This window comes from Cottoperca gobio, chromosome 17, assembly GCF_900634415.1.
Source record: "Cottoperca gobio chromosome 17, fCotGob3.1, whole genome shotgun sequence".
NCBI lineage: Eukaryota > Metazoa > Chordata > Actinopteri > Perciformes > Bovichtidae > Cottoperca > Cottoperca gobio.
Window position 1 is genome coordinate 13867875 of NC_041371.1, and position 142383 is coordinate 14010257.

Here is a 142383-nt window from a genome sequence, read left to right on the forward strand (position 1 = left end):
ACGTAATGGTTATCATGATGTTACCGGGTAGGCTGGAGGAAGATGGATCAGCGTGTTTTATATACGTCTGCTGCCCGGAGAAGACAAGGAGGAGGCGGGACGAGGTGGAGTGACGACTGCGAGGGGAGGCCAATTGACATGGATTTTTTTTCTTCTTCTCAAAACCTTGTTAAGGGTGCGGCCCAAACAAGCAGCCACATTACATTATATGAAGGTTAAGGGTGCATATGAATAAAACATATGGGGGATTAGGATACATGTCGATGGAACATACTTGGGTTTCTATTTAAGGATCAATTACTGTAGGGTTAAATCAATGCTATTTTCTAACCTTATGTCAGCGTGAAAATGTAATCTGATCAAGGAAGCACAAAAACAACTCAATTGAAATCATGAGTCCCAAAAGTGCCAAAGACTGAGCACCTGTGGCGAGGAGCTCAGGTGTAATTGAATTTAACCTGAACTGTGCAGATCAAGATTATGCATCAAATTAATTGGTGAGGGAAACAACAAGAGTGGAATGTGGAAAATAACTAAAGGGCTGTGGAAAGGATAAATGGTAAAATTAATTGCGTTGGAAGAAACAACTGGGCTGAATACAATTTAATTTATCCTCCTGCGCAGATACATTTACACACTTAGAGTTGTACATGTTTCTAGTTTGTTCAGTCAAACTAAAAGTCATGTCGATCTTCTTTAAGATTCAATATTTTATTGACAATTTACCACGGTTGATTGCTTTAAGCTCACAAACATCACGCACAGTACCAAAACTGAGACATACACAAGTGGTAAAGAGCCAACAATAAAACCTTTATGTATTCCAAAACCTTTCAACCTAAATACTTTGGACCTGTTTCATAGGGATAAACAGAAACACATTGCAATTCAAATCATGTTCGTACCACTTATATACTTTCATATAATTCATTTTATTCCAATTGCAGATGGACTCAATTTGACAGCATTTATACTTTCAAGTAATTGATCTTAAAAGCTTTCAGAAAATGAACAGTAGCCAGACTGGCATATTCTTAATAAATCTAGACATTTGATCTAACCAGTCTCAAGCTGACTTTCAGTAAGTGCTTCAATTTAAAAATAAACAAAAGTTTATTTTGGCCCCTGAGCTCATACAGGTGGGAGTAATGGACACAATATGTTTGTCCGCATCTGTAGATTTTATATTGATAAAGCACAATTTTGCCTATTTCTGCCTATATTTTTGACTATTTTGCGCACCTCCTGAAAGAGTGCCACAGACCCCACTTTGACAATAACTGATGTATATCATTGTACACATACCATTACAGTCTTTTTGACAATAATAACACACTGATGCTGGTTCTGACACTTTTCAGTCTTTCAAAGGAAGGGGGGAAGCTAAAGAGTTTGTCATAGGTGATAGGAGTCCTGGAGAGTCTTATATAAAAAAATGAACAAGATGAACAATGTACATTTCAGCTGTGGACGACTGTTACAAACTGATGTTCCCAAATCTAAAGTCCTCAGTCAGTTATAGCCCAAATGACAGGGTCTCCCAAACAGATCAACAGAGCCAGACAGTGTTGGGAGATGATAATCATAAATCATCATATCATATATAGAAAATAAATATGCAAGTGTTTAATATTGTGTAATAATATTATTGGATTTTTTTTTCATTACAGCAATGACTGTCAATTATTTGAAAAGCAATATAAATAAATTGTGTTCATAATTCCATACAAGTCTCATGCTTATGTGTTGAAAAGTCTACATTTCAAGGCTCCATTTAACAACAGTTTTTTTTTTTACTTATCCAGAAAATATAAAAAGATATTCTTTAATTCTCTTCACAAGTTACCAAAGCCCTCTAGGGTGTTTCAAAATTGTGTTGTCGGTATTCAATTTATATTGACATGCAGAGAAAAAGAAGAACCTCTTTGCATTTTTATTAGCTAGGACTAAAACTGGAACTCACTTATTAAATATTAATCATTCATCACAGCAGGACTCAATTTAAGGATGTTCCAACGTTCCTTTTCAATTTCATTTCCAAGGAAGACAGTAAATAACAAGGACACCTTCACAAGGATGTTTCCTGCTGCTTTCAGGGCCCTGTGTGACATTTTACCAAAATCATCAAAAGCCTCAAGACAATCAGGCACAACTGAACCTTCATGTTGTTCTGTTGTCAACGCATCTTCTCTGATATCTGCTATTTGACAGCTCGTCAGGCTGTGGAAGAACATCCTATCGATCCCCGTTTCATGAATGCAAAGGTGCTGCTGTAGTGAGAGACGAGTGTCTGTTTGTGAATAAAGCACATGACCCTTTCTGTGCTTTGACAAAATTACCAAAAAGAAGCCTGGGTGGCTGCAACCATTAGTTCTCACAAAAGCCTTGTTCCTTTGATACCGCTGCAGGCCGGTTATCAATACAACTCAAGAGTCGGGCTTAGGGAGAAACCTGGGGGAAGATCCTGCTCTCTGTGTTGTGAGGCTTTAGTTGTATAACGAACATCACACTCTGTGCCTCTTGATGGAAACATCAGGAGGTAGGATTATGCATATTAGCAATCCCCCTCTGTCCTTCCTTCTGCTTTCAGGGTTTAATGTTAACATCTGCCCACCGAGAGCCTGAGATGAGCTGGAAGACTGTGTTGAATGTCTTCCATTCAGATGATTTATCTGATCACTATAATGGACTATGCATGTTATTAAGATGACATTATAATGGAGTCAGAAGGGGACAAAGGCTCGGGCTCTCGGCGTCGAGAGAAGCCGAGTCACCTACAGCACCTGATCTTCATCACACGGAAAAAGACTTTTCATTATTGAAGTCACTGAATTAGCAGTTGTGTTTTTCTGTCCATCTTGGGTGGTGGTGATGGCCGTAGTGGTCTAGTGGTACGCCTTCCACACTAGAGTTGAACTCGGGAGTTCAATACCAGGGCTGCCACCACTGTACCCCTGAGCAAGGTACTTAACCCTGAGTTGCTCCAGGGAGACTGTCCCTGTACTTCGTTCAATGTGAGTCGCCCTGGATAAGAGCGTCTGCTAAATGACCTGTAATCTTATTAGTAGTATATATTTAGTTTTAGCCATTTTCTGATTTCTAACTGTAAATTATAGCAAAACCACAGGAGCAGAATCATTTAAGAGCCCTTGTTTCTTCATGTATTTAGACCCTTCAGCTATTTTCTACATGGATAAAAATCTATTTGCTGCTCAAACGTGTAATAGTGAGTTTGGATAGTTTGGATAGTTTGGATCGAAGACGGGGCACAAGCAGAGATTTAGGAGCTTTGGGAGGATGAAAACATTCATTAGTTTTCATGCTCTGGGTGAAAAGTATGCTTGTGTGGGCTGGAAATGATGAACATGTGAAAACTTCCAGGTAACACGATGAGGCCGCAGGGTGTTTTGCAGCTGTTAAAAACTCTTGTTCTTACATATGTGCTTTGTAACCGAGGCTAGAATGAAACCAGATATAATCCCTGTTGCGATGTTTAACGTTCCTCATAGCCTGTTATAAAGACAGTCAACATTAATGGCAGGATATGAGATCTGATTCTCACCTTCAAGGTAACATGGTTAAGGTTGACTGTATGGTGTAGTGTCTGCTCATAGGACGGCTCCCTCTGGTGTTCACTTTGAATTTGGACAAGACAGGAAGCCACATCTACTGGGAAGCATTGTTACAGGGGACAAATTAAAGAAAAAAACTGAATAATTGTAGACTGCACAATATGAAAATGATGCGAAATATATGCTATAGCTGTAATAGCTATATAACACCTCATAGAAAAATTCTACCACTAACTATTCAGTGTTCAATTTATCTACCCTGTGTGTGGCTCTCAGCTCCGAGCCGATTGGTTCTTACTGAAGATGTACATCATTAAAAAGCGTTACTTTTTATCTAACATTAAACAGTAATGAATCGTCTGATGAGGACTGTTTTTAGATAAATAGGTAGAATTTACTTAATAAAATTCAGTGCCTGTGTTCATGATAATGAAGGAACATGTCACCCAGTGCAGCTCATTCATGTGTTCTGAAGCTATAATAGGCTTTGGCCACACACCAAACACTTCAATTCATTGATCTCGATCTTGCCTGGGCTCGAAAGAACGATAACAATCGTCACTTTCACTTCACAACAGGAGACTCATTTTATAGAAGTCTACTCTCGAGAAATTGGACAATAAAACAGCGACAACGTAATGTACAAGATATGATAATTTAATTGTTGATTATCTCTCAGTACAGAAATATTTTTAACATTCTTTCTGTAATTCAAGTTGGCAGCATTGTCTTGATTTTGAAGTGGCATTAAAAGAAACTTCCATAAAAGTCGAGCAGTGAAACTGCCCATCAACTTCCTCCAGATAACATTAGTAAACAAACATGCCATTTCTGTACAAGAACCTTTCTTCACAACACAAATAAATAGCATTCGTTTAAATGTGGCACGCTAGTCGACTCAAACATTCAAACATGAAAAGAAGAAAAATCTAAATTGGGAGAAAACGTTGCAGATGATATGAAATCCTTTTTTTTTTTTTTTTCAGATAAAAAAAACTAAAACAAAAGTAGAATGGCATGACTGCGAAACACAGAAATGGTCTGATGTAGCAAAAAACAAGTGCCCGGAGCTTGAATATTTTAGACACAGCGCAAAGCAGGAGCTCTGCACAGAACTGCATTTCACAACAATTTAATCCCAAATGTTTTGCTGTGTGTTTTAGTTGCTGTTACAAACTACACTGATAAGCCAACGGGTTTTAATTTTAACTTCCCACGCCTGATTTTTCATTTAAGAAAGTAGAAAAACAAGACGAGTGAAATGCTTCCACACAAGTCACACATTTTCATGTGAATTACTTTTGTAGGCAACTGTTCTTATTTACAGTGTTACCAAATAATTATTTTCTTCTAAGATGTGCCGTATGCCAGTTCAAGATTCCTCAAGAGAGAAACAATGAGCCGATACTGCTTAATATAATTAGGCTAAAATTAACTTAATGTAAGATTTTTTAAAAGGGAGATCAGGCCCATTCGTCTAATCCAGTTCTCGAAACGGCAAAGGATTATATAATCGCTTATCAGTGTACGTGAAACATTATTGTCTCTCAGTAAAATACAAAAAAACAAGCTTAGATTTTTCTGCAAACCTGAACAAAGCCAAAAACACTGCACAGATCAGACCAAAAACTGCAGTTACACACATAAAGGAAATCTACCAGCCAAAAACAAAACACACTAGTAGGAATATATTTTTTAAATGTTTTTTTAAAAAACAAAACAAAAAAAAGAAATAAATTAAATAAGACAATCAAAAGGACAAACTCAATATTTGGCAGGTAAGCACAACGTCAGTCTGTAAACAAAACATAATCACATGGGGAGAAAAACGCACCCCAAATTCTCCTCGTCATCAGAGATCACTGGTCTGTTGGTGGAGGCAGCGGCTCCATCATACAGGAGGAAGTGGAATACTGTACGTACGCATCTCCTCTGCCCTCGACACTCACGCTGTGCATCTCTCCAGCTCCCTCCCAACTCCAGCTACAACTTGGCTAATTAACTAAGGGCAATCGAGGGGGGGGGACCTCTGTAGACTACTGAGGTGAATACGCAAAGAAGAGCCTGTTTACCGCTCGATACATGCAAACACAATCTCCCTTCCCGGCTTTATTCCCTCGTAGAACAGAGGCGTGTTTACTACCGGATTCTGGTGAAGAGGTTCAGCACTGACACTGATTCCTAAAAGAGGGAGGGAGATAGAAGAAGGAGTTAAGGCATAGACCACTGGGAATAAAAAATGACAGATAAAGTGTGGGGGATAAGGAGAGCATAAATACCTTAGTGGATCTCATTTTGCTAAATACGTTCCAGAACCGAAGTGTTTCATCTCCAGCTCCCGTCACAATGGCCTCTCCGTCAGGGGACATGGCCTGCACATGAACTCATTATTATACACTGAATATACCGCATTAGAACAATGAAAAACCTAAATAATCAGGGGTATTTTGTTTTTAGTTCCTTTCTTGTGTGGGATGCTTAATAATTTCATCCAGACATTTCACTGTCATAGTTTAGTCTATTTCATAATTCCCCAACAAGATTTTATTTTGTATTTATTTTCCAGCAATGTTTTTAGCATCTCGTATTTGGCTTCAGTTTTGGGACAGAACATGAGACAATGTGACAGACATACAAACACACAGTGTGTATACTGACCAGGTAGAGTACTCTATAGGAATGTCCAGTAAGTTTGGCCACTTGAGTGAGAGAGGGATACTTCCACACCAGGATCTGGTTCTGGGAATAACCGTGTGTGCTGACCTGCAGAACAAACATTGTTTTTCACATATTTACCTCTGGACTAGAAGGAAACATTGTTATGTACACATGTGCCTGTATACTGTCAAATAATATGTATTTAGCTTAGCTCAAAGAATGGAAGCAGTCTTTTACCTGCTACATGTTGTTGGGTAGCAAGCGAGTCTATTCATTCTGTTTAACCCTGGTACTTCTGCAAAGTTGCATATAAATGTTAGGCTACACTAACATTATTATACTAAGTCTAGCAGAAATCTAACAGCACCATGAATTACATTTATACAACCATAATAACAAACATTTTTTTTAGGGTGATGGGTACTATAGTATACAAATAGCAACTTTTCTACAGGGTTCATACACCTTCTTCAAGTCAAATTCAAGCACTTTGAGCATTTTTAAGCTTTTCCATCAGCTTAAAGCTGTGTTAAATGACAGATATACATACATAGTTTATACTGTATAAAGTACACTTATTATTTCCCTCCTTTATAACTTTCAGAAGAAGTGCTTTAAACACAATAACAACAATTATGTTTTGTGACAGCATTCAGCTAAATTACAATTTCAAGCTTTATTCAAAATCCAAGCACATTTCAAATCTTGAGCACCAAATTAAAATGCAAGTGTTTTTAAGGATTTCCAGCAACTGTACAAACCCTGTTACTAGAAGAAGAAAAAAAATACTGCATGACTAGCAAAACTTCAGGTGACTCACCAGTTCATTGGTGTGCTTGGACCAGGCCAGGTTGCAGACCTGCGAGCCGGTGTCTGTGCACTGTAAGGGCTGGCCGGTCAGAGTGTTCCAGAAGCGGATGCAGCGGTCGGCGGTGCCGCCGCCGGAGGCCAGCAGGCCGTGCTGGTGGGGAGACCAGGCAATGGCCTTCACTGCAGCCAAGTGCTCAGTGTACTGCTGCACCGGGAGGACGCTCGAGTGGTTCCACACAAGTAACTACAGACAGAAAGTTGAAACAAGCGGAGAGGAGGTATAGAAATTAGATGTCTTATGAAAAAGCGGTCCCAGAAACTGATGTGTAGCTCACAAATAGATGAGATTCTCCGTCTACATACCTTGTTGTCATTTCCACCTGAGGCTAGCAGCTGGTGGTCTGTGCTCCACTTGAGCCCGCACACTTCCTGTCTGTGTCCTTGGAGACGGCGCTCTGACTGGAGAGGCGGGGCTCTGATGTCCCGCTGCAGGATCACCCGATCGCGGCTCCCAGACGACAGCTGGTCCGCATTCCATGCCAACGCACCTGGCAGCAAAGAATGAAACCACAGGGGAAGATGAGCAAATGTTGCTAAACAACCGTTTGAAAATGTATGATGTTTGTAATATTTTACTCTGCCACTGGCTCCATCTCTCCAGCCAGTTAACTCACCAACTCTGGCTGTGTGTCCTTCTAGTACGGAGAGCTTCTTCCCTGCTGCTGCATCCCAGATCTGTACGTAGCCTTTATGAGTACCCACCGCCACTAGGTTACCCTAAAAATAGACAGCACACTTTGAATATCACACTGACAGTCTGTAATGACTTCAAACCAGCATTTACAAAAAAGGGGAAGCCAAAACCCAACTTGCATCTTTACTGAATGTCAAGTAACAGCAGTTTTCCATAATGGATCTTTGTCAGGTCAATGTGAGGGTGTATTTACAGCGTTTCACCCCCAGGCTCAGTTTGTTTGGGCACATATGAACACAGCAATTGCACTCTGATGACGGGCTAAACAAGTGGTCAGGCAGTCTCGGCTGGCCAACTCTGGAGAGGTTTGTTTAGTCAGAACACAATCGACCCTTCCATCCGAAACAACTAGCCTTATGAAAGATAATCTAATCAAGTTTAACTGATGTGTCGCTCATCTGAAGAACAATTGTTGTGCAAGTGTGTGGAGGCATCAGAGCTAATCGCTGAAGGCGACAAGTCTTCTAATAAGATGCAACAGGACATTGTTTTCTATTCGCAGTGTGGATGCACACTGGAGCTAAATATTTTGTTTAGTTAATGAATAGTGGAATGAAAACAATTATCAATACACGCTGTTGGTGCTCCATGATGAAGAAGGAAAAAAAGAAAGAGGAGGAAGCGCTTTGAGGCAAATCTTCCCGGTAACATTTCTGACCAATGAGAGAACATGAATGAATGAATGAATGTTGCCGTGTGAACACAAACAAACCGAAGGGCATCGCAACGCAATAGTATCAAATAAGTCCCTGAATCAGAACACAGCACATAAACTGCAGGTCTGGAAACACATGGAGTAACTCTGTCATTAACTCTGTGCTTGTTTAGTAAACATTTCATAGAGTATTGCTGTGCAGGTTCAACTACTATTGGAGATGCAGGATGTTTTGTTCAGATTATAGATGACAGAGAAACTCACCCTCTCTGACCAACCCACTGATGTTACAGAATCTCCCTCTACAGAAAGGTCACATAGACGGGTCACCTAAACAAATAGGGAGGAAAGAAATACAGATTAACATGACATCCAAGAGCCAGCCTTATTACATCCTAAGGCTATTTTAGTTAACATACGTGATACACAACCAGTGAAACCCTTAAACTGAGAGATCCAATGTGATTAGAAACATTATTTAATAGAATAATATATACTCTTAGATTATTTTACTACAGTGACGATGCCTCTCTGTCTCGTTGCTTTGCTCAATGTTTGTGAACAGATGACACACACCTGGCTGGTGCAGGCACTCCACAGGTAAACACAGGTACCCAGTCCAACACTGAGCACATTCAGAGAGGACCAGTCCACTAAGTTGAGGTAGAAGTCGTCCTGAAGCTCTGGAGCATCCAGGACTTTAAAAGGAATTTTGGATATTTTGCGCGTAGGTTTCCTCGGTGACCGCAGCAGTTTCTGGCTGCAATGGACAACACTGAAGTAAGAATACGATGCTACACCTCCGAAATGGAGATGACATTTGAGGAATGACGTGTAAAACTGATATTACCTGTTGCTACTGACAGGTGATAGAGAATATGGAGAGACGGTGTTTCCATCCTCTTCTGGCAGAGCCCTCTTTGCACTTACAGAATACTACAAAAACACAAACACATGATTACTGATAATGGAAAAACTTCCCATGAAACTTAATACTTAAAAAGGTTAGAGCCATGTTAACAATTTTTACACTAAAAAGGCTTCTCTTGGCAGGAGTAGATGGCTGCAGACGGCGGTCTTCTGACTGGGGGTCCTGGACTTTCTCGATGCCCGCTCCTAGAAGCTCGTTCTTCAGCAGAGCCGAGTAAGCCAGACCATCCGCTGAAGGCAGAGGAAGAGACAGAGGGGAAATCAAACCAGGCTGTCGAAATGATTAAGTCCAAACACTGTGCTCCCTCTGCAATTTTATAGCGCTCTCTCACATCTCTAAAGATCAGAGAGAATTTTTCACAAAGCTTTTTTTTCGTCTTTATCTCCAGTTTCCATGAGCCTGTCCAGGGTTAGTAAACAAGAGAAGGTCAAATTATCAACTTTGACTGGAGCAGACAGAGATACCTGTAGAAAGAGCTGAAAAAGGGATAGGACTCACAGCAGATAAACATTCCCAGCAGAGACTATTTGTTTGTTTAGGGGCAGAGAGTCACAGTATAACTCAAGATTACATTACTATCATGATCATACTCCTATAACAACTCACAGTAAAAGGTACTTCTGCAATATACAATATAGTGCAAGACATTCATCTTTAGGAGGTGCAACAATTTGTTGTTTGACAGAAATTTTATCTGCAACAATTTTGATAATCAATTAGTCATGCAGCTTCTCAAATGTGAATATTTTCTAGATTTCTTATATTTCTATGATAGTAAATTGAATATCTTTGGTTGTTGGACTACAATACAATACAAACAATACATTTAAAGACATCACATTGGTCTCGTTATAACTGGAGACAGACGTTTTGTATACAATTTGCAGACATTTTTTAGACCAAACAAGTAATGGATTATGAAAATGAATGTTAGTTTCAGCCTTAATCATCTTCAATGTGTCACTGTAGCAACGAAACGGAAGAGAAAAATACCTCCTAGAAATGGTGAAAGGTGTTTTGTAAAAACTGTAAGTTAAACATATAATGTACTTTATTACTGCATTATGCAGCACTTTTGGTTCAGGTCTGAGTCTGTGTAACACACAGCAACATACATGTCAAACAGCCAGAAAGAAGAACAGTTGAGAGTTCAAATCTGCAGTAAAGAAAAGATGCACCTGTGCGTCAGAAGCAGAGCAGAATAGTTTCTGATATTTGTGTAAGTGTACCAATAACATATTGCAATTCACTGCATCACAATCTATTATTATATTAAAGTGTCCCATGGTCTCTGGATAAAAAAGGTGGATTGATTACCTTTATTGCTGTCTGTTGTGCCATCTTTGGTTTTTCTGTTTTGATTGTGCGACTTTTCAATTTCCTACATCAGGAAATGAAATAAATAAACAATCACTGAAAGCAATTACAGACAATCAAAAGAAGAATGTCACAGGGATAGTTTTTCTCCTTGTAAACTATAATCAACACTTTGCTCTTGAGAACACTGTTCTTTTGGTAGGAAAGACAGTAAAGTCCTGGGTGTATTTTAGCAGACTCACATTGATGCGGTGGAAGTTGACACTCCAGTTGGCTCCAGCCCGGGAGGGAATAAAGCGATCACCATGCTTGCTAGGGGACGACAGGGGGGAGCTGGTGGGTGTCAGAGCTCGCACTGCTCCTACCGCTTTCTACACAAGTGGAGAGAGGAGAAAGCATTTTCTGACTGCATGCCAAACACAAACAGGCCTTGGACTGTGATGTGAAAACTTTGTAACAAGGCAGAAGATCATTTAGGTGGCAGATGGGGCATTTGTCTGAGGTGTTAACAACAGGAGGCATCATTCACAAAACCCAGTCATTTGGCCGGTGAGGTCTTGTTTTCTCTCAACACTAGTGACATTGTCAAAAAAGAGAGACTGGCCTGTTAAACCGTTTTTTCTTTCAACACATGGAGAGTAACAGCCTCTGCGTCCATCTTAAGTCTTTTGCTAGTTAACAATCCTCTTTGGGCGGCTCCATCATCGTGGTATAGTAAAGATAATGACCTAATCGCACTCGTGATTCTAGTCAAGACTGTAAGCCTCGACTAGATGAGGTGGTTTATGGTCATTTTTTAGGAAATATGTGTTCAAGAGGAAACACAGCTCCTTAAAGTACAAGTGTGTATTATTTACTTACTATTGGGCTTGCGTTCTCATTTTGAATGTTTATCTGCCTGAGCAGCCTACACTCATAGTCCTGATCCATGATGCCTGAAAAGGGGATAAGACTGATCAAAAACACATTAAAAAAAAATTATACAACAGTTTCCTGAATGCACATGTCAGATGAAAGATTAGTAAACTGACACTGGCACTCTCATTATTACTTGCTGACTTCTGGTCAGTCCTACTGACACCGACAGCTTTATGTCACCATGTAGGTTGACATCATTTAGTTTTTAATCACTAGTTTTTATTTTCAAACAATCACTTCATTTATTCAATAAATTGATTAGTTGTTCAGTTTAAAACATTTTATAAAATTGTAAAAAATAAATAAAAACTCCCATTGCAAGTTTCAAGTGCCCCCTAGGGATGACTTCAAACTGCTTGTTTTTACCAACCAACTGTCTAAAACTCTCAGATATTCATTTTTAACTATATAAAACAGAGATAAGCAGCAAATGTTCATATTTAGGAAGCTGGAATTTACAAACGTTTGGCCTTTTGTTTGATAAATTACTTAAATGAATGAATAATAAACAAATATTTCATTGTGAAATCCTGTAGTGCATAAAGACAATATAACCTTAATCCTTGAATGGATTATTAAAATCTTTGTTTGAAAAAAGGTTTTCTGTATATCGACTAATTGATTAATTGCTTCAGCAATACTACAGTGTAGCGTTATATGTTTTGACATGACACAATACATTTGTTTAAATAAATGTACTAAATTGACTGAGAAGCCATCATGGGAACATTATTTTTTCACACTAATCAGAATGCGTCCATACGGTGTTTTCATGTATTGCATTTGGCATTAGGTAAAGAAAATAAGTTATTCAGTTGACATTACATTTAACTGGATTATAATGAAGAGACACATTTAACAGTCAGCTTCAAGAAGCATACCTAGAGAAAACCAATCGACACGATTACAAAGATAAACCAAACAATTGTTAAACTCTAGTGACTTAATTTAAAATTAGACTTAAACTAGCTAACTAGGGGCACATCGGTTAGTAGGTGACATTGACATTATAGTTACAGTGCATGTGATCAGCTGCGGGTGGGCTCGGTCTTCTGCTAACAATAACACTTAAATTATCTTTGTGAGAACTAACGTTAGCAACATTTGACGTTAGTTAGCTGTAAAACCATCCACACTGTAGTATTTGATTGCTGGTTCCAAGACATAAGAAACTCAGTTGTGGTGGTTGTCGCTGATCTGTAATCGTGACGCTAAAATTATTTTAAAAACAAATAATTAGATGATCCAGCATACAGAGCTGTGCTAATGCTAACAGTAGCTCAGCTGCTTGAACTAACGTTACATACGCCAAACTAGCTGTTCGGCTAATGCATTAGCAACATTGTTAGTTCACAATCTTCTCTTGTAACCCACCGTGCCCGGATGAACTCTTCCCGTTACACACCGTTGAATACTTTTTCTTAGCGGTATCAATTCCAGTTGAAATGTTTTGTTTTGTGTGTTTTACTCTTTAAAACAGAGCATGTAAAATACAATTGTTTTCTTTTGCCGAGCGTTCAATTTGTGCTCGCTAAGCATCACGGGAAGGATGTGACGTCACTATTTTTGAATCACACATTTTTGCGTTGCTAAGGAAACGTGTCATGGCCACAATGCCTCCCACATCTTGAGCAGAAGAGAAATCATGTCCAGCATTTCAAGAATCAATCATTAAGCGTATTATCAGTCACCTGGTTATGATAGTATAACATATAGATATATTTGTATGTTTTTGCTAGTATTTATTTATTTTTTAGAGCTAGTGATACATGTAGCCTGCTAATTATTTTTAACCAGATATGCACATCTTGGTAATTAATTTGTCAAATGATCAGTGATAAATGATAAAGCCTGTGTTTTTCATGTTAAACTAGACACGATGGAGGGCAACGTGTGGCTTGATATCATTAAAGGCAACTGTTGTATCTAACCTATGGACACTAGTTAAATACTATTGTTGGACTGACCATGATCAAATACACAAAAATAACATTTGTGTTGACAATTCTAGTTTACAGATGACACACTGCATCGATTCACAGCATCTTTCAAATAGCTTTATTAGTTAAAAAACAAAAAAAAAGAGACTCAAGTGAAACAAATATAATCTAACATGAAGTAAAAAAGACTGAACACATTCCATGTGCAAGTTTAAAATAACAACATATCCTCTTGTGGGTAGACTCCTGACTCCAATTTGCAGGATAGTGAAATGTGGTTGACAGCAACATTTCACCTCACCATTAACAACAACTCTGTTGAAGCTACAATGGCAAAGAAATTGGTGTGAGATTAAAAAAATAATTTTGACTCTGGTCCAACAGCTGCCTGAAGGAATCTGATTCAAAGTGCCACAGAAAAGGTTCAGTAGGTTCAAGTACATTATTCAAATTCTAATAACAAAAACCCCTCAACTCCCAGTAAAGTAACATGTGCATAAGTATAGTTATTAAAACTAATTATCTGTAGTTCTAAATGGGATAGATGATAAATATATATTGGGATAGATAAAAAATATCTTTCTCATAGGCAGAAATGGAGTAAAAAGGGTGGCTCAACTCAGCAGATCAAAGGGCCCGTGGAGCTCAAATTGCGACAGTAACTACTGCCAAAGGTTTTCTAAATTGGCCCTGTATCTAATAATCAAAAGCTTCTCTAAACAGCGTATATTTCCTGGCTCGATTCTTCTTAAACCCAGTCGTGCTCATATTATGAATAGTCCTGAAGAAAGTCACAGCTCTACAGCACAAGTACAATTATAGTCTTTCCAAATCACATTGTCTAAAAAGAACAGTATGTCATGTAGAAAACATGTTTTAAACCGACAACCAATCAACCAAGGCAAAGTCTGAAAATTATACAGAAAATGGCATGTAAAATCCCCTGAACTAAAAATAAGACAGCCCCACGTTACATGTAATGTAATAAAAGAAATAATCAGCGTTATCGCTCCATCACTTTGCATGGCCTCAGATACTCTGCTATAACATCTGCATAAGAATCTCCCTGTACGTCTGGAGCAACACTAAATACATTCAGCGCAGTGAAGATCTAAAAAGCTGGTGTGCTTATGGTAATGCCATAGTTTTCAGTGAGGAGTGAATGGAATGGCAGGGCGAAATAAAATGAAAATAAAGTACATCTGGACAGGTAGCTGGTCTACAGGGAGGAGGTATCTCTAGTCGTAAATTGCTGTCCATTGTTGACCTGGAAGCGAGTTTCATCTGATATACCGTACTGCTCCAAGGGGTCCTGTGGAGAAAAGGGAAGATGAGTAAAGACTGTAAGAAAACAAATGTTCAAAGTGTACAGAGCAAATTCCCTGTTATTAGAACAGAATCAAACTTTATATTAAATGTTTAGTTCAGCTTTTGAGATCTTTGAGCCTTCCGCCAAAATACAGTGTAGGTCAGTGGAGTTTAATTAGAGGCTCTTAACAGCATCCCACATTACATTGCATAACCACAACAAGCATATTTCTTCAGACTTGTCGTGAGAACTATTTTCAAGGTCTCCAGATCATCCTGAGTGACCAGGAATTTGTTTCTGAAAGAATATATTACAATTCAAATGTAAACCTTTTAAATGCAGCAATAGATTGGTCAAAACCTAAAACAGCAATTACAATTCCAGTACAAAACAATACACTGCATAAAATGAGAAAAATGTAAATATTAATTAACAAACCACATGCAGCTCTAGAACTTGGTGCCCTTGCAAGCTGTGGCATAAATCTCAACAGCAAAACCTTCTTTAATAAAGTCTAAACTACTTCTGATGATACTTTGCATTTCAGTGAGTCAAGCATGACACAAATACACTTCACACTTTCCTTCACACAATCCTTGCTAAGATGACACTGTTGGATAGAAGTTCTATCTAACATGCTGAGGCTGGTCTTACCTTGCCAGTGAGCCTGTGGATTTCAGTTCGATAGAATATCAGGTTCTTCCTCATGAACTCGTAACTGCAAGAGATGAGAGGACAAGTTGATTTGACATTTGAGGGCCGATATCATCCCCTGTTGGGGAGCATTATGGCTTTCCCTGTCAACTTTAAACACAAGGTCAAGTAGTGATGAATCAGTTCAAAACAAGTAACATTGTTGATTCTGTGGAAACAGCTACATCATTCCTTTGTGATGGTTTCACCCACAGGAGTCTAAAACACAATGATGTGCAAGTTGTTCTACCCCTTACATTTAGTGTGCCGTTACTCCCCAAGCTGCAACTAATGACTATTTTCATCATTATTTTTGATATAATCTTTTTCTCCTTAAAACACATGATTTGGTCTTTAAAAATAATTTAAAGCAGGACAATGCTGACAAATAACAAGTTAGTGCTTAAAGTTATGTCTTAAACTGTGTTACCATCAGCTAAACAACTCAAATTATTCAAATTCTGGTGTTTTTACTTGATAATTTACTGTTATTACCGATTATCAAAATTGTTAAGTACTTTTCTGTCAGTTACTGCCAGGTCACCATTCATGTGTATATGATCGTGGTGTCTGTTGTGATGAGATGGAAAAGAGTCAGTCCTACCTGGCCTTGATAATGGAGTCCACCCATTCCCCACACTGCTCTTCTGAGTCACACTCAAACAGATACTTCCTCTCTGCTTCATCCAGAAATGCTACAAGGAGAAACACATAGAATTTCTTAGAAATACATAATACCAATGCACAACGATAACTGTAATATAAAGTCATAAGAAACGTTTCCATATTGCTGTTCAGTGATATCAACAATGCTGTTTAAAAAGAATTAGCACAAACGTTAGACAACCATCTTCCACTGAGTTGTTAAATGTATTTTAATTTCGCCTTTACTTAACCAGGTTTGTCCCACTTAGATCAAATATATCTTTTACAAGGGAGAAGTGTCCAAGAATAGCAGCAACACAGAGTTTCAACAATTCACATAAAAGCACATAGCTTTGAGGAGCATTAAACATGATCAGATAAAACATTTGCACACAGACAGCCTGGACCCAAATTATTTCAGCATAGATTTAAACTTGTTCAGGGTCACTCTGTTTCAAAGCTTAAGATCAGTCTGTAGATTGTTCTAAGCAGTGGGTGCAGAAAATCAAAACGTTTTCTTTCCCAATTCAGTTCTGAACAGAACAGGGATTTTAATTTCAAAAGAGAAGATACGTAGATAGGTGGTGAGTAAGAGATTCACAGTTTGTAATGAATGTCAGAGCCCCTTATACACGCTATCTATCACGTGAAGAGAGGAATTAATGTACAACACTTCACTGTCATCAATGACAGGTAAAAAGGTAGACTCCACCATTTGTTTACCTTAAAGTGTTAATCAATTAAAAACCCTAGGTAATGGACCTTAAGGATTTAAAACCAGCCAACAAATGAGAAAGTGCAGGTGAGTCATGTGAATGTGAAATGTTTAACTCACCAATGGAGAAGCTCTGGCTGTCCTCTTTCTCCACCCGACACTGCTCCAGCAGCAAAGCTCCAATTGGCTGACAAAACAAATAAAAGTCTTAATGCTGTTTTCCTTTACAAGAAATGTGTTCACTTTCTCATGAAGTACAGGAGGCAAGAGAATGAATACATGGGGAATAAATACAGTGTGGGCAGGTAACATTGATCCAACTGACCTCTTCCTCATCAGTTCGGAAATAAAAGAGGAAGTTAACGACGAGTTTCACCAGCCTCTTCTTTACAACTGTATAACAAAAAGGAAATTAGATGATACTTCACAACACAAACAGTACACAGCTGATGAATGACATGAACATTACAGATATCTGCTGGTTGCTGATCTGGACATTAGCTGCCTGCTGTCCACGTTACATGAAACGAAAGTATGTGTGAGAAGAGCGTAATCGGTGTGTAATAAACCGTGTTACCGTCTCCTTTCTTGGGTCCTCGCATCCCCAGCTCGGCTGCCATCTCTGAGGGCTGGCGGCTCAGAGACATCAGCTCTTTCTCGTTGAAACGCATCTCGGTAACTGACGCAGTAAAACAGAGGTTAAATAAAGGGGATACTTTGGCTACGACCGAGCCATTCCCAACGACAGCATATGGAGTTAGATAACAATAAATCGGTAGACACAGAGTTGTCTATACCGTCGGTTAAACGTCGCTGTCTTGCTATCTTGTGTTCTCGAAATGTGACTGTGTGTGTTTGGTAATTTCTGCGGCCAAGACACAGTCCGACTTCTCCTTCATGCTACAGACACCGGACACACACTCCTCTCGCTGGCACTGGCAGCGACACTCCTCACTGGTAATAAATAGTACGGTAGTCGGCGAGGGTCAAACTAGGCGAACAGTGCGTTTACAAGCCGTACAATGCAGCCTGTTGTACTGACATGGTTATGTCATGTAGCATATTTTGCAGTGGTGGATAGTAACTAAGTACATTTAGGCTACTACAGTACTGTACTTAAGTACTTAAAATGGTGAGGTACTTCTGCTTTACTTGAGTATTTCCACTTGTTGCTACTTTATATTTCTACTCCACTACATTTTAGAGGGAAACATTGTACTTTTTACTTCACTACATTTATATGACAGCTTTAGTTACTTTGCATTAATACAAAATATAAATCAACAAACAAATTCCAATATATTATTATAGATTAAGCTTCCTAGCAGTATATGAGTATATATAGTACATATAGTTCAGATGAGCACCAGATGGTTATATACCATTTTAATTCTGCAATTTTATACTATTTTAATTCTGCAATTTTATACTATTTTAATTCTGCTATTTTTAATGTACTTCACACTCATTTACATCAACACTGTGATTATTGTAATGTAAATGCTCTGTTTAATCTTGTACTATGTCTTTGCTGTGAAGCACTTTGACTGCAATTCTTGTATGAAAGGTGCTATACAAATAAAGCTTATTATTATTACCAGCTGCAACATTAAAGGGATGTAGCATACAAATTATTGCATCAATAATTAATTATAGTTCAGTAATATATTCTATATACTCTGAAATATGCCATTCTGCATAATAAGTACTTAGTAAGTTGGTTTACTGTTAAGAAAGTCATAGAATTAGCAACATGGAAAAATAGATCTGTTAAGTTTTTAATACTTGCAAATGCTAAAGGAATGTAGAAAATACTAAAGAAACTAAAATATTTTTCAAACATAATAATCAACAGACACGAAGGATGTATGAGAAATGAAACAGGGATTTACTGAAAATGTCATGTGAATATAAACAACAGAAACAGAAAAAATACTAAATCTTGAGCTTTATGGAAACTAATAAATTGTATTGCTTTACTTATGTTTTAAGATATGGGGTTTAATCAAATGTTCAGGTGAGCCCTACATAATCTTGGGAACTAATAGGAATAATGTATTACTTCATTTATGTCTTTGATTTATTAATAAAGACATCTTACATTTTCAAGGGAGTTTACCTGGAGTTTACAAGAAAATTCACTTCAAGAGACAGGCCCTTGATTTCTCTCTCTAGAGACAGCTTACAAGTACACAACATGTGCGAAAGGGGACACATAATAAAGAAAAGAAAAGAAGAAGAAGAACTAGTGGGAAATGCAAGAAAGTGTTAAATGAGGAGAGGAATTCCTCGGGGATAGGAGTGGAGCCAGTAGGTATTTAATGAAGAGTACATAAGACTAATTAGAGCTACTTTATATTACATTTTTAGATGTGTTTGTGGTCCAGCTTGAATATTATGTTTGAGAGGCCATGCTATAATAAAAAAGGTTGTGCATGGGGCAATAAAGTCTACCTTAGAGGCAGCAAGAGAAAGACGTACATTTTTTAAAACCTTTTTCAATTAGATTTTTTTGAAGAGCTGTTAGGGGGTCTTGTCTTATTAATTTAATTAAAAACAACTAAAAACATTTGGGACACGGTCCCGGAGGTGGCGTCTCCAGTCCAGGAGGGGGCGGTAATGCGCATAAAGGCATTTCCCAGCTGCCAAAGGCCAAAGAAGGAGCCACTTGGGCATGCGCAGTAAAGATCTACATTGGCATGATCCTAACGTTGTGGTGTCGGTGAGTGTTTTGAACAAAGTCAAATGTTTACAATATCCCTTCATGTATGGTTGTCGGTTTGACGTCTATCTAACCAATCTATTATCACATATACAGAGCTAGATTTTTTTATTTGTAGTTTGATCATTTAGATTTGTTAAAATCCCTCAATTACTCGATGGTAACACCGTTAGCTTAGCATTGTCGTTCAGCAGCTATGGTTGCGTTATGCTAACATACTGCAGCTAACTGGAGTTTGTAGAGATAACTCAATAGTAAACATTGGTATTGTAGCTTGACAAAAGTCCTTTTATCTGTGCTGAATTATATGAAGTAATTGAGAAATAATTGGCTAAATAAGTGCTGTTACCCAGTAGTTAGACCGATCCCTTGCAAGGGAAGTTAGCTTAAAGAACCTCATCCAAGAGTCATTGTATTGTTTTTAAAACACATGAAATGCAACACCGACTAGTTATAGAAATGTGACAACCTTGTCCCGGATGTATTTGTTTTTAACATTCCTTTTGAAATCATAGATGCACTTACTTTACTTAAACTGCTCATCACACGGTACATTTGCACATCATACTTGAACTTACATTCAAATCATAGTAGTATCTGAGCAATATAGTAAATACAGAGTTACGTCAGTAGTCTTGTAATGTTTATAACTAAAGGTAGTGTAAATCTTCACATGGCGCTGTGTGGTACCCCAATCCAGAAATACATAGTACATATGCTACATATTATTCTATATTTACATTGTTGGCAATTATGTGTGCTCTCTTTCCTCAGATAATCAGGAAGGATCTACTTTGAGTGCCTGTCCAGTGTTAACTGGTCAAACGCGTGTGGGTTTCTGCGAGATTGAGCCCATCACCTTGCAAAGATGGATTTCCAGCATCGAGCTGGAGGGAAGACAGGGAGCGGTGGGGTGGCTTCTGCCTCTGAGAGTAACCGTGATAGGCGAGAGCGGTTACGTCAGCTGGCCCTGGAGACCATTGACATCAACAAAGACCCCTACTTTATGAAGAATCATTTAGGGTCATATGAGTGCAAACTTTGCTTGACACTTCATAACAATGAGGTGAGGAGGCACATGATGACACTTTCCTACATTATGTTATCCGAACTTTGTATTATTTCTTTCTTTCTCTATATCTTGTTTGACAAATCTATCTCCTCTTTACAGGGAAGCTACTTGGCTCACACGCAAGGAAAGAAACATCAGACCAACTTGTAAGTGCAAAATGGATATTCTTTAATTAGTTTACGTTGTGTTTTCTGTGACTTATCTATTCTACCTCATATCAGTCTACATATCCTCGACTTATGGTGCATCATCAGCTATGTCATGGTTGCTGTGAATTTAATTGACAGAGCAACAACCCACCTTAGTCCAGTACATTGTAGAGTTAAAAACTAAATATTTTGTTTGTTTCAGAGCACGGAGAGCAGCCAAAGAGGCAAAAGAAGCTCCTGCTCAGCCTGCTCCAGCGAAAGTAAAAGTTGAGGTCAAGAAGTTTGTCAAAATTGGTCGACCGGGATACAAAGGTAAGTTAGCTGCATGGTTATGAGTCAGTGCAGTCATTATTTAGTTTATGCTGATCCCGGTTTCACTGCAAATGTATATAATTTTCTCTTCCTCTTTATAGTAACCAAACAGAGGGACTCGGAGACCGGACAGCAGTCTTTACTTTTTCAGGTTAGTGTGTTTGGTGGGAGTCCCAATGTAAAATTTGTTGATTTTAAAAGGGTTTTTGTTATTTTGTGAAGATTTTTAAACAAAGTAAATTAACATTAAAGTAATAATCTCGAAGATTTTCATTTACATGAATGTCTTAAGTCACTATTGGTCATCGAATGAGGTAACACGATAGTAATTTAGCCTACAGTCCATTGATGCAAACCAAACATTTTCCTACTACTGCATCTTCATATTCATAGCATTTAACTGAAGAAACACAAGTTGTCCTTTATTATGAAGTAGTCTAGGAAATGCTATGAGTTTGTTAGTGAGCTTGACAATGAATGTCATTTTGGGCATTTGTTGAAAGCAGCCACAGTGAGATGAAGAGCGACAGGCTGCTTGCACTTTCGATGTTCGCAGACTCATGCCGTGATCGCATACCTGTGATTTTACCTGAGTTAACACGACAAATGTGTTCCTGCTGGTCAAATGAAGAAAGCAGCTATATACTGAAATTGTCTCGAATACGAACAATCACCCTGGGCTTCAACATTTTAAAAAATAAATAGTTTTTATCCGCTGAGGTCCGACTGTCAAAGACAAATCTGTAAGCTTCCTGTTTTTCTTTTCTCTTTCCATCAGATTGACTACCCAGAGATCGCTGAAGGAATTGGACCCAGGCATCGTTTCATGTCTGCTTATGAACAGCGCATTGAGCCCCCTGATCGTCGCTGGCAGTACCTGCTTTTGGCTGCTGAACCATATGAGACTATTGCCTTTAAGGTGAGTGGGAGCTGCACTTGTATTGTGCTCTTATAGTGTTTTCTTTTCTTCTGTGACATAACATCAACATCTTTGCGTTTTTAGGTCCCCAGTAGAGAAATTGATAAAGCAGAAAACCGATTCTGGACTCACTGGAACAGAGAAACTAAACAGGTACTGATGAGCTGATTAACATTTGTTATCCTGGTTTTATTCAAGGAGTTGTGTGTTTTTAACCTGTCGTTGTTGTTCCTCCCAGTTCTTCCTACAGTTCCACTTCAAAATGGAGAAAGCTCTTTCCCAGTCCAGCGGACCCCCACCTCCTGCTGGCGTGAAGCGCCCTCCTCCTCTCATGAGTGGAGTTGGACATCGCCCACAAAATGAGTCTATGCCTCCTCCCCCGCCAGGAGGGATGCCCCCTCTCCCACCTGGTGCTCCGGGTACCCCCCATATGCCCCCTCAGATGCCCATGCCCCCCATGCCAATGAGGCCGCCTCCTCCTGAGGGCCTTATGTCTAATAATTGATCCCCTACCAGCAGATCATGATTGCTTTCTTTCATGGTGTTATAAATGACGTTTAAAGTCTACATTTAGATTTTTATACATCTCTTTGGTTTATGTAAATGTGTAGGGCAGCCCATGTGACCCCACTGTTTTGTATAAATGCTTACATTCTGGATGTGGAGCTATGATTGAAAGTAGCTCGTCTTTTAAGATTCTGTTTTTGTAATTAAATTCTGTGGAAAGAAAAAATTTGCCTTAATCGTCTGTGTTTTTACGAAGACATCACACGCAGCAAAAGATTAATTGATGTATCCCGTGTTCGTGTGAAAGGGTCAAAGCAGAAGAGAAAAGCAACACTGCAGAAGTTCCTGAAATAGTTAGTCTTGAGGTTGCGGATCAGGATAAAAGCTTGACTTTACTGTGGAGAGAACCTTTTAACTGGGCTCCCTGAAGCACGTCTCAGACGAGATAAAGGGCTAACTGGGTCCAATCATTGATAACCTCCCATCTGGTCATGTTCAGTCCCTACCAGCTACATACTATTGACAGTTACTTGAGCTGGTGGTATTGATAATCAATTTATTAAATCTTTCACCACTTAAATGAATCAAATGTTCACACAGATTTCAAATAAAGCAATCATAACATGAAATGAAAATGCAAATGTCTTACCAGGTAAATTCAAAGCTCCATTACACAAAATCACATATAGCAAAGAAACCAATCTGTAACACGTTGATATTGAGGTAATTTAACTTTCAGGTCTCAGTGGTGGTATCTGAAAGATTTGACAGGGAAAATCTATTTAATTCAAATTACCACCTTTTAATAAATGTAATTAAATCTATCCAGGAGAAAATTGTTAAAACAAATTACTGCCTTAGAAAGAATCCACTCATCCCTTTTGCTTCTTTTTCTTCTTCTTTTCCTGCAGCTTTTCATTCTTCTCAGGCTCTGCCTCCTCATTTCCTTCATCCTTATCTTCTTCATCTGCTACTTCTTCAGGTTCCTCTGTTTTATCTATTTCTTGTTTTACTTTGATTTCTTCATCCCTGGCTTTCTTAGCTCTCCTGCCCTTTAATTTTCCTTCACTTTGCTTCATGAGTTTTTTGTCTGGCAGTGGCTTGTTTCTGAGACTGCTTGATGTTCCTCTCTTTGACTTTACTCTTTTGACTTGTCCATCATCGTCATCATCATCTTCCTCCTCCTCCTCTTCATCATCAAGGTCTGGCAGCCACCAAAACATGACTTCCCAAATAGTTGTCTCAGGCTAGAGAGGGGGGGGGAGAACGCATGAAGTAGTTGATGCAATACAAAACATGTACAGCTTTTAATCTTAACATTGGATGATAAAAGTGGCAAATAGGTGAATCCTGTGTTTACCTCCGGTGGTTGTCCTCTGTGTCGTAATGTGCCCGACCGTCTCACTGTCAGTCCAACTTCTTCCTCCTGCTCTGCTGTCCTTTGACCGCGCAGAGTTTCTGTTTTGTTTTTTTCAAAAAGAGACCACTCAGTCACAGCAGCCATGTCATTTTGTAACTGTGGCCCTACTTTTAGTTTACTTGCCATGAAGCCTCTGAAAGCCTGAGGTGAGCACCAGGATGGTAATGGCCACAAACAGACAGCGGTTGAGGGTGACATTCTCCCACGGCGTTTCAATCTGGGTCATGTTTTGGATGGACAAAGCTTTGTGCAAGGATGCTGAAGGAAATGCAAGAAAGAGAAGGGGACGATGTTATTGTAATCCAGCAAACTAAACATTGAAAGCTGACGAGGGTTGAGGAGAAGGATGGGAATGACTCACTTGTTCTGGGGAAGCTGGGTTCCCTGGGTAAAATCTTGGGTTCTGCTCTTGGTTGCTGTGGAAATGAAGCCATTTCCTAATTGAGAACAACATGTAGCTTAAACCAAAATATGTATTAGGGATGTGAAAACAGTTAAAAATATTTATGTTAGTTCAATCTAACCTCTCTGATTTTCCTTGTAGCGTACATTTCTGAAACAGACAGATGGAGATTTAATGAGGGTTAATATCATAAATCATAAACAACAACTCACTCAATCTGGAATATATTTGCCCACAGTCATTTGATGAATATTCATACATTCTTGTTGGCTGACATGTGCTTGATTTTATTAACCTCTCATTTACATGAAATACAAGTCTACTGTGCCAAGATTTAGAATAACAGACAAACATAAAAGATTAACAAAACTAAGAAATGCTAGCGACTCTTTGAGGCTGAGCATTTAACTACATGCTAACGTCAGCCTACTAACACTCACAATGACGATGCTTACATAATGTTATGTTATGTTATGTAGTTTTTGACTGCAATTACCGCTTGCGTCATGTAGGATCTATTTATAGGGACCTAGTTAATTTAATGTATGCAGTCTTGAAAGGGTAGTTTGGTAATTGTTACTTTACATATGTTGATGAAATGTTTGCTTATTGTATTGTGTATGTTGTGAGCCCTTGATATATTTATAATTATGTTTTCTATTTAATTATTTATGCAGATTTTTCATTTGCCATGTGAATGCATCCCCTACAGGATTATCAACATGTAACCTGCAATTTTTGGGAATGCAGTTAAGCCTTTAGGGCTTCAAGCATTCGTTTTATAGAAATCTACCCATTTAATGTAAGCATTTCAGGGCATATTAATGGTTGTTACTTTTCTAGCTCTATATATGATATTGGTGAGTAAATTGATGTTTGGTATTAATGCCTTCTTATTGCACGTGGGGAATGTAATGTGCGATTGGTTGCAGCCAGTCCCTATTTAAGATGGCTTCTCATCATCACTAACCACTGATGAAGATTTAGCACCGAAACGTCGCAAATAAATGTATTTTTGCAAGTTAAACAGTGTGAAGGTAGACATTTTCCATTTAGCACTAAACTCAATGTACAGCTGAGGCTGATGGGAATTTCAATAGATGTCATAAATGTAAGTATTGGAAAATTAAAGTATTGGGCAAATGAAATTGGCACTAGATAAAGTCATTGGGATTCGTCCCCTGGGGACATTAAAAGACTACAAAATGATTTCAGTCTGGACCAAAGTGCTGGCAAATAAAAATACATTCTCCCACAAGGTCCTTTTAGACTTCTAAGAGCTCTGCCTCACAAGGAGGACTTTGTGTGTGTTTGGAGAGAGTGAGGGTTATTACACCCACCATCCATTCAGCACGGCTGAGGAGCTGCATTATCACTGTGCTGCCTTTGACCAGGAGTCATATTTCAGTGGCTCCCTGTCCAGGCTGCTCCCAAGTATTTATAGAGTTGTACAATATATGCACAATGGATGAAGGCTTTTATGTGCAAGCTTTACAAATTCTGTGTGTGTGTGTGTGTTTGTGTGTGTCACCACCTGGTCTGTGGATCTGCCGAACAGACTTCTGTGGAGGAGGATCTGCTCTTGGTGGCCCTAACTCCTCTTCAAATGTCTCAAAGCTTTCTTCCATCCCTTCCCTGAGAAAACGAGAGGGAAGAAGATGGACAAGGTTCAAAACTAACTTTGTTTTTAAACAATTCAGCAGATTTGACATGTACATATTACACAAAACTTTGCATATGAACCTGGCTGTAGTCAAAGGCCAGTTCAGCCTACAGATTGCTGTTTTTTGTGTGTTATTTTCCAACAACAGTGTGTTTCAATGTATCCCAATGTCTTTAGAGTTGTTTTTATCAGTATTCTTCACTTGGTAAAAGTTATTTCCATTGTCTTATCTGCGCTCCACATTGGCTGCACAAAATGATACAGTAAATTATAAGTAAAAGGTCAACTTCTCTAGTTTCTGAATAAAAATCTTGACCTTCACATTTACAGATGAATCCTGTGAGGCCCTTATGTCTTACATGACATTTCTAAACGGACATTGAGCTAATGTCCTAGCAGCCCTATAAATAGATGAAGCAAAGCCACTGGAGAGACAGATGGATACACACTGCATATAAATACACAAAAATAAAAGGGCTGATGTTACCATAATACCCGCTGGCTCTCACATGATGAAGCCTTACCTTTGACCCTGATTGAAATAAGGACCTACCTGTCTCGACATTTGGGGTCCCCCCGGGCAGCGTCAGGGAGCCTTTGTCACAGAGCCTGTTGTTCCTCTGCAGCAATGGAAGCAGAGTCACGCTCTGAACTGCCTGACAGCCCAGCACAGGTGCCAGAGAATGAAAAAACTAAAAAGAATTGAGTGTCAGTCAGAGGCGTTGACTGAGGGAGGGTTGACATTAACATGTGCCAAATCCTTATAGAGGATTGAGAGGGGAGGAAGAAGGCCACACCGTGTACCAAGTTTTGGAAAACTCTGAACCATATTGGAAATGTTTTATTTTATTTTATATTCTTCCCACAGATTTGGAACAAATAAGGCAACACCTCTATAAATAAAAACTGTTTTTATTTTTTATTTTGTTTATTTAACCTTTATTCAGACAGGTAATCTCCTTTGGACACAGGTTCTCAAGAGACACCTGGTTAAGACACAACAGCAATACAACACAAAGTTACAGAGAGACAGGACATTCATGCAAAGACAAAATACTGCACATATCATAACAATGATTTTTAAAAAGTGCTAAAGTGATAGTTTACAAACTTTGTACAAGAACAAACCTGAAAACAGATATAAAAAAACAAATAGTTGTGTAATGTGAACATTTTATTCTAGGATGCTTTCCCTCTTTTTGTCTGAAAATATGAACATATTATATGGACACACTTTCATATCTCACCAGCAGAGAGCGCCACTGTACTTGAAAGATTGATCTTCAGCCTGCTTTGCTCCACAAATGAAGTCTGTCAGAGAGATTAGCTGTCACACAGATTATCAGAAGGGCTGACACATCTCCTCCTTATTACTAGCTGACCATCAGCCGCACCCTTTACACCAAACACTTTAGAGACATAGGACCGTTGTGTGTGTGTGTGTGTGTGTGTGTGTGTGTGTGTGTGTGTGTGTGTGTGTGTGTTTTTGTGTGTGTGTGTGTGTGTGTGTGTGTGTGTGTGTGTGTGTGTGTGTGTGTGTGTGTGTGTGTGTTTGTGAGTGATGGAGGCCGCTAACACGAAGCCGTGTAAACAGATGTAAAGATGACTGGGTTATATCGGGGTGAGGTGGTTGCAGGCCATCTGTATGTGGGAGGAGAGAGAAAGTGTCGGTAAACAGACTTGTGACGATGTTGATGACTGATACCTTTACTGGGACTCTGCCCAATTCCAGCTGAATCACACATTTCTATATCCATCAGTAATCACTTTGAAGTGGACATAAGCTGTGTCACCTTTTGCCGTGGGTGGACTGACCAAGAGAAGGCTGCAGTCTCAAATGTTACCTCGAGCTGCATATGACGTAATGTCCCAAAACTGACACAACCAATCTCTGTCAGTTGTGGTGCTCTCTATCAAAATTAGGTGGCCCACCACTTTGATCCAGACTGAAATATCTCAACAGTTATTGGATAGATTGTACCAATTCTTCAAATTAGTAATTTTGATTAATATCAGCAGCAAGGGTACAGAAGTCAAACAGGTCATAATTCCCTCTCGAATATCTATTAACTAAGAAACACATCAGGATGACGTTACAGTTTACCTTCGCAGCATTCGAACAAGAAGGCATCCTACTGTAACTCTATGGAACCTTCAGTCCTGCACGGAGCTAACCGCTAGCATTATTAACTAGCTTTCCTCCTGCCGGTTTTGACACAAATGTGTTATATATAGAGTAGTTTTATCAGGGGAAATAGGATGCATCCCCTCAGGTTTTTTAAGCATACCACTTTTTTTCTCTCCGCTATGGCTTCAAACTTGCTTAAACATGAAACATGCATGCACAACTGCCCTAAAATCGATAAGAGCAATCGATAGTGACGGAGGCACTCTTTAAACCTAATTCTTCAAACTTATTTTTCAAAACACAGTGGCTATAGACATTTCTCCTCCATGCAGCCATACTGTATAAGTCAGTCTGCAGTTGACCTACCCTACACATCTTTCCACTTTCAACTTAAGTTCATATTGTTCTCAAACAATACATTTATGGGGGGAACAAATAAAACCCAGTGGACTCCAATGCCTAGTTAAGCACTGTGCATGTGTGCCCTCCACTAAAATTAAAACCAACCCTAAACTGATTTTAAATAGTTAATTGTATTAGTTTAAGACACAAAATGCATATACCATATGTGTGTATCCTGTGCTGTAGGTCCTTACACTCCACTACACAGAAAACACTGAATATTATAGTGGCATTATGTGTTCATTTAATGTTATTCCTGCTTATATGAGCTTGTCTGCAGACTTAATTGAGCAAGTGCACACTCTCACCCCACTGATTTGTCTGACACTGTATTCCCAAGGACACAGCTTCATCACAAGTTAGAGTGCATCATCTTAGGGAACAGTTCTAATGGAAAAGCACAATATATTTGGATAAATCAATTAAGTCTTCCAACATTAAACCGAGCCTTCAGATTGACAGATTTCCTTGTTATGTCAATAAGTAATCTGAGCTTCTTCTGTTTTATTCTTAACACGTGTTGCGGTAAAAAAAAAAGAGTGAAACTCTGCCAAGTTTGAGTTCAAGTCTTAAAGAATGTTTCAAGGGCAACCCAAGCCCCGTGTGGACACGTCGTGCCCAATAAGGTGAGCAAACATGGCTTGCGGACTTCTACGTTCCAAATTCAATCACTGGAGACATCCGAGCTTGGCGAAGCTTTCTGTCCCCGTTTTGTCCTTACATAATGGGGACTGTGCTCAGAGGACACACTGACCGTCCTGCACCCAGTGGGAGCTGCTCTATGACCTCGTACACTGAGGAGTATGGTGGAGCATGGAACAACATTATCTGTGTTGTCTGTCTCAAACTCACAAGCTTGAATGATTTATGGGGTATTAATATTGGATTTAATTATTGTGTTTTGCAGTTTTTGTAAAGAAGAAGCTGATCTGTCTTTATTAAAGCTGATAGATGATGTGCCCAGAGCTGTAGAAATGATACTCTGAATTGAGTCAGGCTTAAGGCCTCAGTATGCCTTTTTAAAAAGTATTCTCCTATCATGTAAAGCAGGGGTTCTCAACAGGGGCGGCAGTGCTCCCCAGGGGACATTCAGAGGACGTCGGGGGGCGTTTGTGTGTTCGGCCCACGAGGTAATTCATAAACACATGCAAAAAATCTACTCCAACAAAATAAATCCAAATCTAGTCAGATATAGAACCGGCAACTGGCTGTGTTTCCTGGCCAAGGTCAGGGTCCTTCAACACAACACGAGCAGAACTTGTCATCACGTGGTCACGTCATGTCAAAAACTTCAATATATAAACGAGACGTCATTGACATCAGCGAACGCAGCATGGCGTGTGTAACAAAGAGAAAGGTGGATGCGGAATGTTCCAGGAGAATTGGACGATCGATTATTTCTTTGTGGAAGTAAAAGACCAGTGTTTGTGTGGACGCGCTTGTGGTCATGGAAAAGGCTCTCGAGCTGCATTACAGCACGAAACATGCCAAACTGCACAAGCTGAAAGGACGAGTCGAGTGTGTTTGAATAAAGTTAACATTGTGTGTTTTTAGACTTTTATTTTTATTTTGCTGAGCGATAAAGTGCTGCTTGAAAAACAAAAACAAGCGCCGTCCCGCTCAGCCACCACTGCTCGAAAGCATTAATGTTATTCTAAAGATACACCATGAATAAAACTAATCTGAATTAATGTTAAAACACTAACACTCTGGTCGGGACTTGGACCAGCAGCAGACGCTCGTAGTAGCAGAGCTAACATCAGCAGAGCTAACACCAGCAGAGCTAAAACCAGCAGAGCTAACGTTATAGCAGAGCTAACACCAGCAGAGCTAACACCAGCAGAGCTAACACCTGCAGAGCTAACACCAGCAGAGCTAACACCAGTAGAGCTAACACCAGCAGAGCTAACACCAGCAGACCTAACGTTATAGCAGAGCTAACACTAGCAGAGCTAACACCAGCAGAGCTAATATCAGTAGAGCTAACATCAGTAGAGCTAACATTAGCAGAGCTAACACCAGCAGAGCTAATCACTGCTGCTGATTCAAGCTGTGTGTTTAAAAAACGTGGATATTTTCGCCTGAGTTTCTGAACGTTGGGGTCGACGTCGATCCATTTATAATTAATGTGTTGGATTTTTGACTTTTTTGCACTTTGTAGTTCTCTCCTCTCCTTTCCTCTCTCGTTTGTTAGTGAAACGGAGAGAATGTGAATGCGCAAATTGACGCCGTAAACAAGGAAACGTGCACATAAATTAGATAAATAACATAAGCGTTTGGTTTATTTAATAAAAGAGCACATTTGGCGCTATATATTTATCTAAAATAAAACACAGGGTTCCGTTGGGGGGGGGGCAGCGCCTCAGACTTGAAGCATACATTTTATTTGATGGGGCGGTAAGGGACCTGGATAATGGATAGGGGGGCGCTGGCCCAAAAAAGGTTGAGAACCACTGGTGTAAAGTGTCAAAAACCTTTCCAACCTCAGGAGGGACGCGTCCAACAATCTTTTCAAAACTCACGATCCGACAGTCAGAGGAGAGAAAGTATGTAGCATCTGAACTTCTCTCTCAAGCTCACTTTTTCTTTCACTTTTCATGCGTACAGCTTAGTTCAACACCATGAAAGCGTTTGCTCTCAGCTATATCACAAGGTCTTCATCAGTGGAGGGAGTTTTTCTTTTTTGTCATGCAGATGGGTTTGTTGGCTTGCAAGCGCAGTAGCTGATACGATTGTATTCATATTTCTTTAACACTTCTCATTCATGTTAGCTTTCAATTGAAGCGTGGAATTTCATTCTTGACCTAAGAAATAACAGTTTAATAAAACATTTTCTACAACTTTGAAAGCTCCAGGAAAAGCTAATGGGCCTTGATTTGAGGTTGTTTTGTAAAAGTAAGTATTAACACAGCTTTGAAAGAAAAAGACTCAAAAGCCAAGTATTCAGAGACTTGAATCTGTGACGAACTTGTCCTGATGAATTTGAGATATGACACTTGTTTTGACAGACAAAGACTTGAAACAGATGTTTCACACTTTGTCGAAGAATTGAAGCATGGCCATAAACAGTGGAGATGGAGCTAGAAGGAACCAGAACTGGGTTGACATGGTGGATAAATGGACTCTGGTAGAGATGGAGATGAGGCTGCCTAACAGAAGTAGAAAATGATTTATCCTCTCTGGATCTTTACAGAAATCTTGTTCTTTAATGATAAAGCCAGTTTGTTCCACGTACTGAAGTGCTGTGCGTCATTTAAACAACCCTCTTCGGGGGCAGCGTCAGCACTTCTAATTCAAATTATTCACATAGGGGACAAGCATACATTCAGGTTGTACTTTCCAATGAGGGCATATGAAATACAGTTTATTTACTTTACAGTGTTTCCGCATAATGTGTTAGTTAAAAAAAGTGCTTAGCATAAATTATTGTGTGCTTTTGTGCTCGCTATGTTGCTGACACAGCGGTACACCTCCCATAGATTTTATACTTTATGTGTAGAATAGCCCATATATATCTTTTATTTCTCCTATAAACAAGACTTTACACGGCTTTAACCCATTTTTATTGCCTCACTTTGTGTGCAATGTGCTATGTGCAATTTTGTATAACATTTATTTAATTTAGTTTATCTAACCTTTATTTAACCACAGAGTCTCACTGAGATTAAGAATCTCATAGTTACAGACAGAAAACAGAAAATAATCAGTTTACAGGTACAGGTTAATCAGGTACATTTTTTAAAACACTGACTTCTTGAATCTTCATCTAATTCTCTAATTTTCGATTTAAAAGCTTTAACATGATCAATTCATTGAGTTTCAAATCTGTCTGCAACATTATATAGTACAAACAACAGCTGCCACCGTGACAGTAAGTCAGTGGGACTAAACTAGCAACCTTCATCTACCAGACAGCCTCACAGGACAAACTGCTTGCCTTCCAGCTCAGTTATCTGCCTGCGTGTTAAACATCCTCCCTCTCAGATGTGCTGACAGTGTAAAACCTGTATTTGAAGAGGAATGACACTGGATCCACAAGGATTCAGTCTTATGTCTCAATGCTGTTCGCCTTTCACTTTGAATCTCTAACCAAAGCTTTCATGTTCTCTTGGAGTCACTGTGGGACTCGTGTGTTTCTCTGCATCTCTTCAGGCAGCTCGCTCAGCCTTTGATCTTTCTTAGACCACAACATGTAACTGACCGGCTCATGAGTGCGAGTCCTGCTGGGTTCACTGGGGGGAGTGCTCTGCTGTAATCCCCGCCGTGCCCCAAGGAAGATAAATGTTCAAATGTCCAAACAATGTGATAAACTGTCTCTCATTTTCCCATCGCTGCAGGGGAAACAGAGGTGTAACGTTGAAGGAGATACGCGTGTGAGAAAGTAGTGAGACGTTGACCCAGAGGAATGCTGGGACATTGTTGGGTGGATGGCTCTTGCACAGGGGATGGGATGATCTGATTAGGCGAAAGATTTTCATCATGTGCCGGCGATGCATTTCCCCCATTGATCTTTTTCTCCAAATATCTTGAAGCCTTGTTTCATCATTATGGGATGAGAGCACAGTATATCAAGGGAAGAGGAGAAGCAAAGAGGAGAGAAGAGTAATTGGTTAGGGATATTGGATTTCTTAAAAGGCAAGGGAAATCCAATTGATAGTGTTTGATTGTTAGCATTGACTTCAACTTTTCTCCCTGCTACAGAGCCCATTGTTTATTTTATGTAACTTTGATGCCAAGGTGTTATAATATTTTTAGCCTTCCACACATTATCTGTCATTCTCTCTGCTTTTGTCTTCGCATTCATACATGTCCCCCAAATTTTCCCCTTTTTAAAACTTGTTCAACACTTCTTTTATGTTTGTTTCTCTAGGGAGGCCGGTCTCACTTTCACAGTCAAACACCTGAGAGTTGCTTGGCCATAATGTGTACAGTTTTCTCCCCCCTCCCTCACTTCCTCTCCGTCTCTCATTGTGTCTGTAGGCCATTTTATTGATAGGGTAATTTGCCCTGAGATTGTACTGCGGTCTCCTGGGTGCCATGTGTATTAATTACCATCTATTCATCTGAGGCTGTTCAGCCTTTCAGCGTGCTCCAGAGCCGTGGTTCCAGGCCAATGCTTCACAGCTTCTGTCACGGCCCTAATGCTCGAGCAGGGGCTTGTGTGCCTGTGGGAGACGAGTAATGTGAAACCTCATGCACTGAGGAAGAGTGTGGTATATTACTGCTTCTCTGCGATGACCACGTGAGTCTTCGCAATGTCAAATTTTGAGCTTGATGCATGATCTTGCATGTTAGTTGTACACACTCAGGCCTGTATAATCAATAACTCATTCCAGTGTCTTAAACTCAATCGGAATTTGGGAAACTCCTAATCACTTTCAGATAAAGCTTTAATCTGCACACAGAGTGAGGCAGGAAGATGGAGAGAGAGTACAGAAAAACAGGAGGGGGGATTTTTGTTTTTGGGGACTATTTGATGTATAAAGAAGCAAATTGCGCTCTGAATCCAACTCCACTGACACGACTCCTCTGTCAGTTACAAAAGCTTTGTGTATATTTAATATAAAAAACATCCAGAGCTGATTATCCCAAGCTTCTCTGCTTGCTGCCTGTGCTCTCTTATCCTCTCTGACATTCAGTACACATATACCTCTAGCTAGACATCCAACAACAGCACAGTCATTTATCTCTCTTGCTGAATTCAAGCTCAGTTTCATCTTGCTAAAAAGGTTTCCTCTCCTTTGCTCTTATATGATGGCTGTTAAGAGGGATGACTGCTGCATGACAACCTCCTAAATCCTCCTCTTACTCACCCTTCAGCTGTCTTCCTTGCCTGATCAAGGAGCCTACATGCATGCACTTAGTTTCTCTCTGCCCGTCTGAGCCACCAGTGGTCGTGTTCAACATGTACATTAGGAATATTGTCTTCTACAGATTGAGAAAGTGTGACAAAATATCCTACACAAGGGGCAGTGACTTCACTTTAATGTTCTACTAAAGTAGGAGTAAAAATGTATTTAAGTAAATGTGTAGGGTGTGTAAAATGTATTCCTTTAAAACAACAACCTCTAGTATAGATGGTGTTTTTGGAAAGAAAAAGGTTTTGAAGGAGACAGAAAGGTTTACATACATAGGTCAGTCCTGTTTTCATTTTCTACCCTGATTAGTATTCACATCTGCTGCAGCTTCATTTGTGATTTTGAAACTAACATCGCAACCATTTTCTTTTCTTTTCAAGAGATATTGTATCCTTCGTGCCCCCTCGATGCCTCTTTCCCTCCGTCGTGTTTGTGTGCGAGCAGCCTTTCAGTCGGCCCCTGGTTGTCAACTGATTGTAGATAATTACAGCTATTTGACTGCAGCTTTCACAGCCAGTCCTTTCTGCAGGCACTTACATAGGGAGAACATGCCAAGCAGAGGCCCTTAACTGCCTCTGCGGATAACTACAGACACATTGGGAGAGTGAAAATGAATCATATATCTATTCACGAAAAGCTTATTCTGTAAAAACCTCAATATCTTAAATGTGTAATGTGTTGGCTACATGCTCTAAACAAGTAGAGGGCAGCATTTCACCTCCTGCATTGCGAATTTCGCAAACTTCCAATCTTGCTTCATCTCATAACAGAAATGCCAAGTGGTTAAATATGGTGAACGGATCGTCATTTGTCTCCTGGGTCCATACAATCTAAATGTACAGTCATCAGTAAAAAATAAAAGAGCCAATTCCTACCTAACAGCAGGGCAAGAATACGCAAAATGCGACCAAACCTTTGCAGAGCCGGTCCTATAATCTTCACGTGTGGCGTTGGCCTATAGTCTAAATTATAGCTTGCTTAGTTTGGTTTCAGCGAGACTAGAGTTTCATGAATAACAGCCACATTAGAACCAAATATCAACACCATTTGGAACGTGTTGCAATAAAGATACGTTTCGCTAAATGGTCAATGTTATATGCTTTTTTCCCATTCTAAAAGAAACATTCCAAGTTCAGCATCAAACCTCACTTCTTTACTCGCCAAGAGCCGTCTCCAGCAGTGGAAAGCCACGTCCATGTTTTTCTCTTGTTTTGCGTCTTATTTTCTTTGCAGCCGAACTTGGTTTCTTGTAGGGAGCAGGGGGTTGGGATGGTGATAAAGGTCACATGCCTAGAGCTTCAGCCATCTCTGTGTTTACTGTACCACTAACTGGGGGCTGACAAGCCAGTCGATGCAGCTCAACAGACTGGATGCTGTAATCTCTCATTATTGCCTCTCAAGGAACAAGTGGTATTGCAAGACAGGACGGGCTGAAGCTAATAAGTTAGCATGCAAATTACAGCAGATATCTCTGCAACACAATACGTACACGGACGTCTTGATATAACGTCAACATTGTTACTTCTTCACATTCTGTTGATAATGTTACTTCATTATAGTTGAAGTTTTAAACAAAAATTCCTGCATATTTTACATCATTGCACCTTTAACAGCAGAGGTTTGCATTAGCAAAGATGCAATATTATTATCTTACTAAATGTCAAATGAAGTGCTGCAACTTAGTAATGCAGAAAATAACAATAATACATTCCTTTTTCAAGCACTTTTCAAGAAGGAATGTTACAATATAGTATTTAATAGTATTTCAAATGTTTAAAAAATAGCAATCAGAATGAATGTCTTAATTGTATATCAAGGAATACAACAACTTACAAATAGACATAATTTGGTGGCAGTTTAAGTGGAAATCGAGTTCTTTCTCTGTGTAGTTTTGCCGAGACTGACCCGTTTTCTCACATATTATGAGTCTAATCCGGGTTTGAAGGAATGTAATTGTTCTTGAGCTGTAGTACATGCCTCTCAGCTCAGTGCTATATCCAGAACAGTAGGAATGAGTCAGACTCTTTATGATGACAGCTCTTTCTCCATCTCCCCCTCTTTCGTTCACTGCCTGCCTGACACTTTTTTTCTCATCCCCTTCTTTTTCTTTTCTCCGCTCGTTGTCTTCTGCGTCTCTATCTCCCTCCCTCCTCCGTCGTCTCCTGCTTACATAAGCTGCGTGGTGTGCAGTGACAGCGGAGACTTAAGGACCCATCACAGCCCTCACTCAACAGGAACCCCCTTTCTGTCTGTCTCCTTGTTTCATGGGGAGCCATGACAGCTGCACACTTGACCGCAGGCGAAAGTGGATAATAACAAGAGAGATCAAAGCAGAAAAAGATAACGCGCGCACACATGCGCTTTCTCTCTTTCCATCTTTGTGCATCTCTCTCCCACATACACTCCTTCGCGCTGACTCTCACTTGACACAGGAACATTACTTTCAAAGTGGACCCAAAAGTTCAAAGCAATAAATTGTTTTTTTATGTTTTATGATTAGGCCTATATTCAGTGAATGATTTATTAGACTGTCAGACACTGTCCCCTTGATAAAAGGAGATGCAGGGTTGACAGAAGTTGGAAGTAAATGAGGCATAAGGACGTGTCTGGTACTCAAAGAACCAGTAGGACCCCGAACTCCTCTGCAAATGTAACAGTCTGAGTTTAAAGGTCCAGTGTGTAGGATTTAGGGCGATTTATTGACAGAAATATGATATTGTATTCATAACTATGTTTTCATTTGTGTATATACATGAAATAAAGCTCAGAATGAGCCATTTATATCTACATAGGGAGTGGATCCTTTTTACGGAGTCAGCCATGTTACACCATTTTTAAGTTACCCGAAGGCCATAGGTTCTCCAACACACTTGGAAAGGGAGGGGTAAGCAGTCTGCAGCCTCATCTCTAGATGCCACAACATCCTACACACTGCCCCTTTAAAAAAAATACTAAATGCTAAATGGATGGTTATAAAACTCATCACAATGAAACCACCTAATCCACTGTTGCATTGCATTACTGAAGTATTATAACTACAAAAGAAAAGGAGAATGATGGTTTTCTAACATATACAGTAACTCTGTACATTGATTTCTTTTCTGCACTCTAGCAACTCACTGCATTAACAGTCTATAGCTAAACATACATTTACTCAATGCCAATTGTCGATTAATTACACTACAATAAATGACATTCATTTGCCAGACGCTTTAAGCCATAGCAATTCCCAAAAAACTAAATAGGAACAAGAGATAGACGTAGATCAAAAATTGGAAATACAATTTCCCCCCCAAAAAACGGAGCACTAAGTCCATCTTATTGCAATTCTCAATTCTCAATTACCCATATGCACATTGAACGAGTTATTCCTGTCATCATTCCTCCTGTCCATACTGGCAGGGAAGAGATCCCTTTGTAATGCGACTCCACTGTAAAAGATGGCTGACAAACTCCATAATCTCTTCTCAGCAGGTATGGAAAGAGGATATATGAGCATGTGAGAATTGTTTTAAGACTTACAAAAATCCTATAAGTTACAATTGTAAGATCTCTTTTTCACTGACACTATGATATCGTTCTTTTTGTATTAACCTTATAGAAAACAAGAAATGTTAGTAAAACAAAAACGAGTCCTGCAGATATTTGGTTGTTAAGCTTACATTATGAGAGGCTAACAAGAATACAAAATAGATGCTTTGGTGCCTGCCCTGATAGGATGTTTTTTCCTTCTTGCTGCTTTATTACTGGTCTCTGTTTGTATTTATGGGATTTGAAATGAGGCGGCCAAAGGAGAAGCAGGAGATAGAAGAATTATGGGGGCGAAGATGGCACAAAGTATATGATTATTGAACTGAACTGTGCCCCTGGTCTCCTACAGGCTTGTATTTTCCTCGAAGACAGATGCACACACACACACACTCACACACACGCACACACACACACACACACACACACACACACACACACACACACACACACACACACACACACACACACACACACACACACACACACACACACTGACAAAAGGGAAAGCCTTGCTTTTTTGTTTATCTCACCACTGCAGACACTCTGATTTCCCATGCAGGCTCACATATGTGATTGTTATGGCCACGGAGTGTTTGCTGGCACCTGACGGCAGATTTTTTTATTGCCTGTCTGTTGAGTGTGCGTGCACATTGTACATGCCTGTGCTTATTTGTGTGCAGTGATGAGTATTCTTTCGAGAGAAAAAACAGTAACCAGCAATACTTTTTGAACATTTGTGCTAAAAAGATGCTTTCAGCCAAATTTTCACCACTGTCCAGTTAAATATATTCTTTTGCATGTGTGAATGGTTGCATAGATGAGAAGGAATTTCCATGATTGTGACCTTGTAGTGCCATCCCAAATGATCTAGACATTTTGGTGATTATTCTTGTCTTGTGTTTTGCTTCTTTAGTGTTCTGGAGTTGTTTATTTCAGTCAGATATACAGCCCAGTTCAACATAGAACTGTAGCGAAAAATAACAATCAATATCAATATCAATACAGGAGGGAGATGTGTGGCAGGCTGCTTGTATTCTGTACACATAATAAAATGATGTATTTCTGTGTGTGTTTCTGTTTCTGTGGACCTGCAGCTGGTGATAAGAGGGTGATCAATGTATGCATAGCAATAATAGGCCAACACTGTTTTGATTTCAGCTGTGCGTAGGAGTCCCACACCAGGTGCCCAAATAAAATAAGATTAGCATTTATTTTCTCAGTGCAGTTAGAGTGCAGTGATTAATGCAAACCTGAGCCTCATTTATCAGTGTTTTCTCTTTTGCATGCATGAAATGCCATGATGCTTGACCAGTGACGTGCGGTGAGGTTCATGGCTGGGGAGGCACTAACAATTTTAACTAAATTTCAGATTTACAAATATATGAACCCATATGAACGAGTAGCTTATTCACCATTTTCTTGGCAGCATGAACATTGACTACTGGTTATTTTTCATATCTCATATCAGCATTCTATATACACACACAGGTAAGAACGTTACATTTATAGCGGCTCAGACAGGTACATGTATCCGGCTCACGTGCGCCCTCTTCGGTGCGGCAGAGTACTGTCTGCCTCACCTGGTGTCTTTTCACTGTGGTTTTATGTCACATCAGCAAGACTAAATATGTTACACACATACATTACATACATTAACTGGACTATGGAAAGCCAGGACGCATAATAAAAGTGTCTGTAAACATTATATTGGCGACATACAGAGAGATAGCAACAGGCACGCGCCAAATGCATGCGCTCAACCTAGTTTGCGAGGGATTGCGCAATCCGAGGTGAGGCTCAGCTCGTAGCTGCCTCAGCTCGCATCTCTCCTGTATCTGAACAGAGAATACGCAAATTCAGCGATTTTGACCATAAAAATGATCAGAATTATTGGAATCATACAGAAAATGCAGTTATAGCACAGACCAGTGGACAAATATACATTTATATTTATTTTATTGTTATTCGTTTTTTTACTTTACATGATAGCCTCCCCTGACCGCACGTCCCTGTGCTTGTGTGATTGTTAATTTGTTGATATATTACTGGATAATTTGTGTCAACTGTGAAAGTAAACAGAGCTCAAACTTGTGCCAGAATCACCCTTCTTCAGATGTGATGCATTCTAAAACAAACAGAGGTTTTTTTCTGCAGTTACAATAATTCACTGTGTATGTGCTCTCTATAACAATGAGGCATGTATCAGCTGTGGCTTGCTGTGTTGCAGTGGCCCTAGTCTCAGGTGTTAGGTGGTCATGCCAGACAGAAAGCAGCCCAGCCTGCATCTGAACACATCATCTATCCCCCGCAGTCTCATTCTTCACTGGAAGATAGAGCTCTCATCACTCACCCTCTCCATCAGCCTCGTGATTGGCTTATTATCAGATGTCCTGCACAGATGAAGAGTGGGCCATGCATCACTGCACACATCACAACACTTATGAACCCCTGTACACACACACACACACACACACACACACACACACACACACACACACACACACACACACACACACACACACACACACACACACACACACTGACTACACACACATACACATTTAAAAGTAATTTAAAAGGATAACACCTTTTTCCTCTCTGTCAGTTGTAAATGCCTAGTGGGACATAGGCATTACACACATACTTGCAAATGAACACACACTGGTGCACAACCATAAGAGAAGAAGAAATATAAGCATCTCAGAGGACGACGAAACAATGCTGCACTACAAAACCCGTTCGTCATCATGGACTACGTTTACTTGCACAAACTATTCCGTTCCCTTTTTCTGAAAAAGACGATATTCCTACAATTAATACATTAATATTTACATTACATGCAGTACATTACATTACATGCCGTATATACTGCGATTAATGTAAACCCTAACTCTAACTCCCATGACGTACGGCTACGTCCTTTAAATAACTAATACATTCATAAACCTGTTGATATTTAAGTCTTTCATAATGTTAAAAAGTAGATATGTTTCTCCTTCCGACCAGAAATGTGGGCCTTTCTTTCAGGCATGCATCTCTAGTTTGTTTGTGTACAACGAACAGAGCTAGCTGTAAACAGGCCTGAAGCTGTGTGTCTCCTCAAATGAGACGCATATTCCAAATGCGTTGCATACATGTCCAAAAATTGCTCCTAAAACCCGAATAATATCAACATATCCCACATGTCTTAATGCTACATTCGCAATAAGGCCTAATTTAGAATATCCCAAGTGGAATTCGCTGTTTTAATTATCCGTATCAAATTCAGACTATTGCTAAAGGCACACCAAGGCTGTGACGAATAAACAACATGAAATTGCAAAATGCTCTCCTGTGAATATTATATGTCTAGGGCTTTTATTGTGAAAGGTAAGAAGGAATTAGTGGATCTGCTACGCTATGCCTTGTCAAGGTTGCAAGTAGTAATAAAGTTAGCTCTCTTGGTTTTTACGTCACATTTTTTGGGAGGTTGTCACAAAAGATTATGTCGAGTTGCATTATGGGAAGTGTAGGATCCAATGTATTTGGAGCTTGACATTTACAAAGGACAATAATTCAGGATATGTCGGACTTTGCTGCTTCGATTTTTATTAGTCTCTCATGAGTCCCAAGACGTTATGGATGTGCAATAATAAATTGCTGGAGTGCCTGTTTATGGTTTTGAGGGCAAAATTGAACGACAAATATCCCCATACATGTTCTTATGGAGCCACACACCATAGCTGTACACTGAAAGGCTGCAGCAGGCTATTTAAAGTGCATAGCAACTATAATGTGGAGTTACATCACATCAGTGACTTCATAGTGCAGTCAAATGCATAGTGTGCCAGCTGTTACTACCTGTCTCTGTTTATGGAAAGGTTTGCAGGTCATATGCTTACAGGCTCTTCACTTGTCTAAGGGACCCATGTAGGAATAGTCTTCTACTTTAAAATCTTTATCTAAAATCATTACCAAACGGGATACAACAATGAGTCAAGTGGTGAGGGCCTGTGGGGTGTATTGGCCAGCTCTTCACTGGATGCATCTGCAGCAGAGCGTGGTTCTGGTGTAATAAACTGCAGTGTGCTGGAAAATCTCTCGTGTTTCAGGCCTGATTTCACTTTAGCCATGGAGCGACAGAAAGATGAAGACAGAGAGAGAGAAAGTGTGGTGACACAGGCTCAATGTTGGAGTCAACGGTCCAGGGATCGTGTCTGTGTCTTAAGTGTGTGCGAAAGAGAAAGAGTGAGAGCATGCACGTGGGTGTGTTGTTTTGCTTATAGCGGAGGATATATTTTCCAGTCTGAAGTGAACAGAGGTAACTACTAAAAGCTTCAACAGTCTCCCACCTTCCTTCTCCCTTATCCTCTTTGCACAAGCCATTCAATTCTGGCCTCTCTGCCATCGTGTCTCCAAATGCACTCTAATTCTGCAACCAATTTCATACTGTATTTCTGCCAAAGCCTCCATTTTCTCTTCACTTCTACCCACTCACTTGTCAATCTTCCTCTACTTCACGCTTTATATATTCTCATTTAGACCTCCCTCTTTCACGTTGGTTAATCTCTCCCTCTGCTGCTCCAATCCCCACCTTTCACTTTCCTACTTTCCAGGATATTCTGCTCTTTCTCTGCTCCATCCCTCTGTGCCCTTCTCCCTGACCTCTTCCAGCCTGGTTTTAAGCCTTCCTTCTGTAAACCCTGTGAGAGGCCCGAAGTGTTTAAACAGCGTGGAGCTGTACCACTTTTCTGAGGTCTCGAAGAGATTGAGGGTGTGTGAGGTTTACTATCTTTAATGTTTGTGTGTGTGTGTGTGCTTCAGAGACTGTCAGGGGAATTGCGAGAAGTACCAGTGTTGATTAATGCGCTGTCTTTTCTCCCCTCATGCAGATCGGACATCCAGGGAGGCAAAGGCAGCACAAGGACAGGAAGTGGGGCAGAAGGAAAGGGGAAGTCAGTTAATGAAAGAAATAGTTTCCACCTATTTTAGTGGAGAAATGTGCCAATTTTTCCATGTTGGATAGAGCACTATTAACATTCTGCTCATGTGGAAGTGGATGTTTAGAGTTAATGCAGCAGTGGAGGTGAACGTGTGGGTGGCAGAGTTGAATAAAGAAAAGCAGCAGTTTCAACTAAAGTGTCCTTGAGCAAGGTTCTTGAAGGTCAGTTGTTTCGCGTTGTTAAGTACAAACTGCACATATCTGTCTATCCTTCCAAACAGCTGCTGATTTCCACTCATTTATCAACCGTATAAATCAGCTGGTTAGTTTTAGTTGAAGCACTTTGGTTAAGGCCAGGGAAAGATTGTGGTTATACATTATATCAAAACAAGCAATAATTGCAGGTCTCTGATAGGACATAACTCCAAATCGGAAAGTGCACAATTATACAATAGGGATACTGGAAACATTAGGCAGATGCTTTTGTTAAAAGCTCATTTTGTGACACAGCAGAAAAGATCAGGAGGATCGACCCACCAAAACTATAGTCAACAATAAACTATCCATTAAGTCAACAATAAACAATAAACTCAGTCAACAATAAACTATCCATTAAAGGGAAACCTTGCTGTTCTTCAACCGACTTCGTATTGTTGCGGTGTTGGTGGTATGTGGAAATGAACGATGTTCGGCATCCCTCCAATAGCGGCAGAGGTGCCCAGAGCTCTCCTTGCTTTTCTTCGAGGGTCACCCGGATGAAGTGAAAAGCATTATTTCATGTAATCTGGTTCCGGGTGCCGGTAACACAGAGGTAAGTTAAACATTGTTCATTTGCACATACCACCAACACTACAACAATACAAAGCCGGTTAAAATATCGGCAAAATTTCCCCTCAACAGTCACTTTTGCAGAAGACTTTTGAATGCAAGAAACAATTAAATTATTCTTGTATTGTCACAACATCCATGTTTCCTTATTTTGGCAAAAATAAAAAGATATTTATATAAATAGCTGAAATAAAGATATTATAAAATAAATCTTTAATATCTATTACTGTACATTACATTTAAATCTTCCTTCAGCATTCTGGCAACACAGTGTAAAGCAGACAGTAAAGGGCAACTAAATTTCATTTTCAACAGCAACAGTGCTCATGGACTGTGGGATGAGGGTTAGTTTATTATGTCTCTGTTTAGGATGGCACAGCAGAGGGCACACATGATTTGTTGTACACATGTTTGAGTCTCCTGCAAGATGGAAGAGTCAGTGTTTATTGCGTCACATACTTTCAATAATGGACATTAGTGTAGGGAAGCAGTGAAGCCTGCAATTTAAAACCCTCTCAAATTGCTTGATTGCTAAAACATGTATGGTCTTTTAATGCCCACACTACTACAGCCACCAGAGCTGTGAGGTAGTAAATGGAGAATTGTGGCCCATTGGTAGCACTGAGGTGTGAATGTATTTACATAGTGTAAAGTTTAAGCTAAAGCACTGATGGAAAAGAGTATCTGTGCTCAGCCCTCAATTTCTGGATGGAGGCTTTATAAGAGAGAACTCAGGTGGATGAATGTGGTCATGAGGTGTGATAAGGGCGTCGAAGAAATAATTGCAATTCTCCCGTCATGGAGGCTTGGGCTTACATTCTGCCGGCTAGCACTATAGAGCAGGTGGATGGAGGGAGATATAGACATGGAAATTAATTACAATTCTCCCTCTCCTCCCCTTCTCTTTTTATGCATACATTACCACTCACTGCTCCTGACTTTAGGGTTGAGAGGCGCAAAACTGTGAGGAGGGCAGAGAATGAAAGGTTAGATTGGGGAGACTGAAGCTGAGAGAGGTAGCAGAGTGGTGAAGGTGAAAGATTAATAACCGCCTTATCCTTCGCTAACGGGCTACTAGATGTAGTTATATCCACAGCCATCAGTATGTCATGTGTGTTGGCATTTGTTAAACCTTTATTCATCCAGGGAAGGCTTACTGGGCTTGGATATGAAATCTGCTTCATCGTTACAGCACTCCCAAGCTTTGCTTTTGGGAACATTGACTGCAGAATTTCCCAGCGAGGGAAGTGTTTTGGTAAACTCTATCTCACTCTAAAACATTTTTTAATAATCAGCTTTTTATGAATAATGAGGTATAACACTTTGTGCCAAAATCAACTGTTTTGGTTAATTATCATGACATAATGTTTTTAATGAATCTTATGATAATTAAGTCCTGGTCAGAAACATGAAGACCAGAGTGGATGGTACAAGTTTGACAATAAATAAGTGAATTTATATTCCCGTTGCTAAATGTCAGAAAGCTAACTAGACTGAACATTTCAACAATTTAAAAGAGCATGTTCACGGCTGGCTAGCCCGTTAGCAGTTAGCTCGCCAGCTATAGTAGTTTGCCATCTACTTTGCGATGGAGATGCCACTGATCAAATGTGAAGCAGATCACTCAAAAATGTTTTACTGTGAAATATTTAATAAATAGTATAGAAGATTTTTACCCCCCAAATTCCAACTTTGATAATTGCTTATCAAGGCCGTGAACCTTAATCAATTGTTTTATTATAGCCCAAACCATGATGTACTTTAAAAGTCTTTTTTATGCCTAAACCTCACCAAACCTTAATGATATGTTTTCACATCATAAAATTAAGTTTTTTTGTAACAGCTTCAGACGGTGCAGTAAAATGATGTTGTCTTTCTAATGTTTTATATTAATGAGTTTCAATTGAACACTGTCTCCATTTTCCCTATGAGTAATGCCAAATGACATACTGTAGTCCTTTCTAAGAACTTTACTTTGAATTTAAAGTTACATATGAGTTTATTTCTATAGGAAATTAGAACCTTTCTACAGCCGTTCTGGGATTCAAGCCACAGCCACATCATGTGCTAATGTGTGTCTGTGTTCCCCTTCACAGTGGAAGATTGTACCATAGTCTTGATTTTACACAGAGCATACCTTCCCTGGACATGGCTCCTGATACATTACAGTACATTCATTCTTTTCATCTAGCAAAACACACAATTATTTGTACTTAAATATTTTTGTGATATAGAAAGTTTCTTTCTCTGTGCACTTCCAAAGTAATGTGCTTTCATCAATCATTCGAGTGCGTAAATGAACCAAAGAAACGGTTTAGACGGAGCTGTTGTTCTCAAAGCAGACATGGATTGAGTGTGCCTGTGTGTGTGTGAGTGGGTGTGTGTGTGTTCCTTTATTGGGTTTTTAATCAGGGCGTCACACTCTCCGTTCCGATTAGGTACAGCAGGCACGGCTCTCTAGCAGGCTGCTTCTGAACAACAGCACTCTCTAAAAAGCAGATAATGCTTCAACAGCTCTCTCTCTCTCTCTTTCCTTCTCTCTTTCTACTTTTCTCTTTCTCCTCCATATCTGCGGTCCAAATGAGATCGATGCTGTGAGAATATAGATCTCCACGTTAACAGGAAAGTGAGAGTAGCCTCAGGTATGAGATGTCTGTTGTGTCACGTGACAAAAAGAGAACAAGTGAATCTAATATGAGGAGCAACCAATATGATTCAGTGCTGTGTCCTCTGGCCTACCACATGTCACAAACCATTTTCAAAGATCATCAGTTCCAAGGCACAAACTCACACACTCACATACACGCTGCAGAGATTCACGTGCACAGTAATTGTGTTCTTGTGTTTGCGCTTCTGCAGTGACAGTATGTGATGCCCACACTTCGTTCCACACGTCAAAAGACATTATTGTTGTTGCTTCCCATTAATTGACTCATCTTTCTTTCATTTCATCTCTAGTCAGCGTGCACAAGGATTCATCTCCAGGCTCCGTTCCCGTCTATTGGAGACATTATGACGAAAAGAAAAAGGGAAGCAAAAGGGAAGATAAATATGTGCATAAACAATTGTGATTTATGTGTGAGTTTCAAAGTGTGTAAAAAAAAGTTTATCTCATCAAGTTAGTATCATGAAATATGAGAGAAGCTCTTATAAAAGAGGAGAGAGGGCGACTGTTCAATCAACGCTCCATTGTCTTTCCAGTACGATGATATTCATAAATACATTTCAGCTCCAGACACAAAAGATGAAATGCACACCTGGGCACCGACACAGTATCACACAGCATAATCAAACCTATTGTGAACTGAGTATAAAACTCAGTTCACGACACAGGATTAGTTCAAATGCATTTTTTTGTTTCAGTTTCCAAAAAAAGCAACAATTACACAGATAAATTCTTCTCTGACTACATTTTGGGCAGCTCATTAGAAGCTGAATGTGTTCTTCTTTTGTACAAATAAACATATTTTGGGTACATTTATTGTTAATCTCCCTCCGTATTATTTGACTATATAGTTCTTGATAACAAGATTAAGAATCGGCAGTCATGCTAGTGGCTGAAGCTGTACTCAGGCACAGTGGTGCTTTGAGCTAAACGCTAACATCAGCATGCTAACATGCTCACAGTGACACAGCTGATAATAAGCAGGTGTTTTCAGTATGGACAAAAGCGGTAGACTGTGAATATCCTTCTGTCTTCATGTGTTGTGACAGACAGCAACCTGTCCAGAGTGTACCTCGCCCCTCGCTCAATGTGAGCTGGGCTGGGCTCCAGCCCCCTGTGTCCCTGCACAGAATAAACACGTGATGGAGAATATGTCTGTGAATTCAATGGAAACTGTATTGAGCGCTGTGCCGCAGCCTTAGCATCATAATTTCTGTTGTAATCAAAGCACGTAAAGACAACATACTGTAATGAACTGCTTGGTTAAATACCCAGAATTTGCCTATAACTCAAGCAGTCTGGAGCGACTAGGTGATGGGATATTGCTTGAGCTACTGTGACAGATGCCCTATTATTGGCTCTGAATGGGAACTGTTGCTTCACAGGGAGGATGCCTTCTACCTTCTGTTCATTCCAGCCACATTTCTGATAATATTAAATCAGGAAGTGATTTTAAGAGGAAGGCAATCAGCCACCACCACACCATCGACCCACCAATGCACACTCCATGCACACCAAAGTTTTCAGAGTCAATAAGGTATTAAATCCCTCAAGCTGGACAATTGAGATGTGAAAGCTGAGACGGACACTAGATTAATTCTCCTTTAGCTCCACATGTGTCCCACTGATTAAAACTAAACACATATCAGACAGACTACATTCTGCTGCTGCTCTCTTCTCTGCAGTGGCCTCTAGTGATTTTCAGATTTGATCGTAAAGTTTTAATTATCACATAAAAGGCCTCACTGGACCTTCTAGCTGACTCCATTTTCAAGCATGCTATTTCCTTATGTTCAACGAGAAGGCCCACAGGTCCCCACAGGACTCCCGACCATTCGAGTCAATATGAAAATCAAGAAGCCTTTCTTTTTTAGACTGAAACTAAAAAAGCTTATTAAATCTAAATCTGTTAATAATTTCACCAATCAATCTACTAATAAGAATAATAAATGTGTTGTTCCACCCTAACGAGTTCAACCAAACTTACAGGAAAGTAAGACAGGCGTCAATCAAACATAGTCTGTACAGTACACATGCACACAGTCCTGAGTCGAACAAGTGAAAACCTGTGAGTGTGTGTGTGTGTGTGTGTGTGTGTGTGTGTGTGTGTGTGTGTGTGTGCGCGCGGGGCGTAAAATATGCTGGTAAAAATATGTGAAAGCAAAGTAGTTTGCAAATAAATTGATCTGTAACCCGCTGGGTTTTTTTTTTTACAAATCGGAGGCTATTTTCTATGTTTTGTATAGTTATGTAATATGTAATAAAGTTTTTAAATGTCTAACTATTTAAATGGAGAGTTGTGTGATTTACTGAAAACATTGAATGCAGCACAATACGTTTAAAAAAAAGATGTTTAAGTACAGTGTTTACACGTAGTGAGGTGTCAAAGCCTAGTTTACTTAATTTATTGTAACTCTTATTAGTCAGTCATGAGGCAAAGTCAAGTTCCTGAGTTATTGCTCAGCTGGGGGGCGGGAGAACAACAACACAGGGCCGATAGAGAGCAGCTCGTTCCCGCTTCGCTGTCTGGTCGCCTCTCGGTGTGAGGACGGAGAGAAGCTCCAGAGATTCACGGTGTAATATCACTGACAATGCGCTTTGATAAGAGTGATATTAAAGTGGGAAAACACAGTGAGTTGCAGTCGCTGCTATTTAAAGTTACATGACGTGTTTTTAGATTATCGAAGTTTTCGGCTATGCTAACAGCCTCGCTAGCGCTAAGCTAACATTTGTGGGTTAGGATTTCATTAGCTGTGGTGCTAACCTTCAGCTAGCTCCAGGATCAGCCCCAACAATGGACGACAGGAAACAAGATGGACTAGGTGACCAGGAAAATAAAATCTGTACCTCGACCAGGGAGGAGAGACTTTCCTCAACAACTGTCAATGAACGTGTGTGAGGAGCCTTCCCGTTGATAAAGGACTGAGGTAAACCAGACTCCTGGGTGAGTATTTGTTTGTTGTTCTTTGTGATTTTTTGTTTTTATAAATCTTTATTGATAATAGAAATCACACCTGCACAAACAAAATCATACAGACAACAAATCATCAAAGCCAGGGGGATCCCTTCAAATGTATTTTATTAGGATAAAACCCCTTGAGATGTTCAATGTTGTCTTCGAGAGGGTCTCAACATAAATCACAATTACAGAGGAGTGACAGATTTAATAAAAAATAGAAATATAATTATCAGTACGGCAATGTACAGACAGACAAAAAAACTAGACAAAGAGGAGGTGATCCTTAAGTGATTGCAGTCACACAAGGCTTGTGATCAGAAGGGATGGAGCCTACTAATGAATAAAAAAATCAAAATACCACCGATAATCACACATTTGTGAAGATTTCCATATTGTGCATTGATAGAAATGTGTAAAGTCACAGTTGAAGTATTCATTAGAAGCTTTAGACACAGTGCATACTGTGAATCTGTCTCACTGCAGATTGCTCAGGCCAAAAAAAAGGTGTTCAGGCTTGAGAGTCTCGTGGTCTGTGGGTCTAAGTGTAAAGACAGGTGGGGTAACTGGTATTTAGGCCATCCCAGGTCCCAGTTTAGCCCTTGTGAGGGTGAAACAGATGTAAATGAGCTTTTAAGCTGTAGCTAGTGAAGCGGCATTCTCTGGAGCTACCTCATTTATCTCCCTCATCCTCTCCTAAGCTAGGGATCCAGACAGCCGTTGGAGGCTTGTGCCTGAGTTTTTGGAAGCGAGGGAGTCATTTGGGACGGTGACCCAGATGCCCTGATCTTCTGTCCATCATGCCTCTGTTTCAGGCCTGAAATACGCTCATCTCCCAGAAGCTATGCCCGTCTCTGTCTGGGCTCTTGTCAGGAATGTTCTGACTAAGAGCCCTGTGGTCTGCAGTGGCACGATAACAAAAACATCTCTTCCCTGTTAGGCGGCAAGCGCTTCTCTCTTTTGGTAAAAAAAACAAACAAAAAAACATCAGGCGTGGATTATAAGAAACAGATATCTGAAAAGATATTTAGCATCTTTAATTACATTGTCACACCTAATATTGTGCATTCCCTCGATGTGTGTGAAGCTGTTGGATTACAGTTGCCATGGTTTCTTCTGTTTTGATCATTCTTATATAATGTTATTGGTGGCTGGTTGCTGTGAAAAATGAACACACACGCTCACAGTTTGTGTCAGTAAATGTTGCTAACCACCCCCACATCCTTGTCCTTCCTCGAAGAGAGCAGCCTGAGGACAAACAACAGCTCCTCTCACATCTTGCGCTCTCTTATATTCTTCTCACCCTCTCTCTCTCTCTCTTTTTCTCCTTGTAACCCTCTTATTCCCTCTTCCACCACTTCACCATGCCTTCTTTTACCCTTCTCTCAGCTTCATTGTCACCATTCTCCCTCCTCTGCCCCAGTTCTCCCTCAATCCACTTTATCGCTCTCCAGTCATAGCCGTATTGATTTTCACAAGGCCTCTCCTGTCATATCTCCATATCTCTTAATTCCCACACTCACTCCATCTCTCTCTCCACCTTGCAGGGTTGTTTCCATTTTCACATGCAAACACAATCACACAATCTCTCCCTGCCTCTCTATCTTCGGCTATCACCGTGCGGCACACACTATGTGTCTTTCCCTTCCAGATATGATTATTTTTAATCTCTTTTTCTACCTTTCTATCAATCTCCTCTAAAATATCTCCACCCCATTTAGTTGTTTCTCACTCACTTTAAAAAAACCCAAAACATTTTGACACTCCTTTTCATCTCACCTGTCTTTTTATGTCCGTGCTTTTGTTGTGACTTTCTGTTGGACTTCACACACCGGCTCAGGGCTGCCTGCTGAGGCGTTCATACGTGGTGGAAGAGGGAATAAGAGCACAGCAATGTGTGCTTGTTGTGCCTTCAGGGCACAACATAGCTGCAGAGTGTTTATATGTTCAAAACGCTGATAATGCCACTTTCTCTCTGATGGTATCACAAAGAAAAACACTTTGTGCGTCTGTGCCATGCTGAGGATGTACATCCAGTTCAGAGTTTTTATTGCTTGTTACTGCACAGCAGCTGCTGTGGAGGTAAAGGAGAGAAACACCTTACAGCCGTCTCACTGCAGTGAATCCACAATCTTACCTGTACTGAAGTTCTGAGTAAATCCCATGTGTGTATGCCAAACAAATGCCGATTGGCTGTGCAGGAAAGGATAGCAGGTTTCACGGAGGCTAGGCCAATATGGGACTAAAACAAGAAATCAGATTGCAAAAGCACTCGGATAGATTCTTTATTCTCATTTTATTTATTATTTATACTTTATAATTATTCATGGTTGAAAACAACTTTTTATGCCTGCATTTGTTTTTGTTTCTATGTAACATAACTTTTTAAATCCACTTTTGCTTTTATTATCATTGATAATAAAAGACAGTGAGGATGACATAGGGAGAAATCAATAACCGAACCGGTGATGTTGCAATAACAAGGTATGCATCTTAGACCACAAGGCATCAGACACATCCCTGATGATAACTTTATTTCTATAGCACTTCTCATATACAAAATGCAGCTTGTGTGATTTTTATGTATTTCTATTTGTTTCAGAAAAAATGCGATGGAAAAAACATTATAACTAATAAATCAATCGAAAAAAGTAACGTAGGTAGAAAGATGCATCACAAAAATGTACGAGATGTCCTAAAAGTGCTCAGAATAATAGAAAATGAATGAAATCAAATACAACTGAGCAAACCCATCATCTGATAATGAAGACTGATATAGTCAAAAGCTTTGAGTGGAAATGTATAATGTCTGGTAGATATTAGATGATTTATTTCTGATGTGTTATTGGTAGTTCTGAGTATCTTAAGCCTGGAGGTGTTGGCTGTAACAACACTTAGGACTTGGGACTCAGACTAATTCTTGGACACACCTAAATATATTTGTCGAGGCGCCAAATTGTTGGTTAGGAGTCTAGAGGAAGATATGAATCACACTTATTTTTTGGACAAGATAGAAACTGGGTGTTCGGAGCAGAACACACACACACACACACACACACACACACACACACACACACACACACACACACACACACACACACACACACACACACACACACACACACACACATACACACGGTGCTCTCAAATGTTTACTGACTTGCAGATCCAGAAACATGTTTCAGGCTTCAGGTTGTTTTGAACATGGAATCATGAACTTGTTGTCGTACAAGACTAACATTTCCAACTTTGCAATTGTCGGAGCTCAGTTGTGCCATTGTGAGAATCTGAAGGCACTTCATAGGACATATTTCTTACTTAGAATATTGGTACTTAAAAATTGATTTTGCTTGCTTCATGTAATTTCAAGCAGCCATCATCTTATCATACGAAAGTTCAGAATATGCTGGACGTTATGCATGTTATCGCTTTCAAGCTAATCCAAACTAGCATGGAAATACTCTGGGCCAAAAGCGAGAGATTAGAGGCATCAGCCCACCCTCAAGGTACCTGCACGGAAGATCAGTCCATCAAAAACCTATTTTCTAGAGCCTGTCTCCTGCCCAGTTTTCCTTATCACCTTTTAGGCATCTTCTTCCTGACTCACCAAGCTTCTGTTGTCCTCTCTCTCCCAGTCCCTCCCTTAGCTCCCACTTTCCACCCAGATCACGTCCCATTTGCTCCCTGTTTCTCTCCTTTATTGTCTTTTATCTTGCTTTCTACTCGTGAACAAATCATTATCCCTTTTTTATATCCTCCATTTGTCCATCGACCATCTCCACCCCTCCGTCTGCTTCTAGTCTCCCATTTCTTTTTCTTATCCTTCAGTTTCACTGTTGCTTTTCTACCCCCACCCCTTCTCCAACTCCACATACTCCTCCTGCTCGCCACCCAGCTCACGTCCAGGTCTGCTTCCACTGATAAGACTCTCAGTAACACCCACACGCAGAGGAACAGATAACAATGTTGCTTTGCCAACATAGTTAGCATCACAGTTAACCGCTATTCCTCTCTTCCCTAATATCATCGCTAATGAATGTGTCATCAGTGATCTTTCTCTCTGAGCCAAATAGAAGCAGTGAGTAGACAAGAAAGAAAAGATGGAGAGAGGGAGAAGGTGAACAAAACGGGACAAAAGGTTCTTTCTTTTTTTTGTAAATCCATTTTGTCTGTGGCTGCACTGAAAACAAAGTTATTACCTACACAAGCTCAGGTGGAGCGAGGTGAATAAGCTGCTCTATCTGAGACCACAGGCCGAGCTACGGAGGAGTCAGTTTATTATTGTCAGACACAGATAAAGTTCTTCTGTCTGAGCCACACTAACGGAGACTTTTCCCAATCAAGCACCAATAAACACAAGTCTCAAGTAATACTAAATTAGGCATTAGTAGGCATTCTTGAGAAAGGCGACACAAGCATATTATATACAATTATTATTTTTTAAAGTGAAGCGAAAGATTAAATATTTGGTTTGGGACTGATTTGACTTGCTTATAGCTAAAGCTGAACTTTGTACTCATTTCTTGTACTGAATAAGGGCTGTGGATCTCTTACACCTGGACAAACGGACAGTTTAAACAGAAGAGAGCAACCAATAACTCTTGATTGACCTGAACAATCTGAACCCAAGTACTTGAACAACCATTGAATATTACATGTATAGATATTTAACAAATGACAGCTTTATGTTTTGGAGTTTCAGAGCTCCACATCCTCAGTATAGAGTTACTTGATGGGAAATAGCTCAGGTCATATGAGAAGCGTGTGGTATTTTTGTGAGTGTGACCACAGTCAGAGATGTAATTCCACTTGGCTCTTGACTGTCTGCTGGAACAGGCTGAAATGCAGAGAAGTTGCCAAACGAAACAGAAATAAACGAGGCTGTGATTAGTTTAACGACACAGCTGCTGATAGAGAGCATGTAGGCTTGACAAAAAAAAGACATCCATAATGTATGCATGTTTAAATCAAATTTCCTGTTCGAAGAAGTTGCTCTTTTTATGGAATTGATTAGCATACCTTTAGGTGCTTAAGCACAAGGTGACGAGGAAAGGTAAGTGTGAGCATTAATCATTTCCACAACTGAAATTAAAGCTTAACTTTGATGATAATGAAAAATTGACTCAATAGCTTCATGTATTGCATATCGTTTCCTCACATTCATCTCTCTTATACAGGTATGATTTGTACCAGTTAGTCTCCTGCCAGGTCCCATCCAAGCCATCTGATATCATCATTCATTTCCGACCCACGTCGCACATACACTCACAACTCAAATGTCATCCTATTCTCTCCTAAATGTCAGTGCAAATGAAAGTCCTCCCAAAAGTGGGGCTTTGAGGAAGGAGACTGTCACTTGGCTGCTGTTTAAGACCCACGCTAGTATCAAATTCTTACTTACATTTGCTGCCATAATCTGCACCCACTGTATAGACATCTTGTGTATGCAGTCACTGTGCACCCACCAAGATATCTTTGCCATCCTTCAAGGTAGAGACACTAAACAAATGACAGAATTGTCGGTGGAGCTGGAAATTGTTTCATGACCTTGAAGAAAAATATTTCTGCCTTCCTGTTTCAGCAATTGTGGGTCAAAAACACACTTCAATACTCAGATTGTTCTTAAAACTATCTTGTTATCTTGTTCTTATTTCCACTATTGTTGGATTCTTGGCTTTGACATCCATTTATCAGAGTACCTAACCAACATCTCATTCATTAGAACCTGCCATTTGGAAAGTCTTTCTTTGAACCTTCTCCACACCTTGAACAGAGACATGGGCAAACACAATCATCTCTGCTAGATGTGCACCAGTCATTTAATAATAATAATAATAATAATAATAATAATAATAATAATAATAATAATAATAATAATAATAATAATAATAATAATAATAATAATAAGCTTTATTTGTATAGCACCTTTCATACAAGAATTGCAGCCCAAAGTGCTTCACAGCAAAAACTAGTACAATTAGTACAAGATTAGACATAATAAGAGCATTTACAGTACAATAATCACAGTGTCGATGTAAATGAGTCTGAAGTACCATTATAAAAATAGCCGAATTAAAATAGTATAAAATAACAGATAAGACAATATGAAGTGTAAGGATTTACAGTTAACCCTCTTTCACTTTAAACAAGCTGACCCACTTGGAGGTTTGCCAAGTAATGTCATAGGTGTATACCCGAAACACAGAGTACCATGACTATGTTGTCAGTGGACAGACTAGTCCCGGATGCGTTAGCTTGGCGTGTGGAGAAGCAGCTGACCTCTGCCGCAAGGGAACAATTACGTCTCTTGGAAAGTCCAAAGTTGTCTTATTGACATTTGTGTTGTCTTATTTAAAATGCTAAGATTAACCACAGGCAGGCCCACATTCACTGAAGCTAACCTTGAGCTAGCTGTTGATGGTCAGTCTGCTTGTTAATCACAATATCCTGATAATGTTGAATTCAGAGTATGCAACATGTGGAGTCTTTAGAGTCGTGTAAAGGCAGAGACAGAGCTGGGCTGGGTAATGGAAAGCATACGTTGTAGAAAGAAAGAAAGAAAGAAAGAGAAGGAGCCAATTAATGTAAGTAATTACTTATTCTGTTGAGTAATTGGTAAATTAGAAAATGTTAGTGAGTACATTTCTAGATTACATTTTCAGGGTCCTTGTGTTGTGCATGTTGGCCTTCTGTCGTGGCTTACTGGGACACTAATAGAACAGAGCCGTTGTTAATGGTGCTAGTAACACCCGTGCTGTGTGAAGAATGAGATGATTAAACTGGTGCATTTAAACATATTTTGGCAGTGATGAACATAGAGTGCAGAAGTGAGTCTTGCTGCAGGAGTGGAGGAGGAGTATTTGGGTAGTATTGAGTAATGCTGCAGCAGGGGAGAGCATTGAATAGAGGTTAGTGAGAAGATACATTGTTTTGCCGCTTAATGTGAAGTTGCACTGAGGCTTCCGCACAGGAAAAACACGTGATGTAGTATGTTTATGTGTGTGTAGGCGTGTGTGATTGGCTCAGAGGTTGGAGCGGTAGGTGTTTGCTGGACTTGGCCTCCACCAGCCATCATGTGCCCGACCCCTGGCCAGACTTCTCCTCTCCTGCGATGAGCTGTTAACTGACCTCAGGGGCAGTCAGTCAGGCTAGAAGAGTGTGTTTTTCTGCGTGTGTTTCTGTGTGAGTGTGTGTTTGGACCTCAGTACCCTTTGATCTGATTTACCCTGACAAGGCAACAGAACCGAACTATAAAAATGTCTATTTTCTCTCTTTCGTTTGCTCCCTCTCCCTCTCTGCATGCTTCAGGCTAAATGGGGGAGATGATTAAACGGAACAAACCAACTGGAGGAATGACATTCCCAAGAGTAATCTTTTGGAGCCCAAATCTCCATTTTGACCATCCCCATCAACGTCGGTCTGTTAGTCCACCACTTTGGTGCAGACTGAAGTATCTCAACACAGGTTAGATGGATTTCCGTCAAATTGACATTCATGGTCCCCAGACGATGTACCCTAATGACTTTGACATTTACCGTTACCAGATGTGTTCTTTTTCAGTGAAATGTCTATTACATGTCGACAACTATTGGATGGATTTCTATGAAATCTGGTGCAAAGATAGACGACTCCCTCAAGATGTATTGTAATAACTAATGGCAATGCTCTGACTTTTCATCTAGAGCCATCAGATCAAACATTTTAATTAGCCTAATTATTTGATTTATGACACAATCCCTGCAAAACTAATGAAAGCTGTGCTTTGTGTTTAGCAAATATTGACCAACATGTTAAATATTATACTTTCCAAATATCAGCATGTTAGCATTGTCAATGTGAGCATCTTAGTATGCAAATGTTAGCAGTTAGCTCAAACCACCAATGTACTTGTTCAGAGAATGGCACCTTTCAGAAAGGAGTCTCCTATAACGTGACTCGAATGTAATGATTTCACATGAATGGCACACGAACTGGGGCTGTGTCGTTTTGTGCTCTTATTGCATTTGTTGTTTTAATTTCAATTGGTTAAAATCTTATTTATATTTATATTATTATTCATTCAACTGTAATCTTAACACATGGTTTTGTCTTTTGTAAAGAACTTTACAATTTGAATTAATGTGATTTATTTTCCTCTCTTCCAGTCTCAAAACACAATAATCTTTGCTCTCAGTTTTTTCGTTTTTCTCCCTGCCTGGCTGTTTAGACAGACTCCCTAAACCACACGCCCGGCAGCACACTGAATTGTGAATCCAAACAGCCGGAGCAGCAGCAGATAGACTGACTGAGAAAGGGGGAGGGGGGTAGAGAGAGAAAGAGAGAGAGAGAGAGAGAAGACAGAGAGAGAGAGAGGAGAGAGGGGGGGGGGGGAGAGAGAGAGGAGGAGCGAGAGCGACGACGAGAGGAAAAGAGGAGACAGGAGAGAGGAGAGAGAGAGAGAGAGGGGAGGGGGGGCAGGCGAGAGGAGGAGAGAGAGAGAGAGAGAGAGAGAGAGAGAGAGAGAGAGAGAGAGAGAGAGAGAGTAGCTTTACATGTAGGGTTCCATTTTAATCTATTTTGGTTGCCTGGGGGTTTCACTTAAAGGTTGAAATGCCAATGTTGTGAAAGCTGAGACCCTGAACTATCTAGCGCTTAGTTTTGTGATCAGGAATACTTTCTACCAATTTTCCCTTATGTCAGTTATTACTTTACACTCAATGACTAGACGGGATCAACTGCAGCAGTGTAGATGGTCGATTGTTTTGGCAGGTGGTTGGTTTAGCGAAGCGTTCAGAGTTTCTCTTTCTGGTCTCGTTTGCAGTGAGCACAGAGAAAATGATTACAACAGGGGAAAAAATGGATATAAAGACACAATTACTTCAGAGAATTGAAACATGCCCACACACACACACACACACACACACACACAATTCATTGATGTCTGTCATGGATTTGATGCTCTGGACTGCACAGCACTGTTGCTCATTATGACAGAGAGGAAAATAACAAAGCCAGAATTGAGTGGGAGCAAAATCAAGCAAGGAACAAAGTAACATAAGACATCAAAGAAGTGAAGCAAAAATATTTCTCAATATGCGTGTTCTCAGTGACTGAAGTGCGATAGGAAAAGCTAGAACACCTCGATATCAATACCAATCAGGTGTGCATCAGATACTCACTCGCTGGTTATACTGGATGTAGAAAAGAAGTGAAACAGTCAACAGCACAGAGACATTCGAAACCAATGAGTTATAACTCGTATAATGAATTCAAATGGATAGGTTTGTTCTCTCCAAGATACAAGTATCAACTCAATTCATAGACCTTAACATTACATAAAGATACACACCTCCCTTTACAGTAAACCTTTTTAATGTTCAAGTCACGACCATTTATAAATAAACTGGAGGGATAGATGAATAACAAAGGTCCTGTCTCCCGATGTTAAGAAATCCCTTAAATAGTTCCTGACTGCACAAACACTCACTTGTTCTTGGGTACATAGTCTAATCTTGTACCAAGTCTCATTGAACGAGGTAGGGGACCTCTGGTGAGTAAGTAACTGGATAGGATGAGGAGGATGTGATACAGGCTGCCGGTCAGCGGCCGAGGGGCAGAAAGAGATTATATCTATCATATAAAATGTTCAATATGATTGGCTGTTGAGCAGCAGCCATTGCAGCATGCTGCAGAAAGAGATAGAAGGAAAGCCGACATTAGTCAAATGCATATAGGCTACATAACGTCCAGTCAATAGGATATAAATGATAAGATATTTATCAGATAATGTAACTTAAAGAGGGAATTTATTAAACTAATAATTGCACTGCCAGTATTCGTGTTTAAGTGTAGATATGTTAACCAATAGCCAACGTCCCTGCAGTCCACAGCAAGCACACAAACACACAAGCCAAAAATGGATTGAAAGACAAGGCATCAGACTAAACATTAGGCTACAGCCACACTGTGCCTACATTAAACTTCACGGTATCTGCAGGTCTTGAAAAGTATTATTTAAGCATTGAATACAGTTCCCTCAAAAAAGGCTTTTGTGTACAATTTATGAAAGTCTTGAATATTTTCTCTCGCTTGCTGATGGCAGTGATGTTGTCTTTCAAAGCGTGTACTGTATGTACGGTACAGACGGCTCATCGTCTCAGTCTGAGACCTGAATCAATGTAGTATTAAAGCCATCTTTAAAAGTCTTACATGTAACTGATATACCATGCTGTATATAGTTCAGTGATTATTAATTGATTAATTGCCTCTATGTTTTATGGATTTGCTTGTCAGACTCCCTGCTGTGCTCGGACACCCCTCACTGAGGTCTCAGCGTTGGTGAAGTTCAAAGTAAAAACATGTGGCACACACACACACACACAGGGATGAAACGACCTTTTGGGCTCATCTCCCTTCTAATCCACTTAGCTTTGTCTACCTTCTGCCCACACACCAACCCAGACAGCTCCTGTCTTAATGCAGGGACAGTGTGTTGTGTGTGTGTGTGTGCATGTGTGTGTGCGTGTGCGTGTGCGTTGGAGTCAGGGTTCCCACGGATCCTAAAATGTCTTAAATGTAGTTTTTTATATTCAAGGTCTTATATCTGGAATTGTTGGAGGGATAGACATACATCTGGGTGTGCGAGGTCTTTATAGTCGCTCGCTGCCCGTCCAGGCATGTTGGCGAAGTGCTGCGTTTCAACCATCAACATCGGAATCGGCCAATATGTCCACTGCCATCGGCTAAATGACCCTAAAACAGTTCAGTTATTCTTTTATAATGAAGTCTTTGTTTCCCTGGCACAGAAAGGAAATAAATAACGATAACAACAATAAAAATCGGCCCAGAATACGATCTGTGTTTCCCTACTCAATAACGGTGTATACTGTAGTCTAGCTTGTTGATTCCTTTTGTCACATTCATGGTAATATTTGATCCTTTTAGACGTACTAAAAAGATCTTAAAAGTCATTAAATGTGTACTTGACAATGTGCAGATACCCTGGTTGGAGTATTATCCAACATAACATGTATTTTTAGCATGAGGAAAGTAAATAGTTTTAGGAGGGTGTGATGTTTGTTGCAGAATTTATTGGAGGACTGGGAGAGATTCTTTTCCCCCTTAATGAACAAGCAGCACATAGTGTTTTATTGTTTGTCTTGTGGGGTTTTATCTTAGCTTGTTTTAGCTTTTGTTTGTGTTGTTGTTCCTCTGTGGCTGTCAGGCATAGTTCTTGATGCACATCCTCTGCTAGTGTTCAGTTTCAATGCGGTTTCGGCTGACTTTGAAGGAGTTGGAGAACAGAGGCTGGAATTTGGCTTCCTCAGCTTGAGCCACTTTCCACTAACTAACTCTCGGCATTGGTGGCGTGTCATTTTGCTGTGCTTCTCAGGAAAGATACAGACACGCAGACATCAGCTCAGAGAAATCACAGAGACCTGTGAAGTATTTTTGGGATCACCTGGTTAGAGAGGAAACAGTACAGTAGGATGAGTCAGAAAGCATCTCTGGTTTCGTAAAAAACATCATCCCCTGTAAGAGGAGACAGTCATCTGCAGAGGGGTGATGCTTCCCTAAAGGATGATGAAGTGTGTGTGTGTATTTGGTGAGATGTGTGTGCGTGTGTGTGCAGTAAGCTTCTTGCTGTGCTGCAGACTCAAGTTCTCAGGAGTATGTGAGAGGATTGAGACTGACAGTGTGGATATGTAACTTTGCATCCTCAGCTCAGCAGCCCGTCTACTCGGTGTACACCAACCCGTTCTCATTTCCAACTCGTCACATACAGACATTGGCCAGGCGTTTCTTCTTTAACTCACTGGGTAGACCTACGCGCCATACAATGACATTCCACTACGGTCGCAGTTTGAAACATCATGGTTTTGATTGAAAATAATTGCGTTTGTTACGTAAGTTAAGTAGTCAGCGTAAATAAGTCAAAACTAACTTTTGGTTTCACACAAGACACAGACAACGGTCACCCGGGTAAAAGTTACGGGTGTTTTTGACGGACGCTAAAGGGTGCCTTGTGCGTCAGGGGGGCCTTTACAAAACGTTGGTTTTTGACGACCTGGGAATGAGACGGGGCTGTGTGCACGCATGCAATGACTGTGGGAAAAGTGTGTGTTTGTGTGACCTTTATCAAACCTTAAAGAACTGCAATTAAGTGCTTTGAAGAGCCACTTTGTAGTAAAAGAGTTGTTAGCTAAAAGTGAAGAATAAGACAAATGTATCAATCAAATTACTCCGACTTATAGCAAAATGTCAGAGAAACCTTTAAAGAGTAACTCAACACCAGGCTGAAAAGCTGTGTTTTGCTGCCCTCTCTGGATTAAAGTTTGAAGCCTGTTACACACACAGCACTGTAGTGCACTTCTGCATCACAACAAGATGTTCAGAAGGTGTTAGTCGCTCTTTAAGAGCAGCGCTCACATCATCAATCACACACATGTATATAGCCAATCAGAAGCAAGTATTTATCCCTCATCGAGCCTATTGTTCAGGAGACGACTTCTTCAAATCATTGTTTAAATACTAGATAGTCTGTTCAATAAAACGGAAGCAGTCAAGTCAAAGTGTTTTGTCTTTTTGACTTTAATGAGCTAAAGGTCAAACTAGACATCATGTCAGTCTCATTCAGTTCACACTTGCTGCCAGTGAGTCAGTTCTTAGAGGATGCAGCTTCAGTAGGATTGTATGGCACCGAGCGCCGTCATGAGTATCGTCTACTCTTTGCAAACTCAAAACAACTGCAGTGTCCTCCACATCGCACACTGCAGCCCACTGAACTGATGTCATTTTTGAAAATGCTCAGTTTTCTTTGTGAACATTGGGATCAGTGGGTTCTTGTCACTGGGTTTCGCTGTAATGATGTTCATTACCAAGACTTTGTGAATGTTGACCGAGTGTTTCATATTCTGTTCTTTCTTTCTGTCCCTATTTTTGTATTCATATTGTATCTTGGTGTTTCCAACCTGGGCATTGTACGCCTCGTCACTGTGGGGATCCTGCTCTGTGAGCCACAACCCAGGGCTTCTTCCATTTCTTTCCCGCCTAATAATGTTGTGATGACAGTTTTCCTTTGTTTTCATCGAGGTTCTAAATTTGGGCATTGTTGTTTTTGTTTTGTGGGCAATATGAACTTTTTTGAGACTCAACTTTGATTAGAGGATACTTTGATTTCAGAATTACAAAAGAAACTTTCATGTTGACTTGGACTACTTGATTTAGCTCTTAGATTAATACGACCAAACTGAGAATTTCCAGACTTTACTGAAATCATAAATCTCTGCTTTTAACAAATATACCACAGTTGTCTTGTCTCCTGACTCTTAACATGTCCCTTCTCTTCCTCCATTCACTGTGGCCGTATTAAAGAGCTGCTAAACTGTACTCACGCTTGACTTGGGCTTAAAATGAAGTGACTCAGCACAGATTTAATATTGGAATTATAGCTACTTAGCGATGACGGCACAAACTGTCAGCTTTTTCTCTGCAAAGTAAAAACTTGTCAAGTTTGCACCTCCGTTGGTTTTGCGACAATAAAATGTCAAAGCTCTCTCTAATAACCTGCTGACTGCTTGATGGCTGACAAATCTTAGGAAGGAGAGATATTAGGGATGAGGAGATCCACGCTCTGCTGGCTGAATATAGAGGCTATCAGTCAACATGGATGACCTATTTACGGTGAGACACACTGCCTCACAAATACACACCGGACAATGGCCACAGCCTTATTTTTCTCTACAGTTATTTGGGAATCGTCTTTTCTTGGTAACACAGTGTTTTGAATGAGGCTATCCTGTCTGTGTAAATCAGATGAAACAACGTGTGTTTGAGACATCTGGCCGTGGTCATCAGTGTTGTGACTGTGCAGACTAATGATGTACTGTATGTGTGATTGGATGGGGATGTTGTTCCCAAACATCTGTTCATTAGGTCAGCTATCTAAAATGAGTTATTTTTAGCTTCAAGGCTGATTTTCCTCCCATTCTTCTCCGCCGTTCTCCCTGGACAGCTGCCCTGTGGCAGAAGGAGCTGTCTGGGTACTTGTTGGATTTGCCACTGCTGGTGCCTTAACATCTGGTATTGTTAATTCACAGTTTGTGGTGTGGATTTGGGGACTCCTAGTGTAAAGTCATGCGTGTTAGATGTCCAGATGCAGGAACAAGCTGTAAGACCGAAATAAATAAAGACACAGGCTGCAACAATAGTAGAGACACTATCCTCAGTATTTGCCATGGGAGTAAAGGTGTGTATTTATTTGACTGCTGCACACCAGGATCCATGTGTTTGATGGTGTGTGTGTGTATGTGTGTGTGTGTGTGTGTGTGTGTGTGTGTGTTGATGTGTGTGTGTGTGTGTGTGTCTGTGTGTCTGTGTGTGTCTGTGTGTGTGTTTGTGCTAAAGATTCCTGCCTGTCCTTGAGTGCAGCAGTGAGGACCTTGTGTGCTTCCATTCATGCTGTGACTCTGCCGCTGATCCGTAGGATGACTCTCGGGGGGGCGTGGAGGCAGGCTGCATCAATCACACTGCCTAAGAGCTGAGCACATGTGCTCTGACACACACTCACAGCTCACAACTATGTACACTCAGATTATTAAGTTTGACGTGGTGCATTCCAACATGGAAATGCATCTGATAGTTGCCGAGATATTTCACTCTAAATATCTCAATTAAAAAATATATATATTATATATACCGGTATATATACCAACTTTATGGTGGCACTAGAGGAAAAGTCAGGGTATCACCAAAGTCAGTAGATTTCATCATCTGGACACCATGAATGTGCACAATATTTTATGCCAATCCATCCCGTTGGTATTGAGATATTTCACTGAATTAGTGAAGAATATGACCTGGTGATGGTGCTGGAGGAAAATTCATTACTGAAGTCACTAGGATTCATCCTCCAGGGAGTAATGAAGTGAAATGTTAAATGTCAGTTCATGTCAAAAGGGATCTTTCCGGTGCATGGACGCAGGCGCTAATTTCGTTTGATTTAGTCTTATAAATAGCTTGTTATTTCAGAACATCTGTATACTCGTGTTTGTCTTTCATATTCTCTCGTGGGCTCTTCTCAACGGAGACGCTGAGGTTTGCAGCTCGGTTGTTGTGGTCATGGTGAATTGCTGCTGGTTGATAGTGCGAGGCTGAGTTGCTGCTGAGAACTGGGTCACCAGCCTCTCTCTGCCTGCGTTTTGTCTCCCAGCGAAAGGAAAGAATGTGCCAGATTTCAACCAAATCCTTTAGATATGAGATCTGTAAACAGAGTGTTTTCCAGACCTGTCTAAAACATTTGGGACTTATCCACCCCCAGGCTCAGGAGACGAGACACAATCTCTGGGGGTTTTACTGCAGTTTGTGTGCGTGTGACCATGTGTGGAAATATGTGAGTGTTGTGCATGTCTGCCATAATTTAAATTTAGTTTAAATCCAGTCAGATATGATTAGCCGTTTTCTAAATCCATCTTACTAGAAAGAGACTTGAGGCAAAGCCCGCAGCAAAGAGTGACTGTGACTTTTTGTTCTGTTAACTGTTTAATTGTGTTAAACTTTAACTCGCCTTCTGAACACTGCCCATTAAGCACAGCATATATTATTAACCTGTTTGGCTCTGCCTTCCTCCACTGCCAGCATCAGAGTGCATTTCAACATCATATTCCCTGATGATGATGATGATGATGATATATTCTCTCTTTTATCCACACATAGTGAAGAGTTTTAACATCTGGGTTTTCTGGTTTCTAGCATGAAAGCAAACTTTCCTCAAGTTTCTTCCTCAAGTATAAAAGTATTAGCACTTGCTGCTAACTAGATGGACACTGAGTTCTGTTTCAGATCTAATGCCAGGTGCTCTTTGACTGTCTCTGAGTTGAAAACAGTGTGTGGGAGAGATGACAGGATGCCTGAAGGAATGTTAAAGCACAAGTGATTCATCTCATCTCCGCGCAAGGAGGACCAAAATTATTTTTAATTCATATCCAGCCAAATGCCAAGTCCTACGCATACATGCATCAACACATACCTGATCAAACACATAATGAGACTTAAGCACACAGTGATTCAAACACCCATCTCTCTTCATATTTCATAGCCGCGCCGTGTGTGGCTTCCAGGCATAATGTGATTGCTGAGTAGCTCAGTGTGTGTTTATGCGTGGTGATAATAAATTCATTGTGTTTGTCAAAATGGAGCAGACGGTCTCAGTGCTGCAAGGAGAACTGGGGAGATGCAACATGCATGAATTCAGCTGAAGCAAGAAGTTCCCAGTGTCCCAGTTCTCCAACTGACAACCATAGATAAATTAGTGAAAAGACAAATTATCTTAAATATCTTACACAGATCTGTGTTCCTTTATTGGGGTCTCATCCTTAGTATTTTAATGCTGTGTCACGATATGTCTCAAATCTTCACAGCTTTCGGTCAAATATTACTTAAACTGAAGGAAACAGATCATTTACAGCCGTGTGGATATAATTGTTACGAGCCTGGTATTTCACATCCTTTCTCTCTTTGCTTGTTCCTTTCTTCCCTCTGTCCCATCTTGCAGGTGTATGGTGCACTGACCCTGCCTGCGACAGGCGAGGAGTCAGAGGACCAGGGCCATGATTGGCTCTCCTGGCCCTGGTGGGCGTGCCTTAGTGCCATGGCCGAGGATGTGGCGATGGGTCCTGGCTTCTTCACTGGTTGCCATAATAACCATGACGCTGCCAGGAAGTAGCCAGGCCTGTCCGCCACGGTGCGATTGCTCGGCTCAGCTGAGGTCGGTGTCGTGCCAGCGGCGTCGGCTCACCAACATCCCAGAGGGCATCCCCACGGAGACACAACTCCTAGACCTCAGCAAGAACCGGCTCCGCTGGGTGCAAGCAGGTGACCTGGCACCGTACCCGCGACTGGAGGAAGTGGATCTCAGTGAGAACCTCATCGCCACATTAGAGCCCAATGCCTTCGCCAGCCTCCTGAGTCTTAAAGTGCTGAAGTTAAGGGGAAACCAGCTGAAGTTAGTGCCCATGGGGGCTTTTGCCAAGCTGGGCAATCTGACCAGCCTGGACCTGAGCGAGAACAAGATGGTGATTTTATTGGACTACACCTTTCAAGATCTGCGGAATCTGAAACATTTGGAGGTGGGAGACAACGACCTGGTTTATATCTCCCACAAGGTAAGTTCTCCAGCATCTTGTCTGTAGTATCACTGTGTTACTAATGAAGCGCGGGATGGAAGAACTTTAATCATTTTTTGGAAATCCCAGGAAAGGAGATTGTTTACACTCACATGTTGATAGTAATGAAATATACTCTCTTTCTAAATAAACAGTAATGCCAAGCAGCTATTTGCCAGCCATAGTGCCTGTAGCATGTCCTGCTTTGCCTCAGCAATATGTAGTTCAACATTTGGGAAAATGGGCTTATTTACTTGCTTGCCAAGAGTGAGATGAGAGGATCAACACAACTGAGAGCAGAGCCAGTCTAACTGGCTCCCCTTGTTTCCAGTCGTTATGCTAAGCTAACAAACAGCCACCTGGCTGTAGCCCTATATGTAAATGTTGAACTATTCCTTTAACAGAGGAAGATAATGTTTATCATTTATAAAGGAGTTAGTGGGAACTTTTCACAGAACTCACCACAAACTCCTAGAATTGTATTTGCTCATATCATTTTAATGTACCTTCAGTTTATGTCACCAGTTAGGTGTGAACACACCGTCTCCATCATGCATATATGTAAAATAAATCAAATGTGTCTTGTATCTCCCTGACTCCAAGGCATTCTCAGGGCTGCTGGGGCTGGAAGATCTCACAATAGAGCGCTGCAACCTGACATCCATCTCTGGCCAGACGCTGTCTTACCTGCGCAGCCTGGTCTCCCTTCGCCTCCGTCACCTCAGCGTCATTGCCCTGGAGGACCAGAACTTCCGCAAGCTCTCTAACCTGAGGGGTCTGGAAATCGATCACTGGCCGTACCTGGAGTACATCTCCCCTCTTTGTTTCCAGGGCCTGGACCTCCACTGGCTCTCCATCACCAACACCAACATCACCTCTGTCCCCTCTGCTTCCTTCAAGAACCTGGCTCACCTCACCCACCTCAACTTGTCCTACAATCTCATCACCACACTAGAGCCCTGGGCCTTCAAGGACCTGCTCAGGCTGAAGGAGCTCATCATGGTAAGCACAGGGTTGATGACAGTGGAGCTCCATGCCTTTGGAGGCCTTCGACAGATCCGGGTCCTCAACTTCTCCTCCAACGACCTGCAGACTCTAGAAGAGGGCTCCTTCCACTCTGTCAACAGTCTGGAGACCCTCAGAGTGGACGGGAACCCCCTGTTGTGTGACTGCCGTCTGTTGTGGATCCTGCAAAGACGCAAGACCCTCAATTTTGACGGCAGAGTGCCGGTGTGTGCGGGGCCGGTGGAGGTGCAAGGGGTCAGCCTGAGCACCTTCACCGATTCAGCACTCTTCGATCACTTTACATGCCAGAAACCTAAGATACGCAACCGTAAGATGCAGCAGGTAATGAAGATGATTCCATTTAGGTTTAATATTTAATGAAAAATTAATAAATGCTCACGGTTTGATTTGTGAAGTTACTCTAATTTCTTCTACAAGCACAAAAATAATTTTCTATAATCCTGCCAGATTTTGTTGTGTATATATTCTGCTCTGTTTTTATTAGTCCGTACACTCCTTTCCTCCACCTCCCGCAGGTGATTGCTCGTGAGGGCCAACCCGTGAGTTTTCTGTGTCGAGCCGAAGGAGAACCTGCTCCTGCTATTATCTGGATTTCCCCACAGCGCAGACGGATCACAGCTAAGAATTCTGGGCGCATCACTGTTCTCCCGAGTGGCACCCTGGAGATCCGCTACGCCCAGCTCACTGACAGCGGGACATACATCTGCATCGCCAGTAACGCCGGAGGCAATGACACCTACTTTGCCACACTCACAGTGCGTGGCCAGCCGCTAGATGCCGCCTCAGCCTTCTTTCTCAACCGCTCGCTGTACAGCGGCGAGTTCTTCAACGACACAAATCTGAACAGCACGCGTGTTTTCCTCAAGTTTACCTTGGACCTGACCACCATCTTGGTCTCCACGGCAATGGGTTGCATCACCTTTCTGGGGGTGGTCCTCTTCTGTTTCCTGCTGTTGTTCGTGTGGAGCCGGGGACGCGGCCAACGCAAGAACAACTTCACAGTGGAGTACTCCTTCCGGAAATCTGAACCCGCTACTGGCAGCTCCACAGGAGGGACCAGGAAGTTTAACATGAAAATGATATGAAACAACGCAGCCAGGGGTCCCTCGGGGGAGGCATGAGCACGTCCCAAAAACGTGTTTGACGCACGCAAACACACACAGCCACTGACTCACAAAGAAGTTTGAAAGCACACAACAAGTTCCTGTTAATGGCTCTATTCAAAATTGAGAGCTCACTTAAAAAATGCAGCCATGACTCGATTTGTGAATGAAAACCAAATGACCCTGATCTCTCCGCCTCTCGTGGTTTTATTCAGCTTGTGGTGAAAAACATGTCTGAATGATACTGTAGAAAACTACAGTATTGGTAGATTTTAACTTGTCGTCCATGCTTGATAAGAATAATAGAGTTAAGAATTATAGGAGATAAGTTTTGGATATTGGTATGATTACTGAGCTGTTGGATACCGATACCCATTTTCTCTTTCATTTAAATTCCCCTTGACTGTTCTGTGCAGTCAAGGATTTTAAAGGACAAGTGATACAGGGAGACCTGGCTACCATCCATTTCTAGAATGTGTAGCTTTGCTCGTCTAAAGTCTGCCTCGTCACGCATGTAGAGAGTTAAGTTGTAATTTCACCGAATAAAACAAATTGTTTTGAAAAATAGTTTGAATATGTTTTTCTAAAGAACAGCCTCATGTACAGTGAGGAGCTTTCTTAATTACAATTATTATATGTCAAGCTTCATGGATGTAGACTATGAGCAGGATTTGGACCATTCACATTAATGACAATAAGATTCGGCCTTTTCTTCTTTGTGAGATTTTGCGACACCGTTAGCTGTGTGAGTTTGGGACGAGCGCACTGGCCGAGAGCTGCCGTGGCTGCCCGTGTGGCCCGGAGGGTTTGGTTAGGAAGTCAAGACCACCGGACACGGGCAGACACGGTAACATAGCAACCAACACATCAGAGAGCACCGGGCCGGTGGTCACTGGAGGGTCGCTGGCTACATCACAAGCCCTCTTTGTGCTTTTTCATCAACAGGAGAGGTCAACCTGCCGCCCTCCAACCTTCGTCCCCGCCCTCTAATGTGTTGGTAGACGACTGACCTTCCCAGCGCTGCCAGGGGGGAGCAGCCTGGAGAGTCAGGTCAAACTCAGAGGCAGACAGAGGACACACAGTAACACTGTCAGGGTCTTCAAGTAAACACGTTGTAGTCGTGGAATACACGCATAGCAACACATGTTTAACACCTTTTCTCAGGAAAAGTGAAACAACTAGCCAACAGAGTGAGACAAACATGCTCTGTTCTAATATAACATTCCAGCAATACTGTAAGTACAGCCATGAAGCCAAAACTGATGTAAATGTTTGAGTGAAGAAACAAAGCCATAGTATGTATAGGTTGTGTTTTTTCTACGGTAGCGTGTGCATGATTCCGTTATATGATAATAATTATTGTAACTGCCATCTTACAAGCTGGTGTGACGATCACAAAACCATCTGCTGTTGCTGGGCTTGCAAAAAGTTTCACCCCATAACACATGTACACACACACACACACACACGCACACGCACACACACAGAAGTGATTAAACCTCATCAAGGCTACTTCGATTGATATTAACAACAATCACAGTTACACATGAATAAACATACAAAGTGTGACGCTGTCTGCTCTCTCTCTGCCTCTGAGACGGTCGGTGTGCGAATGTCTCTGCCCCCCTAGCCCAGTGCATCCCCCCCTCCTCACCCCCACCCCCACACACCCCCACTGGGTCCTCCTTTGGGAGGGGTCCCTGGCTGGAGACCAAGGATTAAAAATGTAAATGAAGTCGTGTTAACCCTACCCACGCCATGTGCATCGTATAGTGGAGAGTAGTACTGTGGTTTTAAAAACAAAAAAAACAACAAAAAAGTTTATTTGTTTATTTTAATTTCCTCAGTTATAGTTCGCTGTGACCTTTTGGGTGTTTACCGTTTTAAAGTACCCCGTCCTCCGTCTGGGACTGTTCTGTTCTCAACACCTGATGAAGTTTCCTCACACGAGACAGCGCCTGTTTGCTTATCAGTGTGCATATTAACTGGAGCCAGACATCAAGAAAAAACATCATCTAAAGCAGTGGTTCCTAACGTAGAGTGACAGTTTAAAGCGATCAGGTGGTGGACCGGGTAAAAGAGAAGAACAACAATAGTCTGCTGTACAAAGTAATATTATTTTTCTGACTAACTAAATTATATCCCCTAGCAAAGTATTTACACATTACTAAAGTCTTTATGAGCGAAGACATTTCAAGTTTTAATGGTAAACTGATTTTACTAAATCACTATTTTGGAACTAGCTAGTAATTGATAAGAATTTATGAAGGACTTTGCAAACTAACTTAGTGACGGATTTATAAATAGCTGGTGCTATTCATGTCATTGACGTGTCGTTTGAAAAAACAACGCATCTAAAGCACAACAACACTGTATGAAAACAAGTTTACGGTTTGTAAAATAATTTGCCGCAGCTAAGAGAACCTCAAACTCTCGAAACCTTTGCAAAATCAATCCTGCCAACTCCATCTGTGTCCCTTGTGAGGGATGATGAAACCACAGCTTCTGTGTCAGGATGAATAACTCAACAGCTGTTAAAGATTCATGAGGCCGAACGAGAATAGAAGAAACAAATTGGCTTGGCCTGTTTTTTTATTTGATTTTACACCGCCTTTAACAGTGTCAGCGGATATTTTTGTGTTGAGAACAGGACGTCTCCTTCATGGACGGTTCCTCTCCCCGAGCCGAGCCTTTTGTGTTTCCATTCCCCGGTATTTCTCAGTGGAAACTAGCTTTAGAAGACAGTGGGAATGTCTGTAGTGATTGACGATGGTGTTATTATTCAAACATCAATCACTAGTGTAAGCGTAGATGAGGGTGTGTTTGGTTTTATTTTTATTATCTCCTTCTTCCCCTCTTTACCGTCCTCCTCCCCTCTTCCTGTTCCCTGTCTTCTTAACATCACCACCCTCGTTGTCCCTGTTCACAGTATTAGGCTGGATTATGGTTGTGTGGTAGTAGACACGTATTCTGTGAGTCAGTGTTGTCGTGCTATGAATTGTTGCTCCTCGTGATGCCATCGAACACGGAGCAGTGATTAGATCAGTGGAGACAAAAGATGAAAGGGGTGACCCAGGTTCCCTATTAAAAAAAAAACAATAAAAAATAAAAAACATTGGTTCCCATTTCACACCCTACTCATTCCTGAAAAAACACTTCTGGAACTTTCCCACTCTGCTCAGTGCTGGGATCATTCTCTGGATATGAAAACCCACAGACTGCACTGTATGTATTTTCTCTGATCATATCTTGCCACACTTTAACTTACAATTGTGAAGAGGAGGGTTGTGTTGTTTAATACCGAGACGATGAGCCTGCACTCACTTTCTGCCTCCTGTGGTTAACTTTTTTGTCAAGGAAGCCACCCATTAACTAAAACAGACATTTTTAAGGAAGGTCAAGGTTGAAAATAAGCGCTTGTATCTATTCAAGCCCCACAAGTCTTTGAAAGCTAGCAGAAGCTTTTATTTTTTTATATTTCCTTTCCCCTTCACTTTGATTAAATCTGTTATCAAAGACTTTAGAAACATGTTAACATTTTAATTGATAGACACTTTTGTTCCCAGTACACACAGCTTTGCAGCGAAGCAGTCTCCTCAGTCTCGCTGACAGACTCTCTGTGTTAGTGGAGCTTGATTCATCTCCTCTGCCGTGATACTTGGGAATGTAGGTTGAGCGATCCCCCGCTCCCTCCTCCGGTTCGCCCTTGCCTGGGGTGTACTGTAGTCTAGACGCCTTATTTACAGCAGCAGTAACCTCACTTTTAGGATACCTTCCACCGGGGAACTCTTCAAAGACGCAGACCAAAATAAGACAATCCTTTGGACTCCAATAATCATGGTGTCATAACCAGCTGAGCCTGAATTATTCCGCTTTTAGTTTTTGTAACATTGTTTCCATTCTTTGTCTCAGTTAAAGGACCAGTCTCAGCTGTTCTCTCAATATTTGGCCAAGACGTCTGCATGTCAACATGCATTCCTTTGTTTTTCCTGTTATTTCTGACTCCATATTAGCTCTAAATAAATCCATCTCCTCCTCCAGATCCTACAGCTGCTGTTTCAATTGGATTAGACTTGAGTTGAATTATCGGAGCTGAGAGGAGCAGTAATGTAATGACGGAGAAGTGAGCGCGGCTGATTGGGTCATTACTTGGCTTATTAGTTCGATTTCCATAACAGACCTCTCAAAACAGCATGCCATACAAAGCCTGGAGGCAGAATCCATGGGGGTTTTTTTTAATATTTTATATAGATAGAAGAATCTATATGGGTGAGATAGAAATATTACACATGGTAGTTTCTTTTAACTGGACAAAGAGATGGTAATACGAAGCAGCACAACTGCTTCATCTTAACCTTGACAATTGCAACTGATTCCCCCCCCCCCCTCCCATTTTTTCTATGTGGCAATACTGACCCCATGTGGTCAAAGTGAGTAACAGCAAGTAATGGGACCATTATACTGCTGATGTACCAGTGTTAATGTACGTAGGGGGGGGGGGGGGGCGAAAAAACAACAGCTCTGTGTCTCATACAGTGAAACACGAAGGAGAGCAAATTGACTGTTAGATTTATAAGTCAGTGCTTCACTGATTCTTCTTATAGTCATAGCGTGACCTCCTCTCCGCTGTGGGTGTCCTGTCCTGGGTTTGCTGTCAGCCACCTGTGAGGGAGTTATAAACAGAGGCCTCCATCTGATCAAAAGCAACAGTTCTGACCTGGTTTGCTGGGACTCGGTGTGTAGATTATAGAAATACTTTCTGACGCCCCCGCCAGTCTCTCCACCTTCACAACAAACAGTAACAAACCCATGATACAAAAAAAAGTCACAGTATCATTCTTTCTCTGTATATGACTGACCGGCAAACGGTTGGTTCCTCTCTAGAGAATAAAAAAAACTTTCTTTCTTGTGTTCTTAGCAGGTTTAATCTATGCATGCCTTTTGTATACAGTGATTGGTCTTGCCAAACTCTCACCTACACTTGTACGGAGAGCTATGGGGGCCATTGTTGCTGGCCATGGGACTGGTTGAAACAGACTTACTGTAAGAGCAGGTGGGACCATTGAAGTGTTTTTAATCTGGCACAAAGCAAAGGGAGAAAATAATGACCTGCACTCACAGATATTTAAAGAAGTTTGCATTTTACAGAATAAGCATTTGTTTACTTGGGATGATTGTACTTTTACACATATCCATCCACACACAGGGGATGTGTAAGCTGTAGATAAAACGATTGATATTCCAAGCAGGATGGTGGGACTGATCAATGCTGTATGGGGATAGGATTATTAATGGCATACTTTCATTGATCTATCTTGAACCTTGCCACTCTCCCAGGATCCCTCTGGAGTTGGAGGAGGCGTACAGAGCTCTTACAGACCTGGTTGGCACCCATTCCTAGGTTTCCTCATTACCTTTTAAGATGATTTTCCTCTTAAGAACGAGATGGTGCCAGATTTCGACTTTTTTTTCCCCCAGGTCTGAGCTGATGTAACGCTGTCTTACCTCTCCCACTCTTCAGAGGAAGCTGTCACTATGGTATAGCTCTGTATTTGTTGGAGCCCTCTAATGGAAAATATAGTGTATTTCTCAATTTGGCAGGGGAGAACGTACTCTCTCTTTTCTCTCTCTGTCTTCTCTCTCTCTCTCTCTCTCTCTCTCTCTCTCTCTCTCTCTCTCTCTCTCTCTCTCTCTCTCTATCAACCAACTTGGCACCGACCTCGTTAAACATTTCAGAAGACTTTTCATCGATCACTCGTAGTTTTTTGCGCTAATGCATATTTGTTCCCTGTTGACACGGTCGTTACTCACCCCTGAAACCTAGGAATGGGTGCTGAGCGCTCCAATTAAATGCAGAGCTAACATAAAGACAAGTTGTTCAGCTTGTCAGATTGAATGGTGTCAACTGATCAATCATTAAAGCACATGACTGCCTCTTAATAGAGGCTGCGAGTACTACATTTGGACTCTCGTCCTCTCTGACTGTACCTGAATTATAACGTTAAAATGTTGGATCCTTGGATGTGAAGAACAGAAACTGTACATATTAGATCTATTAGCCATATCATGTCATCAAATCTGTAGACCTCTTTGCCATGTCTGACAGAGGAAAATGACTGTTGAACTGTAAATAGTGTAGGTATAGTAATATAGGATTTAACTGCTGCTTCTTTTCTCCAGGGATCACCCATGTTTTGCTCAGTCCCATGGCTGCTTGGTCTCAAAGGGAAAGCTGAGACAATAATGTACTTGTCTATAAAAAAAAACATATGAGTTCTTTTTTTATTTCAATGTATGTTTTCTAAACTGTCTGTCTTGTAAATTAACTCCTTTTCGTCATAAAAGCATGATGTAACTCTGTCAAAAGTGTCCCGTGTCTCTTCTCCTTTCCTGCTTGTGTCGCCTGGAGCTCGAGGTCACACACGAGCTACACCACATGCACAATATGATTGTTAAACCTGTTCTTTCAAAGAACATAGGCATTGATCTACTGCTATGACAGCCTCCACTTGTCTGGAAGGTTTCCCACAAGAAAACATTTTGGGTGGTTAGGAAACCGCTCCAAAATATCTACAGTACATCTATAAATCTAAGGGGGATCTAATGGATGTCTCTTTTTGAAATAGCTTTGCAAAGTTACAGTTTGATTGACATCTAAAGTTGTATACTAACTTGCAAAACAGTATGATGAGTAGTTAGTACATACTGTACTATTTGGTTTTGGGGTAGGCCTCTAGGCTTTAAGTTATAGTATGGGAAAGCACAGGTGTTAACATTAACATGAACAATACCAGCACCCTGAGAGCCATCATTACATTATTTACCCCATTGCTTTTCCTGATGATGTCAAAATATACAAAGTTGGAAGCATGCTGTGTACGTTGAGGTAATGTCCTCGTCTTCTTCTGGGAGGAACCTGGTGGAGTAAAGAATTAAGGACATTTAAATAAGAAAACAGAGTATTTTATAGGCTGGTTCAAATATTTTTTTATCTTAATGTATTTGCATTTGACTATTTTTAATAAATAAATACATACAGGATTTAGTATCTCCTCACCAGAATGTCTCCTGGCAGTGTGGAGAAGGCTCTGAAACAAGCTTACAGAAATGAAATTGAAGTCCCTGAAAACTTGTTTTCAAATAAGTATATATGTCTGGTTAATTCTTTCTGCAGGCGGTGTCAGGTGCCTCAAAGTGTTTCTGAAATCCTTGCTCTGGCCCTGATGCTGTACATTTCCTGTACAGGAGTGTCCACATACTTTCATTTTTAAACCACCAGATGGCAACAGAGCACCACAGTAAGAAACCATCACACACAAAATAAAGTCAGCCAGCCAATTGCTTGTTTCTTTATTTGTTTTAGTCAAAACACACAATTTAACCATACTGGTTTTCACTTGGTGTATTATTTGTTCCAGTTATTACTCAAGTCTCCCTCCACAGGCTGAAGGCAGACCAACGTGACGGACAGACTCACTGTGTTACTGGGACTATGAAGATCAGAAGAAAGGCTCTCTGAGTAACAACCGTGTGTTTGTGTGTGTGTGTGTGTGTGTGTGTGTGTGTGTGTGTGTGTGTGTGTGTGTGTGTGTGTGTGTGTGTGTGTGTAGGCATTTGATCAACCTCTTCGATTAGATGTCCGCTTAACAAGTCAGACCCCCTCCAGCACCACCTCCATCGTGGTCAGGGGAGGGTCCTGGGTGCCTCAGCCCCCGCAGTAAAGGTCACTCTGCAGAGGTTAAAGGTGACCACACACACACACACACGCACACTGATTTCTCTGAGAGCCATCCTTCCTCCTCTCCTCCCATCTCCTGTCCAGTCATTTTCTCTGCCCTCCTCAATCACACTGTTTCTCTCTCCCTCCTTTTTTTTTTTGTCTTTGCTCTATTTGAAATTGATTGTCTTCTACCATCACAAAGACACTTGGTTCTGATTGATTGATTGGTTGGTAAGGGAAGAGGGAGAATATCGACACTGGGGCTTCCAGAGCTCTGAGGTCTGTCAGAAGGAAAAAAAGCAAATGACGCCATTTTGATACATTGGTAAAACCCCCGCATTTCTATTCGCCTGGCTGTCTGTTTGTTTATGATTCAGCCAGCTCCTACAGCAGACAAACACCCAGGCCGATCGAGTTTTAGATTAAATAAGAATGAGCTGAAATACAGGAACAAAAGTAGAAAAACTTACAGTCACACCTGTGTGATGAAACAAAGGGTACATACAGACATGGAAGTGTGGAGACTATTTTCACACAAAGGGAAGGGTTACAACAGGAGGAAAGACACACAGCGATGAAGCTGATACACATACAAATACACACATTTTATACAATGACACAAACAGCACATACTAAAAAAAGAATGTAACCAAAACCCAGTTGGTTTTTTCCCTGTTTCTCCCCCTCTCCTCCACCTGTAGAGGTACAGTTCATCCTGCAGTTTATTTACACTTATATAGTATCCATGCATAAAAGAATCGTCCCAACCCTAATGACAGAGGTGCTTTGGTTGGTTCTCTTTTTTTAATATGGGAATCACTTTAACACACATAGGAGACAATCTTCAAACACAAAATAAGCCAAAAAGTGATGCAAAACAGGATTTAGTGCGTCCTTGATGTGTCCTTTTCACTTTGATCTTTAACAATTCTTTCATAATCTTTCATCACAGATTTCTTCCTCCCCTGATGCTACAACATCATATATTATGTCCTTTCCTACCAGTTCAATTATTCGTACTCCTCCTTTTAGTGTTTCTCTTAACTCCAAGAAGGACAAGGTGCAAACAAACAATAAATTAACCAACTCAAAAAGATGCCAAAACATAAGACGGCCTATACCGCACACGCTCCTTCAAAGAAATGTTAAAAACGGAACAATCATTTTGCTGTGACCTTAATGTCACTCTCATTGCTAAACATTGTCATTATTGTTTCACTACATTAACCTTTACAATAAAGATTTGAGGTATATCAAGATGAATTGTCTACACATGCCTGTCTCGTTGTGATGCTACTGGACGGAGGGACCAGCGAAGAGGGTTTGGATGGGCGGGGGTCACCGGCGGGCATCGTGTGTCTTTTTGGAGCTAAAAAGTCTCTTCGCTTCTGCACTGAATGATCATTTTATTGTTACAAAGGTTAAAGTTTTAGATGCGAGCCAATGAGAAAGCGGGTCAGAGGGCTTTGTAAACAGTCAGATACACACACACACACCTACACTCGGGTTACAAATTACACAAAAATATCTCTGGTGGGAGTGTGTGTGGATGTGTGTATCGTGGAGAAGACTCTGTGAGATGACATCGTCTCACCAGCATGTTAAAAATATATTAAAACAAAATGGTGGCGGTAAACAATCTTTTCCCCTCGTGTGAAAAAAGTGCCTGTTGAATTCAAACAAAAGTGGCTTTTTTTTATGCCATGAGGACCTCCTCCTGTGTTGCTCCCCCTTCATCCAGTGTGTGCCCCCCTTCACTTTAAACACTGTGTGTGCGTGTGTGTGTGTGTGTGTGTGTGTGTGTGTGTGTGTGTGTGTGTGTGTGTGTGTGTGTGTGTGTGTGTGTGCAGAGCAGTCCAACCCCTGGTTGAAGGAAAAAGGCACTCAACTCTTCCCACATAACAAACACCTCTGTGTGTTTGCCATGCAGCGCGACTGCTCTGTGGATGTGTGTATGTGCACAAAGAAGCATATCTGCATGTGTGTGTTTGCATGTGTGTGTGCACGTCCCAGGTCCAGTGTGAACACGGCAGGCTTGAAGTATCTTTGGTATTGATGGCTGTGTCACAGTCCACTCTATACTGTGAGGTAGCCACACACACAACTGTTTCCATCACTAACTCGTTGCTTTGGGTCTAAGCTTTAAATATCTGCACTGTAAAGCTACAGCTTTCCCCTCTGGACTCTAGAAGACGTCTTAAAGTGACACCTCCACCAGGGAATCTGTTATAGTGCACGGCCAGAACCCAAACTGTGGAGGAAAGTCACTTAAATGTTTCCTTCCAGTGTTAATGATGGGGCTCTGATGCTCCTGCTGCACCCTTCCTCCTCCTGCCTGCGTCTCCTCTCTAATATGATTATCTCCCGCTAGAAGATGCTACACCACAAGTGGCTTTGCCCACAAAATAAAATAAGAAAATACACAAAGTAATGAGGCGGTTCTCATGGTAACCAAAAAACACCATCAGCAGAGGAATGCAGTGACAGTTCAAAGGGCTTAAAGTTCAGAGATCAGGTCCTTCCATCACATATATTCACAAATATGCACAGTTTGTAATTTGTGGTTTTCCTTCTTGGCCTGTGCATAGGATCAGTCTGTTGATTCTTTTTTTTCTTTTTTTTCATCTTTAAGTTTTTTACATTTTGTCGACAAGGTGCTTCTTTACATATTAAGCACAGCATAGCACAATAGTCACAAGAGAGAAACCATGTGTCTATGGTACTATTATTACCCGCATCAATAGTTAAGGAGGGGAGAAATGAAAGAAAAGACACAACAGGGGGAGTAGCAAGAGTAGATAAATAGAGAATAGCTAGAGAGACAGAGAGAGAAAGAGAGATGAAATTAAATATTATTATTTACAGTCATTTTCATTGTGTTTCATGTCGATCACATCAATGTTTTTCTGAGGTATGGAATAGGCAACGTGCCCACGTAGTGCTCGCAGTTGGACGGTTTAAACGACACAGGCCTGACACAGCGGGGCGCATGGGGCTGCACCTGTTCTCTGATTATCATAAAGAGGCAAACATCATTGGCACTCAGGATCCTATATTGTGACATTTGACCTCTGCGTTTGGCCACTAGAACAGAGCAGACCCCCCTCCCTCACTCCCTACACTCGGGCACGACACTTTTTTAAACGTGGGGAGTGTCATCCCTGTTTGATTGTTCTCCTTTTGTAACCTGAAAATAACCTCTCAAGTGGCTCTATATGGCCATGTCGCCGTACAACGAGGCTTAAGAAACAAACATTCAAATGTGTATCAAAGGGTTTGTGAGTAATCATGTTTTATCATTTTGTCTCAGTTTGGTGTTTGCAGGGCTACACTTCTGCTTATATTGAGTATCTTTACCCTAATAGAAATCTACACTGCAGGCTACACTGTGTTGCTGGAGACATGAGCTGCAGCTACATGCTCAGAACATGTTCAGATGGGGTTTAAATGGACAGCAGGTGGCACTGTTACTCTGACGTGCAGAAGGCCGAATCACTGCAGAGGACTTACACTCCAGGAGCAAAACATGGTATGTGAACATTACGCACATGCACACGCACGCCTGCAATGATGCAGAGATGGTATGTGGTTAGCGGGTCAAAGGACCTGTCGAGAGCGTTTCACAGACACTTGACACACAAACGCATCTCTTAATCAGCCTCAGTGTCTGTTACTGAAATGAGGAGTGGTTGATCAGGGCCCAGCAGACACATCCGCTGTCTGATTTCTGGCTGATTTGTGAAGATCAACGTGTGGTTGCTTGAGGTTTACTCTTAAAGCTATCTGTTTACCTGTCATGAGTGATTCTTTGGTGTGTTTACATCCTGACAACCAGCAGAGGTTCCTTAAGCAAAACATGTCCTTTTCAAGGCTTCAACACAGACCCACAGTGTGGTTTTAGTGTAGATTTTCTTTGGTAATCAGGTGGATTTACAAAGAGCCACATGTGATCATTTGACTCTCTTAAAGCTATTAATTTTTTGGTTTGAAGAGCCACAATTATAAAATGCATGTTTACCCCCTAAGAGTAACATTCAGATTAAAAAGAAAACACGTTGAGAAGATCTGATTCATCTGCACAAGCCATCAGCACTATGTGCAGATGAATCAGATGAGTGGTCAGAAGCTACACACCCTGTAGCTCTGCAGGACTTGAGTGCTTTAGTGAAAAACTTCCCCCCCTCCATCCTCCATGCATCTGTTCAACCATCCGTCCTGCCACCGTCAGGCCTTGGAGAAAGTCGCTGCAGAGGAGGTACCGGGTTGGATCGGTGAGGAGTTGTTGTTGTTGTTGTTGTTGTTGCTGTTTCCATGAGGAGTGTGCACGTGGCCGCGCACCCCGTGACTGTGCTCCTCTGTGTCCCAGCGGTCCGTAGAGCGGCGGCGTGCGTTCATGAAGAAGTTGGAGACGGTGGACAGCTCCAGGCCAAGCTGCTGGGAGATGGTGATCTGCATCTCCTTGGAGGGGCGGCGGTTCTCTCTGAAGATAGGCTACCAAGGTGCGACGCTGCAGGTCGGTGAAGACCAGTCGCTGCTTCTTTGGCACCTGGTTGCGTTCTCGTCCTCGGTCCTCCTCCTTACGTTTACATGCTGGAGAGAGGAAGGTTAGGGACACAGGGGAGGAGAGATAAATATGTTTTATTTCCATTGAAAATATTCTCCGGTCCTTTAAAGTTACTGAATACAGAATTGAATGGGAACTAACAAATAATGCAACATATGGCTACAAGATAAGGGTGGGATGCTTTAGACTAGTAATGATGACATAAAGGGGAGTGCCAAATAAGTAAAGACTAACAATTAAAAAGGGAAAATTAGATGGTGAAAACAAACGGTTAAAAATGGACCAATGCAGCAGTTTGTGTGCATGCACTTATGTTTCAGTGCAATACGAGTTGTAATATATATATATATATCAGTTGAATGTGTTTTGCTCACTGTTAAAATGTAAATATACATCATGACCATATGATACAGGTTGCAAAGAACAAGTTTGAAAGAGTTTAAATGAACAGTAACATGTGTATGTAACACAGGGAGGGTAACAGGAGGGTGCCGGCTACAGAAGAGAGAATGGAAAAGCAGAAAGGAAAGCAATAAGTCAGTAAGTCGACACTGGCGAGTGCAAAAAGACCAAATTAAAACGTCTCTCTGACTTTCAGATTCTCAGAGTAAAAACTGAGACATCTGATCACGGTACAACTTCAAAAAGACGTTCAATCTCGCCTATATCAATGCTTTCCAAACGGAGTACCAGACCACCCTTGGGATCGTTTAATGGCCATTACCGTGGCTTTTGCAAGTTCCAGCCTTTAAAATGTTGTATATCTTATATTATTGTTATTTGCCAAAGTACACTAAACGTTTTTAAATTGATTTCTTACCTTCCACGCAGACCTTTCCCACTTATTTCATTGTGGTATGACAATCAACTTGAAGAGATCTGAAACTTGCTTGACAGCATAGATTGTCTTAATGTTCTTGTCAAAGTCAAATTATAATTGTTGTGGGAGTCTACTTTCTGAAAACTCTTACTGCTGGTGTGTTCAAGAACACTCCGAGATTTGAGACTCGTTAAGAAACAAACGACGAACATGTAGCCTGGACTTCTTTATATCTATAGGCTATAATATAGCTTGTGGATGCAAATCATACTTTCCTGCAGCTGAGTATCAACACCCAGATGTCTAACAATTTCTGTAATAGATGTGTGTTTATGGGATGCATTGTTCTCAAGTACTTTGCTAAACTACGTCTACTGTATTTAATGCAACTTGTTAAGCTCCTGGAGTGTATTTAGGAAATTCTCCTTCACACTCCCTTGCAAATTATAACTTATAGTGTACATATATGTATGAATAAACAAAAACAAAACAAAAATGCTAGACAATGGAAATAGTTTTTAATGGTTCCTGCTAACATCTGCAGTAGAACATGACAATAACATAAAAAAACAAATATCAATGAGACTAATTGTTCATTGGGATGGATTCTCTACTTCAAGCAAGTTTCAAATCTCTACAAGTTGATTTTCCAAAGTGCAGTGCAATGAACTGAAACCAGTGGCTGCCGGGAGGATAGGAAATCAATCTGAAAACTTACAGAAGGCTTGGAAATGGTCATCAGTAATGTAAAGTGGGCTGTACAGTGAGTGTGTGGATGATGGGCTACAACGTGAAAAAACACTGTATAAAGTCCTTAAAAGTTAATTGGCTAAAAGTGGGAAGATGACGAGTTAAATGTTGTTATTCTGTGAGAACAATTAGGTTTCGTTTGATTCTCTTGGTCTAATTATACAGTTCTCTTAAGAAACAAGAGGTTTTAGTAGATAAATAGTTTTCATTGTGTGTCTTGTTGAAACTGGAGGAGCGTGATGTAAAATGCTGACAAAGAGGCGGTGTGCCGTGCCTGGCTGCACCGTCAGTAGGCTCGGCTGTAGCTGTGGAGACTGAAGGGAGTCTGTTCTGTTCTGCTGCCCTAAAAAGCTGCAATGATCGATTTTCCGCGGTTTTCTCCTTAACACGTGGTCCAGTAATCAGGGCTCCCTTCCCCACCCGATCGATCCCCATCGATCCGCGAGACCGAGGTGTGTGTGTGTGTGTGCGCGTGTGTGGGTGTGTATGTATGTGTGTGGGTGGGTGGGAGTGTGTGTGTGTGTGTGTGTGTGTGTGTGTGTGTGCGTGTGCGTGTGGCACGTGCACTGCCTCGCATTGGGGAGTATACCCTGGGAGCGCGCGCGCTTAGTGACAGACAGATGGAGAAGAAATTGTTTATCTGTGGAAGAACAAAGGAGATGTGGCAGAAAAGAGTGGCAGTCATCCAGTCTGAGAGCTCTGCAGGAGGACAATGGAATGTCTCTCATCATAATACGTCACTTATTATTATTATTATTATTATTATTATTATTATTATTATTATTATTATTATTATTATTATTATTATTATTATTATTATTATTATTATTTCTATAAAGGCATGTGGTCTGCTGGCTTGAAAGAAAGAAAAGTGAGGAATTCATCCCAGTGTTGAGGTGTTTGTGCACATGTGTGGGAGAGGAAGGGGTGAGGGGGAGAAAAGGAGGGAGAGCTGGCTGCAGTGTGGAGGTGGTGTATTCAAATGATTGATGACTTTACAGCAGGTTTAGACAACAGCAGTAAACTGATTTGACTGTGGGGGGGGGGGGGGGGGATCAATATGAATGTGCACATGTGTATGCATGCCCGTGTGTGAGCGTGCATGTGTTTGAATTGCCATTGTTCATGCTTTGTTACTGCAAGCAAAGCATAATTAAGATATTTTCCTGAACAGAGTGGAGGTTATATGTTTGTCCCTGCATCAGAGCCTCCACAGATACCTTCTGGACTTCTTCAACTGATTCCCTCTTGTTGTTTTTCTCAATTGTTTTAATTTGCCCTCAGATTGATAGCCCCCATATTGATTGATCCGCACTTCAGAACCATTTCACGGAACGTTTATTCAATTGGTTCAGGCCCAGCCATGCCAGAATCTCCTCGCGGCTCTCTAAGTGCTGTCTCAAACCAAACTCAATACTCCCTAATGTAATGACTGAATGCTAGTGCTAATATAGTGATAATTTAATATGTAATGCCTGTTTTCGAACAACTTGTGCTACCGGCCATTTTACAATGCCAACACCACTCTGGGTCTCCTCCATCAGCTCAACTCTGCAGCTCTGAGGCCTGCAGAGCAACACAAGTGAAATCAAGGAGTTAGGCCTGGGCCGGGTCAATACATATTTCAGATAATCAATAGATCCATTTCAAATGAGACCCCTGAACATCCCCGTCCACAGCAATGAATAGGACCACAGGGAGGGTGAAGAGGGAGCAGCTCATTAAAACGTCCTCTCTTGAGACCAGAACCACAGCGTTGTAGGTTATCTTCAGTTGCCTCATTACCAAATGGGCTTTTCTGAAGAGACAAGCGGTGACGTTCAGCAGTCTCAAGTAGCACTTGCTTGTGTCGTCTTTTTTATTTGTCCTGGTGTCAATGATGCTATAAGCTACTTTGCTTAATGTCAACCTCTTGCTGATCCAAAGATTAAATCCCTGGATGTGCAGCATGTTAAGTTGTACTCATGCCTCCTTTACAGTAAGAGCCGCTCTGCTTTATCACTAAGTGGCTGCTGTTTTCTACTTTGCCATAAGACTGTGCACTTATACATGAAGATGGGAAGAGCAGTTTGGATGATGGTTGACTTGTGTCTGTTGTATTGCAGGACATGTGATAGCTCGGTAGAAAGCTACAGCTAAGAGCAAGCTGGATGAAAATCACTAGATTGAACACCAATCTATCATATTCAGACAATTTCTTTAAAGATCCCCATGCAGACGTGTTTCAAGACATATAAATATACAAATAGTCAGATATGTTTTCCCACAAAATAAGTCAAATTATCCCATTAAGAACTCTTAAAATCTACTATATCTCCTTCACAGAAAAATCTATGAATATGCAAATAATTTTCATTTCAAAAGTTTAGCTATCAGACACAAGTTGTCTCCTACTTCGCTGAAAAGTCAATTTGAACTTTATGTGAACAGGAAGGGTCTAAATCACGCTTGTATAAATTGCATATTGACCGACGATTGGCTCAGGTGAACACAGACAAACATGTGTCAAACTCTGCACATGTATCATTCTGCACAGTGATGCTCAAACATCCAAGTGAAGTAGCAATCAGAAAACACATTTTTCAATGGTGGGGGACTTTAAATGTCCTCCAATATAGGACAGTCAGTGATTAAAAAGCACAATATATTAGATGTGTTACAGGTTGACTGATCCACGCTAACAATAGGATTTTGTCTGAAAACACTGCCTGGTGTGTTTTGAAATGTTGAATGTGGTGTAACATGATATTCTCAGATGACAGCTACGTCCTCAAGGTATCACGGTGCAATTAAACAGAGATGAAAGCCAATAAGTAGATGTGAGTCACAGTTAAAAGGCCATCTATCTATCTGTATATCTGTATCCTGTGATGTGATGAAATGAAAAAGCTTGTTTGATATGACTGTCATCCTCCAAAGGCAGAGAACCACCAGTATAAATGAAAATCAATTACTTTATAGTTGTAGGAGTGCACTAGGTTATGTGTTTCTTTACTTAACAAACATTATGTGTGTGTGTGTGTGTGTGTGTGTGTGTGTGTGTGTGTGTGTGTGTGTGTGTGTGTGTGTGTGTGTGTGTGTGTGTGTGTGTGTGTGTGTGTGTGTGCGTGCGTGATGGGGCATGAGGGGGGCAGACGGTGAACTAACCGCACCGTGCTGCTGCTAGTCGGCGCCTGGACGGACGGATGAGACCGGGCTTTGTGTCCGGTGAGACGGGCCCTCTCCCGCCCTGGACGGACTACTGCAGGCGAGAAACAGTTTGGCGTCAATCACTCTCTGTTACACCTCTCAGATGTACAGTTATTGATTATATTGATCATATTATAGGCCTATTCATTGCTGGGAAAAGGAAGACGCCATCAACCCACCGCATTAACACATAGTAGCGGTGAAAACAAACCAAACCGTCCAAAAAAAAATATACTCTCGATTGATTAGAATTGGATTATTTGAAAGCTTTCGTTTATTTGTCAATGTAAAGCCTGTGTTGTCCAGTTGAGACGAGTGATCGGCAGCTTTACAGCCTATCAGATATCGGCTTGAAGTCTATAAACCGTGTTTAGTGCCTCTCCTTTCCCCCCTAACTAAATGGTGTACTTTATTTACTCCAAAACAACTCAGAATAAATTGGCCAATTGAATCCAGAGAGCACAGGCGTAGACATTTGCTGCTAAAGTGCCTAAAACGAGTTCTCGGTGCAAACGAAACTAAAAACGAGCCCCTGAGGGGAAAGTTCAGAGAAATGCCTATAGCGTTCAGAAACATTTCCAGGAGCGCTGAGAAACATTTCCTAAAAGGCTGTAACATTTTCTATTAGTGATGATGGCCGATTTAAATTCGGCATTTTTGTTTTTTGAGTAGCTGTTTTTTTAAGCCTCAAAACAAGGTGACAAATGTTTTAATTGTCAGGAAGCTTTCTTTTCTTTTTTATTATTTTTTTATTATCGGAAATGTTTTAATCAATCACAGTGTTTTACCTAAAGTATCAACACACTGTTTTATATTTATTGTTTGAAGGATTATTAGTAGTGTGTGAGGTTGAAGACTATGAAGAAAAACGTTTTTTAGGAAAAGCTGGGTATCAGTGTAGTGGAATTTAATTGTGGATTAACTTAATAGAAACGAAGTCTGTCTCGGTTTCTCCTGTCAGGCACTTTAATAAATTAAATTGACTAAATAGGAAATTATGTAACTAGAACTGATGAGGTAATTCTCTGCTCAGATTTACCTCTAAGCAATTATAAACACACACATTTACAAAATCTCTCTCTCACACACACACACAAACACACTACAGAGAGTCTAATGTTGAAACACGGTTATTTGTGTTATCATTGGGGATAATAAAGGTTTTATTTGCACCTTTAACACCAGTCTTCTGCTGTGTGAGAGCAGGAGGCCTGTTCCAAACTGGCATGAGGCAATTCATGAAGGTTTACCAAACTAAAGTAAGACTGTGCTCCAAATGACTAAATTACTACAAATGAAGATCTTGGAGAGATGCATCAAACCAGAAACATTATTCTCTACCTGTTTAAATATGTATGTTAATATCTATCATGAGAAATTAAGGACATTTCTACACAACAATAGGCAGTGGAGGGATGTAATCATATATTTCTCCCACCTATCTCATAACAGACATCCATTGTTAAACTGAGTTGCAGCCCTGCATCTTGTAGTTTGATGAAGTTAAAATAATGAGATGGTTGATTAGAACGGGGGCTCGGTGGTCATAACGGTCACAAATATTTAGTTGTATGTCATGAAAGGTAACTTCAAGTAATTGGCTTGCGGTTACTTTAAAATGTGCGTTAATATATATATAGCTTATTTATACTGTGTTAGTGATATTGTAATGTCTGGACACAGTCGCTCTCATTCATACTGACTGTCAAAATATTTCACTCAGGTGTGCCAAAATGAGTTCTGTCTGTTACAGAGTGAGATGACCAGAGAGCAGAAATGAAATAAGGGTGAAAGTCAAAGGATCTGCTTTGCTGATGCTGGTACAGAGCCAGAAGAGAAAGAAGGGGGAGGAAGGAGGAAAGCAGGGTGGGAGAGAGAGAATGAGAGAGCCGAAGAGAGCAGAAGAGAGGAAATCAATACCGATTCAGAGTGAGTCAGATAAGCCTGAACAATGTATAGTGCAGACACACTCTATAACCCAGTCACACACACACACATATGTGGAAGCACTCACAAAGGCACACGCTTACACACGCACACGCTGGGTGAAATGTGCTTGCATGCCTCCATAAAGGCGCATTACAAACCCCATAAAGCATTGCAACCTTTAAAATCAAATGACATCACAACCTTGGATTGCTTTGAGGATTCGCTGACATGAGCAGAAAGCACTCATTACTACGACTCGATAGGCAACTGGACGCTCTGATGCTCTTTGTCTACTGTAAGAGGCTCTTAAGCTCTGCTCTTTTTTATGTTTGTGTTCAAATACCAGCCTCCCTGCCCTGATTTCACCACAAATATTGCAGTTCTTTTCTTACAAATGCTCAGAGAGGCTTCTTTTCCAGCCTCATAAATGTATGTTTTTTTCAGCACTGGAAGTGTACACCATCCTTGTTGGTGTCAGATCTGTGCTGTTGATATTTTACACAGGATGTTTTGGGGAGTTAACAGCATTCTTCAAAACCACTTACACACTCTCTGTTGTGGTGTTTAGGTGTGTGGTCCTCAGCTGTTAACCACAGATTTGACTTTGCTTACCTAGAAGATGCTGTTACAAGCATTAACACCACCGCTCTCTGCCTCTCTTTCTTCCCCTCTCCCCTCCGTCTCCCTTATACTTATCAATTATTAAGGTCGGTATTGATCCTTTCACTACCCTGCCTCTATCTGGCTGTTCACACAAAGCCCAAACCTGCCTGCCCTTACTCAATCAATGGCATCTCCCGGCTCTTTTTTTTCATATGTCAGTTTTGCTTTTCTCGCTTTTGCACTTAATCCGGGCCGAATGAAGTTTTATACATCCCAATTTATTCAATTCAGATTCTTCTAAAAATATGAGAAACAGCCTACTGATATTAATCTTTCATGCCACAAGCAAGTTTGATGGGTATTACAAGACGGGAGAGCAGGGAGAGTGGAAAATGGCTGTGTGCATTGTTTGACTTTATGAAACTGCTCTCATTCATCCTCCACCTCCAGTCCAGTCAATGATTTTTTTGTTTTGTTTTGTTCTGTGGCTGCAGATCTCCTGAAGCCAAACAACCTGCCTGCCTGTTGCCAGGTTAACCAGTGAAAGATAAGCGATATTATTGTCATATGCTGCAGAGAGGGAGAGAGAGACCGAGAGAGAGAAAGAAAAACAGAGAGGGAGAGCACCAGGGAGTGGGAGAGAAGGGGGTTGGGAAGGGGAAACGGCCTTATTGATCTCCTATGTGCAAAGCCAGGCAAACACTGAAAGGACAGAACTACACTATTAATGACACTCACAGCCTCAGCTACTAATCCTCATCTATTTATCTATTTATCTATCTATCTATCTATCTATCTATCTATCTATCTATCTATCTATCTATCTATCTATCTATCTATCTATCTATCTATCTATCTATCTATCTATCTATCTATCTATCTATCTATCTATCTATCTATCTATCTATCTATCTCTCTATCTATCTATCTATCTATCTATCTATCTATCTATCTATCTATCTCTATCTATCTATCTCTCTATCTATCTATCTATCTATCTATCTATCTCTATCTATCTATCTATCTATCTATCTATCTATCTATCTATCTATCTATCTATCTATCTATCTTATTATTTATCATTCATGCTAATAGAAAATATGCAATGATGTTTGTTGGTTCATCAGTGTCAAAAAGTACCAAAGCAGATTTTATACTTTTTTATAATAGGTACTCTGTAGTCTTATCTCTTATTAAAAGACACTATACTTATTCTACTAAATCTAATGTTGTTGTCCATTAACCGTAAAGAAGGATATCAATGGTATAACTGTGATGCATTTTACAGTAATACAGATACTGGATATCTGGAGTTATTGAAACCAACAGTGGCATAATCACACAAGGTGCTATTTACAGGCAAAATGAGGCAGAATTCCCATTAATGTTATCGTCCTTTGTGTTCGTCAGTATCACAAACTCTCGATGCTCTGTATGTTCTTATCTTTAGGCCTACTGGTCCCTGCTGTTAGCAATCCCCATCCCAGTTGCAATCAATATTTCATCAGAACAGTTTAAGCTTATGGTTGCCTTGAAATAGATTTGGAGGCAGACTTTCAATAGTATAAGCCATATTTTAAAAAGGTTTTTAAAGTTTTACATCTGTAATTATATGAATTGTGTCCTGGGTGCGGGAAAAGTATATTCCGTTTTTATAGGTTTTTCATGCTGAAGTTCATGGTTGCTCATCTGACTCCACTGTGGAAGAATCGTCTCACACCAGCCATCATACCTGTCTATGTTCTAAATTTAGAGCTTTTACTACAGCTACTCAAGCCAGAGAGACCGTGCGGTTATTGCGACTTTCAGCTCCGATACGAGTATTGATCCGTGTGCCACATTTAAAAGGGAGAGTGGGAACTGGCGTATTGATCAGGCAGCCTGGGGTCACCCCGCTTCTCCTGCGCAACTAGTTGTCCCAGTAACCCCACCACCACCACCGCTGTGTGTTTATAGTCAGACACAGAGAGGGAGAATAAAAATGCGTCAGGGGAGGGCAACTATTTCGAGGTTTATTGTGAATCAATGGCGATTTGCTATATGCCGATCAAAAATATAGATCTGCAAATGAAGTATACAACAGCCCGCGTAAACGCAAATGTACACGCCCAAAAACAAACATTACTATTGTTTATAGAGCTCAACATTCACTACAATACTAGACTATATTTGTTTCAGGTTTTAGGAAATAAAGATAGAGTTGATTGTAGTTGTGAAGCGGCTGTGCCTCTGCGAGCTTTGTTTTAGTCGCTTGAACTGTCTGTGGTGCTGAATCTTTTAGGCCTGCGCACTTTAGTGTGCCTGTTAATAACTTGGTGGAAGGTGGCCGGGCTGTTACTTCAGATTAATCAGTTTTAATGTGAAATACTAATACTGAAAGCACAGTTACTTACCGGCCAGCCGGAGAGCCGACATCCGTTGAAACTCGGGCTCCTGCAGCCACTTCCACATCCTCCTGAAGGTCTCTCGGCCTGACTTCAGTTTACCCCAGGGTTTGGGGTTCCTTAGCAGGTCTGAGAGTGTTCCCTGCGACCGGCTCAAGATCCTCTGGGCGAATATGGCCTGCGGAATGGAGTACCGCTTTAACTCGGCTGTTATCCGCTGAGCCACCTCCTTTGTGTTGATTTCCTCTGCCTGCATGCCTGATCCTGCTACTCCCTGCCCGGCTCCGTGGCCGTGCCTCTCACGGTCCCCCAGCATTACCGCACCATTCGCCTGTGAGTGGAGGTGACTGTGCGGGTGGTGGTGCATGCCGTTAAGGTTGGAGATCATACCGTGACCGTGTCCCCCTAAACTCCTGGCCAGGTGCTCTTGGTCACTTCGGGACAGCATGGAGGCGTGGGACTCAAACCCTGACACCGGAGAGAGCATCTTGGCGTCGTTGGAGAGGTGCGCGCTCGGACCATAGGCTGACAGCGGCTGCTGGGAGTTGTGCAAAGAACCCAGCCCGCTGGACAGCGGGGAGAGTGAGCCGTGACCCATACCGGACACGGACATCTCTTTGGGGTAGTGACTGTAAAGATTGCCCATGGAGGCGAGCCCCCGGTGGTCGTCCCGCATCAGCGTAAAGCTGCCGCTGACATTCCCGGCGGAGAGTCGTTGATGGGCGGCAGCGTGGTGGTGTGAGTGTGGGTGGTGAAACTTATCCGAGACGGTGGATATCGGAGGTAGATGCTGCAGAGGGGTCAGGGTGGTGTACGTATTACTAAGGCTCATCCCGGTCTCGCACATGCTGATGGACGGGTGCAGGTGTCCAGACAGCGAAGACGGGTCTGTCCGGTAGTCCCCACCAGAGCCCTCCAGGAGCGAGGCCATGCCAGAGACCATGGCTGACCGCGCGCCGGGACCGTGTGACACCAGATTCCGGGGAGCGGAGCTGGAGGACTGTGACGGCCGTGCGTGCGGAGAGCTCATGAGGTCTCCCGCCTGGGAGTGCGAGGAATGCTATGAAGGTTCTCCATGGTGAGCTCCATAGCTGAAAGGATATATGTTCCCTGGTCCCACCCTCCCCACCCTCTCCCCCTGTCTCTCGCTCCTGATTCTCCCGCTCACTCAGGGACGCGCGCTCTCTCTTTCCCCCTAGCCCTCCTGGAGCGATAAAATGACCAAACCGTTTGACTGCCAATCCATTGACGAAAGCTCTCCGATCAATCCTGCGTGGAGCAGATAAGTTCTGATGTTCCGAGGACAGTACAGAACCGAGCGTCTCCGCAGCGCCGTGGCGCTTTATGCATTCATGTGGATGGGAGCTCTCCAGGGCTATATCTCATCTCTGGTCCAACAGCGCTTCCACTATGAGCAGGCTGAGCCGCGTGTCAGAGAGATGGGAGCGCGCCTCTGTGTATTTAAAATGTGGGGCGGGTACGAGCAGATTTTTCTTAATAGTCTTCCTCACTTGGCTGAAAACCCGTCCAGTGAAAACAGAATGTCTCACACCGGGTATCTCACAGTTTTATATGATCATGCGTATAATTTAATTTTGAGAAGTTGTAAATATGTCAAAAAGTGCCTCTGACGTTTTTATGCGGGTGTGTGCATGCGTGTATAGCTCGTGTGTACCTGTACACACATGACATTCAGACAGGTGATGGCCCGATATGAAATATGTGTAAAATACAGTCATTACAGTTTCCGGACACAGGAGTTCCTTACAGATAAACTTTGTTTTCCCACGGACTGTATGGTTTTGCATTTATGCGCTTAGTGATAAACCTGATCGAAGTATTGATTGACAGAGATTAATGACGTGGCGCAGGCCGGTGAGGGGGGTTGTGAGGGGGTGAAGGAGGTCACAAAGTGAGTTAGGATCCCAACGCTGCAGACCAATGAGAGGACAGCACGCTGGTTTGGTTTGTGCGAAGTTCACCAAGTCCAGAGACGAAGTTCAGTACGGGATGTTATCTGCATAAAACAATTGTCTCAATACGAAATAATATTATACAGCCTGTTCACATTATTATATTTGTTCTACAACAAATTAAAAATGGCCAGAACCAAAAGAAAAGTGAACCTTTAACAGACCAAGACCTTAGTTTTAGATTAAATATAATTTATAACAGTGGGGGGCTTATCTTAACTTAAATAAATAAGGAATATCCACTTGACTTGTGAGGCAGATGGGTCACTTGTGATTTTATGTTAAATCAATAGGCTACTTTAACAATGTGGCAGTGTAACGTAACTAAAATGTAGGCCTAAATAACTTTTTAACAATGCCATTTCAGAATATAATGATAATAATGATAAGAAGAAGAAGAAGAAAAAGAAGAACAACTATAAGAATAGTCATACTAATATAATTATATGACTATTATTATAAAAATAACAATATTAAAAGCCTATATTTTTTTATTAGTTATGTTGTATTGTTTAATCCACACTTAATGTTGTATTTATTTGGCAGACAGTCAGATCTTCAGTGTGTTAGCTGTCTAATCTCTCTGCTCACTAACAGAAATAAATGAACTCTCGGTCAGCTCGAGGATCAGATATCTGCACCGGGCTCGGTGCCGTGATTTGATGCGAGTAGCCATCCGCTTCTTCAGCCACGGCCGATATGCTGGTGCTGTCCGTTTTATCTGACTGTCCGTGTGTGTGTTTGTGTGTAACAAAGCCGTGGACAGTTTAGTAAGGATATTTGAGAGGCAGTTGTGCCAATTTGTTTCGTCAACCGTCTCTTTAATGATTTTTGTTTTAAATTGTTCTTAGTGATTTAGTTTGCTGCACAGGACAAATTAAGAAATTACTAGCGAAAAGAACGATATTTATATTTATTTCCATCTGTATTATTAAGTTTGTTCATTAAATATTAACAGGACATAATATTCTCAGAAAGACAATGACAATGGTCAGCCAAAGTAACCAACTAAATAAAGCTAAATAGAGCTTTTTAGAAAAGTTTTACAATTTACAGTCAATAATTTTAATTAATTAATATTTGCTATTGTATGTGGAACTATACTCCAGAATTGTTTTCTATTTTTCAAATACAAGAAAATAAACATATAGCCTAAATAAAAAATATATTTTTCAATAGGCTTTTTGTAATGCTTCTTCATTTTTTAAGAATTAAGTAACATAACTAACCAGAAACGCACACACACACACACACACACACGCACACACACACACACACACACACACACACACACACACACACACACACACACACACACACACACACACACACACACACTGTTTTGAGCAAACGTGTGTGAGCTACAGGCCTCTGTTCCTACAACCAAAAATAAACCCCTAAAAAGATTGAGCCAAAGCTTAATGCAGCTCTTCTACTTTTATTTGCCTGATTTTCAAAAATAGGGCCTCTATATATATATATACTGTATATATATATAAATGCACGGGGTCAAAATAATTCTTACTAAGCATTGCCTTTTTATTTAACCGGGAACGTCTATCGATACTAACTGTTATTCCTGGATATCATAAAGCTCCGTGTGGTTAAGCTGTTTCCCCTAAAGTTCTGAAATTGATCGCATGGTTCGATAAATTGATCATCGATCACTTCAATCTCGCTCGGCGTTGTTTCCTAAACACAGAGGCATTTGTGTGAGATCGTTTCAGTGGTTAGGCGTTGACCTGTAGCACATGAATAACTGGCACTAGGAATATGTCGGAATAAATGTCCGCTATATTGTTGTATTATCTTATTAAGTAAAGGGCCATTAAAACCTTATGTTTCCTCCTCCTTTCGATAAGGTTAATAATGATGTCCGTGTGGGCCTGTAATTTAGCTTCTTAGACTGACGTGGTTCACAGGCAACATGATATGTCGATGATGAGAATGAAAACAAAACATTCCTCTTATTTATTTAGTCGAAACATTGTTTTATTCTTCGTCAGTATATGTTACAGTAAAACAACATACCATACGAGTGTATTATTTTGCATTGGGCTTAACACATTTCTCTGCACCTCTCTTTTTACGATAACACGCGCGTGCGTAAATGTAAAATGTAGATTAAATGTAACATTTGACTCGAGATGAGATTCGAGTGTGACATAATTTAATATAACAGTGTATGTATAATTTATTTATTTGTTTAGATAATCCCGGCAGAATGATCTGTACATCTTCCCTATAATACACCATATATATATATATATATATATATGTTTGTGATTTCTGTACTATTTAGTATTAATCACCCTGTCAGCAAAATACACCACGTGTTCATTTTACAGAGAGACACTGGAGAGTTGCGGCAAAAAATCTAATCTAACATATCATTCAAAAACATTTAAGATGTTTCCTCTTGGTCGTCAAAATGTGCTGAAGTGCACTGCATGCATCATTAGAAGACAGTGCAGCTTATTTATGTGCAAATAAAGTAAATGACAAAACTTCTCTGCTATCTGCTGCTAACTTAACATATGGAATTGATTACTTGTTTTACAAAAAGAATAACAAAACATATTGAGTTTTTTTGTCTCTCTGTAAACTGACTAAATCAAGACTAAAAAGGGATATTGATGCAAAAAAAAGTAACTTATACTGTACATGATGGTGGGAAAGTGCATATGTTTGGTTTCAAGTGGAAACATTAACAGTATAAGAAAAGTCCTGTTCTGCACACTGTCTGAACATTATAACACTTTATATCGTAGACCATAAAAAGAAGTAGTAAAAAAAAGTATTTTTCCACATTGGCTTTTATCACCTCAATAATATTTAGATTCTGTGGTAGAAAAGCAGTCTGCGACTTTTGTTTTTGTTTTTATCAAAACTTCCTACATTTTGGATACATTACTGTCAGTCAATGTGAGATTATTTTCATGTATAGTGGAAGTAATGTGAAGTTTAATTGCATTAAAGTGAAATTCAGTTTTTTGAAAGCTCATTAGAATCATTCCAGCACATGAGACAGTTCTTGTTTTAGTAAAAGATAAATCAACCTTGACTTTTACTGCAGCGAGTGCATCATTAACAAAAACAATACAATCTTGAGTGTTTCGTATAGAACCTGATAAATAAGATATTATAGATTTATAAAACAGCATCCGAATGTTGTGATGTGGACATTTGCATTGCCGTAGTCTGGGTATTTTCCCAACACTGCTTCAGTTGTGATAGTTTATTTTTGTAGACAAAGTAGTGTGTGAATACAAAGTGAGAAACTATTCTATCTATTATCATCTTTTTCAAAATGAAAAACATACAAGCCACCCTTTTAAAATCTAAAAACTCAGAGCAAAAAGGAAATTAATCAATTTCATAGAGAATATAAAAGGAATATTCTTACATTTCTGTTATTATGAAAGAATAAAAATGCACATAAGATGTTAATGCTGGTTATAATAGTGATTGTTAAATGTTGTGTTTTTACCAACAGAAAAACAATTAGTTTTTATATGTTATGCTGTGGTTAAAAACTGAAAAACATCATATTGATTAAAACAACTCATCAACTTAATCCCTTCGCTCAATTGGTAAAATACCAAAATACTAAATTAGGATATTCTCGTCATTGATTTTAACTCTCTTGCAGCTGTAGAGGATTTTTAAGTCAAGACGCAGTTTGAGAAAACAAGTTCAAAGATCCATGTTTCCTCTTTTATTTCTGAGTCATTTTTTTCAGCAATTAAACACATAGTGACAGTGACATTTTCATTAATCATATCTCTTTATCAACTGAAAATTCACAGGGTACAACTTCCCCAGCATCCATATCCTCTTAGGCACCGGTTGCTAAGTAACAGAAGGAGAGATGTATTGAGACAGAATAGTCAATCAATTCTCCTGCGAGGCGTGTGTGTGTGTGTGTGTGTGTGTGTGTGTGTGTGTATGCATGTGTGTGTGTCTGTGTGTATGCATGTGTGTGTGTGTGTGTGTGTGTGTGTGTGTGTGTGTGTGTGTGTCTGTGTGTGAGTGTGTGTGTGTGTGTATGTGTATGTGTGTGTGTGTGTGTGTGTGTGTGTGTGTGTGTGTGTTTATCTAAGCATCACACAGCCATTCTGTTTCTGCAGTTGACTGTATGTCTGTAAGTACAAGCTAGGAGACAACATTTAAATATTTGAAATTTCCCATTTATCTTCAGCAATTACATCTCAGAAAGTAGATTATATGATATAAATGGATCAGATCACAAATTACAGGATAGTTTCCCACACATGTCATTTTAACCACTTAATATTGAGAGCAACATCATCTTCAATCTTCATTTTATATCCAAAGGTCAAAGGTCACCTGGCTTCTCCTCCAGGGATTATCTGCTTTTCATCACATCACTCAGTGCAGTTTGAGGCTAATATAAGGGTAAACTCTTATCTTCACCACACAGAGGCAAAGCAACAGATTATTAGTCAGCTTTACCACTGGAAGACCTTATACCCAAAAGGGACGCATTGGACATCGTTTGCCATCGTTTGTCGCAGATCGAAAAAAGCTTAGAAAAAACAAAACAATTGTGACCTCTCTGGAGTTTGCTGTTCTTGAACAAACTCTAAGTTAAACTGGTTGTTGAACTGTTGAATTCAACTGAGAACATTTGAGATTAGATTTGGAAAACCTTTGTTTCTTGAAATCAATTTTTTATGATTTATTCAACTGACAAAAAATGATAAATTGTGTGTCAGTGTCGATGTATTCTCATCCGAATAGAGGGTCGTATGTTGTACAGACTGTAATGCCCAATTAGAGATTTCAGGGTACAACACTTTTATTTTTTTGAAGTTAGCCATAGTGAGTCTGGTTCATGTCTGGGAAGGTCAGAGTCGATCGTGGAAATGGCAAATCAAGACAAACCACTCTCTATGGAAACACACTTCCATCACCTTTGCTTTTCTAACTTCTCCATGAACATGAGAGATTTACGCTCCACAAGCTTCAGTGTTTCCCAACCAAGCCTCCAATGCTTAAAATATTGACTACAACATAGTAAGACAAGTAGAAATATACAGATTTACTTTACAGTAAACCACCTTCTCCATATCTGTTTACCTCAGGTCGCCTACAGCAGGAGGCAGAGAAATATGCTGGTTTCATACACTCCATCGATTTTGCCCTGGAACAAAGACAGACAGAGAGAGATGGAGGCAGGAGCACAGGAGAGGAGGAGTGGGAGAAATGAGAGATGGATGAAAAGCACTTGCCACAATGGTAAATTCTCTTGTTTTATCTAACCTACTGCCACATATATTTAGTTTGCAGATTATTGGCATCTGGAAAAGGAGAAACAAGGAAGAGCATTTAATATTTGGAGAATTTAAACATTGTGTGTGTGTTTACTTCAAAGGGGGAAACACTCATCAAGCCGGCTTTGAGCTTTAAATGCGGGAAAAAAGCAGCTTTTACTCTGAGTGAGACACAGAGCAACAGAGCGAGGGATGTGAACAGAGAGCAACAGGAAAGAAGAAGAGGAGAGAGAAAGGAAGAGAGAGAGTTGGGCTGGTGTTAAGGTGATTAGTCTGGTGGGTTGGCGATAGAGAGAGTTGATCAATAACTTATCGATCTCCCATTGCGAGTGTCAGGGGGGTAGTGGGAAAGAGAGGGAGGGTGAGAGGGTGAGAGAAAGGATAGGGAGGGAGTCAGTCCTGACTTGACTTTTAAAAATCCTTTACTCTGCAGATGACAAATAACCCATTAGATTGCAGGAGAGCTGGAAATCTGGAAATCCTTCTTGCTGCACACACACACACACACACGCGCACACGCACAAACGCACATGCACATACACACACACAGACACCTGTGCATTTTCTGAATGTTTCTCTCTTTCAAATAAGCATGGTACAGACGATTTTTCAACTATGGCTGCATGCAAAAGAAAAATCATTTCTGTAAGTAGTGTGGAGGAACTATTGAGCTCAATGCAGTGAAGTTACTTAGCAGACCATTACTTCAAAGAATTCCTCTAGGCAGAAATATTCACTGAAGCAAGGCTCACTCGATACTCTCCCTGAAGCCTTTTTAAATGTTCTGCAATAAGTCTATTAAACAGGGGACAAATTTGAATGCAAACAAAAGCGAAAAAGAAGCAAAGCTGCCGATCGGCAATTACCTTTTGGGCTGCAAATGTGTTGCATCCGAGAACGCGTCAGTGAATATTTTCTGTTCGGAGCATTAAACAGCAAGATGATAGAAGATCTTGTGAAGATAATCAGATGATGACAAAGATGGCTATTAACCAGCCAGTCCCTCGGGCCTCCTCACAGCCAAGAACATCAGTTATTAGAGACTGAAAAATTAATACAGAGAGAAAATTATTTTAAAAAACAACCAACACAGTTAGCTAATGAAATCAGTGGAGACAGAAATATATGCACACAGTGCATATATTTCTGCGCAGGTGTCTTTGTATGTGTCTCACCAGGAAAGAGGTCATGATGTTATGAGATTTGTCGAGTCCCGGGTGTAAGCAGGGTGGGGTCAGAGTTGAGGGGTTAGAGGTGAAGGGTCACTTTTGTCCTTGAAAATACCACAGAACGCAAAGGACATATGTCAGAGTAATAGAGGAGAGGATGGTTATTGAACAAGCCATCATTTTTATTGTCAGCTCCCATATACCGGAAGTCTTTCACTTCAGCATGTGGGGTTAAAGCCCCCTAAAGTCAGCAGTCGGGATTCGGTGCAGGTGCCTGATATGTCTGTATAGAAATAAAAACACGGCCCTTTTCCTCTCATGAATCACTGCAGTGCACGACTTTCTCTCTGCAGAGGCTTTGAGGTGAATGATGGATTCTCCTCGCATCAGGGCTCAGCTCTCAAACAACCATTATCATTACGGATCCTGCTGACTTCAGGGCTCATTTGGACAAATAGAGAGGGCTTCTGGTATTTGAGGGAAGCCGTGTATAAGAATGGTTAATAGGCAAAACACAGCCTCCTCCCTTTCTCACCCACCCTCGGCTCTACCCATCCTTCATTTCCTCATTTTCCTCTCGTTTCTCCTCCTCCCGTCCGGCTCTCTCCTTCTTATGTCCTTGTCTCGTGTGTGCCACTACTCCCCCTCGATGCTTCCCCCTACCTGCTCAGGGAGCCCCTCCCCCATCCCCAGTATCTCCGCTGCCATGCAGTCTCTCAAATTAATGTAGAGATATTGACAAGTGATGGGCCTGGGAGGCATAGATCATCAGGAGGGAGAGGAGAAGAAGAGGGCTGGGATGTGGCCAGGCCAAAAGAATGGATGGGTTTCCTTTATTATCCACCGTACAGCAGCTTACATAGCTAGCTTTCTGTGGCTGCCCAGCAAACATCCGCCAGCTTTACAAAGTTATCAACAGAATCTCAAAAGTCCTTCATCAGGGGATTTGCTTCCTCTATGACTCAGAAAGCTTTTGAAGGTGAACACAAGAAAAAATGACCAGATACATAGATACCTCCACCCTCCACGATACACTTCCTCCTATGTAAACTGGATAAGGTGCTGCTAACAATGTGCAAAGGGCCAGTTGGTCAATACGCCAATTACATGGATGAGGGTATGGAAAGGGCAAATGATAGCCAATCAGTGAAGTGCTTTTACTGTCCTCTAGCAAGAGCTGACCCCCTGACCCCGTTTGATGACCTACAGGCCAAAGGTCTCCTCTCTGGGGGTCAGAGGGCATTGTGGCACGCTGACCAGAGAGGCGTTGCTATGGGAACAACACTGGCCGAAGAATGGCAAGGTGTGGTGTTCAGGAGGAGAGGGGTCACCGTAGATGGACTGAGCATTGATGTGATGTTACTCGACTTGTTTAAGGGACAGTTTACCCTAAATTAAAAATATATAGTTTTCCTCTTCTCTCCTATTTATGGAGCCGTAGAGATGTCTGCCTGCTCATTTAACTGGAATTCACAAGATTTTATACCACATTTTTAAAAAATGACCCTTTTGAGTTCAGCTTGAGAACTTAAAATCTTAAAACATGATGAAAGGTCTTTTAATGATGCATTGTTTTATCTGTTGTATAAATAAAAAAGTATTTTATCCAGTGGTAATAGCTAACTACTGTATATATACTCCTGTACTTAAATACACTTTTGTGGTACTTTGACATAACTTTACTCCCATTCTATGCTACTTTACACTTTTACTACACAACATTTTATAGGGAATTATTATTTAGGTTTCAAATTTAAAAAAGGTTAAGAACCACTGGATTAAACTCCTTAAATGTATACAAATTAGTTCAAACTAGCTTTAGCTACAACAGTAAATTGTTGCTTACAAATTGTGAATCTGTGTTAATAATCTACTGATGTTGTATATAACAATACATCAGTCACAGGAGAAAGTTTTCTCTAGAGCGAGTACTTTTGCTGTTGGTACATTTTGCACTTTTACATATAATTTCTAATAAATATAAATGTCGTAATACTTATTCCACCACTGCTTTCATCACAATCTTTATAACAACAACAACAACAACAACAACAACAACAGTAATAATATAATAATAATAATAATAATAATAATAATAATAATAATAATAATAATAATAATAATAATAGTAATAATATAAAGACCTAATTCCTGAGAAAAATAAATATCTGTCATGTTAAAGACAGATTTTGTGCTTTGTTACACCATCTTGTGGTGGCTGTACACACATCTACTGTAGTGGGTTCTTAAGGGCTGTCTCTGATCTATTAACTTGTGAGTTGTAAATTGTTTGTTTTTTACTTCCTAATTACTCTAATTATATTCTAAACAAAATCCAAATGTTAAAACCTTTTATCTTCTGGGTCTCAGGAGGCTAGGGAAAATTACAAAGTTGATTGGCAACATTGCTGGAGACATATATTAGTACATATACAGAGTTTAATAATGTGTCACCGTGCATTTATCTGAAGTCTCCCCAACCTCAGTGTTTAATACAGCCATCATTGCATAAAGCTTATTATAAAAGCCACAGAGTCACATCTTGCAAGGGGTTGTCAAAAGTCGTATTTCCCAGAATGCACTTTACTTTAAACCCATGGGCTCAAAGAGTTGATACCTGTCACACTGACAAGTCTAGTCTATATCTATTTAAGTAGGCTATAGTCTTGTTTTTTAAATCTTTATAAGAAGGCACTCACTGTGTCCTGCAGACATGAATGCAGTTAGGCTACCATCGTCCTCAATAAAGACCTATTTTACTGCGTACTAGCCTATGGGTTAACTGTGTGGCCTCAAAACATCATGACAGGAAATGATCCTACCTAACAGGTATAGCTGTATCTGACGACCAAGCACTACAGATGAACAATATTAACAATGGTGGCAGTGCAGACGCAGGTTTGGTTTTGAAACTGGTTTTACATTCTTTAATCATACGTCTTTTGTTGAGTTACGGTTTTTATTTTCTTCATATTGCAGTTTTATCAGGCCTATATATCGCAGTTTTATCTTCCTACGACATCCAACGTGTGGCCTGGTGTGGCAACAGGCTATTTGCAGTCAGTCATGTCGGGTGAAAAAATTAAAGACTTTGATGAAATTACATCTTTTCTGGGCGTCTACGGTTTCTTTCAAATTCTAATAATTGTTCTGCTAAATTTAAGCGCAATAGCATGTGGGTACACAGGAATGATTATGATTTTCGTTTCGGATACACCCGAGCACCACTGCAAAGTATCGATCAACTCCAAGCATAACAGCACAGACGTGGAGGTTCCCTTCCGCGAGCAGCGCAGCTGGGTCGGACCCGACAGCTGTTCCCGGTACAAACTGGATGGAAACTGGACAGAGACAGGGGCACCCAGCAATGACACGGAGCAATGTCTGGATGGATGGGTCTTTAGCACTGAGATATACACCGCCACTATTGTGTCTGAGGTATCTATACATTTGAAGAATAATGACTATGATAAAAAAAAAAAGAATTGTCCTTTGTTCATAAATTGCCTAATTGTGACTTTCTGACAAGAGCTGCAACTATTAATTTGATCGACAGAAAAATAATCCGAAAAAGCTTTTCAGCCTTGCAAATATTGAGATGTCCTGCTTTTCTCTGTTTTAAATCAAACTGGATATCTTTAGGTTTTGGACTGACAAAATAAGACATTTGCCTTTGAGATTGAGAAACTGTGATGGACATTTGCACTATTTTATAGACCAAACGATTAATCAAGAAAATAATCATCAGATTAATCTATTACAGCCCATTTTTCTGACAGTTCGAGGTCAGATGAAACTTTTTAAACTTTGAATTGGATTAGTTTTTAGATTAGATAATAACAATGTCAGATTTCTCTGAAATGTGTCTTGCTGTAATCTGAACGCTTGTCTTCTCTCCTATTAATTGCAGTGGGATCTGGTGTGTGACAATGCATGGATGGTCCCTTTTACTACCTCCTTATTCTTTGTAGGAGTCCTGATTGGATCATTTATCAGTGGTCACCTCTCAGATCGGTAAGTCCTGTTTTGTTAATAATAACACTAATAATATTAATAGGTTGCAGTAGCCTATATGGACAAATCAATAAAGAATTCATGTAAAAAAGAGAGATAATTTTAACAAAAAGAGGCATGCATGAGCAGGAAGGAATTTTCAGAAATTAAACAACATTTTTATAATAAATAGATAATACATACCGGTACTATAAAACTGGAATAGCATTTACATTTTAGCTGCTTTTTCAGGATGAGCTACCAGATGAACAAAACTGTTGTCAAAAGTGAGTTAATGCTCATCTATCCTTTGGAAAATGCCAAAATGGACGACTAAATGTGTTTAAAAATAAGGTTGAGCAGGGACATCTTTATGCATTCACCCTACAACTCCTCAATAGACAGCACAGTCACGATGTGATGCTCATAAAGTCCAAAAATAAGTCTGATATATGATATGAATCTCAGGCAGACGTGGTGAAAAATAAATTTGTGTTGCACTCAAATGTTGAAGTCATTGCTTCCTTTAATCATAAATGAAACACACACATTTACTTATTTACCCATACATATAATTTAATTGTATTTTTTCATTTGACTTACCACTGAATTGTTGCCATATTCTGTTAGATTATATATAGTTGTTAGGGTAAGTATAGGGCAGGCCAGGGTTACACTTTTACAGCCAACAGAACAATCAGTGAGTGTGTTTCTGACTAAATAGATTGAGTGGCTCCTTTATGATTCTTTACCTGAACCAGTCTGTGAATCTTACCAAGAAGTCTCACGATCAACAGGAAGAGATGATCTAAAGTCAAATGCTTCTTGGGCGTACGGTAAATTGTGCTGAAAAGAAGTGCAAATATCCATGAAAACAAACTGCATTATGCCATCTGCAAATTGAAATAACTGCAATATTATCTTATTTTAGAATAAAACATTTTTATTTTGTGTGTGTAATTTAACTTTAATTTCCATGCGACAAAACTTTGTTACAATAAAATACATTTGATTTTGCTAATAGTTTCAAGATAATTGCATTTTATATACAGTATATTTGATTATAATTAGAGCTTCAGCTAATGATTATTTCTATTATTGATTAATCTGCTGATTATTTCCTCAGTTCATTGATTGATAATTGAGATAACTGAGAGAAGATATCCAATTATTATGATCAAAGACGAGATTAAAACAGCAAATCCTCACAGTGAGAAGCTGGCACCAGAGAATTTTGGCATTTCTACTTGAAATAAAACTTAAATCATGACAAGTATACAATTAATCAATTCATTCATTCATTTTAGGTCTAATTATAAAAAAAAAAAATATTTGTTGTTTTACTGATGACTAATAGTACTCACTGATGTCTGTGCTAGCTAAAAATGTTTTAAAAAACTGAGGGACTGAGAGAAAGCGAAAGAAGAGCTTATCGCATAAAAATAAGTACAACACTAATTGTGATGGTGTACGCTCACAGATTGCACATGCTCTGTTTAATTTATTGTTTTCTTACAGGTTTGGCAGAAAGCCGGTGTTTTTTTTCACCATGGCCATACAAACAGTCACTCCATTGATCCAGGCCACCTCCGTCAGTTGGGTCATGTTCTGTATCCTCAACTGTTTGAGAGGACTTGGTCAGATATCCAATTACATCACGTCACTCATACTGGGTGAGACAGCATATACACCTCTATGGTTCTCAAAAGAGTCCCTGCCTCCATCTCTTCTCCACGATCTTCCTCTAACAAAGTGTACCTTATTTGTGTACTTTGAGTTTTCACAGGTCATTGTCTTGTGCTCAGGTCGTGGAAGGAAGCAATGCATTCAATAGTGCAGCAGACAGTTTTCACAGTTTCTTGTGTTCAGTTAATACCATATACTTTTATGTTCTCTCTCATTTTAACACCATGCTGCTGATCCTCAGGGTCGGGGATGCTGAGCCCTACTGCCAGACTGAGCTACGCTCTGCTGGGCCACAGTTTAGGTTTCGGTGTGGGATATGCCTTGTTGCCAATCTTTGCCTACTTCATACGCGGCTGGAGGATGCTGCTGGTTGCTTCTGCCATCCCCGGCTTCCTATTTATTCCAACATGGTGGTAAGTCTGATGAATGTTGGCTGATAAATATCATTGTTCAGTAGTATGTCCTATGTCAGGATTAAGATTTAAATTAAGCTTTTGACTTTTTTTATGATTATAGTCTATGCATTACCAAATGCAAATACATCCCATTGAAGTGTTTAATTGTTAAATAATTGCTTAAGATCAAGGAACTTCTGTCTGTCTATCTCTGTGCAGGGTGATTCCTGAGTCTCCCCGTTGGCTATTGCAGAAAGGTCGTGTGGAGGAGGCTGAGAGTGTTATACGTGCTGCTGCAAAGAGGAACAAAGTCCCAGTTCCTGAGATCATATACAGGGCGGACGAGTGCTTGGAGCTAATGGTATTTATTCCTTTTTTACTCTTCATGCTGTGTCAAGATATTGTGCTCCAGTAAAAAAAAATATGGCCCAAGCATTACACGGCGCTTTATGCAATCTCACTATTCTGTTTTGTTTCATATGTCTAATTCAGCAAAATAAAAGTGAAGATGAGCAGACATACACTTATCTGGACCTGATACGGACCCCTAACATGAGGAACATTACAATTCTGAGTGTTTTCATATGGTACGTGACTTCTCTGTTTGTAACTTTCCTTAATATGATTTTGCATACACTTTATTTTGATATATAATAATTCCATAATTGTATTTTGTAAATATACAGTTATGTTTGACAAAAAAAAGATCATAACACTGACTGCAACCCATAACTTGAAAAAGATAAATAAATATAGATACAAATTTAAATAAAAATATAAAAAGGATGCTAAATGAGAGCTATGATGTGTTATTAATTTATTAATACCTTAATTACATAAAACACAATCCTTTAGTCAATATCAATTTGTAATAAATGTTCAATCAATAATATAACATTTTGCATTTAAGTTTGTCTTAAAGCTAAAAAAAGACTTTCAATATATAGGCCGGTTTTACACCTGTGAAATATTTTTAACTGCATCAGAAAATATTAATAATTAGATTGTTGTTGTCGGCCGTTAGTCCAAAAATAAAACATATATTTGAAAATAACAGCAGGTTACAAATCCTGTTCCGAATGTGTTGTTTTTGTTTAAAGTAGGATAACAAATGGTTCCTTTTAATAATTAAACCAAAACTTTAAACTTTAAACTGTAGCTTCTTCAAAGCAACTTGGTGTCAGCCTGATCTAGAGCACATACATCCCCGACAAAGTAAAAAACACTTTTGAGTTCAATGTATTTTTCTAACACACTGCCATCTTCATCCAGTCTTGGTTTTGTATTTCTGCAGGATTGCCACCTCCATGGTCTTCTATGGTCTCTCTCTCAATACTAGTAACCTGAATGGAAATATGTACCTCACATGCTTCATTTCAGCAGCCATTGACATTGTGGTGTATGTAGCCACTTGGTTGCTAGTTAACCGTGTGTCACGACCCACATTTCTTTGCTCTGCGCTGATGTTCTGTGGCATCATGCTTCTGATTATCAAGCTGGTTCCTGAAGGTCTTTATTCTCCAAGTACAATATTGACTGAATCAGGTATCTCTGACAATGTCTGTGTAAAATGATATATGCCTCGTCTAATAATCCTGTTTGTCTTTCTCAGACATGGATGTCATGTTCCAGGTGTTCGCCTTTGCGGGAAAGATTGGTGTGTCTGCTGCTTTCAGCTTTATCTTTTTGTTCTTCACCGAGCTGATCCCCACTGTGGTCCGGAACATGGGCTTAGCGATCGCCTCCACAGCTGCACGCATAGGCACTATCATTTGTCCTTATGTGATCTACATGGGCAAGTGTTTCTTAGTTCTTACTGTTGTTGTAGTTGTGTACACTGTTGAAACCGAAGAGAGAGAGAGAGGGAGAGGGAGGCTTCACTGTAAAAACAAAAAAAGCAATACGATATCTTATCGCAAAATTATGTCTATATCGATTCTTAAAAACACTATCAGTTTTTAATTAATATTTTCCATGCAAAGATTAACAGTACATAATTGACTTCATTTGCAAATACTGTATATACACCCTCTCAGTGTATGTGCCCTCTCAAAGTTGTGAGATGATAATGTTGCGTATTAAATCTGCAAAAAGACGGACAAGGAATCTTTTGGGTTATAACATCAAGTAATTTATTAAAATCAAAAGTGCAGCAAAACATAAAACTCTACTCATGAGGGCCGATCGGCTTCACTGTTCCACAGACCACAATTAAGTAGTTCACTGTCTCACAGGTTCACCAAAAGGCCCCGCCTGAGCTCTAACATTTAGCGTATATCCCTAGCGTAGTAGTGATGTCCCTTCTTCTTATTGGTCGGTGTAGGCCATTGTCCAATGGCCTTTGTTGGTGCGGTAGGCGTGTCCACGCCTCTTGGCACAGTTTCACCTTTGGTGTCTTCGGAGGATGAGCCAGGGAGTTTTGCTTATTTGGTGTCGGCTGTACGAATGGGTGCAGTTATCTGCCCATAACCCTCAAGGTCTTTATGACCACCTGTTGTTCAGGGTCTTTTCAGGGTACAGGTTATTACAGTTCAGAACAACAACTTCTATGATAGTGGAAATGGCATCTTTTCTCACACTCATACCTTATCTGGTCACATTCTCGACGAAGCTAGCTTCATTCACAAAGTGGGTCAAGGTTTGAAACTCTCTGTGTGTGATTAATATTTTCAACATAGCAATGCATACAGTACATTAATCAGTGTAAATCTAAGAAAAAGCAAGTAAAGTGAGTTTGGTAATAAATGCATGATTTCCACAATAACCAAAGCAACAAGGCAAACACAGTTTGTCCAAACTGCCCGAAAACGTAACTGAATGTTGTCATGGTGATTCTGTTTTGATTCAAAACAGAGTTCAACCAAAAATCACCATGAAAAAATTCAGTTATGTTTTTTTTCCATAGACTGTATAAAATGTGTTTTACAAGGTTTTTACACAGGAGTAAAACCTCTTACCAAAGAAAATAATAAGGGATCTTTGTTGACATACCTAATGTACCGGGCACTTGCTCATCTTCGTGCACTCATGATACGCGCCTGGGTGAAGTTTTCCGGCTTGTTGGTGTGCAGGGTTGTTTGGAGGATCGTGTGGCGAGTTACGTAGCTCAGAGTATTTCCTCCTGCTGGTCGTGGACTGTACACGCTAGACTGACACAGCCTCGTCGCTTCTAGTGAGACGGAACGCCGCCATCTTGTTTCTTTACGTTACTATTAAAAGGAAGAGGGCCGGATTTCTCCGGTGGGTGCCAGGAACCCATTGGCTGAACAAGGGAGGTATAACTGGGGTTTGAAATTAACATTTATTTAAATGTATTTAAGAAAAATAATAATATTGACGGATAGGTTAGGTGTTCCTTGTATACATTTTTTATTTATTTTTTAAAAGCCATTCCTAAATTTAAATAGTTTAAAGGTTAAAAGATTAAAGGTTCAATGTGTAAAATATGCCAGAATTTAAATTTAAAACATTAAAAGAGCTAAAATAATCAACAGATTGTGAAAAGGCAACAGTGTTGACATTATGTCAAAGATGTCTATGTGTTGTGTCGAACAGATATCTACTGAAGTTAGCATCTAACTGACTGTTCCGGCCCATAAAGTCTAGGATGAAGAGTGAGTCACTGTCTGCCCTCAGAAGTACAGCTGCCTGACTCCAGCAGACTCAGGTCAACATTAGATCCATGATCCCTGCACGTTTTGATATTTTGTTTTGATTACATCCAGAGTGGCAGAAACGAGAAAAGGCCTTGTTCCCACCGCTGCCGTCTGTTGCTGTGGTTACACAGGTTAGACCCAGCACTCCATCAGCCGGCTGTGACTCCCGGTGCTGGGATATACACCGGCCGTATCCTAGCTGCATTCCTTCCTTCGTCTCTCCCAAGCCAACATACAAACGATCAAAACGTAATGTTACAAGGATCGTACAGCCCCCAGTGTCACAGTGAACACACAGATATCTAAGCTCCACGTGAGGATTATAAGATAGCAGTGTTATTTAGACCGGCCCTCAAAGTTTCAGCAGTTTGTCAGTCTGCATTGAGTGACTGACAGACGCAGGTGTAAAGAAATACACAGTAAATTTATCAACACGTGAAGCGTGAGATGTATAGCTCTAGAATACAATACACAATATAAAGAATACACTATATAATAAGACAATAAATAAAAAAAATGTAAACAGGTCAACATACTCTTGTTGTTTTTTAATAACTGATGGTTTTGATGATTAATTAATTTAGATTGTATGGACCCAGTAGTAGAGCCCGCTATTTATTTGGAGCAGGTGGCTCAAAACTACACATTGAACCTTTAAGGTTACATGATATACTCCATATTACTACTGTCTAGTACCACTGACTCAGTGTTTACAATTGCTAAAGCAGTCTACCTAGATTTCAGAAGTGGCAGACAAATAAAAAAGAGTGGCCAGGAGAAATGTTCAGTGGCAGGTGAGGAAAAAACTTAATTTCAGACCCTGTTCACAAGGGTTACAGACTCACAAGAAACGTTCAACGTTCAACCTTCACATGTCACGGCTTATTCTAATACAGCAATTATTAATGTTATGTATTAAACCTGTGTGACAAGTTAAGTCACTATGTGTTAACTGGCCTTTTCCCAAGCAGATGTTTTGGCCTGGTGCCATAGTAAAAGCACAGGCGCTACTAATAACATTAACAATGGCTTTGTTCTCTTCAAGTGTCCCAGTAGACCATGACAGCGTACTGTGTCCATGGTATTTCTAATTCAAGTGCCTTTTATTCTGTTTGCAGGTGTGTACAGCAAGATCCTACCACACATTGTTTTTGGCACAATAAGCATCATGGCTGCTGTTGTTAGCATATGGCTGCCAGACACCAGAAACAGCAAACTTCCTGACCTCATCAGCCAGGCCAAACGCATCAGAGGGTGTGTCGCTGTATGTGAGAATGTGTGAATAATGATCAACATAAATTAGAGATACCAGACAGCAATCTATGGAACATACACATTGAAATCTTGTGACTCAGGCTTTTGCATAACTTTATTATGGCTATGCTTTTATTGCATCAAGAGCAGGTCCGGAGCTGCATTTTCAGTGTTAGAGATGGTGATGATTTAAAACAAATAGTGTTCATCAGAATATATGTATAAACAAAGGAGCAAACTGTTTTAGAGCAAACTAAATGAGAGCGTCATCTCTTAGTTTGTGATGATGTGCATTCTAATAGTTCTCTCTCTCTGTTTCATCTGTCTCTCTTTAAAGCTGCTGCTGTAAAAAGGAAACAGCTCCAGCCCAGTCAGACACAATTCTGAATAGAATTAAGCAAGAGCGCCCTCTGCTGACTGAAAATCGCGAATCAAGAGTGCAGTGAAAATGTACATAAACCTTTAAAAGAAATGCATAGTTTTCAGATGTGTTGTTTATGAGAGAGAGCATCTGAGCTTCTCAGGTCCTTTCATACATAATATAGAATAAGTTATATGAGTTACATGTATGTCATAAAAAACTGACTTTAAGGTTAATTTATTGTCATTGTACAACACCGGGTTACCGGTTGACACACAACTTCCCACAGTATTAGTTAAAGGATTTCTTTACTTTTTTAAATGGGCTATTGTAACCATTTCAGTTTTGATTGATTCCAAAATGTTGTCCACATAAGCCTACACATGTAACAACTACATAATGCCAGTAAAAAATGGATTAAGTATTGTTTCAGAAGTTTAAGGATTGTAGGCTTGCACTATGTGTTTTGATGTAAAATATGATGGTTTTGAGTTTGAAATTCCAGGTACGTCATTTTCATTAGTATTCAATGGAGCCACTAGGGGGATGAAAGACAATGACTTTCACGTGGGCTCAGCTGGAGAAAGATTCACAAACATTAGCCTATTTTGTAAACAATGGTAGCAGAGCAGTATTCTTTCAATATGTTCAGATTTGATAGTTTTGCACCTGATTCTTGTACCACAGGTGGTCCACGGCTGGATTACCAGCTGATTCAAGCAGGCAACATCTCCAGGGCTCCAGATCCAGCAACAGCACATATCGCAAAGATAACATATCAAATGCTTGGAAAATAAACATCATCCTAGTTGTAATTGTGTGTTTTTTAATAACCAATATGTGAGGAGAGTTGGATCATTACATAATCCTGTTTACATGCCGTTATATATACAATCTATGGTTAGGACTGCACAGCTGACTGTCAACGTCTACAATATCGCGAGATTTCCTCCTCGGTCACATCAGATGCTCTGATGCTGCTGGGCTCCTTTACTGCGCCGCGCCCCCATCTCTGCTGCTGATACTACGGTGTCTGTCCGTCTGCAGCGACCACACACACCTGCAAACGGAAAAAGGGGCAAGGACAAAGTAAACAACACTACAGCCCCATAAAGGCTGGTGTTTATACAACTGGATGGGGACACGGCACTAGCACAACGTTTGTAAAAAAAACAAAAAACAGTAGCGTTAAATGTCACGCAACAGCTAACTAACTAGCTAGCAGAGGAAGTAAGCAAGCTAGCTAACGTGAAGTGCTGCTAGTTATGCCTCTGGTTTTGAAAACATTGTGTTTGCCAGTCATGTTGTAGCTAGTTCAGAGTAGATTAATTTAACATTTACACATTTCACGAAAATGCTAGTTATCGTGCTAACCATTGTAAATGACTGTGTCGTCTCATCATATAAAACAACTACTATAATCTAGCTAACGTTAATTCAAAGTGAATCAGAGAGGGATCATTTCAGCACAGTTTGAAGCCAATCTCTTTAAATTAGGTCATATTTACCTAGGTTAGCTATTTCACTTAATAACTGACAGGAAACGTAAAGTTGATCAGTCCAGATAGCATCTAAAGATAATACCTGTTTTGTTATTTAACCAAACGTGTGTAGGCCTACATGAAGTACATTTTTATGCTGATAAAAAATAACTAGTAGCAATTACTTTACCTTATTGGTAATTTCCCATGCTCTACGTGAAGACGGAGAAAAGTGTCACTTAAGCTCCACTCATAGTTTATCAACAAGGGAGAATGGCTCCTAAAAAGAGACCAGTGCCTTTAAACATTGCTCCTGCTGGCGATGGGTTATCCACCTCCACCAACACCGATGTTGCATCTGAGTAAGTTATTCTATTGATCAAATTAATATCCTTGTATAGTTTAAAACTAAATATCATTTGTGTCATCTGAAAGATGCTTTATTTCTGGTGTGTATCGTTTTTCTCAGGGCCAATTTCGTGGCACTTAAAAGAATATTGGAGGAGTTGGACCTCGATGAACAACAGAAGAAAAGGTTAGAAGCCTTCCTTACCCAGAAGGCCAAGGTGGGCGAGCTGAGAGATGATGACTTCCATCGTGTCTGTGAGCTGGGTGCAGGCAATGGAGGAGTTGTCAATAAGGAATGCCACAAATCTTCAGGAATAATCATGGCCAGGAAGGTGAGCTGCAAATTACACTATTATATTATATGAATAGGATCAGATGAAACTCTTATTTCTGTTTCTGTACATACTAAACGTTGTTGATCCTATACCAAATGTTCATACTAAAAAACCCATTCAATACAACAATTCTCTTTTCTGTTCAGCTCATTCATCTTGAAATCAAACCTGCTATCAGAAACCAGATCATCCGAGAGCTTCAGGTGCTGCATGAGTGTAACTCTCCCTACATTGTGGGCTTCTATGGAGCATTTTACAGCGATGGAGAGATCAGCATCTGCATGGAACACATGGTGAGGCAATTGGAGGGAGTGACTGTGTGACTGTGTGACTGTGTGACTGTGTGTGTGTGTGTGTGTGTGTGTGTGTGTGTGTGTGTGTGTGTGTGGCCGGTTAAGGTATTATGTTTATTTTTGTATTGATCAATTTATCCCTTAAAGAGATATTATCTTAATATATCCCTTTACAACTGTTATCCTATACTCATACCAGAGGTCAGGTAAAGTAAGCCTTTAACTGACTTAAGGTTTTAGTTTCCTTTTTTGCTTATTTTAGGATTATGACATTGAATTAAGAAAAAACATACTAGAGCCGTGTGATTTTTATGGTCAAATGTAAAGCAAATTCATTGAGGTAATCAACACCTGAAAATACACAGCACTGAATCGGACATGTATATGTTCCACAGAAGACACACGTATTCAGTAAATCTACTCAGTGTACATTACAAAACTAGAGACCTGTTGCATTCTTTGTTGTCTTGTTATTGTGCAGGATGGTGGATCTCTAGATCAGGTGCTGAAAGAAGCGAAGAGGGTCCCTGAAGAGATTCTGGGCAAAGTCAGCATTGCTGTAAGTGTATGGTTATCCTTTTTATTGTAATATTACGGGATATTACATGAATGGCATTGATGAAATTAAGGTTGGCCGATATGATGGTATATACCGTGCAACGGTAAAAGTGAGTCCACCGGTAGAGATTTGGCAATACGGTTTCCATCGTAGTAGCTATTCTCTCGTGTTCTAGAGATTATGTTGTGTGAGGGTGGTGATGGCCTAGTGGTCTAGTGGTACGCCTTCCAAACAAAACACTAGAAGGTTGGGAGTTCAATACCAGGTGTACTCCTGAGAGATCTTGAGGGACATTGTCCCTGTACATAGTTCAATGTAAGTTGCTCTGGTTAAGAGCATCTGCTAAATGACCTGTAATGTTTTGTGCCGTCTTGATGTCGCAAATCCAGCTATCTGGTCGCTCTCCGAGTTACAGCTTTAACACTTTCAGTGTGTTTTCAGTTCACGAAAGTTTATTGTAACATTTTGTGCGCCTAAAAGTGTCTTTTTCTGCGTTCATTTGTACTTTGCTCCATCCTCTTGTGCCACTTCTTGTTAATATCATCCTCCTGCAGAGGCGGAGAGCGCCACAGTTTCATATTTACACATGCGCTGGTTACAAAAACAAAGATGGCAACGATCAAACGCAAAAATGGCGACAGCCAAAACGCCAATTTTAAGGCTTCAAACCCATAGTCCACAAACCAATGGGTGACGTCACAGTGACAACGTCCACTTATTATATACAGTCTATGATCATCACCAACCCGAGATGAGGAAGAACTCTGGTTAAATGATTACCAGACATGTGCAGTGTAGACAGATTACCAAATCTGGCAGGAAGTCTTTTATTATTTTGCTATACTCTAAAATACAAATTTGAGGGATTTTTTATATTGCACTGACTGAAGTTAGGATGATATTTATTTGCACCCGTTAACCTTAAAACCTTGTAGCATTTGGATTTGTTCTTCAAGCTTCCATTTAAAAATAATTTTAGTTTTACTGGTCTGAGTCTTGTATTTGAACTCAAGTGTTATCTCATGTGTAGCGTGTTTTGGTTTGTATGGGAAAGAAGAAAATGTGAAAATCAAGATCTTTTGTAGTCCTCTCTCAACTCAAAATCGATTGTTGCCTTAATACACACACTTGATGGGCCTGGGTGGGTTTTATGCTAGATTTCTGACTGTTGTTTTTACATTAAGGTTATTAACAATTATTGACTTGTGTAATTTCTCCACTTTTTGAAATAGGTTTTGAGAGGCCTTGCGTACCTAAGAGAAAAACATCAAATCATGCATAGAGGTACTTGTTTTTTATGGGTTTAATTACTGATATAGTTCATCTGTAAGGCATAATGCAAAATAGCAAAGTGCGTTGTATTTTTTTAGATTAATCTGTCATACATATGGTCAGATTCCTAAAATAATAAAAATCTAAATCTGAATCTTTTATGTTAAAATTAGGGCTGTTGTCTGTACAATGGTTGGTAAAGATGGTTCCCTTTCACTGTATATTGTTATAGATGTACAGTCAGGTAAAGTGTATACAACGTATCCTTTTTACCCCCAGATGTGAAGCCTTCAAACATACTGGTGAACTCGCGTGGGGAGATCAAGTTGTGTGACTTTGGTGTAAGCGGGCAGCTCATAGACTCTATGGCCAATTCCTTTGTTGGAACAAGATCCTATATGTCGGTAAGTTGGTCCTTTTCTAAATTACGCCTTGAAAAGATCAAATCAGTTTAGTTGCTCCACATTACTGTGTTGCCTTTGTGTCTAACTTGTCTTTGTTGTGGCTATTCAAATGAAAGGTTCCCATCCTTCATCGTACTGTGTAGACCACCAACACCCATTTAAATATAATTAGCCTTAATTAAACCAGTGCCTCAATTTAAGACTAAACAATATCCAAGCCATTTAATTTCAGATTAGTTATACTCGCACAGTGAGCCACAGCTCCTTAAATTCATTGATGTAATGATAATTTTTTATAATTTTTTTAACTGTTTTTTTTATGTTTGCTTTGTAGCCTGAGAGATTGCAGGGAACCCACTATTCTGTGCAGTCAGATGTGTGGAGTATGGGGCTGTCCCTTGTAGAGCTGTCAATCGGACGCTTCCCCATTCCTCCTCCAGATGCTAAAGAACTGGAGGCGTTATTTGGACGTCCCATCTTGGGTGGTAGTGAAGGAGAGACACTCAGCACTTCACCCAGACCTAGACCACCGGGTAGACCTGTCAGCGGTGAGCAACTTACACAATTTAACAATTTTGTTAGATTGCTATTTTAAACTACAAAAGGTTACTTTGCATTCAGGCAGCTCTTGGTTGCAGCAAGTAATGCAACCTAAAGTAAATTTCGCCAGTCTGTCTTTGCTGAATAACACACTTGCTGCTGTTGCAGTTTAATGTTTATGTCTTGATTCATCAGAAAGCCATATACCTGCCAATGGAATAACATTTATGCTCAATCAGTAATGTAATCAGGATTTTTGTTGCAACTCTTCTGTGTAATATAGGCCTAGTTTGCACGTACACAGGTATTTATTTAAAAACTGGGTTTTTCCTCCTTTGTTCTCAAGAGAAAAAACATCCTGTCCAAACAAGCGTTATTATTTTTTAAAATGTCCGTCCGCATGAAAACACAATTGAATTGCTGTCAATGCCAGTTGGCAGGTTGGGCTGCACACGCATGGATCTCGTCAAAAACAGGCGACGTTGGTGGGGTCTGTGTCGTGGAAGTGTTGGACAATGTAGCATTGACCTCCATAGCACCACCTGACACCTCTGTTCCTTAATACAGTGGAAGACTATAACTGTACGTATTTATGGGTAAAGATGTAAAATGTCCTGTTGGCAAGGCTAGAGCTATCCCTATTTTGGGCATGTCCTGCATTGCACGACATGTCGCCTCATTTGTGACGCCTCAAAAAGGAGAGAACGGCGCACACTTTGACATTACAAGCCAGAAACTCTGTTTCCAGTGTAGACAGGGAAAACTGAGTTTTTGGCTTGTAACGTCAGTGTGCACCATTATCTCCTTTTGTGAGGTGCCACAAATGAGGCGACACGTCATGAAATGGCGGACATGGCCAAAATAGTGCTCTTACCTAGCAGGGAACCCACTACAGTTTTACAAAAGCACAGTTGTTAGCAACCTAAATCACAATTTGGGTGTGGACAAAAGGCCATGACGCATAGAAAAAGCTGCATAAAATAACGTGTGTAGCCGAGGTGAAATTAGTGTGTTTTTCCATAATAGTCTTGCTTGAAATGTCAAGTATAAAACACAGTTTACTTTGGCTCCTTTTTCAGGTCATGGTCCTGCAATGGCCATCTTTGAACTACTAGACTACATCGTAAATGAGGTAAAATCTAAGAAGTTGTCCAAAGAACAACAGGCACAAATAGGCTTTAAGTATTTATTGTCATCCTTTTTAAAACCAGGATCAGTTCTTCATACAACTTTCTTCCGTATTTCAGCCACCTCCTAAACTACCACATGGCGTCTTCACATCTGATTTCCAGGACTTTGTGACAAAGTGGTGAGACAGCATTTTATCCTGAAAACGTTGTTTTGGATGTACTTTTCACATGCATACGGTATCTTCTTTTTTTTTCTTCATGGTTGAAAAGTTCTGTCTAAAAGATTCCTCTCTTCTCTTTAATTTTCAGCCTTATCAAAAACCCAGCAGATAGAGCTGACTTGAAAATGTTGATGGTGAGTGTCCTCAGTTAGACTAAACATGTGCAATATCTGACAAACTAAGATTCAACTCTGTTACATTTTGTGAAGGCAAGTGTTATATTTATACACAGTCAGAGTCAGCAGTAGAAAACTTTGTTTTGTTTTATGATTTGAGTTTTTAATGTCCAGTATCTTATTTGTATTGATTCTTTGTTTTGTTGCAGAACCATATGTTTATCAAGCGGTCTGAGGTGGAGGAGGTAGACTTCGCTGGCTGGCTTTGTAAAACCATGGGGCTGAACCAACCTAGCACTCCCACACGCACTGCAGACTGAACACACACACTCGACACACTCACATACACCCACCCACACTATGTACATGTAAAAACAAGGAGAAGCTGTTGCCTAAAACCTTACGCCCAGATGCACACCCTGTCTGCCACGTGATTCCTCAGGTGAACCTCCATCTATCAAATGAACTCTACTGACATGTAAAGGCAGAAAAGAGTGTGTCAATCCCAGTTGTTACAATCCTGACAGGTAGATGCATATATTCATTTGTATTTATATGTGTTATGCAAACACATTTAGAAATGTAAGAATATGTTTATTTTCCTAAACCGGTCAGGTTATGGTGTGTCTGTGTTAGCAGGAGTTAGTCTAGGATATTTTTTGCATTTGGTGATGCTACTCATTTCTACAAATTTTGAGATGTGAGCTTGACCCTCGTGCCGAGCCAAAAAAAGAAGAAGAAAAAAGCAGCATCCTGAGCTTGTTGTGCTACCATTAGCTTCAGATTAGCTACATTAGGACAGCAGCTGCCTTTTGAATATAGTAGAGATTCATCCCTGGACCGTACAAAACATTTTATATTATCATGAGAAAGCTGCATCGTCACTGAGCAGTTTCAGCAACAACAAATGATTATATCTTTGTATTCACTGTAATGTAAACAACAAGACATAAAGTTGCCATTGAAGTTCATCCTGTGTTGCGGCAGGATTGGGACATTTTGCTCCTTTTTGTTTTCTTCTATTTACGTACTTCCTGATTTTAGTAACGGTTTAAAGATATAGATGTTTTCATGGTAAAATCATCAAAAGTTTTGTCTTTATAATTAGTCAAAATTGTCAATAAATGGTATGTATTGTAACGTATTTTGATTTGCCAGACTATCGTTTCACTGTTTTACACTCATTTCACCAGAAGGGGGAGGCACTCAGGTGCAATGCACTGAGGACTTCTGGTACAATTACTAACAAAAAGGCTGTATGCTACCAAACTGAAAAATCAAAAATATACTGTACTGTGTGTGTGTGTGTGGTGTATTCTGCATACATTACTTATGCTTACAATGACTGACACTAAGAGCGGGGCTGTGAATTAAAGCCCTGCTGAAATGCATTAGTCCTCCATTTAAATTACAAGCACAATGCTTCATCTGTTTGGCTCATGTCTGGAGTGATAATGAAAGGTCTTCCCTTGAATGTCTGTCAACTTCAGGCTGAAAATGTGAGGCCTTGAGCTCAGAGAAAGACGTAGTGTTGCAGTGTGTGGGGTGGCTAAGTCTGAGCAATGTTGATGGGAGGGGGACTACTGCAGCAGAAAAACAGCAAAGTCTGCAGTCATTAATATGCAAATATGCAAATGAGAGGGTAATTAAGATTGGGCGTTTGTCAGTGGCTCTTTGATTGCTAATGAATTCAAATCTGCAAGAAAGGGGGAGGGGATGATGAGCTAAAAATGAGGAAAAAGAACAGAATGCTATTGTGCTTTTTCTTGAAAAAGAAACAAGAGAGAGTGAGTGAGTGGTCTATAGATTGTAAAGGCTGTATTGAACAGAAGAAATGCTGAACATTGATGCTTTAAAAAAAACAACGACAACGCCCATCCAAAAACGATAAAAAACGATCGCACCTATGAAAAAATGCACGAGAGGAATATGTTAAAATATGTTAGAGCGCCAACAGAAGCCGCAGCATAAAAGACGGGAAAACGGGGATATGAGTTTGTGCCAAGACAATTAACCGTGTACACCGTCACTGAGCATTCAGCATGGCAGGCTAGAGCCACCACAGGAAGGAAGAGATGTTTCTGCTCATTAAGAGTGATGCGGCTGACCCCTGTTGGGAGAGATGCTCAGGTATCTTGGCAGGGGGTGTGCAGTGGCAGCATGTTGTGTGTCACAAAATGGTGTTATTTCTTATATTTCTGGTGAACAGGGGCCTACAGTTCACACATGAGCACCCACTGCTGTTATCGCTGTTTCAGTGGTCCCTTGACACTTGTACATCTTCCTCTTTGGCATCTGAAATGAGAATATGTATACAAGGAATAAAAACAAATTAAATGTTGTGAAGAATGGGGAAAAACAGCTGCTCTTGTCAGCCTTATAGCACAATAACTTTCTCTCAACAATGCAGCAGCTTTGTATATTTCACAGGGCTGAATACTCACCACAACAATGTCACTGCCCAGTCAAAAATTAACTTAAGATATTAGATTGAGTCTTGTTGGGAATAATCTAAAAAGAGAAAGCACGCCAGCGTATCAGTATAATATTTATATTTTCAATACATTCCCAAAAATGTAAGTACAAACACTCAAACTAATATATTTTGAATGGGGTGTTATCAGCTGATCCCAGGCCTCCTCTGTTTGATATGCGAGTACATGAGTGTGTTTGCATGTGTGTGTCAAATAGGGGGCTTTATTTTTCACACAGGAAACAGGAAACCAGAAGTCATAACAGGATGCCCCAGGTTTTCATACTGTACCTGATGCGTGGGTGGCTGCATGGGGGTAACCCATTTACAAAGCTATGGTGCTTGTCTAGAAGAAGAGAGCCCAGGAAAGAGTGGGTGGAGAGGAGGGTACACACTTGGGGGTTAGGAAAATGGAGTTCCACTCTAAATATAGCTTCTTTTTTTTGTCTTGCGCCTTATCACACAACCTTGATGTTTTGCCTCCATGCCGTTTGTCCTACTTTTTAAAAGGCAACAAACCAAACATTGTTTGATGTTTTGTGTAGAGCTGCGATATCATCTCTTCCATGGCAAATGCATGCACCATCTTTCCCCAGGTGTACTGTAGGAACTTCTCAAGTACATCTGTGACATGAGACCAGTTTTGTCATAATGAGGTTGATCTACTTACACTGACTGAATGCTCCCTTCCCTGTTGGAAAAATATAGAGTTGTACACTCACCGCATTTAGCTGTATTTGTCTTTTAACGATGCAAATTCAAGCATACATTGACTCTTACTTTGGCTAGGTAAAATATACTGTTGTACATTTTTATACATTTATTTAGTCCTAAAAGAATAATATGGAACCCATTTGGTAGTCTCACTGTTAATGACATACAGGTGTGTGTGTGTGTGTGTGTGTGTGTGTGTGTGTGTGTGTGTGTGTGTGTGTGTGTGTGTGTGTGTGTGTGTGCACATATGCGTATGTGCATGTTTGCGAACCACAAAGTGGATGGCTGAGTTTTCTCGTAAAGGCCAGCACAGATGTTATTTAGGTTGTTTCCCCTCAAACCAGTTGAGGTTTTCTTTAGAAAGTCTCAAAAACAACCGCTGACATTAACTGCAGCCTTGTTTACATAACCACCAAGGTAAAGCTCATGAGAAAACAGCAGCCCGGCCATTTTTGTGAGTTAGATGCTGGCTCATGTAAAGAAGAAGCAAGAAGCTGTACAATTACTTTTTTTCTGCCACTTTATTTCTCTCTTCCACACACAGATAAAAACACTCACTGAGTTTACACATGTTGCACTCCTTTTCTTACTGCATATGTTTTTGTTTCTCCCTAAACACTAAACTAAAAACTAAAGCCAAAACTATTAGACACATTGTGACTATGTAATTATATATTACAATATTTTAAATATTATCATACATATAGGCAACTGTGATGGCTAAAAAATACTTTTCAGGGATTTAGCCTATTTTTTTTGATAACATTAAGTAACTTAAATACAGTATGTTTTTATCATCAAACACAGGACTAAACTTGAACTATTTGACAAAAAGGTGCATTACATGATGATAGTTATTATCTCAACATTGTACATATTATCAAATATCCATTCTGGGATATATTTATAACAAGGTCCCCTCACAATCTGTTGTTTTTGGCCATGAATTTAGACGACATGGTCAATAACAATCCCCTCTATAAGAAACTTTACTACGATCTTATCCGTGTTAAGCATAACTGAGAATGGTATACTCCCATCTCTCTTTGACACACAGAAACACGAACATTTTGTAGCGCACTGCTTGAGAACGAAATTAAAACGCAGGCAACCCGTAAGCAAAATGAGACAGCCCTAAAGGTTGATGATGAAATATATTTGGGCGTCCCACTTGCCAATCAATTTTTCGTCGTATCCAATTGGTCCTCCCCCTGATATTATCATTCCATCTTCTACTAGTCTAGGCTGTTGGGCTTTCCGCTGTACTCATCCGCCAGTCGATATAGATCCCCGCGAATTGCTACTCCGATCATTTTGTGTCGTATTTACAGCCACAAAACAGTGGCATTTTTCATTTTGCAGATAATCACCGCGTCAATAAAAAGATTCTTGAAACCTGCTTCGTTTTAACCGAGATTGGACATCGCTGATGTTTCAGCGTCCATGTCCCCCCGTAGGCTGAGCTGCGGAGTGATACTCACTTCATTGGAACCGACAATGTGGAGGCTGTTAAAATGTCTACTTGGAAAATGAAATGGTTATATTTTCTCTAACAATAAGGAAACGGAGCCGCTTAAGAGTTATGGTTCGTGTTAGAAACGTGTTTTTAGTTTCGTGACGAAGACATCAACCAGACGAGGCGACGGAGGAGTGGTTCATATTGTCTTTCTTCATTTTCATCAAGCCCACAGTCCGGACCACGGGGGGAAGGATCCTATCCCTAACTTTGTTTTTCTCTCTACTGCGGCCGTCGATTTCTCCCTGTTGGATGCCATATAATTGAGTCCAGGTAAATATGTCGATACATATACATTCATAACAAACATATGCATGTCAAACAGAAGTCGTCTGTCACGTTGTTACCGGAGTAATAATCAAGTTTTAAGCGCATCGTTCAAGTTGTAACCGAGTGCCACAGCCGGGAAAAGCGGGGTCTTGGATTTTCGTCCCTTCGGCCTTAGCGAGCTTGCAGCGTTATTACTATTACGAGTATTAGCTTATGTGTGGTGGAAAATATTTCTTTGTTCACTTCAGTGGGTTATAACGTTACAGCACATTAGCATATTACCGGACAGAGTTAGCTAGCTCCCCTAGGATTTTGCTGTCTGTAGTAGCAGTATGTCGGTTTTCTAGAAACAAACGCATGAACGTTAGCCGTTAAAGTAGACATACGTGGTTGATCTGTTTTAGCTAACGGTACAACATTCCTGGTTGTGGCTAAAATGGCTCTCTTTTCCACCTGGTATCAAGATGTTAGTCTGTTTCACTAACGTAGCTTAGGTCGCTGTAATCATAGGCACAAAACACTAAATTGTGAAATGATTATAAAATCTTAGTTAAAAGTATAACTATTGGGTATTATTTTTTTACCCCCCCTCCACCTCGACTAACAACAAACCACCATTGTAACAAGCAACAATAATTCAGTTAAAGCCTTATTTATTCCATCTGGCTTCATTCAAAACAAATTTCGAACAATTATATCAAGAAATTTTGACTTTTATTCTCATTTTGTTGCGTTTTGACCGTTCTACTGAAACTTTGGTGGCCCGAGTCTTTGTGTTCATTAGTGCCCCATTCTCCTGCTCGACGTGAGGGGCAGGCAACAGGTTTTAAGGCCCTTTTAAACGTCCCGCAGGGTTTTAACCTAACGATGAGCTATGAAAAAACATGCTGTTGATAACAGATCATCTCTTATTTGTCGCCAGGTATGAGGTGTTGTGTGGGTATTTCTGCCTTAAACTTTTCTCCAAATGGGAAGGCCGGAGGTGGGGGTGCTCAAGACAAGCGTATGCAACTTCCATTTGTTAGGAGGGGCTAAACACTTATCCCCCATTTTGACCTCAGCTCAGTGAGAGGCAGAAATGACTAGATTCAGTTGTGCCAAAGTGTTTTGGCTTGTTCTTATGAAAAAACTAATTTCTCATTATTATTATTATTATTTGTACCATTAATTACTTTTATTTTTGTGTTTTTCCCCCGTTAGGCTTCATCTAGTGGATGCATCCTTTTAATGCCTTTGGAATCAGATGCAGATGTTATTTCAACAAACTGTTGATTTTTGGTGTTGTCACGGTTTTAATTAACATAGACGAAGTGGTAGAATTGTTCCCAATATTTCAAGTGTCACCGGTAGAAGTAGCATTCCTGAATTACATACAACATTGGTATAAAGTTGAGATATATATTATAGTGCAATGGCAAAGTTTTTGCAATGAACAGCTTGAGTTACTGAAACTAATTGCCCTTTTCTGTTTCTAGTTGTCTTATTTTAGACTAAAAGTGAATCTTCAGTCATGCCCTGAAAATGATACTGACTTAATCAAGTGGTAGAAGTGAAATCATCTCAGGTTACAAATGTACTTGAGGTCATGACTCAGAACAATCTTAAACTCCAACCTAATTGTTTAAAATACTTACTGCTTGTTGTAGTATTTGTTATTTTTGGCTTCTTTGTTTTATTTAAATGGACTAAATACTTGCAACAGAACAAAACATTGGACTAAATATACATATGGATGAGTTTACAGTGGTCAGCTGATTGACTGTAAAACAAAATGCTAATTTAATCTAATAAATTATAGTTGTTCTTAATTAAATATCACTTTAAGTTGGAGTTGGTGACAGATCGCTGCACCCTATGTTCTCTTTTGGCAACGCCATTTTTTTTAACATTAAAAGACATTACATTAACATTACATATCATTTTGCAGTCAAACAATATTGCTTGTACAATAAAGTGAGGAGGTTATATCAACATTAGCACATGTGGAAAACATCCTCATTTAGCTTAGGCCAGTATTTACGGCAATTTACAGAGTGACACAGGGTCAGCATCATGCTCAAACACTTACAATTTAAGTGACAAAGCAAAAGTCTAATAATGGCAGCATATTCCAAACTCAGGAATACTGCTTTAGCTTAGGGGCTCAATGGCCACATTCAACCCCCAGCAACACCAACTGAGAAACACTTTTTCTCAACGGACATTTGCTTGACAGGCTCACAAACTACAGCCTCAAAATTGAACTCAGAATTTTATCAACACCTCTTGAGTACAAACAAAATTACAACATTATGATTTCCCATAGCTGGTATTTATTACTGTGCTTGTGTATTGCAAAGCGACTCTGCTGGTTTTTCCACTTCATGTAGAAATGATAGCTACATATTTAGATGTTTACACACATGGCCAGAATTTGTTTTGATACAGGCTCTTCATACAGTACATTTCCTATTTGAGCGTTCAGCACGTCGTGTTATTACTCTGTAAATATTTCAAAAGAGATTTTTGAGCAGGTTGGTTTTTGAGGTAGAAAAAGCTGCCTGCGTCCAGGGCCCGACTAACGAGGGCAGTGTGTCTGTGGCTGAAACATGTTATATGTGGGCTACCAGGGAGTCTTCAGTACTTGTTCAATAGTTTGATGGTCTTGAAAGAATGTGCTAGTAGAAATTATATTTTACGATGTGTGCATTTTTACCCGTATCAAAGGTGGAAACGTTACCTGAGTCTGAGTTAAGTTTTTTTTAGATTATGTATGTCATGCTATGTCATTTAATTGACTTGTATTAGTATTGAGCAAAGTGAATGTTTTGACTCATCTGCCTGAATCATTATCTTCTGTGTAATGGTTGGAGAAATAGATTGACATTTTTATGTAAGTCTGGAGTTGTGCTTAATATTTCCTTAAGTAAGATTGGTTGTGACATTTTATTTACCAGCTTTTCTGTTGAGGTATGGGGACACAACAGCACCACTAGAAACAACTTAAAAATGAAAGAGGCAACAACACAGGCACTCAGGCATGTTTAAACAAGTCTGCAGTTTAACTATATTTTCTGAACCACTTATTTGTAAGTGAAAAGGAAGACACCTCTAATGTCCAGTTGCCCATGGCATTATATAACCACTTGCCTGCACCTCTACCATAAACGCATGAACAAAACAATGATAATAAGACCCAATTTCTACCAACCAAAAGCTAAATATTACTTTTAAGGCCTCAAAATAGCAGCAAGTATGTCAAATTCTTAAACCTTTAGTGGACTGTTACAGCAGAGTGAAAAACAGTGAATGTGTCAAACTGCTTGGTTTATATATCCTATATCCCCTTCCTTTTGTTTTGATTGTATTTTGAAGAAAGCCCCAATAGTCACAATATTGTTACATTATTGAGGAATGAAGAATCGCTGTGAAACTTGACTTTGGGAAGATCGAGCTGTACTCTTGAGTACCTTTGCTGGTCAGAAAAGTAACCATCTTACAAATGGGCAAAATATACTCATATTCTCCTTTCCTATGCTTGTAGTCACTTGCTGAGACTGAAACGGCCAAGTGAATAGCGGCAGAGAATGGCTGCAGTGGAAACAGACAAGGAGCTCAACGACTTGCTGGATTTTAGCGCGGTAAGATCTCTCTGAAGATTGTTTGAAATTAATGTGCATCCTTTACAGTTCATTTTATCTTAACTTTCATAATAAGTCCAGAACCGTTGTCAAGTATGTTGAAATGTGAATGAATATCAGGGTATCCATGAATGGATCAGTCTGTCCGGGTTTAAAGGATTTCAGGCTGTACGTTAGCCATGTTTTTTTTTTAACGAGACTGTTGTTGTTGTGTCACTTAAATGTTAGCAGTCACTCAGTCAAAGCTGGAATGTCTAAATTGCTTCATGCCCATTGTAGCTGCTGGCTGAATAGGATAGGATCGTTTGAATTACCACCTAAATAACCGTGGCACAAGTGAAGAGGACACAACTTAGCAAAGTCTTAGATGGACTACAGTTATCCGTTTAATTTCTCTCATTTCAGATGTTTGAGCCTCCAGTTTCAAACGGCAAGAACCGGCCGACTACTCTTGCTAGCAGTCAGTTTGGAGGTTCAGGTAAGACAAAAACAGATTATTTTATTTTTATTTTTCACAATTTTCTTTCTTTCTGGTTTACTTTATCTTTAGGACTTTCTCTTCTTCTCATATAAATGCTCTATTCTTATGGATTTAATTATCTTGATTCAAAAAGAAAGAAAAGTCAATAAAATGTTATGACAAAGAACAGAAAAATAAGATAAGACAAGATACTTTGTTATTTCATGTTAAACACAATGACATTTTGATTGGCAGCAATACTCTACACATAGCAGCATATATACATTTTTCTTCCTTCCTCTCACCTAAAACTAAAGTTCAAATGTTCTTATTGGTTTGTAATGTTCCCTAGTACATTAACTGACAGTAAAGCATGGCAGTAATGGGCTGTAAAAGCTTCATGTCATCTCACTACTCCACCCAACATTCATACATTTTGAATAGTAATAGAAAGGGAAATTGTTCCTGTTCTCCACTTGTTCTCATGCATTCTGTTTCAGATAACAGATTATTGGAAGGAACCTCAGGAAAGATTGCCAGGTTATTTTATGTTCTGTAGATCAAGAGTCATCTCCTTAACACTTCCTCATACTCGCCTTGCAGGTGTCCCTTCCCTCACCTTCTCAGCTGTTGCCATTCAATCACTTAACGACAAAGGCAGAGGGTGGGGGTTGATGGGAATAGCCCAATTATTCTCCTCTACTTACTCCGTGACTAAAGTGTTTTCCATTGTCCTGCAATCTTGCACTCTACTTTTCCTCAACACATAACTTTTTTCCCCCTGGAGCCATTATCCATCCTCATCGTCACCTTAGACCTTAAGTCAGTTTTAAGACATGTATGCAGGTTTATTTTCTGCTTTATTTTTTGGTGTTTCTGGGCCCTTTTTGCATTGCTGTCATACAAAAAAAAGTGGTTTGCTTTTCCCACTGAAGCATATCCACTTGCCCTACATGAACCTATCTCTGTCACCCTCAACTCTCCAGAAGTGCAGTAGGTCTTTTGGCCGGCAATACAAATGAAACCGGATATTGAAGCGAAGATGAAAGACAAGACAAGCTGAGGCTGGGAGGGGTATAGGGGGCTCTATTTCTTCTATTCACTTGAGGGCCACTTACATGTTCCTTTTTGTTTTTTAGCAAGGTGTGTGCTTACAAAAGAGACATGTTGATGTTATCAATCCAACGGCTGCTCGTGACATTGTCCTTCAGCCATAAATTATACTCTACCCAAAATCTATCTTTTATAGTATCTAACACTTACCCTAGCTGGCTGTTAAAAAAATATAGTTTGCTACTTCACGAAGAACAGCAACTGTGGTCTGCTTAAATTCATGTTATTTACTGTGGATTCTCATAGAGACACGTTTTCACAGCAGGAAAAGAGTTTCATGAGGTCCATAGAAACCTAAGCCACCTTTTTAAGCGTTCAGTGTTAACTACGAAGCTGGAGCCAGGAAGCAATTAGCTTAGCTTAGCATCAAGATTGGAAGCAGGGGTAAAGGTTAGCATGCTTCTTTCTAAAGTAAAAAGAATACGCCTTCCAACATCTCTAAAGCTAGCTAATTAAATGAAAAGTTGTATCTTGTTTGTTTTAGCTGTATACAAATTGTGTCTGTGCGTGTGCATTTTCTCACCTCAGTCTCAGAAAGAGAGTATTTCCCAAAATCTAAAATTGGCCACCTTGCACAAGTCCGGACAGGTCACCACAGTACTGCTGGATATTCACATATCATAATTGGCTAAAAGAAAAATGCACCTCTGTCTATGATTCATGTCGGTCTGTATGTAGAACGATTGGTCTTTCAAAAAACGTTTTTTTGTCTGGTTACCTAAAGCTGTGCTAGTATATGATTAGCTTCAAAGAACCTGACTTGGTCAAACTTTATTCCTGGTTTTTGTGGAGCAGCTGCCACGTGTTTTCCTTATAAGTCAGTTAGATGCCTTTTTTCCCCGAGTATGGTTAAGGTTTGGGATATGTTGCGGTTTAACATGTGTGGCTATGGGGAACCTCCCTTTTAGAGCCCCAGTGATGATAACATCTATGCTCTGCTCTTATGTGCCGTTCAATCCCTTTCACAAGTCAGTCACAAGTAAATTCAGTGCACTTTCGTTTTTTGGTCTCTGGAAACTGAGAATCCCAAAATGTATTTTTAAGCTTAGGTATGGGCTGAAATGCAGAAGGGGAAGAGTTTAACATTTGCATGAAATGTAATTTTTTTTTCAAACAGATGTGTTAGTGAATCACACAAACTAAAGAATGATTAAGTCAGAAATAGATTTGCAATTTCAAATTGGAATTTCTGGCGCATATCGTGTTTAAATGTACATCATTTCCTACAGTGTCAGAACTAGGATATACAAATATTAGCTGTATTTGTTAATTGTTAGTGAGCTAATGCATACTGTTGTGTTTGAGAAGTCTCCGGTGACTCACAGGTTAAAACAGCTAGACCTGTGGTATTGTACATTGTTCAGTATTTCATTAACAGTGTTCACTCTCTTGAGATTTGACCTGACATCATGCTTTGTGTCTGTGTGACTCACTTTGCCAAGGGAAGGAAGAAGGTGTGTAGACAAAACGACACGCTCAGTTATAGGTGCCTGGGGCAGTGTTCATGTAAAAGCCAAGACATGTCTGCAAGTTTGGTCAATGTATGTGCCGGAGTTTTGCTCATGAAGCCTATGACTCAGGCTGGCAGTCTGTTTCCAGGATCTCTTCCTGTGTAATTATAGACTAGCCATGCTTAAAGGGGCGTTGCATGCTGGGAGGAGAAGTGCATTGGGGTTCACCAGAGAATTTGTCTGATGTTACTCACACTTTTCTTCGTTCTTCTCTCTCCAGTCGTGGTAGTCTGTCTGAGAAGTGCACTACTCATGGTTTTTCTCATTGTTTTGGCACTTCTGGTTTCGCTAATCGTTAAAATGAAACAGGATTCTCAGGCAAAAAAGCAACGCATTACAAACTGAGAAGAAGAACAAATATAGGTACAACTAAATGTGTCTGAATCAAGGAAACTCTGCTGGAGATAGTGATGAACAAAACATGATAATCATTTTACAACTCTTTCATTATAGGGGCAAAAGGTCTAGGTAGGTACAGGCCTTTTTTTTAATGCTTATGTATTTAAATATTGTAAAAGACCCGAAACAGATATCGCTACTGTTAAAAGTATTCACATTTCAAGCAGAGACATATTTCCAACCACCTGAAATTAACACAGATCTATCTGGAATATGGAGGAGAAAACCTGGCCAGCCCAGTTTGTTCTGGACCACATGGATAACATACACTGAATGAATGACCCTAACAAGGAAACTGCCATTTTCACATATCCCGTACTTTGTTGGTACGGTCAAATGAAAGTGCCTCCTTTCTACAAATTACTGGATACAGCAAAGTTCATTTCTTGAATAATTTTAGAAATAACTATCAATAAGGTCTTAAAAATCATTAACTCAAGTTCACTCAGTTTCGTTAATCTGCTTATCATCAAATCAGTTAATTAGAAAGAATGTGTTCATTTACATTAATTTAATTTGCCCTTTACCGCTTCTTAGTTTATCTTAGTTCCATTCATCTTAAACATTTATCCCATAATTCCATACTTATGGTGTGAATATTCACATTAATCCTCAAAAATCTTCCTCCACACAATCCATTCATTCCATTAAAATTTGATCCCGAAACACTTGTTAACCCTACATTGCCTTGAAAAAGGTATTCTTATACTTATATTTCTGCAAAGTGCCAAATGCACCCTGCTATTTGTGGAATGAAAGGTGACAGTTCACGTTTCTTTTTCTAGTAGCTGTACAATTCTCAGTTCTTCTAAAGAGGGTAAAAATAACACATGTTCGTGTCTCGCTAACTAGCTTTGTGCCTTTTTTGCCAGACTGTTCTGACATGCTACATGGTTCTGAATACATGGTAATAATGTAGGTGTGTGGCAGACGAAACGTGGTCTCAAAAATGTAAGTTTGTTCCACTATACACATTTTATCGGGCACTACTGTTTGTTGACACTGCAACTGGCTTTCTTAAATTTAGTATTAATAACAAAACTGTCAAGAAAAGTGTAATGCAGCCTTGAACACGAACTGTTGAGTTGGAGCCTTTTCTTATGTGGATCTTGGGTGCTGATGACTTACAGTGAAAACGAATGGTTCATGCATTTTATTTATCGTCTTTGATTGACATGCAGAGTGACTGTCAGCCATAGAGAGGGGACAAGACATTGTCTTCTTCATCTCTTATTCTGCTGGTGTCGTGTGTATAGATCACAGTTGTCACGGCAATCTAGCAGCTCTCAGCGCTGTGGACCCATCAGTCTGTTCTACTGCTGATCCTGTCATGATTCTAGCCCGCCTCTACCCCTCTCCCCTCCGCTTTTTAATTAGACAACAAAACAAAAATATGAATATTCATAGCGCTGAGCTTCATTAATATGCACAATTATGCAAATCAGTACGCAATTAAGCTTCAGCTTTCCCCCAGAGATGTTGTGTTGCAGTACGAGAGGAGATTGAGAGAAAGAAGACATTCAGGAATTTCTGCTTCACCAATCTTTAAAATCGCTTGTTTCAAACACATTTACCTCTCTGAAAGCTGGAGTGCTCTGGTCAGTGATAACATACGTCAACAATGTAAGATTGAGACCTTCAGCGTGCGTCTGTGTTAAGGCGAAGGTGTCGGCCAAATGTGAGAGTAGATGGAGGACAAATGACTGTTGGCATGGAAAATGTAAAGGAGTGGGAAAATGAAGAATGTCGAGGATGATTCTGGGAGCCTCATACTGGGTGTTAATTATTCAAACTTCCTACAGCTCATATCCACGCTATGTGACAGCGCTGTCACTATGCTGTCTCTGTGTGAGCTGAAGCTCTTCAATTGAGGTTACTTTGAGCAGCCTGAAAAAACCTGTATCAAAGCAGGTCAACTTCATCATTCTCTGAAGTTAGACTTAGTTTTGCAAAGCCTATGGGTAAATCCTTGTTAAGAATGCGTCTGCCTTTTCGTGGTTAATAGGCCTAACCCAGTTCTTTGTCTTACAGGTATAGATGAGAGGAGTGGATCCGGCCCCTGGGGGCCAGGAGAACAGAACAGTCCATCTTTCAACCAGGGACGGGTACGGTTTATCCTCATTTACTACAGAGAATGTGGCCTTGTAGATGTCATGCTATTGAGTGATACACAACACAAGTTTGGGTGATCATGTAATTTATACAACACACACACACACACACACACACACACACACACACACACACACACACACACACACACACACACACACACACACACACACACAAACACAATGTATCATATGGGATAATAAAGTTTTCAACCTGTATTTGAACACTGGTTGCACACCCTCAGCTCAACACACTTGACTGCTAAAACCAGGCTCAAATTTGAGAAGTTTACTAGAAATGAATATGGATTACACTCATAAGGAGACATTTGACACATGATCCATGAACAACATATTAACATAACATTAACATATTCACAGTCAACGATAAAATAATGGTGAGTCACACATTACACAATATTATGAAGATTGCCTTTTGAGAGGGAGCCATACACCAGCTCTGTCACAAGCATTAGTCAGTCTCATTAATCTCTATATCTCATAGATCGTTGGTTTGCATCTCACTGGGTATAGTGAGTCCACTTCTACAGCTCAAACTGCTTTAATGTTACCTACCAGATCCTTACTCGTATCAAACTTGTTTGCCATTACTGGCATTTTAGAAGGGTTAAGATCTTATCACTAAACCGCTCAAATGACCAGATATCAGAGTTTATTGGCAGTGGGTATCAGGGTATTTTGGAAAGATTAGACGTATGGATGTTGCAGATCCTACTGGACTGATCTACCAGGATTTATGTGCTTTATTTGTACAACTTATGCACATGAATGGACCATTCTGAGAGACATGATGTCAACCTGTCCACACTTGTAACTTCATTTGCACACATACTTTTACATGTTAATTTTATTTTATTAAAAGTTTTTTTTATTGGACTGAAATGCAATATGAGAAATATTTATGGATTTATGCTGTTTTTTATGATCTTATAGTAACTCTTTATTTGCTGAAGAATCCCATAATCACCCTTTCATCCTGAGACAGCCGTATCAGCCTCAAAACTAAGTCTGGCACACGGTCTCACAGCCAAGTTTGATAATGTTTGTTGACCCATTCACATGAACGCTTAAGAGTTTATTTTCTTACAAAACTGCTTTGGTGTGAAAGAGGTGCTAATAATGGGCTTTATTGATTTTTATTTATCTATTTTAACATCCCTAATGTGTCTTCTGTCTTTCCCCTCAGGGTTATGGAGAACAAGGCCTTTACAGTGAGCAAGAGGGCATTGCCTCTGCCCCCATGTATGGATCAGGGATTGTTGGTAAGAAGGTTTAAATTGAACTAAGCTGTTGAAGCTAAACGCCACAACTTTCACAATGTCTTTTTTTTTCTAAACCAAAGATAATCAGGGAAATTTCTTTCTGTGGGTCTCATTGTGTTTTAAGTAGTAGGACTTAATGACAGAAGAACATGCTGATTGAATTGCGCACGTTTATATCAATGGACTGTGTGACTGAACCAATACAATGAGTTGTTTGTTTGAGAGGGCAGTCGTTAATAGGTTAGACACTAATGTGCCACTTTAGGGCAAGCCATATTTATGCTTAGGTGGCAATGGATGAAGGGAACAGGGTAATCAGGGAGGATGTGGAGGAGGGGTTTTTTCGTGTGTTGTTGTTGCAGTTTGTGTGTTCAGGGCGGGAGGGGGTGCTGGGGTGTAAAGGGCACCCATGCACAAACAAGGCTCTCCCTTGGGACTGCGGTAGCCTATAGCTCTCTTCTGTTTAACTGTCAGGGGAGGGGACAGAGGTTTGGCACAATTGCCCCTGAACCATTTATAATGGGCCAATTTGTTGTTGTTTTGCTGTCCACAGCCATAAATACCACACATCATCATATACACTCACACAGCAGATGGGAGGCACCCAAATGGAGAAAGGGGAATGGCCAGATTGTGATTTAATGACATAAAAGCCCAATTCTCACAATCATGACCTGATTTTATATTCGCTTCTTCAAACAGGGAAGGCTGAGCGAGGACCATACTCGTCATTTGCGGCACAGGTAAATCAGTCAGAAGCGTCACCCCTTCTCTCCGAATGCTCTATTAGGGAAATTCTGTCCCATAGCAATTTACTTTCTCTATATCATTCTGAATTTACTGCCATAATGATTTACTTTTACGCTACATGAGCTTTTGCTTTTTTATTCACCATCTCTAGCCGGGCTTTATGCCCAGTGAAATGCCCATGCCCAGTCCCGATGCCCTCTCCCCGTCTGGCCTGAAGTCCAACTCCCAGTTTTATTCCTCCTATGAGGGAAGCAATCCTCGCAGGAGACCTTCACAGGAGCCCATTGGTAAGATTGTAAAGTATAATGTCAAGCACAGTGTTGAATACAGTCATAAGATTTCCTTACAGAAAGGGTTATCTTTGTTCTGATTTATATTTAAGACCGTTTATAACATCACTTCTCCTGTTGAGCTTTGAAAGTGTTTGAGAAATCTCACTTCTGCTTAGAAAGTGAAATCACTGAGGAAAGTCATTGAATAACATCAGACTAGATATACCGTTTTTTGATTAGGCATTAATGAGTAGTCACAAGACAGATGGAGAGATTATTTCTTCATGAATGAATCCCTACATTGGTGGTTGTAAAGTCATTTCTGCAATAAGTTGAGATTTTTGTGTACGTGTGCGTGCTTATACGATGTCTTCCTCTTCTCAGGCACACAGCCAAAAAAGATCAGGAAGGTGCCCCCTGGCCTGCCCTCCTCGGTGAGTACTAGCATCCAGAAACGTTGCAGCCCTGAACTATATCTCAGCCCTTGCAGTCAGTCCATGGGAGCTCATGTTGTCATGTTTTTTACGCCCCTTTTCAAATTCCATTCGGCATCTTAAGCCTCTCCTTGGCTCGCAAAGCAGGAGAATAGCTGCAATACAGGACATCGAGCTTTTACAGCTGTTTATCTGCACCATTTAAAGTAAAAAAAAAAAAAAAGATTTAAAGGAGGGGGGGGGGGAAGCTACTCATTCACCCAGTCACTCATTCACCCAGTCACTCATATGCATCTTGTATTTATAGTGTTGTATTTGTAGGCCCTTTACTTTATGGCCACATTTCTTCCTCTGCCAAGTAAACCCGTTAGATCACTGAAGGGAATTCATACTGGGGTTTGATGGCTCGTACTCCACCTCATTTTTTCCCTCCCACTCTCGCTCTCTGGGCACCCTATTTCCTCCTCTTCTCTGTTTCTTCCTTTCCCCCTCCCCCCTCCTCTCTACCCCAAACCCCCCTCCCTCCGCCTTCCTCTCCTTCCCGCCGCCTCCCTCCCCTTTCTCTCTCTCCCTCCCCCATCCCTCTATCCCAGCTGCCAGTGGAGTTGGCTGCCATCCAGGATTCGGCAGATGGTTCAGTAATTAGGAGTGCATCTCTCCGTTCCCTCTTCTCCTCTCCCCTCTTTTCCCTCTCCTTTTTCTCTCTGTTTAATCAAATTACAGAAGAAAACTTCAGTCCATTTGGATTTGAGTTTTGCAGACGCAGTTTGATACTTGCTTTTCGTCTAGAATAGTCTTGATTGAGAATGCTATGGTGGTTCAGAACATTGGTTCCTTAATACCCATTATGCACCAAATCCGAGTGCATCTCCCATTGTCTGGTCACATCATCCTGTGTTAAAGAGTGTGAATTATGTGTCTGTAAACCATTCTCAGTGTGTTTCTGCTTAACAGGATAAAATGTAAAAGCCCTACAGAGATGGGAGACAGAGCCCAATAAAATCACTGACACTGCACATTCGATACATAATGCTCAGTGCTCCAGTCTGCAGACATGTTGCAACAGCCTGTTTATTGAATTAAGTAGTAAAACCTGATCGTAAAAATAGATTCTAGGAACACATACTTTTAAGAGCTGTATTTAATGCATATGTGTTTTGTTTTTTTGTTTGAAAACTTAACTCCAGGTACTATTTTTATGGGGAAATTCATTTGTGGTCACCCTCCTAAGCATACAGCACAAGGAAGCGCCCAGGGAACTGTTTTATGAGTATCTCAAAGGAAATATGGCATATATAGTATTTACGGCACTGAACAGGCAACAAGTTAGATACACCATAGAGTTTGTTTACGTAATCAAGTGATTTATGACAAAGTTTACAACCACTGAGCTGAATAGTTTTTCTTTTTCTTTTTTTTTTTTTTCATTTTGTAGGTTTATGCATCAGCCTCAGGAGAGGATTTTAACAGGGACAATGCTGGCTACCCAGCCCCCCCCAAGGCAGGAAACGTCTACCCACCACCATTCTACATGCAAGGTCAGTCGAAACAAGATTTGCCTTCATAACCTCCTCTTGTTCATTGTGTTGGTCTGAAAAGTTCAGTCTGACAGAGACACTTGTTGTTAAGGCAGCAACATGTGTTGGACACCTAAAAAACAATGACCTGGAATATTCCTTTATAGTTAGTATGGTTGTGAAATTTGCTCCCCATAATATCCTTATGGAAGTCTGGATAAACATAGGTGCTGTAGCCGTATGCCAGTGAACACCCTGTGGTGCCTGGGTGCTGAATAGTGCATCACAGTTGAATGAAGTCATCACAGTAATGTGACATGTCTCATATGTGGCCTTCATTGTCTTCTCATCTCCTGTGGCTGGTTATCCCTCGCCCTTCTTGCTCCCCCCTCCTCCACTGGATGCCCCCGACAGAAGGCCTTCACCCGCCCTCTGATCCATGGGGCTCTGCCAGGTCGATGGTTCAGCCTGGTTATTCTGCCATGCTGGGCAACTCCCCCCATCTGAGCCAGCATGCTCCCTTCACTGCCATCAACCCCCAAGACAGACTGGTAAGTTATGCCTTTGCACTTTGGTCTTGTTTTTTATATGAAGGCATTATGAGGCTTTTTTTAAATCAATGCATCATTGAGGGCTTCTGTCTGGTTGTGCATTTAAATCATTGGGTGTCTTTGCTTTACAGAAACGGCAGCCACTGCCCCTCTCTCCCCAAAACTACCCCATGCATGGCAGTGAGGTGAACGGGGCTCATCCTGCTGGCTTCCACTCTGGCCCCCATTCTGGCCCCCACTCTGGCCCCCATTCTGGCTCCAGCAGCTTTGGAGTCCCCAGCCACACACCCCCTATGGCTGACACCATTATGGGTAAACCCTTAAATGTGTACCCTTTCTTTGTGAAAAGAAATAGTGTGTTCATCCACTATTGTCACATAACAGAATATTTATTTAGTTTAGCATCTAATTGAAATTATTTCCCCCCCCCCAAAAAAAAAGCCAATAGAGGAGCAGTACCTGGAAGTTCAGGTGATGAGATTGGAAAAGCCCTGGCATCTGTAAGTATTAATAAAATACATATTGTTATCTTTCTATAATATAATAAAGTTAAAAGAATAAGTTGCCTTTTCATTAATATAACAACTATTTCTTCCTCTTTCCAGATCTATCCTTCAGACCCACACAGTAACACCTACCCTCCGTCTCCATCTACTCCCTCTGGCTCTCCCCAGGCTGTATCAGGTGAGGGAATAGCTCTAGTCATTTCTTCCAGGGGACTCGCAGTGACCTGGCTGTTTTGTCGGTGCAACACGGGGTCTTTCCTGTTATGTAAGGGGATGATAAAATCTTTTTTAAATGTATTGTTGTCATTCTGACTGAGCCTGAATGGTTCTTAGTGAAAATGTAGCTCCATCTGATATGTATCAGGATGTTCAGTAAAACATATTACTTAAAATACATTACATGACTGTAATGTAACTTTTCTGCCCTAGCGTTTCCAAGTGGTAGACCTGTTATTGTTGTTGCAGAGACAACCGGATTGCTTCCGTTTTCCTCATAGCCTACTACTAGTGGCAATACAGGACACACTGCATTTTATTTTCCACAGTTACTTCTGTTGTTCCACCATCCGCTATTTCCACTGCTTGGGATAGTAACTGCACAGAACTTAAATTGATACTCTTTGGTAACTGGGCAAAGCTACTGATAGCTACCGGGGGAAGCAAAAACGCTATCCTCTTCCTGTTTTGGTTGCGCAAAGGTTGACGCACTTCCTTTTGTGCCGTAAAATTGAGCCTTTTTCACGGCAGATGTAGATAAACAGAATTGCATAGTGAAAGCAAGGCTTATGGTGATGGTATCATTATTCTATAGCCATTACATTGTGCAATCAAACTTTACTTTATAGTAATAAGTAAAAGTAAAAGTTGTCTGTTGCCACTTTAAGTTAGAAATGATGACTAACTGACGTAACGGGCTAGAACTGAGAAGGCGCATAGCAACCATAGAAAACATTTACAAACTATTGAAATTGTTCTTATGGCAGTTCATAAGCTACAAACAAAACGTCTCTACAGCATTACAACATTTAAGTGAGTTTAGTTTTGACCATTTTCTTGCGCTGGCACTGAACAAACGCAGAATGAAGATAAGTTCGGTATTGGTATCTTGACCTGATAGAAATGTCTTTCCTATTCACTGAATTATTTTAAATCTTACAGCAATTTTGAAAATAACAGACAATGTAAATTTTATCTGTACATAGCCTTCACTTGATCTTTATCACACACACACACACACACACACACACACACACACACACACACACACACACACCATCCAAATATAACTTATGAGAGGGGAAGAAAAAACACAGTAAAGAAAATAAAAAAGGGTGGGGTCACTTCCCCATTTGTCCCTCCACTGAGTCCATAAGTGATCTCATCACACACTTCATACATCAAATACCGCTGCTGGCACAAGGTGAGAGAAGAAAAAAAAAAGCATGAGCTCAACTGATACAGTAAATGAGGGCAGATGTACCAAACAAAGCCTTGTGATCTTCTTTTCTCTAGGCTCTGCATCCCAATGGACTCGGTCCTCTGGCCAGGCCACACCTTCACCCAACTTTGAGAGTCAGTCCATGGTGAGTTAACATGAGTTGGAGTTTATACATGCTCAGAGTTAACAACTGAATAGAGGCAGAATTGACATTAATAAAATGCAAATATATCTATACATCATAAAAACCATACATTTATCTATTATCATACATTCAGCCATGCATTTATTGTCGTTTATACACCTTTACAGATACAACCATAGACTTAAATACTACATACGGCTACTAAACAAGCAATTCACAATCACTGCGACCACAGTCTTGCATAAATCCACATGTTCATGCATTCACAAACACACAACCTCCATGCCAAATTTCAGCCTCCTAGGGCACCTTGGTCACCAAAAGGGTGGGGAAGTTTTTGTGGACCGAAAGAGCGAGCTATAGAGCTGCTGGTCACAGCTAAAAATGCTATAAAGCAACAAAATACAACACAAACACACTAAAAAGAGAGGGTGAAAAACAGAACAGACCCCAAAGACTTTAGCTATCCATCTTTTGTTCCATTCAGTTCTATATTTTACTGTCTGTCTGCTCTAGACACGGTTGCCGCTTTCAGCCTGTTTGTTCTGCAAACATGTATTTTCTTTTTCATGTGAGAGATACAGAGGAAAATACAGGATGCTACAGTTATTCAGGCATCACCTTCTACTGCCTTATTAACCATTATTCTTCATTCTCCGTAGGCCAGTAAAATGGAGGACCGTCTGGATGAAGCCATCAATGTTCTTCAGCGTCACGCCAGCGGACAAGGCGGGCCAGGCCTGGCTGAGATGCACAGTCTGCTCGCGTCTGGCCTAGGGTTACCTCCTGCCTTCACCAGCGCAGCACTTGGACTGGCCAGTCGCCTGCCTGGACTGGTGAGATAAAAGATTAGCAGCAAATGACTGAATTAAATTTGGTATTTTAAATTAAAAGTAAGTTTACGATATATAAATACATCTTACAAGATCATTAAAACACTGTTAAATTGTTGTCCTGAAGATGTCCGGTCACCATGAGGACTCTGCCGGTCTGCCCTCTAGTGGAGGACTTATGCATGGTCACCACGGCCCCGCATCTGGCCAGCCAGGCTCTCAGCCTGAAGGTTTCACCGGTGAGACTTTCGGTTGCTCTCCACTCCTCTATTTATTTTTAATGTCAGGAAGGGTTTTAATACTTTGCCATCACTAAATGTTAAGTAATTATTTTTCTATATCTATCTTATTCGTATCCTAATCCTATCCTATCGTTCCTAACTCTCGGCAGGCCTGTCCGGTAGCCTAAATCGCTCCAGTGGTTCTGATATCAAACGAGAGGACAAGGAGGACGATGAAAACTGCTCCATCACCGACAGGTCAGAGGACGAGAAAAAAGACGTGAAAGCCCGGCTTGGAACGAGGTGTCTAAAACCTTTTAAAAAACATTTATACTCATCTATCACTGCATGAGATTTCATGGCATATCATGCTGCTGTGGTTTAAGTATAATATGTGTCAGGAAATGGTCTTTGAACCTTTTTAGATTAAATTTAGATTAAATTTATCAATAGAATACCAAAACAGGCAATAAATAATTTTGAAATCAGTTGTGCCTCAGTCTTTCTTGCACGGTAAGAAAGACTGACCAGATATAAATATATTCTTTCTAAAGCTGCTTTTACGGCATTAAAAAAATTTAACATAACCCATTTAAATGTTTGATGCAGTAGAGTCCAAAAATATTAATACACATCCAAAAACAGATTACAGGCTTATCAATATCTATCAAATATATAAAGGTAAATGAACAGAAACACAGACGAAGGACTTCACAGCCAATGATTCGAAGAAAATCTGGTTTACAGAATTTGAAGTTTAAACGAGATCAACACTTCATGAAATGGGACTTAAACGTGGAAGTAATAAAATTACAAATGTAAACACTGCTACAGTTGTGGATCACATTCTTGTATATGCTGTTGTTTGTCAGCGAGTTTAGGCTTTTAAACTGCTGGTCTTCATTGTTGATGCAGGTTCATTCTGTTTGGAATATGTTCTCTGGTTTCTTTACACGTATTTCGATCACAAGAACCAAGTACAGGTTTTGGTTCTTGGGCTGTGTTGTAATATCAGACATTGAATCTCACAAGCTGTTACTTGTTCATGTTTTTATCACTTGTCATTTACTTAATCTTTGTGGTAGTTCAGATGTGTTGGGAACTTTAGTTCCTGACTTAGGGTTCTTGGGCTCCATTATTCTTGGTACTACGTACAATGTGATCCACCTTTTGTAGCAGTGTTTGTACTTGTTATTGAGTTGCTCTGTAATTTCATCCCTTTCCATGTGGTGTTGACATTATTAGGAAAATTTACTGCCCCCCATAATTGGGAAGTTATTATCAGAACTGATGAACTGTACCCATACTGTTGTTTCATTCCCTCCTCATCTGCCATTGGCTCTTCGCTAGTCTGGATGATGAGGAAGACGATGAAGATCTTCCAGTGGAGGTTAAGGCTGAGCGGGAGAAAGTGAGGAGAATGGCAAACAACACCCGTGAGCGGCTACGTGTGCGGGACATCAACGAGGCTTTTAAGGAGCTGGGCCGCATGTGTCAGCTCCATCTGAGCCACGAGAAACCGCAGACCAAATTGATCGTACTGCAACAGGCCGTTAACGTTATACTCAACCTGGAGCAGCAAGTTCGAGGTCAGTGGGTGTCCAGGGAGGAAGGAAGAGGAGGGGAAGGGCCTCTTTACAAAATAAAACTCCCACACGGCTTCACTTCCCGGCTCCTGACGTGTCGTGCTAGTCATTTCAAATCTTTTTAGAATTACTTTTTCAATTCATTTCACTCCACTTGTGATTGTTAACTCATACCAGTGAGTTGAAGCAATATTTTGCAGTCCATCCTAAAAAAGATGATGAAATGAGGACATGGGATAAGGAAATGAAGCTGCGTGCCTGTTTTTAAGACATGCCCATTCTCCAGTTCATCTTCTAAGGTTTTCGTCCTCTGGTAACACATACAGGACTGCTTTTTGTTCTAATGCAGTATGTGTTGCCTTGTCTTATAATTGGCTGTCTGTTGTCCACTGTGAAAATGCTTACATGTCTCTCTGCTTCGCCCTGTATTAACACATCTTTTTGTGTGCTCATTTGCTTTTTCCACTATTACTTCATTAAGCTTTTATTAAACTACAAAGTCATTTTAATTTCCTTTTTTCAGCATTTCAATGTCTTTTTATTTTATTTTTTATTTTTAAACTTTCCACTCATCGTGTACCTGTCTGTTCACTGGCACCCTGGTTAGCATGAAAGCAGGGCTGTCTTGTGTCATGTGTATTAACCTTGTGTCTTCAGCTTTGTTGCAGTGTCTCTGTGCTGCATGTCCCAGCCTTTCAAGCATTAACTCTTTCATTTTGCCACCCCGTTATTTGCGACAAACCTTTCCATTTCTTCATCCACTCCTCTGTCCTCTGTCATTTTCTTTTTACAGATATCAACAGTGACCTCCTCTTCCTCACATTCAGATAAATACATTACTGCTGATGTATTTAACACGATGCCCTCAGTCTCTCTTGGCTTTTTCTCTGTGGCTCTTTCTATGTTGGCAGAGGGTGTTGCTTCCTCTCTCTCCCTTTCTCTCTCCCTCCTCCATAACTTCTCTTTCATTCTGCTGGACAGTCACCATATCCCCTCAACTTCCATCCTGGACCCCAATGACCAAAAGAAATTGTTGGTTGGTTAGTCTTCAGGACAGATAAAGTAGATCTGGTCCCTCAGGTCGACTGTTGTGTCGTGATCTCTAATATATTTGTTCTTGGCTTGAGATCATTTAGTTGTGAAAGATGTATTATTTATCATTTGCGTACTGTAGATCTACGAAAAAATATTATTCCTATCCTCCGCTCCCTCTACTGCAACACAGCCCAACTCCACTGGGATCTTCAGCAATTCCATCTCGTCTCATCATCTTGGGTGAAGAGCTTTAAAATTGGCATCATACATAGACATGCATAAAAGATAAAAAACATTTTCCAGTAACAGGACAATGATTCTGAGGAGGTAAAAGTACAAAGCTAAAAGTAGCATCATAGGTTTAAAACAGTGTAACTGCAGTTTTTTAGTGAGAACGTCTCGCCCAGGTTTAGCGAGCGCTGTGATTTGGGTTTGTTAACCAGCCCCTCCAACCCCCACTTCTCCTCCTGGCTGCAGCGTTGTCTCGGTGACCGATGAGAACCTGACTGCCGAGGAGAAGGAGCAGAGGGAGCGTGAGCG

General features: G+C 40.3%; 9 protein-coding genes and 3 long non-coding RNA genes across 21 annotated transcripts in view; 7 read left to right on the forward strand and 5 right to left on the reverse strand.

The window, feature by feature from the left end:
- Positions 1-4208: 4208 nt before the first annotated feature.
- On the reverse strand, positions 4209-13182 carry LOC115022954 (fizzy-related protein homolog). Its single transcript, XM_029454076.1, has 14 exons — positions 12990-13182; positions 11559-11632; positions 10940-11068; positions 10698-10761; positions 9480-9610; positions 9300-9385; positions 9026-9209; positions 8714-8779; positions 7715-7817; positions 7404-7588; positions 7051-7284; positions 6231-6335; positions 5852-5944; positions 4209-5753 (listed from the first exon to the last, which is right to left on the reverse strand). Exons 2-14 carry the CDS (start codon positions 11625-11627, stop codon positions 5712-5714), a joined length of 1491 nt encoding a protein of 496 aa, XP_029309936.1. The 5' UTR covers positions 11628-11632; positions 12990-13182; the 3' UTR covers positions 4209-5711.
- A 468-nt stretch (positions 13183-13650) lies between these two features.
- On the reverse strand, positions 13651-17896 carry plekhj1 (pleckstrin homology domain containing, family J member 1). 2 transcript variants are annotated; one of them, XM_029452644.1, is made up of 7 exons: positions 17715-17896; positions 17495-17596; positions 17243-17310; positions 17038-17104; positions 16162-16252; positions 15519-15582; positions 13651-14867 (listed from the first exon to the last, which is right to left on the reverse strand). In XM_029452644.1, the coding sequence occupies exons 2-7, from the start codon at positions 17586-17588 to the stop codon at positions 14775-14777; spliced, it is 477 nt and encodes a 158-aa protein (XP_029308504.1). In that variant the 5' UTR covers positions 17589-17596; positions 17715-17896; the 3' UTR covers positions 13651-14774. The 2 variants fall into 2 exon arrangements, with proteins under 2 accessions (XP_029308504.1, XP_029308503.1); XM_029452643.1 differs by having other exon boundaries at positions 17495-17894.
- Positions 17897-19523: 1627 nt separating this feature from the next.
- On the forward strand, positions 19524-22824 carry sf3a2 (splicing factor 3a, subunit 2). Its single transcript, XM_029453655.1, has 8 exons — positions 19524-19639; positions 20414-20705; positions 20811-20857; positions 21063-21172; positions 21274-21323; positions 21951-22091; positions 22176-22244; positions 22330-22824. Exons 2-8 carry the CDS (start codon positions 20508-20510, stop codon positions 22594-22596), a joined length of 882 nt encoding a protein of 293 aa, XP_029309515.1. The 5' UTR covers positions 19524-19639; positions 20414-20507; the 3' UTR covers positions 22597-22824.
- A 367-nt stretch (positions 22825-23191) lies between these two features.
- On the reverse strand, positions 23192-26728 carry LOC115022609 (general transcription factor IIF subunit 1). 2 transcript variants are annotated; one of them, XM_029453657.1, is made up of 7 exons: positions 26638-26728; positions 25956-26056; positions 24543-24571; positions 24380-24434; positions 24142-24276; positions 23959-24056; positions 23192-23845 (listed from the first exon to the last, which is right to left on the reverse strand). In XM_029453657.1, exons 2-7 carry the CDS (start codon positions 26047-26049, stop codon positions 23471-23473), a joined length of 786 nt encoding a protein of 261 aa, XP_029309517.1. In that variant the 5' UTR covers positions 26050-26056; positions 26638-26728; the 3' UTR covers positions 23192-23470. The 2 variants fall into 2 exon arrangements, with proteins under 2 accessions (XP_029309517.1, XP_029309516.1); XM_029453656.1 differs by having other exon boundaries at positions 24380-24455.
- A 22192-nt stretch (positions 26729-48920) lies between these two features.
- Positions 48921-57646, forward strand: LOC115022789 (uncharacterized). The gene is made up of 3 exons (XR_003833955.1): positions 48921-49361; positions 56682-56837; positions 57518-57646. It is a non-coding gene; the product is annotated as an uncharacterized LOC115022789 (long non-coding RNA).
- Positions 57647-65909: 8263 nt separating this feature from the next.
- Positions 65910-75012, forward strand: lingo3b (leucine rich repeat and Ig domain containing 3b). Of its 2 annotated transcripts, none has more exons than XM_029453561.1 (3): positions 65910-66514; positions 67118-67861; positions 68056-75012. In XM_029453561.1, the coding sequence occupies exons 1-3, from the start codon at positions 65960-65962 to the stop codon at positions 68623-68625; spliced, it is 1869 nt and encodes a 622-aa protein (XP_029309421.1). In that variant the 5' UTR covers positions 65910-65959; the 3' UTR covers positions 68626-75012. The 2 variants fall into 2 exon arrangements, with proteins under 2 accessions (XP_029309421.1, XP_029309422.1); XM_029453562.1 differs by having other exon boundaries at positions 67118-67516.
- A 5575-nt stretch (positions 75013-80587) lies between these two features.
- On the reverse strand, positions 80588-91691 carry LOC115022809 (hepatocyte nuclear factor 6). Its single transcript, XM_075074150.1, is given in 4 exon segments — positions 80588-80851; positions 80853-80953; positions 90612-91661; positions 91664-91691. Coding segments are annotated over 4 exon segments (1443 nt in total).
- Positions 91692-101881: 10190 nt separating this feature from the next.
- On the forward strand, positions 101882-107181 carry LOC115022390 (solute carrier family 22 member 21-like). The gene is made up of 9 exons (XM_029453369.1): positions 101882-102479; positions 102952-103055; positions 104553-104707; positions 104962-105133; positions 105335-105476; positions 105608-105702; positions 106410-106624; positions 106728-106910; positions 107171-107181. Exons 1-9 carry the CDS (start codon positions 102108-102110, stop codon positions 107179-107181), a joined length of 1449 nt encoding a protein of 482 aa, XP_029309229.1. The 5' UTR covers positions 101882-102107.
- A 42-nt stretch (positions 107182-107223) lies between these two features.
- LOC115022523 (uncharacterized) lies at positions 107224-108340 on the reverse strand. Its single transcript, XR_003833908.1, has 2 exons — positions 108107-108340; positions 107224-107620 (listed from the first exon to the last, which is right to left on the reverse strand). It is a non-coding gene; the product is annotated as an uncharacterized LOC115022523 (long non-coding RNA).
- LOC115022525 (uncharacterized) lies at positions 108302-111164 on the forward strand. The gene is made up of 4 exons (XR_003833909.1): positions 108302-108390; positions 109890-110035; positions 110363-110475; positions 111074-111164. It is a non-coding gene; the product is annotated as an uncharacterized LOC115022525 (long non-coding RNA).
- A 145-nt stretch (positions 111165-111309) lies between these two features.
- Positions 111310-118238, forward strand: map2k2b (mitogen-activated protein kinase kinase 2b). The gene is made up of 11 exons (XM_029453536.1): positions 111310-112229; positions 112337-112547; positions 112697-112843; positions 113325-113402; positions 114635-114686; positions 114954-115078; positions 115413-115626; positions 116698-116750; positions 116866-116927; positions 117058-117103; positions 117295-118238. Exons 1-11 carry the CDS (start codon positions 112141-112143, stop codon positions 117403-117405), a joined length of 1188 nt encoding a protein of 395 aa, XP_029309396.1. The 5' UTR covers positions 111310-112140; the 3' UTR covers positions 117406-118238.
- Positions 118239-121548: 3310 nt separating this feature from the next.
- tcf3a (transcription factor 3a) overlaps positions 121549-142383 on the forward strand; it is a 24352-nt gene continuing 3517 nt past the window's right edge. Inside the window, exons 1-20 of one of the 7 annotated variants that reach the window (XM_029452809.1) lie at positions 121551-122061; positions 125582-125678; positions 126084-126156; positions 131193-131266; positions 132480-132555; positions 133258-133298; positions 133457-133592; positions 133962-134011; positions 135447-135549; positions 135943-136079; positions 136211-136391; positions 136521-136579; positions 136685-136763; positions 138098-138168; positions 138831-139004; positions 139129-139240; positions 139393-139525; positions 140573-140811; positions 141983-142083; positions 142321-142383. The exon at positions 142321-142383 is cut by the window's right edge and continues 107 nt beyond it. In XM_029452809.1, coding sequence (XP_029308669.1) covers positions 125625-125678; positions 126084-126156; positions 131193-131266; positions 132480-132555; positions 133258-133298; positions 133457-133592; positions 133962-134011; positions 135447-135549; positions 135943-136079; positions 136211-136391; positions 136521-136579; positions 136685-136763; positions 138098-138168; positions 138831-139004; positions 139129-139240; positions 139393-139525; positions 140573-140811; positions 141983-142083; positions 142321-142341 — 1914 coding nt within the window. In that variant the 5' untranslated portion in view covers positions 121551-122061; positions 125582-125624 and the 3' untranslated portion in view covers positions 142342-142383. Of the gene's footprint in view, positions 122062-125581; positions 125679-126083; positions 126157-131192; positions 131267-132479; positions 132556-133257; positions 133299-133456; positions 133593-133961; positions 134012-135446; positions 135550-135942; positions 136080-136210; positions 136392-136520; positions 136580-136684; positions 136764-138097; positions 138169-138830; positions 139005-139128; positions 139241-139392; positions 139526-140572; positions 140812-141982 lie in introns of all 7 variants that reach the window. The other 6 variants (XM_029452807.1, XM_029452806.1, XM_029452811.1 and 3 more) reach the window with 6 other exon arrangements.

Excerpts from the sequence above, each read along its gene's own strand:
- sf3a2 (XM_029453655.1), top strand. The coding sequence starts at position 20,508 with ATGGATTTCCAGCATCGAGCTGGAGGGAAGACAGGGAGCGGTGGGGTG. Across the intron at positions 20,706-20,810 it reads TGACACTTCATAACAATGAG|GGAAGCTACTTGGCTCACAC; the intron begins GTGAGGAGGCAC and ends TCCTCTTTACAG. Across the intron at positions 22,092-22,175 it reads ATGAGACTATTGCCTTTAAG|GTCCCCAGTAGAGAAATTGA; the intron begins GTGAGTGGGAGC and ends TTGCGTTTTTAG.
- LOC115022609 (XM_029453656.1), bottom strand. The coding sequence starts at position 26,049 with ATGGAAGAAAGCTTTGAGACATTTGAAGAGGAGTTAGGGCCACCAAGA. Across the intron at positions 24,456-24,542 it reads CTACAAGGAAAATCAGAGAG|GAAATGGCTTCATTTCCACA; the intron begins GTTAGATTGAAC and ends GTTCTCAATTAG. Across the intron at positions 24,057-24,141 it reads AGGCTTTCAGAGGCTTCATG|AAACTCTGCGCGGTCAAAGG; the intron begins GCAAGTAAACTA and ends AAAACAAAACAG.
- lingo3b (XM_029453561.1), top strand. The coding sequence starts at position 65,960 with ATGATTGGCTCTCCTGGCCCTGGTGGGCGTGCCTTAGTGCCATGGCCG. Across the intron at positions 66,515-67,117 it reads TGGTTTATATCTCCCACAAG|GCATTCTCAGGGCTGCTGGG; the intron begins GTAAGTTCTCCA and ends CCTGACTCCAAG. Across the intron at positions 67,862-68,055 it reads GCAACCGTAAGATGCAGCAG|GTGATTGCTCGTGAGGGCCA; the intron begins GTAATGAAGATG and ends CACCTCCCGCAG.
- map2k2b (XM_029453536.1), top strand. The coding sequence starts at position 112,141 with ATGGCTCCTAAAAAGAGACCAGTGCCTTTAAACATTGCTCCTGCTGGC. Across the intron at positions 112,230-112,336 it reads AACACCGATGTTGCATCTGA|GGCCAATTTCGTGGCACTTA; the intron begins GTAAGTTATTCT and ends CGTTTTTCTCAG. Across the intron at positions 112,844-113,324 it reads GCATCTGCATGGAACACATG|GATGGTGGATCTCTAGATCA; the intron begins GTGAGGCAATTG and ends GTTATTGTGCAG.
- plekhj1 (XM_029452644.1), bottom strand. The coding sequence starts at position 17,588 with ATGCGTTTCAACGAGAAAGAGCTGATGTCTCTGAGCCGCCAGCCCTCA. Across the intron at positions 17,311-17,494 it reads AGGACCCAAGAAAGGAGACG|TTGTAAAGAAGAGGCTGGTG; the intron begins GTAACACGGTTT and ends TTTGTTATACAG. Across the intron at positions 16,253-17,037 it reads CAGCCAGAGCTTCTCCATTG|CATTTCTGGATGAAGCAGAG; the intron begins GTGAGTTAAACA and ends TTCTCCTTGTAG.
- LOC115022954 (XM_029454076.1), bottom strand. The coding sequence starts at position 11,627 with ATGGATCAGGACTATGAGTGTAGGCTGCTCAGGCAGATAAACATTCAA. Across the intron at positions 7,589-7,714 it reads AGGACACACAGCCAGAGTTG|GTGCGTTGGCATGGAATGCG; the intron begins GTGAGTTAACTG and ends CTTTGCTGCCAG. Across the intron at positions 6,336-7,050 it reads CCAAGCACACCAATGAACTG|GTCAGCACACACGGTTATTC; the intron begins GTGAGTCACCTG and ends TTTGTTCTGCAG.
- LOC115022390 (XM_029453369.1), top strand. The coding sequence starts at position 102,108 with ATGTCGGGTGAAAAAATTAAAGACTTTGATGAAATTACATCTTTTCTG. Across the intron at positions 103,056-104,552 it reads AGTGGTCACCTCTCAGATCG|GTTTGGCAGAAAGCCGGTGT; the intron begins GTAAGTCCTGTT and ends GTTTTCTTACAG. Across the intron at positions 105,477-105,607 it reads ACGAGTGCTTGGAGCTAATG|CAAAATAAAAGTGAAGATGA; the intron begins GTATTTATTCCT and ends TGTCTAATTCAG.